Below are 144,179 nucleotides of genomic sequence, written 5' to 3'. Positions count from 1 at the left end.
CTAATTTTTATTTTTTGGAACTTACTTACTTCCTTGGGATCCCATTGTCGCATTAAGAATTCGTCGAAAGCTGGATCTGTCTTTAGATAACTTCTGCCTGTTTTTATTAAACTTCCTTCAAAAAGCTTCAATTTCCTTTTATTAATTTATATATTCAAAACCAATAAAACTCGAATAACAAATAATTGAGTATGTCCTCATAAAGTATTTAGTTCTAATAACTCATGACATTCATATGCCATTGCCATAACGCTCTCCCTATTCCATGTTGACTTGTTCCTGTATTATATATGTTATATTGTTCATATAATATTCGCATAATATTTTCATTATGAAATTCCCACTTACCCACTATTTATGCTACTCTCTCTACCTCACCACAGCCAAAAAAGCCATACACGTAATGCCTTTTCCTTTTAATATTTTTTCGGTTTCATTTTCGGAATGTTGAATAGAAAAATATAGAAAACTACAAGAAAACATACTATTATTGCCATTTAGTGTGTTGTGAAGTCATTAAGTTGTCAATTTATGGGCCTTCGCGAATAGACTTCAGTAGAACAGCAAACGGCAAGTAAGTCTCATGCATCATTAAAACAAATGACAAAACGACACGAATTTTATTGATTTTTGTGGCTTTTTATGTTACATAAAAAATATAGAATGAACGTTGACTCGTCAAGGCAACGACTTTAGTTGAGGACCATAATGTTGTCTTATTTTGGGGAGGCTATTTTTGGATGTGGATGGAGGAAGAAGAAGTTTTGATGAATCAAAGCTGATTTAAAGATGTTGACTTTAAAGAGAATTATGAAAGCTTGATTTACCGATGGACATACTGCCTAGATAGAATGACGGGCAGACTGACGGACAGACTGAGTCGGACAAACTGAGTCGGACAGACTGAGTCGGACAGACTGAGTCAGACAGACTGAGTCGGACAGAGTGAGTCGCACAGACTGAGTCGGACAGACTGAGTCGGACAGACTGAGTCGGCCAGATTGAGTCGGACAGACTAAGTCGGACAGACTGAGTCGGACAGACTGAGTCGGATAGACTGAGTCGGACAGACTGAGTCGGATAGAGTGAGTTGGACAGACTGACGGACAGACTGAGTCGGACAGACTGAGTCGGACAGACTGAGTTGGACAGACTGAGTCGGACAGACTGAGTCGGACAGACTAAATCGGACAGACTGAGTCGGACAGACTGAGTCGGACAGACTGAGACGGACAGACTGAGTCAGACAGACTGAGTCAGACAGACTGAGTCGGAAAGACTGAGTCGGACAGACTAAATCGGACAGACTGAGTCGGACAGACTGAGTCGGATAGACTGAGTCGGACAGACTGAGTCGGATAGAGTGAGTTGGACAGACTGACGGACAGACTGAGTCGGACAGACTGAGTCGGACAGACTGAGTTGGACAGACTGAGTCGGACAGACTGAGTCGGACAGACTAAATCGGACAGACTGAGTCGGACAGACTGAGTTGGACAGACTGAGTCGGACAGACTGAGTCAGACAGACTGAGTCAGACAGACTGAGTCGGAAAGACTGAGTCGGACAGACTAAATCGGACAGACTGAGTCGGACAGACTGAGTCGGACAGACTGAGACGGACAGACTGAGTCGGACAGACTGAGTCGGACAGACTGAGTTGGACAGACTGAGTCGGACAGACTGAATCGGACAGAGATATTGGAGCAGCCAAAAAGTCGCTATAATGGCAAAAATGTACAGAAAAATTGAAGCTTTAAGAAAATGTTCATTATAAACTTTACTAGGTCACACAGCACATCAGGAAGTCTCCAATTCCAATCCACACCCACTCAAAACAAAAAATTGCTCACAAACCCATAAAAATTAAGCTGATATAAAAAAGACGAGTAATTCTAACCCACACATTGCATCCCATGTCATTATTCCTACTATTTTTATTATTAACTATAACAAGACATAAACTTGTTATCAGTACACTGAAGGAATTACATCCATTATTATACTAATTGAGTTACCCTTTCCTATTCCTTACGAATCTGCCATCGACTCATGTTCATGGCAACATGCATTATTTATTATTTTGTTCCTTACATTCACATCTTTCAATTCTCATTTTCATGTCTTGTTGTCTTCTTTCGCTTCATTGCCTCGCATACAAATCCACATTGTATGTGCTTCAAAGTCACAATGAGTTTATTTTCTATTTTTATCACTTTGACGTCTCAATAAAGCTTTCTTCTTACTTCCATTCCTATTTTTTTCGTGTATCTGGCTAAAATGAAGTGAAAGGATGTATATGGAACTAACCAATAGATGAATGAAATTATTTATTTCCATCCTCGCCGTCTATTCTTTAAGGATACATCATTCATTCATTCCTTACAATTCACTTATTGAATTTATTTTTTTTATCTCATCTGGCAGCTTTTTTTTCTTCTCTTATTGTGAAAATAAATTAAATAAAAAACATTCATTGTTTGGAATGGAAGTTGGATGGGTGTGGTGGGAGGTTAAAGCGCTTTTGTGGAGGCTCATCTTGACAATACGTTTTTTTGCAGCTTTCACCATTTTAAAACAAGAAAATAAAAGAAAATAATTGTTTTGTGTGGTGCGCAACTGTTGCGGTGGCAATAAAGGTGCAATTGCAGATGCTGCATTGAGAATTGATTCATAAAACAGACAACTGTTGTGTGATGATCAATATAACATGATGTACAACTGTTGCACGAGAAATAATTTGTGTGAAATGCAACTGTTGTGCGATAAATAGATTTATGTACTGCGCAGCAATTGCGTGACGAATATCTTCTATATTTCTATGGCGCAAAACCATTTTGCATAGATTTTATATAGAGCAAAATCGTTTTGCTGGTATAATGTTTTTAGTTTCATTAATCTTAAAAACAACAAATGCACACCATCCCAAGAACAAATGCAACTGTCGTGCGACTGTTGCGCAACAAACTACTTACTTACTTACTTACTTCGCTAGGCGTACAGATCAACGGTGATCGATGGCTTCCCTCAGATGTCGTCTATAACTGGTTTTATCGCCGGTTTCTGTCTGCCAATTGCCAATACCAAATGCAATGCTGCCTCTATAGACACCTTCCTTGCGCAACATAAGAAGGATAATTTTTGCATAATGTGTACATGAAAAACTATTTCACAAGAAGCAATTGTTATAAGTCATGAAACAGTTGTGCGACTGTTGCGTAGCTGTTGTAAAATATGTCAGGCATTTTATATGAAGATAGTACTGTTGCACAAGAAACATTTGTCACAAGTTGTGCAACCGTTGTGCCACTGTTGAACAACTGTTGTGCAACTGTTTCGCAACAGTTATTGCAAAATTGTTGTACAGAAAATAATTTTACAACCTGCCACAAAATCACTCCAAAATATTATTCCCAAAATGCCATGCAACTTCACCAACACCTCAAATATTAAGCTAATAAAAACTACAATCCATAAGCTTCAAGACGCTTAATGGAAAAATGAAGAAGAAGCAAGCAAAAAAAAAGACATCGAGTGGCGGAATGAAAAAGCTGCTAAAGATATCAATTGAATTTTCCTCATTTCCTTCCTTTCTTTCACTCTATTCATCCATATGCTCGCCTCCTTGCTTGTCTTTCTTATCTCAGCGGGGAAATTTTTGTTGAAGAATCAAAAAAGAGAAAAGGATGAAAAAAAATATTTTTGATGGAGCAGCAGAAGAACAATATTATCGTTGTTTTGTTAAGAATTCATTGCATGAACATATGTAATATGGGATTTTTGTTCTGTATTTTATTGTCTGTTAATGTTGAATGACGTTTTCGACTTCTGTGATGTGAATTGTTGAAAATTTTGGATATATTTTGGAGGGGGTGCTGACTTTCAAACTTCGCTAAAAAAATGCCGTACAGATTACTGACTCTTTCGCTGACTGCTCTTTATCAATTTTCAATTCTTAGTGTTTAATTGTCCCTATCAACAGCGTCATTCCAAGCTGGTAATCACATTTGCGACATTAGCGACACTAGTGTGCCACATTAGCGACATTAACGACACTAGTGTGCCACATTACCGATACTAGCGTGCCACATTAGCAACACTAGTGTGCCACACTATTGTGCCACATAAGCCACACTGTGGTGCCATATTAGCCACATTAGTGTGTCACGTTATCTACATTAGCCACACTAGATGGCCACATTAACCATACTGGTGTGCCACATAAGCTACACTTGCGTGTCACGTAAGCTCCATTTGCAACACTGGTGTGCCACATAAGCCACAGTAGTGTGCCACGTTAGTGACATTAGCCACATTATTGTATCTCGTTAGTCACATTAGCCACACTAGTTTGCCACGTTAGCCACATTAGTCAAACAAGTGTGCTACATTAGCAACACTTATGTGTCAGATTAGACATACTATTTGGCCACGTTAGCTACATTAGATACACAAAAGTGCCACATGAGTTGCATTTGCCAAATTGGTGTACTATGTTAGCCACATTAGCCACACTAGTATGCCGCGTTAGCCACATTAGCGACACTGGTGTACCACGTAAGCCATGTTAGCCACACTAGCCACAAAACCAGACTATTGTGTCACATTTTCTACATTAGAAACATTAGACACTGGTGTGCCACGTTAGATACATAAGCTACACTGGCTGCGACATCATTCCTTTAAATTTCAAAAAATTATTCAATTAAAAAGGTCTCCGTAAGGTGTGTGAATGCGGAACATATGCAGTCACGTACTGCACCTAGCCTAACCACACCAAGTACCAACCTCACCTTCGCGTGGTGGAGACCGTCAATCCAAGCCACATAGTGGGGCGGAGTCAAACGAGGCTCTGGTTAATACAGGGTGCGTTGGTTTAGCAAGCTGCCATCCTTAAATCAAACGCTAAGAAACACAAAGAGAGAGCCGGACTGGAACTAACGACGACAACCAAAGCTAAACGAAAAAGGACAAACGATTTGAAGCTCAACAGTTGGAATGTGCGGACGCTGTCAGGACCGGGAGCGTTGTCAGCATTAGTGTTGGAGCTTCGGCATTACAAATGCAATATCACGGCGATACAGGAAACGAAGTGGCATGGACAGCAAGTATTTGAATGTCAAAGGTAGACTGTCTTCTCGTCTGGAGGAACCAAAAGCTCAACTTTTGGCACGGGATTTATTGTGGATCCTAAATGGACAAAGCACATTGTTAATTGGACACTAGTCAACGAGAGAATGTGTGTGCTGAGGATAAAGGGCAAATTCTTCAATTATAGCATTATCAACGTACACGCACCACACAACGAGCGTCCTGAGGATGAGAAGGACAGTTTCTATCGACAGCTAAACAAGACATATGACAATTGCCCGAGGAATGACATCAAGATCGTTATTGGAGATTTGAATGCACAGATAGGAAGAGAAGAGATCTTTAAGCCTACAATCGGAGGTCATAGTCTTCATAACGTATCTAATGAGAACGGGGTACGACTGATCAACTTTGCGGCATCATTGAACATGGTGATAAGCTCCACATACTTCCAACACAAAGACATCCACAAAGCAACATGGTGTCCACCAGGATGCAGTAATAACAAGACCCAAATCGATCATGTGATTATAGACAGAAGGCACGCATCGGACATATTGGACGTACGCAGTTATAGATGTTTGGAGATCGACATCGAGCACCACAGCTCTGACCACCTATTGCTAGGAGCAAAAATCAGGGCACGAATCAGCAACATTTGTAAGGAGAGAGGCGTTAAGTGCAGACGCTATGATGTAGCCAAGCTCAGCAGTAAGGAGTGCAGAGAGTCGTTTAACAACGAGCTTAAGGAACGACTGACTGCCCAGGACCAAGGAAGAAGTGCCTGGCAGAATTGCTGCATCGCCATGCAAGATAGTGCTGAGAAATGTCTCGGTTTCAAACAACACACAAAGAACGAGTGGTTCGACGAGGAGTGCAAAGCTGCAGTTCAGAAAGTAATCGATGCTAGAAAAGGAAGGATCACGAGAGCAAAAGCTGAGGAGATTAGAAGTCTGCAAAAAGAAAAGAAAAGAGTGCTCCAAAGGAAGAAAAGGGCTCACGACCTCAAATTGATTACTGATGTTCAGGAGGCGCATAGTATGAGTGAATCCAGAAAGTTCTATAAGTCCATCGATAGAGCAAAGAAGTCTTTCCTTGCGAGAGTGTCTGTTTGCAGAAGAAAGGATGGAAGTCTGGTATGTGATAAAGAAGGAGTTCTGGAGCGATGGAAGGAGCATTTCAGCGAGCTTCTAAACGCAGGTGGAGATGGAATTTCCACACATAACAGGCAATCCTATGAGATTGATGATTCCAGAGATTTCGAAGCACCATCATTAGAGGAGGTAGAGGCGGCTATTAGCAGACTTAAGAACAACAAAGCGCCTGGTCTCGATAACTTACCTGCTGAGCTGTTCAAGACGGGTAGTGAGGAGCTTGTTAGCATACTTCATCAGCTAATAGTGCAAGTCTGGATGGAAGAGAAGCTTCCGAATGAATGGATGATCGGCGTGATATGTCCCATACACAAGAAGGGATGTAAGATGACATGCTCAAATTATCGTGGAATCTCACTCCTTCCATCAGCATACAAAGTACTGTCTAAGATCCTTTCCTTGAGACTGGAGCCGTATACAGAGCAATTCTTGAGTGAATATCAAGCAGGGTTTAGGCGGCAGCGTTCGACATCCGATCAGATTTTCAGCATACGCCAAATTGTTCAAAAGAGCTACGAGAGGAATGTAGAAACGCATCACCTGTTCATCGATTTCAAATCAGCATATGACACGATTGACAGGGAGGGGCTGTGGAACATCATGTGGGAGTATAACTTCCCTCACAAGCTGATCAGACTACTCAAGGCAACCTTGGCAAAGGTCATGTGCAGTGTAAAGGTTCAAGACTCAACATCGGGCCTTTTTGAGTGCAAAATTGGACTGAGACAAGGCGATGAACTTTCTACGAAGCTGTTTAATATCGCACTGGAAGGTGTTTTCAGGAGAGCCAAGTTGGAATTGGACGGAACGATTTTCACAAAATCCATCCAGTTGCTGGGTTTTGCTGATGACGTGGACATTGTTGGTAGGAACATTAGGTCCGTTACCGATGCGTACTCCAGGTTGGAACGAGAAGCTAACAAGATTGGACTACGTGTCAATGAGGATAAAACGAAGTTTCTCATGGTCGCTGCAACGGAGAGATCAAGGAAGCTTGTGGGATCTCATCTAGTTATTGGTGATAAGAAATTCGAAGTAGTCAATGATTTTGTCTACTTGGGATCCATTATTAGCAATAACTACGACACAACACTGGAGATTAAGCGAAGAATTTTGGCAGCCCAGCGAGCATATTACTCAGTAAGACATATTCTAACGTCAAGGAAAATCTCAAGGCATGCCAAATTAACGATATACAAGACGCTCATCCGACCGGTAGTGTTATATGGTGCTGAGTCATGGAATATGACGGCTGCAGACGAACATGCAATTGGAGTTTTTGAGAGGAGGATTCTAAGAGCAGTCTTTGGACCTAAGAAGGAAGGAGACCAATACAAATGTAGGAGTAATGCGGAACTGTATCAGCTGTATGGTGAGGCTGATATTATAAAAAGAGTCAAAGTAAACAGGCTCCGATGGGCTGGGCATATTATCAGAAGACCTGCAGAAGCTCCACTAAATAAAGTCTTTAAATCAGACTTTGTGGATGGTAAGAGAGCTCGAGGTAGACCGAAAAACTCCTGGAAGGAAGCTGTTGATAGAGACAGCATTGCATTTGGTATTGGCAATTGGCAGGCGGAAGCCGGCGATAGAACCAGTTATAGGCGACATCTGCGGGAGGCCATGGATCACAACTGATCTGTACGGCCAGCGAAGTAAGAAGTAAGTAAGTATTCAATTAAAAATTCATACCTATCAAAAACTCAACAAGCATGGAAGCTCATAACCCCATTTTTTTAAATATTATCTGAGCATCAACAATCATAATAATCATCCCTCATTACTATTCATACCGCAAGCTACATGTCATCACTTTCAATATAATATAAAAAAAGGCTGTATGCGCAAGAAAATTCGATTAAAGTAATCATCATAATTTCCATCCATATGATTTTTTTTGTGCTTATTCATAAACTTATTATTTCTCCCCCCGACTACTAATGCCTGCTTAAAAATTATACTTTTTTTTGCTCTAAAACAGAGGGGAACATAAAGACACAAAAAATTATTTCATTGGGAAAATTGTTTAAAAAAAAAGAAGAGGAACTGAAAATAAGATGCGGAAAATGTGTCATAACATATGACAACGACAATGAAATCGTGATTTTATGCACATACACTCTGATATACACACATAATGATAAACTTTTAGCATCATTTTGAGGGACAATTTTAGAGTTTGATAATTTAGGGGTTTGACTGTGGGTTTCATGGAGAATATGTTTTGGTGTCTTCTTTGTTATTTTTGGGTTAGTTTGGATCAGAGTTGTCATCCTGATGCACTTGAGCAGTGGTTAGCAAGATTTTACGGTACCGTGGCACACCTAGCCTCGCCTAAAACAACACACGATTCATGGCATTTTCAAAAATTGTTGGCGGTACACAGATTGCCCAAAACAGCATTATAGTATCTTGTCAGAAAAGCATAAATCGGGTAATTGATTCAAAATCCGTGATCAGGCTCCCATGACTCTAGTATGGGTCGGATTCGGTGTATATTCGGCTCCATAAAGGATCCGTGTATGATTTGGTTTACATTCAACATACATTCAACAACCGGGATATACTGTATCCGATATCATACTAGAGCTTCACTTAACATCCGCTTTGCTTCGCTTTAATTCCGACAACATGCCAGAGTTATGTCAGCTTAAAGACGTATTCTTGATCGATTAACTGATTTGTGCTATTCGGGCTAGTTTCAAGAGTTTCTGAATTTTGGTACGAAAATGACATTTTTTGAGATCATGATCTGAAAAATCCATAGTCAAAATAGATTTAGATATCTAAAAAATGTCAAAAATTTTGGTTTTATGCTTCACTTCAGGTTCCATCCCAAGCCAATCCCAACTTAAAGACAACCCCTAAACCAAAAATGCGCTTTATCCCCCCTAACTTTCCATCCACAACCCCTTTAACTTCCCATACTTTTTTTTTTTCCAACACATTTCACATCCTTTCTATTGTCTCTGTTTTTTTATACTCATTTTCATGAATGAGTGCAAAAGAGTGATTTAAATTATGCAAATAATATTTTTTCTTGGCATCGGAAGTTGAATCAGTTTGTGTAGGAAAAAGAGAAGAGAGCAATAAAAGTTATTATGAAATGTAAATACGATTAAAAGCATGTGTTTTTCCGCACAATCTCATGAAAAAACATCTTCATCTGTCTATGCGTGTCGGGTTGTGTCTGTAGGTTGATTTTGGGTGGATTTTGAGAGGATTGGTGAATTATTGGTGAGATTTTGGGGGGAAATTGTGATTTTTTGGAAGGAAATTGTGATTTTTTGGAAATTTTGTTTAAGTACAGGAGCTTTACTTGGGTCTAGATATTCTAATCAGAGATAGACGTCAGCAACTAATTATTTTTGGGTGAAATAGTCATTTTGTCTAACAAAAGTCCTCGAGAATAATTCCAAATAGCACAAATTGGTCAATCAATATTAAGTCCAGTTCCAGGGCCTGGCATCAAGTCAACCAAGTCATCCAAGAGAACCAAGTCAGCTTGATCAACCAAGTCTGCCAAGTCAGCCAAGTCAGCCAAGTCAACCAAGTCAGTCAAGTCAGTTAAGTCAGTCAAGTCAGTTAAGTCAGTCAAGTCAGTTAAGTCAGTTAAGTCAACTCAGCCAAGCCAATCAACTCAGTCAAGTCAACCAAGTCAGTCAAGTCAACCAAGTCAACCAAGTCAACCAAGTCACCCAAGCTAGCCCCTCCGGCTTGTCAATGCGAAATCCTCCAAACCACTACAAAATCCTCACAAAATCCCCCCAAAGACCTCCCATTGTCTCTATTTAACTAACAAAAAAAATCTCTTTTTTTCCAAACTCAACCTCTGCACACTCTCAAGTGGAGTATGAAAATGAATAAATATCGCGAGCGAGTGATAAAGAGGGAAATAAGCGACACCCTTTGTTGCCACATAAATGAGGATATAACATCGTATGCATGTATATAAAGACATTGTGAGGAACAAAAAAAAAAAAAAGATAAAACGATTGAGATAAAAAAAAACATCATGAAATGTTTCACTACGCTCATTCCAATCTATCTACTGCGACAATAATGGGAAATCTCATGAATAAAATAACAATAAATTTTGTCACCATGCAAATGAAGATGAGGATAGAGAAAGAATGTGTAGGAAATGGTGATTCTAGAAAATAGGAAGAAATTTTCTTAAAGACAAAAGATGTGCATGGATGTAAAGTGAGGAAGTAATCGATAAAGGAATTTTTTGGGCATTTTAAGCGCTTGATAATTCTCAATTCTGAGAGGGGCATGAATAAGATTCGATTCTGAGAGGGGCCTGAATGAGTCTCAATTCTGAAAGGGGCTTGAATAAGATTCAACTCTGAGAGGGGCCTGAATGAGTCTCAATACTGAGAGGAGCCTGAATGATTTGCAATTCTGAGAGGGGCCTGAACTAGTCTAAATTCTGAAAGGGGCCATAAAGAGTCTCAATTCTGAGAGGGGCCTGAATGAGTCTCAATTCTGAAAGGGGCCATAAAGAGTCTCAATTCTGAGAGGGGCCTGAATGAGTCTTAATTCTGAAAGGGGCCATAAAGAGTCTCAATTCTGAGAGGGGCCTGAATGAGTCTTAATTCTGAGAGGGGCCTGAATGAGTCTCAATTCTGAGAGGGGCCTGAATGAGTCTCAATTCTGAGAGGGGCCTGAATGAGTCTCAATTCTGAGAGGGGCCTAAATGAGCCTCAATTCTGAGAGGGGCCTAAATGAGCCTCAATTCTGAGAGGGGCCTAAATGAGCCTCAATTCTGAGAAGGGCCTGAATGAGTCTCAATTCCCTAAAAGCCAGTCCGCCAAAATCCCTTCCTAAACCCTCCTAATTCATTCCACACAAACCGACATCAAAAACCATCCAAGAATCACAAAAAAACCTCCTCCATTTTTTTCAACAACTCTAAAATTAGTTGTTTCCAGAGAGTGTAATTAAGTCAAATTCAATGACTCGAATCTGTTCCTTTTCCTCCCTTTTATTCGCGCGTCGTTAATTTATTTGTACAAGCTCATGCGGTAAAATGCCTTCTGGGCGGCACTTTATAATTGCAAAAAAAAAACTTTCTCATTTCGAGTTTTTATGTCTTTTGTTGGTGGAACTAAATTTATTGTTCCGTTGTGAAAGTAATCACCACTGAATTCAATATGCTTCAATTTTGTTAGGAAGTGAAGTTGAGTTGAGGAAGTAGTTTTGAGCTTGGTGAATGGCATTTTGTGGTGTTGAGTCATGAGAGTATAAGTCAGTGATGGGCAACCTGTGTGCTGCGGCAAACTAGTGTGTCGTCCATAGTCTATGGTAGTACTATGAATCTTATGCCGTGTGCGGCTCAATTGAGGCTGACCACTAAGACGTGCCGCGAAAAATTAAATGTTGTCCACCACTGGTATAAGTCATGGTTTTTAAACTTTATAGGGTTTCTAACTGGACGTAGTCAGCCCCTTTCCTCCGTCACCCTAAATCAGTGGTAGACAGTCGTTTTTGTGCGACGACACACCTAACCCTTCGACTACAGGCACTAACCATTGCTAAACCTAAATAAATCCATAAATTCCTTCAAATTTCTCAATAAAACCACAAAAAAACCATCAACTTTTTCAAATCAATTTATTTTTTATTAAGCATGCATCTTAGAACTATCACTTTGTTAATACAAGTTTTCTAAATGGTATCTGTTCAAAGAACTTGTTGGTTACGTTTCTAAAAACAGGTTCCCATTGTTTACGTGTTTCGCCGATCATAACATCGTAGAATAATTTCCAGTTTTGGTTGATAAAGCCGACAAATAGATCGTCTATAAAAAAAAGAAAGTAGAATTAGATAAAAATTTATGTTGATGAGGATTTCAAGGACGATTTGTGCATTGTTATTGATAGAAAATGGTGAATTGGTAGGGAGTCGTTCATAAAGGATATCAAAATTTGTAAAAAATTGTAATTTTATGAACTTTTTTCTCTGTTGATTGTCAAGATGATAGCTAGAATTTTAAGGAATTGTCTCGGAAATAATGTCTCGAACTAGCAGAATGTTTCGAAAGATGGAGCTGTCTTTAGATATTCTATAAGCGCAACAGTGCGCCACAGCCAAGAAAGTAACTTAGTAAGTTTCAAAAATTGTTAGTAATCAAGACATTGGCAAACCTATGCTAGTCTAAAAATGTTAGTGAAACTCGTGTATTCTTATAAAAGCTTGACATCATTTTTGAACGATCCCTTAGTTTAGTAATACTTCAACCAGAGTTGACAAAACTTTGACGGACTCCAAAAATCAAAAAGCCGCCTCCACCAGAGTCTGGACTCTACGAAGTCCGTATTAACTCACATTAGTGAGTTCTCATTAGTTCCCAACATAAAATTGCACTTAATACTCACTAAACTGTTGATTAGGGAACACATCAGACGTCTCAAACTTCATATCCTTAGCCTCAGCTAAAACATCAAACAACTCAATTTTCATGAACTTTTCGCCATCTCGTTCTTCAGTTTTTCCCTTGATTGTCCACTTAGCGGTTACATCATATAATGTAACATTGAATGGAATTGTATTTTCGTACTTTAATGAGCCTAACTCGAACTTGGTGTCAAGATTTGCTTCCGAAAATATTTGTGGAATTTTGATGAGAGCAAGAATCTTCATGTCCTTCTCGGTGATGTCTGATTTGAGTTTTAAAACTTTTAAATTCTTTAATCCATAACTTTTGCTGTCAAAAACTTTAAAATATCCTTTTAAAAAGTCACCGTAGTCATATCTGAATGTGTATGGCTCATAAGTGAATGGCTCAAATTGGATGAAGTCAAAATAATTTGGATTTTTTGGTAGTTCTATGATAAAGTCTTGTAATGAGTTTTTGATGCATACATCACGTTTGGCATCGTTGATGTTACATATTTTGAGGAATGGAGCTGTTAAAGAGAAGAAAAGAAATGATATTGAGAGTTTAGTGGTTTTATGAAAATTTTAGTCAATTAATAATGATAATAATAATAATCTAAAGTAAAATTCAGGATGCATTTGTGAACCACCTTGAAAAGCACAAGGCGATTAATTTGACTGATTGATGTGACTCTGATTTAGTGCCGATTCGATTTCAATCTAGAACTATGTCAGAATTGCCTGGTGCCGGATTTTGGATCGATTAGCCGACTCGAGCTATTCGTATACGATTCTGATTACAAAATAGGTATAAACCACAATGATAAAATGACTTCACAACTGTATTCACAATTGACAAGCACAAATGTTCTGGCAGCAGGATCGGGTTAGGTTGCAATAAAGTTGATACTGTAAGGATCTGGTTTTAAGCCTCTACAGCAATTTGCACATGCTAAAATTTGGGTCTTTCTGAGTATCGTGTGCTATTCTGACTTATTTCTTTTTTATTATTTTAAATGGCATAAAAAAGCAAATGTCCTTGAATCAATATTGACAATCTTGAACATAAAAAAACAAAAATTTTGCAGAATGAAAACAGGTTTGCAAATTTTAATTCTTCACAATAAAATTTTAATTTTTATTTTCTTGAATATGAAATCTAAAATTTGAACACAAATTTACTTAATTGTTTTATTTTCTTTTATGATTTTTTATTTTCACTACAGTTCAATGTCATTTTTTGCAATAGTTGTAAAAAAGCACAAATGGATTAATTGATGAAAAAGTCATTCACAAGCCGGTATGACTCTTATTCAGGATTGATCGGTTTGAATCCGTTACAATGCCAGAGTCACGTTAGTCAGGTGATGTCGAATTTAAATCGAATCAAGTAAAAGTCATGCCGACCAGGTGCCAAATTTTGGATCGACTAATCAACTTGTGGTATTCAGATATTTTTAAGCATAATTTAAAAACTTAAAACTTACGAGGATCACTATACTGCCCCAAACTGACAGCAACAAGACACGACAAAACAATTAATAACTTCATTTTTACACTGCTTCTTCCAACTAAGATTCGTTGATTCTGAAGATTTCATAACATTTTTAACAGCTATTTATAAGAAATAATCAAAATCTTGTTTTTTTTTTCAAAAAAAGTAGTTTGCATAATTTATACAAGCTGACACGCTTATACAACAACAATTGTATAGTCTGAACTTTTTAGATGCATCGATTCTTATACTTCAAGGCTATTTGCTGCAAAAATAATTTTTTGTTACGTGTGTTAGGGTCAAGGGTGTATAGTAAGCATCAAGTAGTTATTATTGTGTATAAATTAAGAAATTGAAATTTTCAAAAACTAAAAAACTAAAAAACTAAAATTTAAAATTTAAAAAAATTTATTCCTAAAATGGTAAAAATTTAAAAGTAAATCCTAACTTAAATTACAAAATAATCAAATCAGTGAAAGTGTATTGTAAGGAATATTCCTAATAATTCGGTTGGAGAGTTTCTTGAACTCAGGTTGCCATTGCTTTCGGGATTCAGGAATCATAATTTCAAAGAATGTTCTCCAATTTTGATTGGCAACATCAATAAGTGTTTTAACTGAAAAAAATAGAAAAAAAGTAATTATTTAAATTAGAATGGCTTAATTTAAGTTTAAGTAAAATTCGGTTTTGATGAATTTTTGAGATACTGAAAACGAGAACGTGGCCATAGAATCACACTATAGTCGAGAACGAAATCAAACATGAAACCGTGACCGAGAACGCGACCGAGACCTTGACCGAGGTTTGACCGAGGCCGAAACCGCGAACTTATTAGTTGACATACTTCCGAATAACACAAGTCAGTAGATCGATCCATAATTAAGCACCAAACCGATGTGATCTTGGCACCGATTAAGAATTCGATCGATTAACTGATTTGTGGTATTTAGGACTGTCGACTAATCGCAGCTTGGACTCGGGTCCAAGTTAAAAAAGCTTTAACTGGAAAATGATTGTCAATTTTCAGTTAAGACTCACTCAAATATCACAATACTTACTTAAAAGTTGATTGGTTCTTTCACCAGTAGCTGTCAATTTCATTCCTTTTGCATCTGGATTAATATCGAAGAAATCAATATTTAAGAAATCGACGCCATTTCTGTTAACAACTGATCCTTTAACAGTCCATTTCGTGGTCACATCAAGCATTGTGACATTAAATGTTCCTCTATCTGCACTTTTAAATGTTCCAAGTTCACCACTGCCTTCATATTCACCATTTACCCATAATTTTGGATGTTTAACAAGGGCATGCAATCTCATCTCTTTGTCACTAAAATATGTTTTAGTTTTCAGAACTCTTGCATTTTGTAGTCCATAACATTTACATTCGAGGAATGTGAATGTGGTCTTGAATAAGTTTTCATAATCATAACGGAACGTTATTGGACCATATTCTAATGGTTCGAATCTTAAGTCATTGTAATAAGTTGGATTTTTCTCTAAACCATGGAGGAAGTTCTCGATTGATTCTCTGACGCACTCGTTACGATTTGGATCAATTCTTTTGCATGGTTGCATGAAGAATGCTGTTTATAGAATAAAGGAAACAATTACTTATTTTATTAGGTATTTTACACAATTTAAAATGCAATTATTTCCGAGCAACTCAACTTAATCGCTGGCAGAGGTCGAATTCAAGCAAAATCCACTTAAGTCAACTTGAGGCTAATGCCTTCATCTTTAAAAATTACTGAATCAACTCGAGTAGCCTTAAATTCAGTCGAATCCAACCTCAAATGGCTTGAGTATCACTAAGTCACCGTACAAAACAACAAGACATGATAGTCCATTACCCGACCGACACAAATGAAGAAGACTCAACCTAAGAGCATTTAAAGCTTCGCTAAACAAGTAGCCACTTCCATTTAAAACCAAATAACACCCATTTGGTTTCAAAACGGCTTCCTTTTAATACTAATTAAAGAGGTTCTTCTTCATATGTATCGCTCGGGTCAACAGCACGATAACGGCTGTTTTTAGCCACTACCCAATTCACCACATTTAAGTATCATTATCCAAATAAATCACTTACGACGTTCAACTATTTCTGCTAAACTTATTCCAATTAAACACGACACAACAATTAAAATCTTCATTTTTTAGCCGTTTTGCTCTTTTCACGGCCAAGGTTTGCGTTATTCTAAAGTTTATGATATGGTTTATCGAGCTATTTATACTGCTGCATCAGAATTCGTTGACATTATCCCAGTTAATAAAAATGTTTTGGGAACTTGTTGCAAGATGATATTTTAAGGTATGGACACTCGGTGTTGGGTAGACATGAGAGCGGCAAAAATAGACAATTTGATAAAAGTTGGAATGGCAAGTGGTTCGGATTGCACAATATACTGTAGGTCTAAAGAGTGCGGATTGAACAGATTAATAACCACAGTGCCTTCTGTTCAAGAGGTTGGGCCTTATAAGCATCATAACATCGAATATTAATCAGTTTTTGGATAAAAAGACGGCTCGGGTCATGTACAATTTGAGTCTTTTTCTCTTATAGAGTGCAAGCCTACTTTATTGCTTTCTACAACAACACTCCCATGTAGCAAAACTCCAGAACTCTCATATATTTTATTCTAAACATATCAAATATAAACTTTGATCTTCTTAACTAAACGTTTATGAATTGACGCAAACAATTGACTTAATATAACTAGAAATGGAGATTAGGTTGTTTAAATATTCACTATTTTCTGGATAGACTTGATATTATTTTGCAAAATATCAATGGTTAATTGGGCAATAAATAATAATACCCGAATAAATTTTAAGAATTATTCAAAAATGATGCCTATCTAAAATTATGATGTCATTTAGGCATAGACTTAGCACATTGGTCAGCAGAGGTAAGCCTAAACCAAAACGGCATGCGGTTCATGGCATTTCCAAAAAACACTAGTATGCCATGGCACTCACGTAGATCTTCACAGGCTTAGCATATAGAAAAATATGGATGACGGGTCAATTTGGTGATCTTTTCATAAATAAACTCAGTGAAATCGTCCGTAAATTGGTGTTAGATGTCTATAAATCTGGATAAAGGACCAATGCTGCAAGATATCTCACATAAATGCTAGACATCATATGTTAATGAACCCTTTATGAATAATATCCTGAATAAAATTGTGTGGCCAAAAATGACAAGTTATAGTATAGACGATTTTCAAAAATATCAAAAAACCCGGAATAAAATTATCACATCTGTTCCTTTTATTATCTCATTCCTTCTAAATTCTTTAAAGCCATTCAACCTTCTCTCGAAAGTAAATCCAGAATTAAAGCTCACGAATGAATCACACGCGCCAAAATAAAAAAAATACTACGCAAAAAATATTCTGCAAGTCATTACTATTTGGGTTTGTAGACTTCTCGCTTATCGCGATTCAAATACTACAGCCATGCCACTTTGTAACACAAGACCTTGTCAGATATATATGAGTAATTTTTTGTTGACACGAAGAATTAAATTAAGGGAACGTTTGGATGTTATGAAACTCTATTTATAGCTTTTTAGACTCTTTACCAACATTGTAAAGGTTTGCGACAAAATACTGAGCCAAAATTGGTGTTTCGTATGAAAATTGTAAACTCCTTTGGGGATGAGCGTTACACCGAGAACTTACTTACTTATTTCGATGGATGTACCTATGAATTGTGATCCATGGCCTCTCTTAGTTTGCGTCTAGAGCTGGTTCTATCGCTAGTCATTTACCTAGGCCAAGTGCATAACCATCTCCATTGACTGCGTCTTTTCATGAATTCTAGAGACGCCTGTATGATGTTGTTGTTATTTCTAGGCGAAGGCGCCCGGCGGACTATTTTTGCATTAAGAGTTTTTCGAAAACTGGATCTATTTTTAGATAACTTCTGCCAGTTTCCAGTTCTCAGCACTGAGACTCAGCACTTTGTATTGTTGCTAATATAGTCAAATCGCTTAAATTAAGATAAATTGATAAATCCGAACTAACGAAATTCCGACGTGGCTCTGATGCCTACGTGATTAGGTTTAAATCCTGCACCATGCCAGAGTTTCATTATATACCAAAGACGTCAAAGCTACACCCAACATACGAACCGAGCTGGGTAATTAGGACGGTGAAATGGAAAGCTTCGATGGGATTTAACCCAGGACTTTTGACACGTACAACCAATGCTCTACCATTTAGTGATGCCTCTGATGCCATTTCACCACTGATTAACTGATGAATTCTGAATATCCAGTTACGTAATTTCCAAATGTTTCCAATGCAAAAAATTATTTTTAGTTCCATAAGATGTTAAATTTAGTCCATTTAAAGCTACAAATGGGTTTTAGCATGTTATCATAGGTAGTATTTCCTGTTTGGATTGCAGATGGAAATAAATCTTAAAAGTGATTTATTTTGTTAATTATGGTTTGGATGACTGGATTGAACCTTAATGTTGTAACTGAATTTTCATGAAAATTTCTAACTAAATTTGAGTATTTTGAACTTTAAGCAGCTTTAATCTTCTCAGAAAATAACTATAAAATTAATTTTAATACCTGAAATATTCAAAATATTTTCAAAGCAAATTCAACCTTATGAAAAATTCCAAAATCCTCCCCCGCAGCTGCTTAGATCCCAAAAAAAACTTTCTAATGTAAATATGTATTATGCATACATAAATATGCTGCCGAGGAAAGAACAGGAATTAAAGATGTGCATATTTTATGTGCGTAGCTTAATGTAGGTTACAAGATATTTTTGGTATCTAACAAGCGATAAAGCCATCAACCCCTAAACGCATTCTACTGATGACTCCATTAAGAATTATAATCAACACATTCAATAACATTAAAGTTACTACACTATATTTGCATGACAAAACATGCCATGTCGTAGACATAGAAATGAACTTTATTCCTTGACTTTGTTTTTTTGTTGTTGCTTTTTGACTTTTTTGAATGAAAAAAAAATTCTCAGCTAATAAAAATTTCAGGAAAATTTGCTTTTAATGCTGTTTTAATGCCGCTTTATTTGTTATTTTTCGGCATTAAAGTTTTTCGTTCTGTGAATAGAAAAAAATAAGTTTTTGAGATTGTGTAATTTGAGGTGTTTAGAGCGCATTAAAAATTTTTCAAAACGAAAAATTAATAAACATTAAATTTTTTAAAATTTGAAGAATTTTGAAATGAAATTTAAAAAAAGTTTAAAAATTCTTATTTAAAATTAAAATTAGAAATTTTTAAAATTAAAAATTCAGAAAAATTAAAAAAATAAAATTTTTAAAAATAAAAAATTCAAGAAGAACTTATTAATTTAGAAAAAATTCAAAATTTGGAAAAAAACTTAAAATTTGAAAAAAGATGAAATTTGAATAAATTGAAACTTTTAAAAAATTGAAAATTAAGTAAAAAATTAAAAATTTAGAAAAAATTGAAAATTTAGAAAAAATTTGAAAATTTAGAAAAAATTGAAAATTTAGAAAAAATTGAAAATTTAGAAAAAATTGAAAATTTAAAAAAAAATTGAAAATTTAGAAAAAATTGAAAATTTAGAAAAAAAAAAAATCAAAAATTTTGAAATCATAAAAATTAAAACTTTTTAAAATATTGAAATTTTGTAAATTAATAAAAATAATTTGAATTTTTAAGGTTTTTTTTTCAAATTTATGTTTAAAAGTTTTGCTCATAAACCCCCAAAACAGACAAAACAAAATTACACTAACTCAATATCCCTCCAAAAACCCACAACCCAAAAATATAAAGAAACTAAAAGAAATTGAGAAAGAAGGAATAAAAATCATCACGCAAAGTTTATTAGCATAAAAATCTAATTTGGATCACAATTTACATATAATGTATTTATATTCACATAAAAATAATAATAAAGGAGGAATTTTTTTTTTCTAATTTGCTCCAATTTCTTTCCTTTTTCTGTTTTCAACTCATTAAATATATTTTTATTGTGTGTTATGTCCGCTGAATCAGCATGGATTAGACTAAAATTACTTTTTTGGGTGAATTAATTGTGGTTTTGTTTATTAAAATTTTTATTCGGGGGAGTTCAATGGGGTTGTATGGTAATAATTGAAAATAAAGGATAGCTCCACATACAGTTGAGGAAGTAATTAATTTTGATTTATAAGGAAGCTATTGAATGTTTAAAGGGGAATTGTCTTCTCAATATCATGCAATTTTTATCTAAATTTCAGATATCATAAGCTCTATTCTTGATCTGTTTAGATCCTTAACTAGAGAACGTACGCAAAATTGGTAACGCTTAAAATTGAATATTTAGACTCTCCCTTCTCTTACCATTACTCTGACTGGCTCCATACACCCCCTACCTCATTAGCCCCAAATGTTCCATTAGTCCATACCACATATCAATTATGTTGACTTGAAATATCATTATGCATAGACTCTCTCAACGTTATAGTCTAGGACAGCGTTTTCCAAACTGTATGCCGAATTTTTTTTAAAGCTGCCACGACCTGCATGCCGTGTACAACTCGATCATGGATCAATTTTTGATCAATTCTTCACATTTGTCTTAAAAAATATCTCAGAGAATTCACGTCGATCATTTTTAATACTAAAAGGTCAAAAAGATAGCTTGAGGACAGTTTCATGCCAAATCATTGTCAAAATAATGCTGAATTAGGCTCCATATTAGTTAGTAAGATGTAAGGAACTGCCTTATTAACTTAAGAAATTAGTGAATTCTTTGGTGAGATAATTTGCCCAGAATTGATAACAGGAATAAGTTATCTATTTACAAATCCATCTTTTGACGAACTCTAAATGCGGCAACTGTTCCTCGTGCGCATTCACCAAAGAACTAAGGAACGATGCCATTAGTGACGCATATCAATTAAAAAATGAGAAAAATGTGAAATCCAAAAGTTTTGAATTGTTCTAGTTAAAATACATCTAGCATCCAACTTTTGGAGACTCAAGCACATTGTATGTCCAACTTTTCTTCATTCTCAAAACATTGTAATCCTAACAACTACGCCCAACTAAGCAAATCACCTTTTAATTCCAAAAAGCCTCTTACAACATAAAACAATCCACAAACTTCATCATTAAAGCTCATCCTCAACAATTACATCCACAAAAAAACTATGTCAAGCCGGTAAACTTTTGACATGATTTCAAGCTGAGCATCAACAAGATTTTAATTGAATGAAATCCTCTGAGGAGCATAGAAACTTCGTCAATTATCCAAGCTGCATGCCTGAAGTAACAAAAAATGATAACAAAAAAAAGAAGGAAAATTGTCAACAATGATGTCTTAATGCGACTTAAAGAAACTTGTGGCACTTAATAATCATTTTCATCGTCGTTAGTCAAACAATGTAGTTTGAGGATGAAAAGTTTTTCAATAACTCTGTGGAAGAACAATGGAAGTAGGTTTTAAGAGAATGAGCAGTAATTAAATGGAATGAAAAGTTTTCTTATTTTTTTTTTGTGTCATTCAGGACGTTCTTGCATCCAGGTACAGGAACAAAAGAAAAATCAATCAATATTATTGCAAAAAAAGACTTTCTTTTCAAGTTCTTAGTTCCTTAAAAATGTTTCATGCTCTTTTCATCAACAAATATAAAGTCTTGCAGTTTTTCACAACGTAAACATTTTCATCATGAAGCTTATTGCTTATTGCCATCGTTGCTGTTTTCATAGACGATGTAAATAAAAATAGAGTGAAAGGCGGTTTTTTTGGGGTCGTTTTATTTTGTGATGGGTGGGATTTTATGGATGTTTTGACTGGATGTCTGGAGTATATAAATATAGTGAATCTTATGGCTTTAGTGCTGGAATATAGCTTTGGTCATTCAGGCAAGCCTTATAATGTTGCTTTTCATTTCAGTAATGATAATTTCACTTAAGACTTTGTCTTTTAATGATTCAGATAATGCAAAAACTTTCATTTGTCGTCGTAAAAATATTTGCAGCCATTAAGTTGCATTCAGGGCTACCTTAAGTATTTAACTTTAACATTGAATCAGTAGTGGTACCCTATCAGTACCCTATCTTTTTTTTCATGCTCTGGACATTCAATAATTTCTAAAATGCATATCACAGACGCTAATATACCGTTAGGTCCAAATTTCAGCGACAAATCGTCAAAAATAAGTTAAACTGCTAATTAATTTTGATCATAATATTAGGCTTAAATAAAATCGTATTCGAATATGTTCGATAATTTGTCCAATCCTACTTAATATTAAAATTGCAAGCTTTTATTGTAAGTCATTTCAAAGACACACGACGTGAAAAGGTCGAAATAAAGTGTCCACAGGTCAGCTAGCTCAAGCGAGAGACGTACTTTATTTAATCCGACTCCTATAAAGCGCAATAGGAAAAATCAAGGGCAATGATACACTATCAGGAAATAAGACCACTTTTAGCTTCCTAAGTGGTCTTTATGAACCATAAAAGCAACCTTTTGGCCTGTTGAGGACAGCATTAAGTTGGTATAAAGTTAAATTCATCTCAAAACTGGGTTCAAGTAAGCATGAAACTGTTAATTTTATACAATTTGAACCTTTTTTGAAATCCCATTAAATGCACAACGCTTTTAAATGATTATACAAATACAGTCTTAACAACTGAATATCTGGAACTAAGAAGCACTCAAAAATGCGCTTCTCACAATCAACCTCAAACACCAACCCAACTTATTTCGTCTTCCTTTGCTTCTGAATTGAAATGAAATCTAGATAAGATGAAATTTCTTCTTCTACATTCACTCTTTATGCTGGGAGGCGCAGCATAAAGAAATTGAGAAAATATATTCAAGTAAGGCATACCAAAAATTTACACAAAAAAAACCGCCTTTGACAATCTTTTCGCTTCCATCGATGTCAGAACTAGGAAAGAAAGTTTTATACTTATTGATAAAGAAATTCTTCCATTCAATTTACAATCCTGATTTTTTTTCTCGTCATCGAATAAGCCGGAACGAAAAAAAAATATGCCGATGTCAATGAACAGATATTGGTGTGAGGAACAATGAGCACAAAGCAGTTTGTTGCCATTGTCAATGTGCGTAAAATGGAAAGAGAAAAAACCTTTTTGAGAAAATTAAAGATTCTTATCAGTCAGTGCTCCAGAAACTGAAGTTAAAGTTTCTTTTTCGTGTGCCTGTATCGATTTAATTTATGAAAATGGAAAAAAAGTCTATTGATGCGATAATCTTGAACAATATGCCTAGAATTAGGAGGAATTTTGAAGGGATTTGTTAAGTTTGAATTTAAAGGAAATATTGGGAATTTTGTGTCAGTCATTTGGAAAAGTTTTGTGACTTGGAGTCATTTAGATTGATTGGTTTGGGATTTTTTGATAAATTTTATTGGACATGGAAATTGAGAAATTGTGTATGAGGTGGAAAATTTAAATGTGAAGTGGTTGACTGAAGGAACAATTCCGTAGAACGGTTCATAATTGAGTAGTCCTTAACAGGCAAAGAGCATGCTCTCAAGAGCTATCTCACCTTAAATATAATATATGAGCATGATTGTGAGCGTTGCTCTCAATTTAACCTTCTTTCAAAGGCACAATAATTGGCTTCTATTTCTAGATTATTACCCGACGACTGAACAGCTTGAAATAATACCTAATTTTTAACAAGAGCTACTGTCGACAAATACTTTCGATATTTTCTCCGGAGATTTTAGTAAAATTTGTTATTAGGCGTCTAAGGTCGAGTTAATAACTAGACATTATTCAAAAAATGCCTTGAATTGTGGTGACCACTTCATCACCACTTGTCTTCACTTGTTTTCACCACTTGAATTGCGGTGACTAATAAACTAGAGTTCTTTGATTTTTGAAGGTTTGGATGATTTGAAACTATATTCTATCTAAATTATATCTAAATGCTGCTATAGCCTTAGTAACAGAAGTCAGTTAATCGATTCAAAATTCAGCACCAATCTAACGTGAATCTGAAATGAGACTAATATTAAATCAAATTTGGCATCAATTCAGGGTCTGAAGGCTTGAGGTTCAACTTTTGATCGATTAAACGATTTGTGTCCAACTTTTTAGATGGCAAGAGATCGTGCGGTAGGCCAAAGAACTCATAAAAGAAAGCTGTTAATAGAGATAGTGTCATACTTGGAATTTGTAATTGGCAAGCGGTAGCCAGCGATAGAGCCAGCTTAAAGCTACAGCCAAACCTACTGAGGGAGGCCAAGAATCACACTTGATCTGTACGGCCAGCGAAGTATGCAAGTAAGTAAACGATTTGTGATATTCGAGAAAAGATGAAACGTAGAAGACAGAGTACCCTAAAAACAAGGATATGGTCAGGAACATTTTAAATATGTGACTCTAATTTTGGCATAAAATCGAAAAAATAATTAACATTTAATAAGATTAAAGAATTTGGAGAAGTAGGGAAATTTTAATAGATCGACTGGACGCCAATTTGTAACTTAATCTCCTCATGACTACTTGCCTGAAAGCAATTGAGATCAAATTAAAGAATATTAAATCAATCTGTGACTTATTGCTATAAAATTCATTTTCTCCAATTTTTTTCAAGCATATTTCACTCAAATTTCAACAATAATTGAATAAATTTTAGTAAAACTAAATTGAAACTCACTTTTCTGTTCATTGTTGGATTTAGTTTTATGACTGAAAAAATATTTAAACTCCAACAGCGCAGACTGTGTAAGAAAAACTCGTTAAACTTTTCTATTTCAATTTTTGTGAATTTTCACGAATTTTCAAATTCTTTTTTACAAAATTGATTTTTATTTCAATTTTCAGGACGATTTTAACTACATCAAAAAACAAAAAATTCTCAAAATTGAAAGTTAATGTCCAAAAAAAAAATCAATTTTCACTTCCAACAGACGCAATTTCATCCTCAATTCCAATGATATCCTCACAGTTGGATATCAACGATATGAAAATTTTTATTTCGATTTGATAAATTAGAAAATTATTCATGTGATGGGACTTTCCTTAGTCCTTTTTATTCCTTATTCCATCTCCATCCACACTTCCTCTTCCTTAAGGTTTGAATCATGACTTTGTTTGTGTGACTTTTTCCCAATTTTCTTTTCAGTTTTACTTTTATGAAAATTTTTTCTTATAAAAAATCTTTTCTTTATTATTTATGTTTTGCCACTTCCTGCTCCCTTCCTTTATGCTTTGCTTTATTTGCAGCAGCCGCAGTTGAAATACAAAAGAAGTAAACTAGAAGTTGAAGTAGAAAATGGAAAAATTGGAGGGGCGCAAAAGAAGGAAAAATAAATTTATCTACATTTTTATTACTTTGCACTTCTTGTTTTGTTTAAAGTTAAATTTTTTCCAACTTTTTTTAAGGCACGACTTGATATTTTGGGGATGTGCTGGTTATTGGGTGCATTTTGGCAATTTTTGCATGGAAGATTCTTTTGAATTTTTTAAGAATTTTAAAAATTTTGCAAAATTTGTTGAATTTTGTCAAAAATGCGCTCTATCCACCACCCACAAGTGCCTTCCTTACTTGCAATTTTCCATCCTCACAGCTTTCATTTTCAGCTCACAATTCAAATGAGATTTTGACAATGAAAATTATCATCATTACTAGGCAATTTAGAGATGATTTTTGTCGATTAGATTAAACGTTTTATGGCCTATAAAAAAGTTTTTCCTCGACTTTTTCCGAACTTTTCCATGAATTTTTTCCTTCATTTATAATTTAAGGTGGAAAATGAAGCAGAAAATTTGCAGTTCATCTTTAATTACTCGACTCCAAATAGATGAAAATGGAAATGAATGAAAATCGCTCACTTGGGATGTAAAATGGAAAAGTTTTTCCTGGAAAATTCTTCAAATTGAATGAGAAAGTTTTGAGCATAAACAACAGTTTTTTGTGAATTGTTTCTATTTTAAGGAACTAAAAAAACACAAAAAGTTGTTGAAAATTTGCGGAAAATGTCAAAATATTTTCATAAATTTCACCAGCTTTTGTCATCAGTTCCTCATAAACTTCCTCCTTACAGACACAAGACGACAATTTACTTCCCATTAATTCCATAGCTGTCATGAATGTCGGCAACTGCGTGCAATTTCCCTTAAAAAAATTTGCAACAAAAGTCACATAAATTACATAAAATTATGAATGCTCCAAGGAAACTACTTCCAATTCCAAAAATAATAATAAAAGGGCCAGAACAGACACAAAAGAAGCTATAAAAATGAATGCAGGATTAAACTCACTTTATGAGCCTGACTGATGGCAATAATCATAATTTTCATTAAATGATGGATAATCGTAAAATAATTTTTGCTTCTCTGCCTGCTTAATACTCAGTTCCAGCACACAGAAATTTATTATCGAACACAAAAAGCAAATTCATGTTTTTTTCTCATCAAGGCACAGCAGCTAAGAGATGAGGTAATAAATTTTCGAGTGTAAGCAATGGAAAATCTTTTAATGCTCTTAATCTAATGAGCCATCACAATTCATTAATCAATCATAGGAAATGGAACTGGAAATAAAAATATTTTTTTATATGTGCGAGAGGATTTTATGGATCGAATTTTATTGAGTATGAAGGTGTTTGTGGGGAGATAAGGTAGTGCAAATTAATGAATATTGGATTTGTAACCATCTTAAGCACCACATTGTTCGCTAAGGTACCAGAGCGTTGCCGTAATAACGATACTGTGCAACGTACCTCGAACGGCACCGTAGCGGTGAATTTTGACACACTTTTCCGATGGGATATGCATTTCGCCGCTCGCCCAGTAGCTATAAGCTTGAGGATTGTACGAAAATTACGTTACGCTTAGGACGGAGTTTACAATTTTGTGACGACGAAACAAAGTATAGCTCATGATTTAGTTTCATAACGTTAAGATGGGGAGAGGAAGGCCTAAAAATGTTTTTTTTTTTTAACCGGTCCTTAATTTTTGAACGTTCTCTTAGCTCGAAGTTGATTCAGATTTTGTATGGAAAAATTCACGCGAGTGAAATCAACTGCATTTAAAATTCGAGTCAAGTTTGAGTTTTAGGTGAAGTTAATGGGAAGCATTAGGTTCCTTATTAGATGGTAAAAGAGCTTTTGAACCACTAAAGAACTCTAAGAATGAAGCTATCGATAGAAACAGTATTACTTTTGGAGTTGGCAAACAAAATCCAGTTTTAAAGCTAGCTTTAGACGCCATCTAAAAGAACCCATGGATCACAATTGATCTGTTCTGCTTGCGACGTTGTTGTTATTGTTGTTGTTGTTCAATGGCCGTACAGATCAACTGAGATACATGGCCTTCCTCAGATGTCACCTAAAGCTAGTTCTATCACCGGTTTCAGCCTGCCAATTACCAGAGACGAAAGTAGGCAAATAAAGAGCTTGCTTGATTAACAAAATTATTTGAATTTACTGCTCCCACTCCCCAATTTTAATAAATTTGTAATTGCAAAGAAATTTTCATCCAAATCTCATTAAAATTCACAAAAGGAATTAACACAAAACTTTTCACTTCCTCAAAATTTTCAATCATCAAAAAAGGTTTTCTTTTTTTATTCCTTTTTATCAAAATTAATTTCTAACCAATTTATTCTATAAACAAATCCACTCAATAAACTTAACTAACCCAAAGCCTTATAAAAGCACAATCGATGTAACATAAAAGTGCTTTGTAAACACATTGAAAAATTACTGATCCATTTGTCATTGTAGGTTACTTTTGTTAAAATAAAAGGAGTAAGGAAGAAAATTGTAAGTAAGATGAGATAATCCATCTTCATTCTACCTGGATCAATGTCAAAGGGAAAAAAAGAAAGAAATGAACAACATTTGTGACATGAATGCTGATAAGGAATTTGAGGAGCAATTTTTGTGTATTTCAAAGAATTTCGAAAAGTAGCAATTTTTAAAGGGGAGTCAATCTTTTGAATTGAGGAGTATGAGGGGTTGTGACATGAATTTTGAGGATATTTATAGAATAGTGAAGTATACCCTTAGGTATGCTAAGCAATTGACCTCTCGGAGCTTATTAAAAGGTAGTTTTTTTAAACATTTTTTAGATTTTACTGCATTTATTGACGACACATCTTAATAGTGATGCTCTCAGGAGCTTGTTAACCTAAAATATGCTTGATGAACATATTCATGGGTGTTGCTGTCAGCTTTCTTTGCTTTTGAGAGCACTCTTTTTGCCTGTTAGTCGCACTGTTCTGTAATAATTCATACAGTTTCGCTTTCAGATTCATTCTGACAATATTTCATTCGTAAAGGTAATAGTGAAGTTCTCCCTATCAGGCAAAGAGACCGCCTTTAGGTACTTTAGGTGTATTTCTGAAAAATTAAAGCATGCTCTTTATCTGGTAAGGTCTCGTTCTAATTTTTCAGGCTGTACTTCAAATTCCTGATCCGTTCCTCGATCTAACATTGTTTAAAGTTCCTATTATCGATTTGATCTTGTTTATTGAGGTGTCAAAGTGTTCAAACTTCCAAAAAGGAGCAAATTTGAATATGCCTGGAGCTCGAACCACGACTTTTGAAATTCCACAACAAATTTGAACCAAGCATCTTACCGTTAAGCAATTCAATTGCTTTTTAAAGTTGAAATTGGGTAAAATGTAGTTTTGAAGCTCCTAAAGATGGTGAACTCGCTATATTTGTGACTTTATACCACTCATAGTTTCTCGTGATGAAGAACGTCAATCCAATTTATAAGTCAAGACCGCTTTTAGGTACCGTAGTGGTCTTTCTGAACCAAGAAAGCATACTCTTTGCCAATTAGTGATAGTGAAGTGAATTCAAACGAGGCTCTGGTTAGTACAAGGTTTGTTTGCTAAGAAAGCGATCATCGTTGAACAAAAGCTAAGAAAACCAAGTTTTGAAGCTCATTTTATAGTAAATATGCACCAAAATCCTCCAAAAAATCAAAATATTTCTCTAAACTTTATGAATTTTCGCATAAATTTCCCCACAAAAATACCATCAAATCCCCATTTACATATATCCCACTCAATTATTATTCTTTCATGCCAATCAATTTTGTTCATCCTTAAAAAAAAATCACAAAAAAAATTGTCACCCATAATCTCGACTTTTTATGTCACCAAGCGAAGAAGACGTCGTGAAAATTTTCAATATTTATGCATCATAAATTCGATGAAATCTCCCGATAACAATGTTCAACATAAACACACACAAAATCCTCATCAAAAAAGCGCCTGTAATTCGTCATGCTCCAAATGTCATTTTAAGCACCAAAAGAAAGGTGGCATGATGAGCAAATGATTTACTTGTCACACACATAGGAAACAAAAAAAATATTTGTGAAAATGCCTTTCGATATTAAAAATGCCTTAAGCTATAAAAAAAGTGATGGAAAGCTATTAGCATAAATTTCTTTTTACTTCTTTGTACCCCCTCTACGGTGTCTTTAACTCCTCTCGCGGTTTGTATCATAAAAATTCATACTTACGCGATGTGGAAGAAGAAGAAGAAAAAAAATCATAAATTTGATATGACATCGTCACGTTGTGATTCTTTTGAGGTGGAAATTAGTGACATTTTTGGGTTGGGATGTATTGATGTCTGACTGACTCAAATTTGGATAATTTTCGTACGATTTGCTTACTTACGTGGCTGTCCAGACAGATCAGGCGTAATTCTCAGTTGAAATTCTCAATTTTCTTACGAATTATTCAAAAATTCAAACTTTTTATACCAAAAATTGTAAAAAAATTTCAATAATTAACATTTTTTAGAATTTTTTAATCCTTGACTGCCAAATTTTGAATTTTAACTGACTTTTTTAACAAATCCCGAATTAGCAGAAATAATTGAAAGATAGATCGGTCTACGTGTCTAAGTTAGGGAACGTGATTATCCCGAAATCTCGGTCCCGAAAGAGACAGGACGGGGTCCCGGTATCAAGAAAGCATAGAAGACAGTAAACTTCTATCAAAATCCCCAAAAAATTCCACTTTTTAATTCAAAAAATTACAAAAAATTCTAGGATTTGCCAAAATTAGATGCGCATAGATGCATAGATGCAAAAAACTGCAGGCCTGCGTATCTAGACGAATCCTAAAAAAATCCCCAAAAATGCGTCTTATGCCCTCAACACACCCCTCACAACTCCCACCTTCTTAATTTCTTTAACATTTTTTTTTTCATTCCTTAAAGGCATTGAATATGTCGAATATTAAATGAAAATGTTATCGGTAGGAATGAAAAGTTTTTTATAATATTTGACATTTTCTACCAGTGACATGCTTGTTGTTGTTGTCTCACACTTCTGGGAAATGACATAAAAAAATTTTTTTAATTTGCATAATTTAAAAAAGTATGGTTACAAATTTTTTTTATGATGTTTATGTTAAGTATGTCGAGGTGGTGGATGGAAAATTAATGTTAAAATGATAAAGTTGGTGGTTGATGTTGAGGTTGGATTTGAGGAATGTCAGGTTGATGTGTGGACAAAGAATTTGTATATATTGAGTGACAGGGCAAGCAGTAATGTGAGATGTATCTCATGTACCTCATAGATCCAGACTTGGAGTCTAGGCTGCATAATTTCTAAGTTTTGACATCTAACTAGCATTCTTTCATTAGCGTCTTACGCCATGTTGCCCTTGGAGCACCAGGACGCCTTTTCCCTCAAGCAAGCTACTGCAATACTCCGCTTTCGAAGTGTGTAACGTATATAGCCATTTTTACGCAATTTATCTGAATAACTCATAGAAACATGCAGCGACATGGCCAGAATTTGTTTGAACTTAATGGTTATGAGGCGGTTTGGGATTTTCATATTGAAAAACTCTTGAAATTTGACAAAATAACCCACAAACCCTCCTTTTGGGTACATCACTAGGTACATGGATACAGGAAGTAAGTAAATATGTGAATTAAATGCTACTTTCAGTAATTTAAATGCAGTCAAATTGCACAAATATCATAATTACAGCTTACTATTCTTCACTTCAATGTTTGCAATATTGTCATTTTAAATCACTACAAGCCATTCAATACCGTTACTAAAATTCAATACCAAAACCTTGAAAATCCATTTTTTTTTCTCAAAACATAATTCACCTTCATTTGTTCCCTCAATACACAATCCATGATATTTTCTTACACTGATAATCTGTGACATTTCAGAGGAATTATTGGTTTATATATCGAGTAAACTTATATGTAGATGCATACATAACAGATAATGATGATGATGATAATAATTTAGTTTAAATATCAATGAACATAAAGACATTACCTAGATACATGCAGTATTGTGTAGATAAGTGTTAAAGGGGTTGATAATAGTGCAATTTGAAATTTTTTAATAGGATAATCACATATTGTAGGGGAACATGGCTTTAGGTATGAAAAAACTGCGCGGTGGTTGTTTTATTTGCTTCAATTGTTACTACAAGCGTCCTTGTTTAGAATCCGCGATGGAAAAGACGCTCTGGAGCTCCAAAAGCTACATAGTTACAGAAATGTGATGGATACGTGTCAGCTAAACTTGAGAATAGAGCATCAGTGCAAACTAGGTGACAAAACCAGCAACAGAGTCAAATGGATAGCATTTAGTTGTAAGCTTAGTTCCACATGATGTTTTGTGATGTTTCGAGGACTTTTGCTTGTCATGTCTTATCCTGTATTAATGTACAGTAATTAAGTGCTTCATAGAAACATATTTGAGACTACCTCCTTCTAAAATTCGAACCTTAATACTTTAATATTTTCCAAAAATCACAAAAACTCACAATTTATTCACTCTCATCACCAACACCATCCATTCTCTCACATCATCATCTACCCAAGTTACCACTCCCCAATTCTCCAACCACCATTATAGTTGACTTTTAAGCTTGCATTTGCATATCCCTCAATTAAAACTGATATGTCATCATTATAAGTCTGTGTGTAAATATCAAATGACAATGCAAATATCAAAATATGAAAATCTTTGAGGATAAAATTTAAAGCACATTTTCATTATTTATGTTTTATGTGTGCCTCATGCTGCTGGAAGTGGTGTGTCAGGGAGTGGTAATTTATTTTTTGGGGGATTTTTGGGAATTTTGAGGGATTTTTGGAAGGGAAATCGATTATTGAGATTATGCTGTCTTCAATTAAGGGCTTAAAGATCTGTATCTACTCCATATGGACGCCGATTCCATTTAGTGTAAGAAAAAGAGCTTTAACGGACATTTTAGAGCTTCATGACAAGAATTTTGAGAAAAAATGATGAAAATTTAGAGAATTTTGGGGAAATGTGGGAAAAAATGATGAAAATGGCCAGAAAAGTGACAAAATCCGAAAGAAAATGAAGATATATCAAGTTAAGAATTACAGAATATTGAGGAAAATTGACCAAAATTGCAAAAATTCATCATCAACCCAGCAAGTACCCATCCCTTACCCACACACACAACACATAATGCCATTTCACCTAAAGCCAAAAATTTGCAACATTAAATGTGACTAAATTAAACTTCGAACTAGCAAAAGCTCAAATATTTGCCAACAAAATAAATTTTCATACAGCACATAAAACCACAAAATGGAAATGATAATTTCTGCATCCTCACAGCCATTTCTATTTGCCGATTCAATTTTCTCGATTGTGTGGAATGATTCAATTACACATAAAGCATCGATTTAAATACATGGATCTTAGGCAAATGCTGTATATCGTATGTCTGATACTCGGCACAATTATTGATTTGCATTTTTGTGTGTGGAAATAAATACTTTACGGAATATTTGTGTATATCGGAATATAGAACATATAAACTCAGTCTTCGTCTCTGACATGTTAAGGAACAACTTTATGCAAATGCTTGCTTTTGTGTTATGCAAATGAACTCTTCAAGAGACTCTCTTTGTCGATTGAAATAAATGGTTTGGAGGGAATTTTCCTTTCTATTTTCTCAATTGAGGAAAAACTTCTTGTTTTGCCAGAAAAAAAGGCAAGAAGAAGTCCTTAAAATTGAGGAATTTTTTTTTGATAACAAGAGGAATTGAAAAAGGAATTTTGGAGCAGTTTTTAAGCTCTGTTTTATGGAATTTGAATTTTTTGAGGAGATGGTTGCAGCTGGAGCGCTTGGAATTTTCTCTAGAGAAATAATGTTGAGTATGATGTTTTATAGTGAAATAAGTAAGACAGCATAAATATGAAAATAATAATAAAGTTGAAAATTGGCATGATTATGACTTAATAAACATCTCGAAATGGGGTCAGGAACAGACCTAAACTGGTTAGGGCTTCATTATTTATTAGCCTAAATACCCGGAGAGCATACAGTAGTAAAATTATCGAAAATCTGGCCTCAGGCTGACTTGAATCTGGTTTTTAGGTCGAATTTAATCAAACTAAGCCTTTGGTTAGAATTAAGCTAGTCTGAGGCTAACTTGGCACTCATATAAGGCCTAATTTACTCAAATTTAGCCTTTGCCTAAAGTCGTGCTAATCTGAGCTGAATTTACTGTCATTTCTACACTTTGTGCCTTCTAGGATAGTCGCACTCATTAATATACTAAGTAATTATACAAATAAACATGTTTTTTGAATGTTTGAAGAGGAATTAAGGAATCTGGACTCTAAAATCCAAAAAGACGGCTCCAAATTGAAATCCTCTCAAATCTGCCTTTAGACAAAGCAAAGACAATCCAACACAATTCCTCTCAAAACTCGGCTATCACCATAAGAATTAGGAAATAAATTAACTAACTCAAAATGTTCCTTAAATGAACTTCTTCCTCAAATAATCGGAGAATTTCCTCTTTCCAAAACTTTTGTCAAATGAATTTAATGAAACACAAAAAGGAGCACTTTATTCATGTCCACCAGCAATTTATGCCATTAAAAATTGGGGACAACATCGAAAGGATGGTAAAATACATCAGAAATCTTTTTGTTTAACAAAAAAAGATCAACGAGATGTCCCCTTTTTTGGTGTAAAAAAAAAAGTTTTACGAAATAATTGGTACAACCCTTGTGGAGATTTTGTGTGAATTTTAGTTAGTGCTGATTATTTTTAAAAATTGGAACAAGAAGAAAACAATGTGTGTGAAATGATTTTTTTTTTCTTTTTTGCAGAGATTTAAAAATAGGATTGCCTATATTTCAGGCTGCAAAACATGTGAAAATATGCTCCTATAGCTCAGGGGCAGAGCGCTAGTCTTGTAAACTAGCGGTCGAGAGTTCGAATCTCTCTGGGAGCATTCACGAATATTTTTTTTTGCTTTTTTTGAAGCTTTTTTGTGGATTTATTGTTCTAATCCGTAGTTGTGGGCAATATTTTTATTTTTTGTGGTACATCTTGGTGATAAGCGTCGTCTGAAACCGTACAAAGTGTAAGGTTTATGAAATTTTAAATTTTTTTTGGCGGTACATAATGGTATACAAGTTGCCCGCTACTGTTTTGCTGTGTAAGGGGCCGTTTACTAATTACGTAACGCGAAAAATCGACGATTAAGCTCCGCCATCATGAAAAAATTTCTTACGTCCATCATAAATTCCTGTTGATCCACTAAATTGCAGGGCATTAATAAAGCGTTTGAACAGGTTTCAGTTGTTGACAAAAACAGCTAAAACACAAACTTCTGCTAGTTTCTTGTGAAGTTACTCTGCTTTCTTCTCTACGGTTGTACGCTAAGTGATGGATTGTTTTGAGATACAACAAAATCTCGAACCTCAATCCCTCCCCATCTCCAAATCCCTCCACACTCTACTTTCTCCCCTTTCCTAAGAGCGTTACGTAATGAATGAATGGCCACAAATATTTTTTACATTGTTTCTAGACAGAAGGGGACAGACGTAGTGTAGGTTCCCTGAGCAGTGTCAACGACTCCCCGGATAGTCTCGGCATCGATCTCTTTCCCGGTTTTGAGAATTTGTCGAGACCGAGACTTCGGGAAACCTTAGTTCATAGTCGACTCATACAAAATTTGAGTCAACTTCGAGCTCTAATTCCAGCTCCAATATTTCCCCCAAAAATCCACTCAAGGACGCAACTACCTCAAGTCCACCCAAAAAACAAGCTCCAGAAAAGAATCCAGCCCAACAATAGTATGAGTAGAGTAAATAACACACAGTGTCCCTGTACAGATAGATAAATGAGATAGAGAAGTAAAACAGATGGAAGGGAAACAAAACAAAAAAAAACTCCAGGACTACAAGGGGTGTAGCCTGTAAATTGTACTGGAGTGAGGGAATAAAATGGGAAATGAGATTACGAAACTTTATCTGTTTTCCGTGTGATGCCCCTTCGGCATAAAACAAATTTTTTGTGTAATTTACATCTTTATTTCATGCACAGTAAGTAGTCCAAATTTTTCAGACACACATACACACATAGACGATTGCTTAGAAATAAAAAAAAGCTGTCGGAAGCGATCCTTAAAATGTCATTAAAGCTGACACAAAATTTTACCACAGAGACTTTCCATAGGAACTTAAATCATATGAAATGAGATAATAAAACTTTGATGATGATGATACTTTCAACTTTGTTGTGACTGACTGGATGGGGATAATTAACTACTACTTTGGATATATTCAGGCACGGCACGTAAAACGAATAATTTTCATTTTACATCCCGGAGGATAAATATCCAAATTTACTATTTTCGATATGAATGTCTTTACGTCCTTAAAATACGGAAGTTGTAATTTAATGCCAACTTACAGATGTTGTTAAGGCATACACAGAGTTTTACATGAGTGGTGAGAGTCATTAATTTGTCTATTAAAAACTATGAAATATTTTTAACGAGAAGACAAGAGTTTTATGGCTTAATAGCTTCTGAGAATTTACTTGAGCTATAAATTTGCAATTCTCAGAAGTGAATGTCGTGAGGTAATTTAAGAGACAATAGAGAACCATTTGGTATTTACGAGTTTTACGAATGTTAGAATAATAAAGTTGCAATAAAGATTTTGGATATGTATAAAGTTACAGGTGGTTTGTAAGTTTTAGCTATGAGATTTTTATTGCTTATCTTATCATAGGAGCAGGCGGTTGATTAGATTGTTGGCTTAAGTATTGAAAATTGGCTAGTGATAGGCAGTAGTTAAGTCAGCTTCATGCTATTTTGCTTTCTTGAAATCCCGGACCCGATAAACTTTTGGGCAATTTTCAATCCCGATCCCGACTTTTGAAATTTTGGGGATCCCGGGATTTTTTGGGATCGGTATATCATTGGAAATCCCGATCCCGATAGCAAGAAATCAATCAGGCCATTCTGGCTCTCAAATTGGATGAAATCTGGTTTTAAGCTAGATTCAAGTCTATCTAGAGCCGGACTACCGCCCATTTCTACGACGTTAGCCTTCCAAAACGGATCTATAAGGCCAGTGAAGAAAGTAAACTTAACAGCAAGCTTAGCATGCTCATTGACAGGCAAACATGGTCTGTTAAGTTGTTCAGAGTCATTATCTTAGAAAATCTTTTACGTATTTAAGGCACTTCATGTTTATAAAATGAATAATTCGGCAAATGATCGACGTAATGCCTGCAAAATCCCGATATGATGGTGAAATAGTGCCAAAATTACTCAAGGTTTAATCTATATCTGTGCCAAGCCAGCTTCACGTCTGTTAATTTTGCTTTTGTGGGAACCGATAAGAATCTTTTAAGCCTACTTCTAAGGTCCGGACAAGAACCGCATACCTGCATTTCCTGCAATTTAAATGCGCAAGCCAGCAGCTTTGCAATCTTATAGTTCGTCCAAGGCTGCATGCCTGCGTATTTTGTCTGCAGGCTTGCGATTTTGGACAAACATTTGAAACTTCTAAGAGTGTCCATTTATATTCTACAAATAATTTTATTACACATATCCAAAATTCACAATTATACATAATCAGACATCCATTACAGCAACAAAATCTTCAATATTCAACAAATTACTGCCACATCAACTTCCTTTAAATCCAAATTTCCAATGAAAATCAACATTCCAACTCAGATTTAATAAACTTCTCCATAAGCTCCTTTTCCGTAAGATCCGATTCCGTCAATAATTCCTTAATGGCACTTTCAAGTAAGTCATCAAGTATTTGATCCGAGACTTGAGCAAAAAGCTTCCACGGCTCATCAATTTCTTCACTAAAATAAAGCGGATGATTTTGAATTCGTTCAAGACGTCGTCGACGTGCCTCAATGGCCATTTGCCTTATATCATCAGGTGTAAATTTACTAAAGTCCATACAGTCATCCACATCACCGTCATCATCCTCATCACTGCTGTCACTCTTGTATAATTTTTTATCTGGCATTGACGAGGGTTTTGACGGCACTTTTGACTCTTTAGCCTTTGGCACTTCCACATCCTCTTCATCATCTTCATCATTTGTTATCAACATATATTGGACATTTGGTGCTAAACGTTCAACTGTCGTGGCACTATCGGGCTTCTTTAATGGCTCAACATCCGCTTTTACACGACGAACGGATGCCTTAATTTCCTTAGCTTTTGAGGGACTTGGCACAAGTTGAGCTTTTATTGGACCCATCAATTCATCGAACTTCTCTTTTGTTAAGCTTTGAATCATTTTCATGAGCTCGTTGGAGTTATTTTCGAGAATGTTGGGGTTTTGGAGCATATTGAGGAATTCTAAGTTCATTCTGTCTTTTTGGGGCTGGATGTTGTCGATTTTATGGCTGTTTTTGTCAATTTTATGGCTGGATTTGTCAGTTTTTTGGCTGTTTTTGTCAGTTTTTTGGTGCTTTTTCTCAATTTTTCGATTTTTCTTGTTCAAGTCATTGTCATTTTCTGGCAAATTGTCATCTGAGCTGCATTCATTCCTATGACTGCTTGCTTCACTCTTCCTTGAACTTGCAGAGTTGCACCTAGAATTACTGTCGGGATTAAACCTTAAATGCTTCTCAGATCCACATTTTGATGACTTTTTGTCATTATGTTCTGGACATTCTGATTGCTGGTCAGATTCATAGTCTTCTTCCTCAATGGCACTAAGTTGATCATTTTGGATTTGTTTTTGTATGGCAGTGCTGACGTCTGATGTGGACTTTTTGATTTCATAAGCTGTGCTTTTCGATGCATTTAGTTTTGAGTTTGCTGCGCTCTTATGGTTGTCATGGACAGTACTCTTTGTAGCTTGAAGTCCATGTCTCTGCGCCGTATTTTTCGTTGCCTGTAGATTGGCACCATGAACAGTGCTCTTGGAAGCATTAATACCTTTTGATCCACGACGATCAGGTGCACAGTTCCCACCTTTTGCTGGATGTGGTCCAGAATTATGCATAGAACTCTTCGATGAGCTAAGTCTAGGACCATGAACATTTGTCTTAGCTGAATTTGGCTTTGCCTTCATTTTTGGAATACCATAAGGATTATATGGCATGTCATATGGACTTTTTGTTGGATATCCATAATTATTCTTTCGAACTGCACTTTTTGGTTTTTTGGGAACATCTTCATGCCTTGGATAGCTTCTTGGCTTCTCAGATCCTTCACGAGATCTTATTAGTGTCTGTTCAGCTTCGTTATTCCATATTTTGTCAGTTGGGCATGTGTAGTCGTTATAAGGATGTGTATAGGTATGACGACTTTCTGGATGACCTGATTCACGACTGTGCCTGGAATTTTCTCTTGATTCCTTTAAAATTCGTTGACGACCGTTGCCATTCCTTGATTTGTGCTTCCTTGGACCATCGCCATGTTCATCCACCATTGAGTATGAATATCCCAATTGCTGCTCATTATCGTCAAATTCATCCTCAAAATCTTCATTTTGCATCTGTTTCTGCTGCCTCTTCCTTTCCATTTCCTCATAAAATCTAGGCACCAAACGACCATTCTTATCACAACTTTTCAAGCAGTATCTAATCTCATCAATAATCTCCAAAATTTCTATGATTCCCTTATCCTTAATGCTGCATACTCGCCGCTCAAAACACACTTTTATGGCATTGACAATGTATTCAGTGAGAACGAGCAATTTGTCAGGACTGTTGTTATAAATAAAACCTTCAAGATTTTTCAGATATGACTGTACACCTTGCATGATGAGTTGGAAGAGGGAATTGACTTTTGTTACGATATCTATTGGATTACCGTTCATTACTCGAATATTTTCGGCCTGTTGGAAAATGGATAAGAAAATGATGATAACGACATGAATTGTGGAAAGTAGAGCAAATGTGGGAGGTATTCGTAAATGATGTCAATTAATGCCTGTCAAATTGTTGGATTTGGTTTAATACTATTCATAACGATAAGGCTCTAGAATATTATTAATGTTGGATATGCAAATTCTCTACAAAATGCCTATATCCTTGATTAACCCAACATTGTCCAAAGAGTGCTGTTTCAATGCTCTAAATATGTCAAAAAACTCCAAATTCGTTAACAATTTCATTTATGTGACATCATCACCAAACGCCCCCCATCTAGATCGAAAGTAAAAGTGAAGTGAAGTAACAGGAGAGTAAGAAAGGAAGAATTGATGGACATAATGTGATAAGAAAATGAAATATAGTTGGACTAAGCAAAATGCAAAAATGCGAAACAAAACCGAGGGGAGCTGTCTGTGGAGTTGTGAAATGGAGTAGTGTGAAGTTAGTTCCGTTTTGATTAGAGTTGTTGTAGCGGAGTCGACTTGAATATTGTATGACGTTTGGTGGACTTGAAATTAGTGAATAAAAATTACAATTAAAATCGTACGATTGAAATCGAAATAAAAAAAATTGCATTGAAAAAATCGTACGATTGAAATCATAATTTAAATTCAATTTCAATTATAATTATGATCGTAGGATTTAAATTATTGCGATTGAATCGTGTTAATTTCGATCATTTTTTTACGATCGAAATTAAACGATTCAATCCTAAAATTGGGATCGAAATTGATTGTATGAAAATTTTTTTGTGGGTAATTATTATGATTAATTTTGAAGGATATTGATTCGGATTCTAGACTGTTGTTCTTTTGTGAATGTTGATGCATTTAAAATTTATACTAGATCTGCAAGAACAGCTGAATTTTCTGCTGATTTGCTGATTTTTCTGTTGATTTTCATTGATTTTCAGTAGAATTCTCGTTCTTTTGGCTGTTTTATTAGGAACTGAGTGCTTTTTGAATACAGCGATTTCATATTTTGGTTCAGTGAGGCTATATGAAGCTTAGGATGCTTAAAGGAAGTAGTGGAAGTGCTTAGTTCCTGAGATCTGATCACATGCTTAAAAAGTCATGATTCGTCGAGAAATGAAATAAAAATATTTTTGGCAGTTCCAGCCAGTTGGACATAGCCAGTTATCATTAATATTAAGATATTTCACAAACAAAGGAATCGAGATTACAAAACATTTGAGCATAAAAAGTTGCTTTTTGGACGATTTGCTGTATTCTATTCTGCTCTGGATCAAAGGCGGAACCGACTGCAGTGATTAAAAATTAGTCTTTTTCTTTTAAACCGTTAAATATCCTGTATATTGATAGACACATGTTACATCATACATAATCGATATCTTCCAATTAACGGCTGATTGATAACTGGCTATGTCCAACTGGCTGGAACTGCCAAAAATATTTTTATTTCATTTCTCGACGAATCATGACTTTTTAAGCATGTGATCAGATCTCAGGAACTAAGCACTTCCACTACTTCCTTTAAGCATCCTAAGCTTCATATAGCCTCACTGAACCAAAATATGAAATCGCTGTATTCAAAAAGCACTCAGTTCCTAATAAAACAGCCAAAAGAACGAGAATTCTACTGAAAATCAATGAAAATCAACAGAAAAATCAGCAAATCAGCAGAAAATTCAGCTGTTCTTGCAGATCTAGTATAAATTTTAAATGCATCAACATTCACAAAAGAACAACAGTCTAGAATCCGAATCAATATCCTTCAAAATTAATCATAATAATTACCCACAAAAAAATTTTCATACAATCAATTTCGATCCCAATTTTAGGATTGAATCGTTTAATTTCGATCGTAAAAAAATGATCGAAATTAACACGATTCAATCGCAATAATTTAAATCCTACGATCATAATTATAATTGAAATTGAATTTAAATTATGATTTCAATCGTACGATTTTTTCAATGCAATTTTTTTTATTTCGATTTCAATCGTACGATTTTAATTGTAATTTTTATTCACTACTTGAAATTCGAGTCAACCTCGAGCTTTGGTTCTCTAAGATGCAAAAATCATGTTTTAAGAGCTGAGTAAGCTGACAGCACGCTTGGATGCCTAATTAGTATATTTAAGTAGAGCAAGCTCTTACAAGCATGATTAAGAATTGGCTAAAAAACTGAATTCAGGTAACCGTGACTCTAAGCTCAAACAAGAGCCATGACAACCCGTGGTCGGATTTTTAGACACTTTTACATTGTAGACTTCCCGACTCAACTCCGAACATACCAAAATCCAAGACATTTCTAGTCAAATTAATCGCCAAATTTTGTCCAATTTCGATTATTTTTGGACATTTTCAGCAGTTCCATAGCTTTAAACTATGATATACCATATTCTCCAGTAACATCTTCCTAACTTCACACCAATACCATCCAAATCGAGAGTAAAAAAACCAACAAATACATAAGCCCAAGATAATAAATTACTCACCAAACGTCCAATCTGATAAAGATGATTTCTAACAAAGAGATTTGTAAATTCAACAGAACGTCGATGTCGTGTTTGAAAATCATGAATATCATCAATCTCATGTGATTCACAAATTATGTCATAAATACGTCTCAAATATTTGCAAGTTCTTTCTTGATATTCGTCAACTTTCTTAACGACTTGCGATGCTAGATTTCCTAATGATGATGTTGATCCTTGAGAGTCTGGTCGATTGTTCTCATTTTGTGGTTTAAGATTGCTTTTCTGTCTGGGAAAGTCTGGTCTTGATCTTGTTGGTGGACGCTCAGGTCGTTCATGACGTTCAGGTCGTTCAGGACGTTCATGTCGGTCATGACGATCATGACGCTCAGAACGTTCAGGACGCTCAGGTCGTTCAGGATGCTCAGAACGCTCAGGACGCTCAGATCGTTCAAACCGCCCCGACTTCTTCTGCGGATGCTTATTTTTTGACACTTGATAGCGATTATACTCCATTGGGGTTTCAGCCTTTCCTCCATATGATTCAGTCTTCTTCATGTCATCTTGCAACATTAGATATTCACATTCAAATGGAGTTTCAGGTCTCGAATCATAAAATTCTGTCCTCAATCCACCGCCTCCTCTCTTCTGTAATTGAAGGATGAAAAAAATTATTCAATCATAATATTTACGTGGTGACTAACAAGCATATCTGAGGCTGTATGTCTATTTTTTATATTACATTACCTGATTTTGTTCAAATTCCCTTAACGCTTCCTCATCATCGAGAAAATCAAGCTCATCATCAATATGAGTTGTCTTGTATGGCTCACAAATGAGCTCCTCGGTGATATTTTTAGCCTGACATGGATGAAAGAATGAAAGATGATGATGATGATGAAGAAGATAAGAAATAGATGTAAGACGATTGATAGACAGAAACAAAATATTATGTAGGAAAGCATAATGTATGATGATGTTAGGGGTATTAGAGTGGTTAGAGGAATATAAGGCGCATTTTGTGGATTTCATTTTTGAGATTTTTGAGGCTTGCCTTAATGAAATTTGCAGAGCTCGAAGTCGAATGGATTAGAAAAAAATGAGCCGACTTGAAGTCCACTACATTTGAGTCAACTCGAATCGACTTCAACCATATCGACTTCGAGCTCTGGAAGTTGTAACCAAGACATCTCAGTCTTTGGACTTGTTTCTCTCGAGACTTCGTAAAATTCCCTTGCAGTTTCCATCTCGGTTTCGATTCCGATCTTGGTCTAGGCCCGATCTTGGTCCCGATCTAAATCTTGCTCCCGGTCCCGGTATCGGATTCAAAAATGCATCAACACCAAGACTTTGGAAATCGTTAGTTAATTTGACAAAGTAACAATTTCCTAAAAATAGTGAATGACTCTTTGAAAAGCGCTATGGGCTCACACTACCTAAGTCAATAAGTCCTTAACGTCAGCGTATCCAAATGGGGGTATCCAAATGATGGGTATTGGAGTCAAAAAACCACTTTTTGGACCAAATTCATCAATTTGTTTGAGTTTTTAGAGACAAAAATCCTAAACACCCCTCAAAAAATTCCTGGCTATGGCTTTGCTTCCAAAAATGGTGATATTTTCAAGCTATAGCCTAGAAATGACACTGATTCCGGGACATCTACAAGCCTACTGTTCAAGTATCGCTTATAGATACTCTTAAACAGTCATGTGGTTATCAAGTAGCCTTTTTCATACAAAAAATGAATCTTAGGCTACTGTACCTGACTATTTGGAGACTAGATTGCAAATATAATCTCCAAATAGTCAGGTACACTAGCCTAAGGCTCATTTTAGCGTATAAATGATTATATGATATCCAAATGGCTTCTGCAGAGTTTTGGGGCAATTTTTTCGTCTACTTAAGAGTATTACCTAACTGTATTAGAGCATAGGACTTGGATATTGCCACATGATGCATCAAACAAATTGCCCACTAAGTAATTCAAATTGACAAACTGCCAAAACCACAAACTCATATGTCTAACAAGTCAATTCACCACCAACACAACACATTCCCTCAAGAAATCTCGTTCAGCATAAAAAATTCAATTTATGGCATCAGATGTACACATCAATGCATCTACATAGTACAATTTTCATGTCTCTTTTGCTCAATCATCAATTTTCAAGTTATCACATCTTTTTTTTCTTGTCTCTTACTTTCTTATTTTTTCCCCTTCCATCATCCGACATCACAGCATTCGACTGTATTTTCATCATCTCATTTCCATGATGATTCACGCTACCATCGTCCTCATTTAAAATTTCAATTTCATTGCACAAGTCGAGTATGTCTGAATAGAGTGTCTCGTCATTATCAGATGAGCATTCAATGATGCCACTTTTCTCATCATTGACATTGTCGTTCGATGTAATTTGCTCAATTTTACTACTTCTATTTGGTACTCGAATGTCACCAACATTTACAACATCGACAATGTGAATACTGGAATTGGATGAAGCTTTCAAGTTTTCATCACTTTTATTGCGCTGAAGATTCTTCAATTTTGTTGATAATGCTTGTTGGATTGTCTGGTTCCGACTTGATGGCTGATTATCTAGAAAAGGGATGAAAAAAAGTTTGCTTCTTTTTAATGGACTTGATGTGGAGATGATTAGATGGAGTAAAGTTTTTATTGGCATTAATGGAAGGGTGTGTAAAAAAAGCTGAGGGATGTGATTAATATTGAGGAACTAGAGTATCGGGAGGACCCGTGGCACATATCTTCAGAATTTTCAGCTTCGCATAGCTTCACATCACACGTAGCATCACATTACACCCCCATTCCCTCTGATACCCCTCAATTTTTGGCTTCACATTATACCCCATGTTACCCCTCAATTTTTGGCTTAACATGGCTTCACAAAATGGCTTCACAAAATGGCTTCACATCGCTTCCGTTCTTGTATCAGCAAAGGAATTGGGTGTTTATATTGAGGAATTGGATATTGTATTGTTTTGGAGCTTAGGATATGATATTTGGGTTTTGGGGAGGTTCAAATGCACTTTTGGGTATTGAGACAAGTCGGACATGAGTTTAAATAGGCTTTGAGGTTGCTAGGCCTTCATTTGATGCTCTACAGGCTTTAAAAATCAGCAACCAGTGACATAGCTAGCTTTAGTTCGATGGAAAGTCTTTTAATCCAACCTGACATTTATATGGAACCAGTAAGCATGTAACCCAAATGATGGACAAGTGCAGATACCCCAGACGTTCATCACACCTCCCTTCATCCCATACATGACCCAAAAACAACCCCCATACCACTTACCATCACCACATTTCTCCCTACTCTTATCCATCAACTTCTTTGGAGGTCCAAACAGCGGAGCCGCATCCGATGGCAACATCGGCTTATCAGACTTCAGCACATTATAGACGTCATCGAGTGTCATATCCTTTTCACACGGCTCAACATCATAACATGCCTTAGCCATATCTGAATTGTCATGTTCCGATGAGACTGAATAGAAGCTACCCCACATTCCTTCTTTATTTGATGACTTCTTCTTGTCTTCGATTCTACGAACGACTCGATCAAATGATGACTTTGGTATGTACTAAAAATAGAATGAGACAAATGGAAATTGGGAATGAATGGATGGACAATTCAATTATGGAAAAAAGGTGAGAAATAAGTAGGAAATTTTGGGATGTCCTTGTGGTGACTTTTGAGGGATTTTTGGAAGAATAGAGGAATTTTGAGTTTCAGAGAAGGATGTGAGGAATTTTTTGGGAATTTAGGGGCTTGTGGGAATTGAACCTTTGGCTTTGATGGGCAAGAAGCTGCTGATTATTGGATTGTAGCTTAATAAGCTGGCTGCAGACGTTTAAGTGACGACTTGAGAGATTTTGAATGTTACGGCTTAATTTCTCTCATTTCACATCAATTCCAATCATTTTCCGATGGTATGCCTGACAAACATCCCCACAAGGAACCCAAAATTCACATCTACCAAATGCCTTAATCTCAAAAACATTCAATCCCAATTCTAAAACTCACCTTGAATTCAAACTCGTCCAAATTCTTTATGGACCGTTCGTAAAATTCCATTCACAAATATCAATATCAATTCCTGGTATTCTCGATAAAAAACAGCAGCAAGTTTTGCTAACAACAACAAAAATTCATTCGGAATTCAAATTGAAATTCAGAAATGCTGACTGCGATCCTTTTTTTTTTGGTCGGTCTTGTTGCTTGAATGAAAAAAAAGGAACTAAAAATTGAAATGTTTTTGTCTCACAGTTGTTTTACAAATGTTTTCAATTTACTATTCAGTCAGGGATGATTCGTCAGTTACGTCACAAAAATTCACCTTTTTTACACTTTTTTAAGGAATAAAAAATTCACGTCACAAAACCCACGACTGCTATGATTTTTTTTTGTGTTATTTTTTTCATGTTTCCATAACAGCTATACATTTTTTTTGTGCTGTTTGCCGGACTGTAGAAAACAGCTGGTCAGGCTTGTAACATATGTTTGAAATTCTTTTGTAGTCAGGATAAAAAAATTTATTCATAAATTCATTCGACCGTGACATCATAAAGCAACTAACGTGAAATGTGAATTTTTTGTAGTACATGATACTGTATGATGAATTTGTAGGGCAGGAGATGCTTGAAGATGGCAAGTAGGAAAGTCACTGGGAGGGACTAAGGCGCATATTTTGGAATTTTGTTTGATTTTTTGGTGATTTGAGTGGCATTGTTGCTTATTTTTTTTATGAACTACCAGCATAATTTCCAAAATTTTTAGATGGTGCCAGGGGCGTATTCAGAGGACACGGTGTTTATAGGTCTTGCAGACCTGGTATGTTGAACATTATTGTCATTATTGTGCTATTTACTTTACATCCTCGCTTCGAGCGTATCGATCAAGCGATTGAATGGCAGGTAATCCCAGGATCAATTCACCAATTCAGTAGATTTTAGTTTCGGGATTTAAAGCCTTACTTAACCCATTGATATGCAAATAGAACGTTTGAAATCGGCTTGAGCCACAATATTTCTACAATTTTGGGATACTAAGAACTTGTCTACACATTCAATCCAATAATAGACTTATGTGATACAAAATTGTACTTTTCCACACAAGATCCATTCAAAACTAACGAAACAGCATCCAATTGTCTTCCAAAAACTTCCTTCCAAAAAATAAATAACGAGATAACAAAAAAATTTTTAAGCATCCACTTTACAGACACTAAAAATTGTATTTCTTGCCTGTAGCAATTTTCACGTTATTTTCAGTACAGCAGCAAAACTCATCATCGTCTCATCTCAAAATCTCCTCAAGTATATCCTCGTAATTTTCCCCTCATTCATTCGTCTAAAGGAGGAAATAATTGCAGGCTTAAAATCCCATTTAATTGCATTCTGGATTTTTTTATGCGATTTAAAGTTGTTAACGAGGCAAGAAAATGGAGAATATTTTAAGAGAGCAATCAACAGACATAGAATGTTGAGATTGTCAACGATTGCAGAAAAACAATAAAATTGGCATTAAAAAAAAGGAAATAAATCCTGTAAATGGAAAAATTGTGTAACAATTTAAGTGAAATCCATCGCTGCTTCTTCCTCCCACGGTAAAAATTTTTTTTACCTCCTTCCACTTTATTTTCTCAGTAAATCGGTAAATGCTAGTGAATGGAAAAACATTTATCGTGTATGAGTGGAAATGGGGGGTTGGAATTGGGAGACTTTTGGATGGGGAAGGTGATAATATTTGAAGAATAATCGGAAATTACGTAGTGCTATACATAGGGTTTTTAGAACTAACTCTTCAAGCTTAACATTTTGTAACAAATTCATGGAATTTCAAAATTTTTTCAGACTCAACCGACTACCATCCCCATCATAAGAGCATTTTTAATCCAAAAAGTATTTAAACATCTCCAGTACTAGATGTTTCTTTAAAAAAAGGACACTAATTCTCAAAAATTCAAGATTAGTTTTTAAAATTGAATCCTTAGTCCTCAATTTTAACCCTAAAAACAGGACCTAACTTACTTATTTCGTTATCCGAACAAATCAATAGTGACCCATGGCCTCCCATAGATGTTGCTTAATATTATCTCCATCGCAGATTACCCATAGCCAATTCTCGATTCCAAGTTCAATACTATCTCTATTGACAAATTCCTTCCATGAGTTCATTGGAGGCCCACGTGACCTTTTGCGATTCACAAAGTCCACTAACAGGCATTGTGCATGCTTTCGGGAACATAAATACCTACAGTACCTAAATATCTCTTTGGCCCGTTACGGATCAGACCAAAAACAGGACTATAATCTTAAAATTTGAAAAAGAGCCCCAAAAATTTAAATTTTAGATTACAGCATTAAGAGTATAATCAGTAAATATGAACTATAACCTTCAAAATAGAACAATAATCCTAAAATTTGAATTATAATTCCCAAAAACAGAACTAAAACCTAAAAGAACTGAACGTAAATCATCAAAATCAAGATTATAATTCCAAAATTCAAACTGCGATCCCCAAAACTTTGTGCTTACATCAATTATCAAGCACTAACATTAAAATATGAAATTTGGATATAACCCTGTGAAACTGATCTATGACCCCAAACATCCTAGCCCTAATTCAAAAAATATCACTCTACCCTCAAGCTAGATTCGACGAAATTTAACTTCAGGATAAATAAAGTTGACAAAAGGTCAGATATTCGGCCATTTCTCCATCGTGTGCCCAACGTGTGCCTTTTGGATAAGAAGATCCTCAAAAACCCCATACAACAAAGACACACGAGGTTTATTTCACTCAGTTTCTCATCCCAAATCACCATCCACAAAAAATGAAATTCCCACTATATTCGTGTGCTAATGGCAATATCCAGATAATCCTGATATAATCCCCAAACCCCCTCTCAATCCATCCCTGATAATAAAAAAGAAGTAAAAAAAAACTCACATGTTGGGGAATAAAAATTATCGCATTTCAATACAAATGTTGGTTCATGTACTTACTTTCCATTAACATTTCCGGCGATGAGAGCAAAAAAAAAGTAACTACAAAATGCAATTTTTATATTTTCCATGTAACTGCTTTTCATGCATCATTCTACCGTACATAAACATAATGCATAAAGTGCCTTCATCAAGGTATGCATGAACAAAAAAATAAAAAAAATTGTATTTCTTCGTGGTTCGTTATTGTTGGCGATGATGTACATGTGAAATGAAATTGTAAATGGATTTTTGTAGTACCGATGAAGTTGAAAAGTATTAGTGGATTGAGGTGTAAAAAGGTTATGACTGGAAAGGAGTGGAAAAGTTTGTAAAATGTCAATGAATGATTAATGCTGCATTTTGTGTTGAGTTGATTCTTTTTGGGGTTTTTGAAGGATTTTGTTGATATAAAAATTAGGAAAGATACTTGAAAATTTCTGAATTTTCACTAGAATTGCCTCATTTTAAGGCAGAACTTAAGATGAATTCTCGTTGACCCGACTTCAACAAATTCTTAAAATTGTGACGGGACTGTGATCGATTCGTTCCTAAAATAACTCGATTCTATCTATAGAAAACTCCAAAATAGACAAATAGTTCAATAGTCCAAAAAGCAGACCCAGACCAAGGGTCAGACACTTCTAAAGTACAGTACTGTACTTACTGTACTTTCATATAAATTCAACAAGTACCAGAAAGTACAGTAATGTACCATTGGAGTGTCTGAGCACTGCCAACCCGGAAAGCGTATGGCTTTGAAATGCCCAAAAATCCGGTTCTAGGCCATCGTTACTAGTTTTAGGCCAGATTTGACATAATTCGATCTCAGTCAAGTAGATCTTGTCAGTCAAGTCAACCTAGTCAGTCAAGTTGACCCAATCTGGCATAACTCTGAGTTTGTGTCAGATTCGCTGACTATGCCTGAGTCACACCAGCTTGGTGTCTGATTATGGATTGACTTGTGCTTTCGGGACTAAGTTAAGTCAATCTAATCGACCCAAACTGGCATGACTATAATTTTGTGTTAGATTCGGTGAGCATCTCAGAGTCACGCCTTCCTGGTTTGGGATTTTGGGTAAATTAATCGACTTGTGTTATTAGGGAATAAGCACTGCTAGTCAGGAAAGTAGATGGCGTCGAAAATCCGTTTCCATATCAGCATAACTCTTGCTCCTGGCCAGATTTGACAAAATTCGTCATCAGGACAAGGTCAAGTTGAACTAGGGCTAGACTTTCGGCAATTTCTACAACTTATACCTTAATTGTGTAGAGATATTTTGAAAAGTCATGCAACAAAGAACCATAAGGCTTATGTCACCTTGTTTGCAATCCCACAGCTTCCTTAATACATCCCATTCCAGCACCAAATAATAAATTTAAAAACTTTATTTTTTACAATTTTTTCTCACCTTTTTTTCCATTCAAACTTCCTTCAATTCATCTCGTTAAATATGTATCGAGTGCAAAGTAAAGGTATCAATGGCAATAAGAAGCAAAAGTAGCAACATTAAAAATTTAATTCAACTTGAGTAAAACTACAAGATTGTGCATGGAAAAAAAGTTTCTCCATCATCGTCAGGTTCCTTTAACACCTGAAAGACATAAATAATTTAAGTCACTGCTTGCAAAAAAAATCCAATCATTTTGTAATAAATTTCACACGGTGAAGTGAGTTGAGGTGGGGTTGGGGGGTTGTTTGGGGGTAGTTTGAAAAAGGCCAATAGCTACAAATTTGTACAGTCACTTGTTCATTATGTGTTGAAAGTTCTTCCTTACAACCTCCTGTTTGGCATTCAAGTACATAAATTGCACTTTCTCGAGTGCTGTTTTTGGTGCAAAATTTATGGAGCTTGATAGAAATTCTCATGAGACATTGAGGTGGAAAATATTATTATGTGAACAAATTTGCCAGACTATTGGTGTGGGGGGTTGTAGCTGCATGTGATGAAGAAAATTATAAGCATATCTCGATTTAGCATCTATAACTAGCCAAATGTTATCTTGAAATAGAATTTATGAATTTTTGAATGAAATGAGTGTGAGAAGTTCAGAGGATACATGTTGAACTACGAGCTGGATATTAAGTTGTTACTTGGAAAATGATGTATGTAACAATGTCCATGGATCACAGCTAGTCTGTACAGCCAGCAAAGTAAGTAAGTAAGTACTTGAATAAGCAACAGCCTGAATAGAACATGTCGGTCAGTTGATTCGAAATTCAGCACCAGGCCGATGTGACTCTGGCATTGAAATAGATTTGAGTTGATTCCGGCACCAAGGCAGAGTCGCTTCATCTTGGGGCTTAATTATTGACCAATTGTGAGTCTGAATCCTAAACAGATGCAGTCTTGTGAGGCAATTAACATAACACCAGCATGTACCAACCCCCGTGGTAATAGGTCGTTAACGCAAGGCACATACCCGAACAGTCAAAAAGACCGAATTTAGGTACTGAAGTGATATTTCTGTAGCATGAAAGCTAGCTTTTTGCCTGGTGATAGTGGGATGAAATAGTTAAGGATAGTGGGACAAGCAAACAGGGTACTGGTTTTATAGGCGTTATATGTTGGTCTAGCAAGTCACCAACTTGAACTCAGGCCCAAAAAATAGACTTAAACTTTACTGAAAGCCATGACTCACAGTTTATATGTTTAGCAATCGAATTAAAATTAGCATGCATGAATTACAGCCGTAATTTCCATAATCTCCATCTCTACATCCTAACCATCACTAAAATAATTCTCATAAATGGAAACATGTTTCGATTATTACATAACAATGACCTGAAGGTGTATAGAAGATGCAATAAATAGCCATAAAATAATTATTACACCATTTCTCTACTGTCCAATATCCGCATAAGGTAATAAAAAAAAGCCACTGGAGTGACCTCATCTAATCTTTGTTACAATTATTGCTCCCGTGCCTCACCCTGAAGTGAAAAAAGGCCTTTTTGCATTAAAATTACCTTAAAATGTCTTTTTTTGTGTGTTTTGTGGGGAAATGGACAGAGACAATTATCAGGAATGTGTAGAGACACATAAAAAGGTATGTTGAGTGTGTGAGTTGATGAAGAAGTCCTTGTGGATGTTTTAATTGTGCTGGTTTTTTGGGATTCGAATGAAAAATCATGAAAAATTGTAAAAATCTCAATTTTTTCTACAGGTATAGCAAATCTATTAATGACCATTCTGGCATTGAATCTCCACAGCATACTTGATGTCTTTTCTATGTTTCAACCCCAATCACACACATTACCATCCACACTTGTGTTAGTTCCGACTCATTTTCATTAATTCACAAAACAGTTTTTCATGAAAATTACCTTCAACCTTCTCCCTTTGTCGTCTCAGTGTGGTCCACATAAAGTTGCAATGCACAAATGTCATTCATAATTAAAAAGGAGAACATCATGTGGCGTCTGATGATGTGAATATGAAAATATGAAGTGGCCATAAAATGTGAAAATGAAATACACATTTGGTCACGTTTTACGATTCTACGCACTTTATAGTGCCTGTTTTATTGCTATTAATAATGTGAATGTGTGACGGTAGGTGTGCGAAATTATGTGGCAACTTTCGTTCCTGTCGTAAATTTGTTCCTGCCTTCTTGTTTTAATTTTTCTACTATCTTTGCTGTTTGGATTTTAATTTTTAATCTTTTTTTGTTTAATGTGGAATTAAAAGGAAGTTTAGAGGTGATTTTAGTGCCTAACTACAGCGCATTACTGCTGTAAATCCAAAAATTCACCAAAAAGTCCTCAATATTCCGACAAATCAGAATTAAAGCAACCTAACCTAAAAATCAACTCAGCTACAGCAACTCCTGCACATTTTTCAATCTATCCCCACAAACTCGACACATGCATGCAAACAAACAATCATGAATGAATGAGAAGAGCTGAAAAAATATTTGCAGTTAAAATTATTAAGCATGTAACATGAAAAAAAACAAGGCACAAAAGGAGGAAATCCATCGACAAAATTACAACAGCAAACATCAAACAAATGCCTGATAAAAGTGACATAAAGGATTCATCTACATCCAGGCTTTATGCTTTATGTTGCCTTTTATGTATTTTATGCTGTTTGTGGTGAAAAAAAAGTTTAATTAAAATGCAATTTTTATGCTGTTGAGTGAGTTTTACTTCTTGTGGATGGATATATCCCTTTGTGGAATATTTTCATTTATCATCAAAGCTTTGGCACTTCCTTTAATTTTCTTAAGATGCTAAAATTTTCCTTTTTTTTCAAAGATCAAAAGCTTCATTTTTGAAATGGAATTTTGCATTCTTTTTGTGCTGCATTTGTGCATTAAAATTTCATTTGTAATGGCTATTGTGAGTCAGTTCCAATTGTATTTTGTTGGATTCATTTCAATTTCATGATTTGATGATAATGGACAAGCTTTTGCATAATTTAAAGTTAAACATCGATTGTAGTTTGGGTCTTTTGTGATCTGTAAATTGAGGAATTGGAAGTGAAATTAGTGATGAGATTAGTTAGTAATGTGGATTGGAAGTGGATTTTTCTGGTTAAAGTTAGGGTTTGTCAAAATTAGATACACATAGATGCAGAAAACTGCAGGCCTGCGCATCTGGGCGAACCCTAGATAAAGGTCAATAGACGGGTCTCAAGATGTTGACACATGGCGTCCAATTGGCAATTTTCATGTTAACTACCATAAAAATTGTCACTTTGCTGCCATATGGCCGCTATGTGGCTGCCATAAAAATTATATATCAATCATGTAGATTTTATCGTTTCTGTGTCTTGACTCCTGTTTAACTGCCAATTGATCCATTTTCTGGCTTAAACCTGACAGAAGTTATCTAAAGACAGATCCAGCTTTTGACCAATTCTAAATGAGACAATGAACCCTCGTGTGCCTTCGTCAAGAAAGTAAGTATGTAAGAACCCATTTTCAGGCATCTTGACTTCAGCAGATACTCTATCTAACCACAATTATACTTTCTCGAAATCCAGGTCCCGATAAATTGTCGGGATTGGGATCGGTATTGAAATTTTCAGGATTTCCCGGAAAGCATAGCCACAATCTCAAATAAAACAGTCTGCAATTAGGCAACTTGAACAGACAAATGGAGTAGACTCATGAAAAGGGTCATTTAGATGTGCATGCTCATTGTCTGTTTAGGCCAGTTTATGACTAGTCATATTACTCGATTTAGCCTGTGCCTGATCTACTTAAGAATTCCTTGAAACAAGTGTAAAACCATCCATTGACATCAATTAAAACATACTGGATGTTAAAGATACATCCCATCAAATTCTACCTCTACTTATTCTATCAACCAACTTACATTTGACATTACAGCCTCAACATCTCATCCAAAGAGACCCCAAAAGGTAAGAAGATAAATTGTTGTTGCCAACAAAGCCAACATTCCAACCCCATCAACAGCAATGCTTTAATGACTGAAATGAAAATGTTTGCATTCCACTCACAAAACTGTCTTTTATCCTTTTTTGTGTCATACTACCTGCATGTCATTTCCCTGTGCTGTAATTTTCCACTATGGCATAGAAAAACAATTCATCATTTCTATTTTTCAGTTCGTCTCGAGTTTGTTATTTTCAGGAGGAACTGAAAAATTGAAAAAAAAAATTTTGGCTTCTCATTTGAGTTTTTTGTCATTTTTGCAGCCTTCCTGACATCATGTCCTTTTCTTTCTGTTCTTTTTCAATTACTGCATGCGAAGAAATTTTTGATGAAAAACTTTTTCGGAATTGAAAATGAAATTTGAAGCCAATTCAAATGTGTCTTGTTGCCTTTTTTTGCTAATCCTTTCTTTATTAGTTTTGATTTTCATTTGGGGCTGTTGGTAAGTGATGTAGGATGTTGGGTTTAAGTAAGGAAATGAGAATTTGGGACTGAATGACATCGAAATTTAATGGACATTTCAGTACATTTATTTAAGAAGGCTGAGGCAGTGTAGAAGTTGGTATGGGCAATTGGCAACGGGGAACCAGCAGTAGATCCAATTGTAGATACCAACTGAGAATGACAATGGATCACAGCCTAACTGTACGTCCAGCGAAGTACATAACTAAGTAAGTGCATTAATTTCAACACTAACCAAACATTTGTTAGTGTCAGTCTAGTCAGTCAGTCATTCAAAATTCCCCAACAAACTCACATAACCTCAAAATAATCAATTCCTCAATAAAGACTACAAAAAATAATTAAATCCTCATTTTGTTTCCACTTTTGGATTACAAAACTTTTATAAGGTTTGACATTTTTATTTTGATTCGCATAGTGAGCAGCAGTGCTGAAAGGAAACAAATGCCGGACTTAAATGTGTGAGGATTGAAAAATATTTAAAACGACATAAATCATGAGAAAATGGATGTGGAATTTAAACGATGTGTCAACAAAGGAAGTGAGTCAGGAATGGAACACAAAAGTCAAAATATGTGGAATTATTGTCTTAATGAAATGTCATTTTTGGGTTGATGGAACTGAGAGTGGATTTTAAAGTTTTAATTGTTTAACTTTTTGATGGGAATTTGATGTTGAGTTAAGGAATGGAGTTGGAATTGATAAGAGAGTTTTGAGTGATTTTGATGAATTTTGAGCAAGAATTTTAAGTGATTTTGATGAGTTTTGAGCATTTGCAGACTGTGAAAATTCAGGAAATTATGAAAAATTCCAGTTCATTCCTGAATATTTTACAAGAGCTTGACCGAGATTCTTCACAATTTTATCATCAATTTCCATCAATTCCGCAGCAATCACACACTAAAGATTCACAATCAACTGCATGAATCTCTGCAAAGCAGCCTAATAATTTCACCCAATATTCAACAAGGAACAATCCCCAAAAAAAGCTGAGAATTTAATTAAGCACAAGAATTTATTAATATTTTCATCTTCTGCTCTAAAACAACAAGAATGTCTCATGCTGCAGGCACATGTATAGTTCCAATCTTTTGTTGTGCTGCTGATGATAAATTTTCCATGTTTATGTCCATTCTTATATCTTCCTGTTTATTCCATACATGTACAGCATAAGAAAAACTTCCTTTTGTGCTGTTTACAGACAAATTTATCACGACTTTTTGAAATATTTCATTCAACAATTTTCACTTCCATTTATGAACAGTCATAAAACACAAAAAAGTTTGAAGATTGAATTAAAAGATAAGAAGCTGCACACATGTGTGGACTCGACTGAATTAAAATGTCAAAAATGGTCCGCAATTTTGAGTACCTTTAGGTCAGATCGATGAATTATCCATGCTGTGAACGACAACGAGCATCAAATGACTCGAATGAAATTTATTAATGCCAACCATCGACAATAAATTTCCTCAATTTATCGTTCATTTCTTATGATTTATAATCCAATGAGATTTTCATCCTTAAAATTAACGCTGACTGCAGACTGCAAAAATATTTTTAAATGAAAAACAAACAAAAATTGTCTTTTTTACCCGCAATTCCATAAAAAATTGTGTATCTATTCAAGAATAATCCTATTTTACGACATTGATACATACAAATATGCAGCATGGCATACAACACACAATAAATGGCTTTGAAAATTCACAAAAAAACATAAAAAGTCGTAAAAATTTTCAACAAATCGTTTTTCGTGTTTCTCTCAATTTTTCATGCCAATTCCAATGATAATCCACGTCCCACTGCCTCATCCTGCCTCATCCTCATCACTTTGTTGTTCTTGTATTCAATGGAATTTGCATAAATTTTTTAAAGTCAATCGAAAAAATATTTTTTCATGTCATTCATCTGCTTAGTTTATTGACGATGCAAATGAGACGAAAATGGAAGTGAAACTGAGGTCGATTATTGATTTTTGCATTGAATAACTTTAAAATTTATTTCCCAAGGGACGTGCAGCATAGCCACAGTCAACTCAGCCGGCATCGTTTTAATTATGAAAAATAAAAATAAAATGTTGAAAAACGCAAATTTTTACATCGTATCATATATGCCGAGTAACTGCATCCATTGTGTATGTGCTGAAGTGAAAATAATTTCATGAATCATCCACGAGAATTGCTGGTTTAATGGGCAATTTCTTTTTCCATTTCAGTTAAATGAATTATTTTTTGTTGGTGGATTTTGGAATGGAAATTGAGGATATTATGAGAAATGGTGCTTTAAATAGTAAGTGATGACATTTGTTGGGTTTCAAAGTTGGATTTTGTTGTTTAAGGGGTTGATTTTTGGGTGCATTTGTGGGTTAGGAATTTTCAAGAGTTAAGGAGGGGTCATGGAGATTAGCAACATAGATTCTGTCCCGAGTCCAGATTCTGTCCCGAGTCCAGATTCTGTCCCGAGTCCAGATTCTGTCCCGAGTCCAGATTCTGTCCCGAGTCCAGATTCTGTCCCGAGTCCAGATTCTGTCCCGAGTCCAGATTCTGTCCCGAGTCCAGATTCTGTCCCGAGTCCAGATTCTGTCCCGAGTCCAGATTCTGTCCCGAGTCCAGATTCTGTCCCGAGTCCAGATTCTGTCCCGAGTCCAGATTCTGTCCCGAGTCCAGATTCTGTCCCGAGTCCAGATTCTGTCCCGAGTCCAGATTCTGTCCCGAGTCCAGATTCTGTCCCGAGTCCAGATTCTGTCCCGAGTCCAGATTCTGTCCCGAGTCCAGATTCTGTCCCGAGTCCAGATTCTGTCCCGAGTCCAGATTCTGTCCCGAGTCCAAATTTTGTCTCCAGTCTAGATTCCGTCCTGAGTCCCGATTGCGTCCTGAGTACGAATTCCGTTCCGAGTCTCAATTCCACCCCGAATCCCAAAAATCCTCCGGTACATAGAAAGCATAGATTTCCCTAACTAATCCAAAAGTCACCCCTAACTGCGTGCCTGCATCAGTTCTAAATTAAATTTCATTTTTCCTCTCTATTCCTCCCTCTAATTCCTTTTTTTGTTTCATAAACTGGATGTGAATTAATTGTTTTTTCGCTCATCCAGAATACATAACAAAAAGCATATTTTCAGCACATTCTTTTTACTTACACAGCTAGTCAACATTTTAGTCACATAAATGAAAAGTACTCCCACATATATCCTGTACACAAGAGTAATATACACACAGAGAGCAAGGACAAAAAAGCAGGAAAATGAAAAGTAAAAAGTCATAAATATTAATAAAACATAAAACACATTCAGTATCTAAAAAAAACTAAACTTCTTTCTATCCTCTTCTAAATATCATTTAAAATGTATGAAAATTAAAATATTTTTCGGTCTGAACATTTACATTAGTCTTTAAAGAAGTTGTTGGAACTTTTGATTCTGTTTTGGGAATTTTTCGTAAATGGCATATTAAAAGTAGTGAGAGCCTGAATGGGAGTTGTTTGAAAATGATGTCTATTTGAATTTTAATTCCTCATTTTCATTAACCCTAGACTAACCCAACCCTTGAAAAGTTGGTTTTGATCAAGTTATTTGGTCTTATTGTCCATGTCAAGTCTGGTTTCAATTTAACGTCACTTCCGACGTATGCAGAATAGAATTAGAATAGAATATAATGTAGGGTTTGCTTAAAGCCACGGCACTGAGATCCATAATCTGTTGTTCCATCCCAAAATCTCTACAAAATGACTATGTCCTTGATAAAACCAATGATTTCCAAATAGCGTTGTTTTGGTATAACCTCGACATCTGCACGTATGCAGATCCATTCTAATAAACAGAAATCTTCAAACAATACACAATAGTCATTTCAAACAAGACCAGTTAGAAAACCAGGTCAGTTTACGACTCGGAAAACAGAATTTAGTAGAGATTGCCAATAATAGATGCACAGGACTGCATAGATGGATATGAATCTAGAACAACATAAATTGAAGGACTTCTGCATCTCGACTGCATATCTCGACGTTCCTTAGGATTTTGTACGATTTAAGTCACTTTTCAACAAATTTATGAATCTCATCAATTGACGGATTTTTACAATTAAAACAAGAATTGACAAGACCCAGGACAGGCCTTTTTGAGTCCGGACTTCAAAAACCCAAAAAGGCGTCTCCAATATGGAGTCTTCAAAGTGGAGATGCCTCCATATTGAAGTCCTGACAACTCTGATTCAAATCTTTAAATTTTCACTACAAATTGAGGTTGGAGTAGTTAAGAATGACGTCATCATGCATTATGCTGCTATTAAATCCTAAAAATCATGTTCCCATCAAACCACAAAAAATCATAATTCCCTTTTTCTTTGTGAATTAATCAACAAAGAGCGTCAAAACAAAAAAACACCGAGGATTATGAAAGAGCATTGACACATCCATGGGTAAAAAACTTAACTAAAAGAAAAGTTAATGAGCTCAATTTTTTTTAATAACTTCATATAAAGTTGAAAGGAAATGTTGTGTATTTAATTTATATTTTGTGTGCTAAATGAAAAACACAATGATGAAGTTTCATTTGTTTACACATTCTGTTTATTTCTCATTCTCAGAGCGAGCACAACATGTCGTAAATTTAACGTAGAGACATGACATGGAAGTTGGGGTTGTTTTGAGGAAATGTTTGGAATTTTCATAACTTTTTGGAGATATTTTTGGAATTTTCGGAATTTTTAGAATTTTTGGTTTAAATTTACTGCAAATTTTCCTAACTTTTCTCGATTTTTGCTGACTTTTCATCAATTTTCTCTAAAGTTCTCAACTCTTTTTTCAATTTTTCTCTCAAATTCTTAAAATTTTCTCCATTTTTCATGAAATTTTCTTGATTTTTTATGAAGTTTATACTCAAATTCTTACAATTTTCTCCATAAACCATTCGAAATAACTAAGCACATCACCTAACCCGAGCGACACAAATGAAGAAGATTCCGCCACGTAGCTCATAAGGCTCTCCTTCATCTCTTTTACTAATACCAAATGGAAGCCGTCTAGAAGATCAAATGGCATCCATTTGACTGTCAAACGGAAGCGGCGTCCATGTGGAGGTCAAAAGGCGTCCATATTACTGCCAAACGGAAGCTGCCTTCATGTGCAGGTCAATTGCCGTCCATATGGCTGCCAAACGGAGGCGGCTTCCATTTGGAGGTCAATTGACGTCTATAGAACTGCCAAAAGGAGACGGCCTCCATGTGGAGGTCAAAAGGCGTCCATATGGCTGCCAAACGTATTCGGCTTCAATTTGAATATTTGATATTAGTAAAAGAGATTAAACGTAGCCTTAAGAGCCCCATGGCAGCCTCCTTAATCTGTGTCACTCAAGTAATAATCCCACTGAAACTACCAGACTCATAAACAAGTGACAATGCCTGCAAAAGTTGACAAGCAAAAAAATTTCTGTTATTATTTTGTAACACAAAAAGGCGACAACAAATGTCAAGTCAAAACAGAATATAAAACAACAACGGAAATTACTCATTTTTGTCATTACATTACAACTTTCTCATTTCACACTTTTTTAAGCAAGGCATAGCAAGGCTTTAACACACGTTATGACACAACAGAATAGAAATGAAATAAGAGGAAAGAATTAAGTCACGACAACAACATCATGTCAGACATGTATCAAGGAACAAAAGGCTGGAATTGTGCGTGAGTTGAATTTCAAAGTGGATGTGACTGGAAGGGAAATTTTTCTTGTTCTGACCCAGTTTTTAACTCATTATATTTGCAAAAAAAATGTCATTAATGTGTCGTGTTTCCTCTCGTGTTTTTGCAAACAGCATTTATGTCATGCTTTTGAGATAAAGTGCCTGTATAAAATCAATAGTATACGCATATAAAGAATGGAATTTCGCATGTTGTGTACACAAAAGGAGGATAGAAGAAGATGGAAAAAAGTTTTTTTTTTTATTGATTGCGAAAATGTTTGTTCCAAACTGCAAACAAGCTTTAATATCATCATCATCAGGGAATGTGTGTGTGAGGAATTTTTTTGGGAATGAATTTTGACGCTTTTGTGGATGAGGACTTTGAGAGAAGGATGTGACCCGAATGGTTGTTGAAAAATTGTTAGAAATAGTCATCAGCTGGGCATTTACTTGTCATTAACTGGTCATCTCGTCTTAATGTCCACTTGGGTGAATATTTGGTGTAGGATTAGGTGGGGAGTCTAGGATATGGTCAAGGTAGGTGGTTAATGTGCTATAAGGCTATAAAGAGGCAGTCTTCTTTGGTATACCCTAACTATCGTCTCTAGAATTGAAAATTGACCCTATATAGCATTTAACAGAATTAGGTTGGTGTCAACTCATATCAGGGGTGTGTCTAGAGAAGGAAGAAGCGAATGGGGTCATTCCTCATCTTGTTCCACCTGCTTGGGACAAAACTTTTCAATTTTCTAAGATTTTCTGAGACAAAATTTAAAATACCTGTCCTAAATTCCTACATTCGATACATTGACCTAAGACCTCAATTGCTTGTAGTCTTATGACTGTTCCAGACTTCATAGCAGAGCTTGATGAAGTTGGTGTCCAGACTACAATAAAGGAGCCTCCACAATGAACCCAGTCACATGTCCTACCTTCTCTAATTCAAAATACTATCCATCGAAGCCTTAGCGTTCGGTTTAAGGATGACGGCTTGCTAAGCCAACGCACCCTGTATTAACCAGAGCCTCATTTAACTCTGCTTCACTATGTGGCTTGGATTAACGGTCTCCACCTCGCGAAGTCAGACTTTGATGGTAATAGAGCTCGTGGTAGACCGCATAACTCCTGGAAGGAAGTTGACAATAGACACAGCATAATATTAGGTATTGGCAATTGATAGGTGGATGCCGGCGTTAGAACCAGCTTTAGGGGATATCTGAGGGAGGCCATGGATGACAGTTGATCTGTACGGCCAGCGAAGTAAGAAAGCAAGTATCCATCAAAGCCATATCCAACATCAAATCCAAACTCCAAGCTCTGTACTGTCTCAAATGGTACAAAACGATTATTCGGTCAATCATCCGGCATTATACTAAAGTCACGCCGGCTTTAGTGCAATATTTTGGACTTTTTTGGCTATTCAGACATGCTCCGTACCTAAACTTCAACCTTACCTAAAACCGTTCCCACAAAAAAGCATCCCCAAAACCTTTATTCTCCAATTCGTAGTTATTCCTTCTCTCTGCCATTCAATTTCTCTTCCACACACCTAATAAAAGTCGACCACTATGATGATGATGACGGCAATGATGATGGTAAGGCAATGAAATTAAAATTCATACCACGATTCACAGGCAATAGGAATGAATGGCAAAAAAAAATGTTTGTTGGAAGTGAAAAAAAGGAGAGAAAAATTTTATTTTTATTTTTTCTTGTTTTGCTGGCAGTTTTGAGTGAAACTTGCTTAGGATAATAAACACCACCCAATGGTACTAGATGTAGCTGTATATATAGGCAAGAAAAATGAAAGTACAGAAAATATTCAACCCAAAAAAAAAAGGAAAAATTCAGACATGGATGAAAAATGTGATGGAACAGAAAGTAAAGAAGAAAGAAAAGCGAAAGTTTGAATGTGGCTTGAATAATGACTAAAAAAGAGAAATGGAAAGGAATGATGGAAAGTAAAGGAGATGTTACATGAGATGAAATTTTATTACAAGCATATGGCATTGAGATGGAATTGAATTTTAGAATTATTAGCAAAGGAAAACTTTTTTTATTATTTGATTTTAAGCTTTTGAAGAGAATTGCAATGATTGAAGATATTCAGGTAGATGTTTGGAGGAAAAATGAAGCTGCGTGTAGCTTTCTTGTTAATATGAAAATACATTTGGTCTAACTCGAATAATGCAAATCGTTTATCCGATCAAAATCCAGCTCTAGGCCGGCATGATGCACTTGGTTTCAGTGCATTTGGTTCAAAACTGACACAATGTCAGAGTCACGTCAGTCTGAAGCCGGACTTTGGATCAAATAATCGACTTGTGCTATTCGGATAAGACATTTTTCCGACTGACACAATATGGCAAATGTTCCTTCAAATGACTTGAAAACGCGAAGAAATCACAGTGCAATCAGGCACTCTCGTACATTCTTGACATTTTGCCATCGTTTCCGCAATGTACTGGTGCAATACTAGGGAAAATTGTAACAAATCTACAAAAAAATGAATCAATAAGTCAGTAAGTGATGATTTAGCTAAAATTCAGATGATAACTAGTTCTAGATTCCTGGAAAAACACAGATTCTGTATGGTCCAGCTGATTAGTAATACTTTTTTGAATCCCCTACTCCCCTCCCCATTGTAGTGCTTTGTAATAAAATCATGAGCCAAATTTCTGGAACTTAAAATACTGACCCGAAGAGCGCAACATATCGCTGAAGTGTACAGAAGTTCATTTCGCTGAATTAACGCTAAACCATTGGGTAACCTAGACGACACTGTGATGGCTGATTTCGACCCATTTTTCCGACAAAAAATTGAATTTGTGATATCAAGCTTCTGTTGACTAGTAACAACTGGTGAGGTAGACCAGAGAAGAGCTCATTGGACTACTGTGTGAACAGCGATGCTAGAAATTAGAATTTTGCAAGAGTTAACTAAAGACAGATCCAGCTTACGACAAACTCTAAACTCGCCAACTAAGACTCGTGTGCCTTCCCCAAAGAAGTAAATAAGTAGTATATCATGCATCTCGGGTTAACCATCTGTTGAACTTTAAAATTTAACCACAATTAAAAGCTCCTTACTTCACGTCACCCAAACGTGCTCCCAAAAAGTTCTTAACCCTTGCAACTTTTCAACATCTTCTTTGCCTTTAAATGGCTCACATGAATCATAAAAATCACAACAAAACACGGAGAAAAAAAGAATAACAGAACAATAAGAAAAGGCTAAAGCTAGTTGACAGCCCATGAAATTATGACGCCCTTTCCCCTCTGAATAGCTTGCAAAAAAAATCGAGTATTTTGAATATAAAATATGAAGAAGTACAGCATAAGTAGGAATTTGGCGAATAAAAAATTACACAGCAAGCATAAGTTAGTTAACATGCAGCACCAACAAGTCACAATAATATGAGTAACAATTTTTACGACAACAAAACAGCACAGCGAAGCATCTCGAGTCATATTTGGATATGAACACGTGTACATAAAGCTAATGTTTTTCTGCTGCAGCATAATACAATTCACATTCGTAGACATGATAAATGGGAAACACACATTTTTTGTTACTAACTTTTTTCTGCCTTTCTTTTCCAGCCTGCTTACTTCCTTCAACATTATGTTGTGTATAAAAATGTTCCTTTCTCCTTTTTTTGTGTCAGCGCTGCGCACATAAAGGCAGTGGATGGAAAAAATTTTGTATTCAAATCACATGAAAAACTTTTTTTTTATCCAATTTTTTTCTGCCTTTTTTTCCAACTGCTGTTGTTGGTTTTTACTTTTGCTGCTCTCTATTGACTATAATATGTGCTCTCGGTGCTGTATATTGTCGTCATCGTTGTACACAAAATTATTCCTTTTTGAATTTCTTACAGTTTTTATTTTCGTTTCCTTTTGTTGTGGAGGGGAAATACGGAAAAGAATTCCTTATGTTCAGTTATTATTGCTGCTCCATGTATTATCCCTTATGGAAGAAATATTAAAGATTATGGATATTGGGGAGAGAGTTTGAGGTTGGAGTGTGGATTGAGCGCTTTTCGCAGAAAATTGACCTGATATGCACTGAACCGATACTCATCCGGTACGGTATTGTATAGGTACACCACTAATATGGTACAATGATTCACCAATGGGACATCAATGCTGTTCCTTCGCATTACTATAACGTCCCAACGGTGCATTATTGGCACCCCACTTGGTCTCATTGGTACGGTACAGATATGCAATTTTGCCATGCCAAGTGTACTGTTGTACTCTACCAGCACCTAAACCATACTGCACCACCACCTGAGTAATCAACAACTGGAGTAGAATTTTTGATCGATTAACGGATGTGCGCTATTTGGGATATAATTAATCATTAACTGAGGGAAGAACTAGCAATAAACTTGATATTTGGAGAACTTGCCATGATTTATCTAGCATATTACAATGCATAAGGTCAACTAATCGTATCCTGTTGCTCTTGGGCTATAATTACTTCCATGGAAAAGACGCACGAGGACCCATTGTCACCTTTAGAGCTTGTCGAAAGCTGGATCTGTATTAGGATAACTTCTGATAGTTTCTTATTCCCTGCAATTTTGCATTGCTGCTCTTATAGAAATCCTCTGATCTCTTGGGTCTACCTCGAGATCTCTTTCCACCCTTTTGGGCTACGTACACCATCAAAGTCATGGAATGAAGCTGGAAATAGAGATTTTACACAGATATTAAATAGTAGCCAACAATTGAGTCCGGCTCCAACTAGGAGAGGACATGGATCTCATTTGATCTGTATGGCCAGCAAAATAAGTAAGTGTATACACCCCCCAAAGTGCCTCAAATCACTCACATCTCCTCAAAATCCCCTTCAACAATCCAAAAAGAAACGAACATAATTTGAATGAATTATGGAGTGACCAAAAAAAAAGAAAGTACAGAGCAACGTTCAATTCACCCGTATAATTGGGGTTTGTTTGCTAATATCATACAAAAGAAGCCGCACAAATGGATGTTCAATGAGGTCATGACAATATGTATGCAAAGTTGAGGGGGGCAACGTTAAATTATAGCTCATTTGAAATTGAGGACTAAATAAAGAGGAGATAAGAGAGCCTTTTGATTAGAGATGAAATTGTATTTGTGGTTGATGTGCATGATGAGGATGAAATAAAAAAATTGAAGATTGAAGCAGAGTTGGCAGGACTTTGGAGTCCGGACTTTAAAAGTCCGAAAAGTCCCAAAAGTCCGGACTTTGAAAGTCCGGACTCCACTAAAGTCCGGACTTTGAAAGTCCGGACTCCACTAAAGTCCGGACTATGAAAGTCCGGACTTTTGGGACTTTGAGACTTTGACTTTGGGACTTTGGGAATTTTTGGACATTTTTTTTCGGTTACACTGCGTAACCCGAGCTAAAAAATTGAATTTTTTGACATTTTTTTCGGTTACACTGCGTAACCCGAGCTAAAAAATTGATTTTTTTGACATTTTTATTCTGTTACACTGCGTAACATGACTTGAAAAAGTGGTTTTTTGGACTTTGTTACGCGACGGGTTGGACTTTGGACTTTGGACTTTGGATTTTGGACTTTGGACTTTGGACTTTGGACTTTGGACTTTGGACTTTGGACTTTGGACTTTGGACTTTGGACTTTGGACTTTGGACTTTGGACTTTGGACTTTGGACTTTGGACTTTGGACTTTGGACTTTGGACTTTGGACTTTGGACTTTGGACTTTGGACTTTGGACTTTGGACTTTGGACTTTGGACTTTGGACTTTGGACTTTGGACTTTGGACTTTGGACTTTGGACTTTGGACTTTGGACTTTGGACTTTGGACTTTGGACTTTGGACTTTGTTGCGACGGGTTACGCAGTGTAACCGAAAAAAATGTCAAAAAATTCACTTTTTAAGCTCGGATTACGCAGTGTAACCGAAAAAAATGTCAAAAAATTCACTTTTTTAGCTCGGGATTACGCAGTGTAACCGAAAAAAATGTCAAAAAATTCACTTTTTTAGCTCGGGTTACGCAGTGTAATCGAAAAAAAAATATTAAAATACTTTAAAAAAAAAAAAAAAATTGTATGGGACTTTTCGGACTCCCAAAGTCCCAAAGTCCGGACTTTCAAAGTCCGGACTATTCTAAAGTCCGGACTCCACTAAAGTCCGGACTTTGAAAGTCCGGACTCCACTTTTTTTTTTCAAAGTCCGGACTTTGAAAGTCCGGACTTTCAAAGTCCGGACTCCACTTTAAAGTCCTGCCAACTCTGGATTGAAGGATGAACAAAAAAAATTTGATTTGACGAATTTTTTTTTTGAGGATAAAGAGATATGAGAGTAGAGGTGGATTAGAGTAGATTTGGGAATGTGCTTTTATTTCTGTAGGTTGATTGTTAGCAGGGAATTGAGGCTGAATGAGGAAAAATGGGCAAATGTTGTCGGAATATTCTGAATGAACATAGGTACGTTGTAGCTTACTTACTAACTTCGCTGGCCATACAGATCAAATGTGATCCATTGTCTCCCTTAGTCGGCGTCTGACACTGGCTGTATCGCTGGCTACAGCTTGCCATTTACCAATTTTATTTCATTCCAATTCCAGGTCAATTAGTAGACAATTTATATCTACAGAATAGCTCAAATTGGTTAGTCAATCAAAATATTCGGTCCCAGGCCGGTGGGACTCTGACTTGATAATGGATTCAGTTCAAATCACGATGACCTGATGCCGGATTTTGGATTATTGGTTTTTTGGTGCTTTGATTTATCTCATATAAAGCCTTAACGCCTAGTGCCTATTTTAGACACCATCTGAAGGAGGCCATGAAGCACATTGTTCTCTTTAGTCAGCGTAGGAAGTAAGTTAGTAAGTAGTTAAAGCCATTCCTTCCAAAACTGTAAAAAATCCATCTTAATTCTCCAAAAAAATGTCCAAAAACTTAAGAACCTCCCAAAATTGCGCCTTATTCCCCAGCCTAAATCTGCCTGTACCTCCCAATCTTCCTCGCATTTCCTTTTGTTAGTTATACTCAAGCACATCCAGCCATCTATCACGTTCTAGGCAGATGAGTGCTTCAATATATCGAAAAAAATACAAGAGGAAAACCAATCAATAAAAAAAAAGTTCTTCCTTGAAGAAGCAGCACAAAAAATAGCGAAAGAATAAAAATGTAGGAAACAACAGACGAGAAATCACGTAGCAGACTGTTCAAATTGTTTTTCCGTTTTTTTCCACTTCTATTTTCATTCATTTTTCATTTCTTTTACATTTTCGTTATGAAAAGAAATTAAAAACAAATTGGATGTAAAAGAATAAGAGATTCCATCGCGTATTTTCAAGTGGGCAGTATGGAATATAATTTTAATGAAATAAATTATGGACATAAAATCTTATTGACGTCCACTTGTGAGGACTTTTTTGTGGACTGTGACTGGAACTATGGTTGAGAATTTAGAGATGAAGTGGATGAGGAGAATTGATGGATTTTAATGATTTGAGTGGAAATTTTGAAGAGTTTGGATAAATTGGAAGTTTAAGAGGCTCAAGATGAGGACATAATTTACTTATTAGGGGCTGTTTATGCAGGAAATTGACTTTATCGCCATACATTCACTGTTCGAAAGTGCCCATCATCCAAGAGCGCTACATATTAAGTGAGTTGTCTCTTAATGCATTGAACTAGCTGAGAAATCCATTGCAAAATTCACTTCCAGTTAGAAGACTAGCCAGTACTTACGACTTGATGTTAAAAATGCGGTCAATTTAAATTTCTCAAAAATTCTAGTCAAGTAAATATAAATCCACAAATTAAGCTATCTGTCCATTAATAACACTAATGAACAAGGGGTTCCAGCGATGCGATGTGCAACTACACGATACATGCGACAAACTAGGTGACAGAGCCAGCAACAGAGTTAGATGGAAAACCTTTTGTTGTAAACTTAACTTCACAAAGGAACATGGTTGTAGTAAGTAAGTAAGTACTTGCGGCTAAATACACTCCAATCTCAACTCTCTATCCCTTAACATCCAACCCTTAATACACCCCTACAACACTCTACAAAATGAAAATGACCAAATAATTATGATGAATTGAAGAACAAAAAGGCAAATAAAAAGAAAAAGAATTCAAAGATCAAAAAACAAAAAAATTATTAATATGAAAAGAATTTTCCACGTTGTGTATTATTTCAGGCACGTTTTTCATTATTCAGAAATTTAGCAAGACTGAGAAAACATTTTATGCAAAACAATAACGAGAATAAGCTAAAAAGCGAGAAAAATAGTCAAGGATAAAATTCAAGGGTAGATGCAAAAAAAAACGAAAGCTGCAAAAGCATTCTGGTGGGAGTTTAGAAGAAAATTTGGATTGTTGGAAGGTTTAAGACGCATTTTAAGAATTTGGAGATAATGATGAATTTAGGGAAGTTTGAGGGGTTCGGAAAGAGACCTACTATTTCCAGATTCTTCAAATGCTTCTTATACCCAAAACAAATACAATTTCCTCTAAACTCCTTTGTCAATTCCTTAGCCATAAATTTAGAGAAATTTGAAATTTCCCAATTTCTAAGGGAATTTTTGAACTTTTTTCTATGAATTCTCAAGCAACTGACGATATTTCATGGTTGGAAGGAGGTTTTGACCCTAAAAACAGCCCGACCCCCTCCCAGAAAGGCCTGGTTTCTCCCAAGGATGGCTTGGTTTACCTTACGGGTTCCAATGTGCACCAGACCCATTTTAAACGGTTCTTAAAATGTCAGACTTTTACCTAATATCAGATAGCATTATCTGAGCAACACAAATCGGTTAATTGGTCAAAAAACCTGGTAAATGTCGACTTTTCGACCAATTAAGCGACAAGATCTATTCATATTAGTATCCACAAGAGTCGGTTGATCGATTAAAAATCCATCACTAAATCAGAGTGAATCTGGATTGATGCCAGAGTTGTGCCAGACTCAATTTACGTCAAATTTGTATTTCTGCTACTCAGTAAACATGATAAAGCTCCACACCTCCCAAACTGACCTCTAAAATCCACAAAATACACCTTATGCTCAATAAAACTTCAACCTTAAGAAGCTTTGCATAAATTTGTGTTAAGCTGATCGTTTATGTGAAGCTGTGAAGCTCACAACAACTCAAAGTCGTTAGTTCCTTAAATTTAAAAAGATTCCGGTTGGGGAAAAAAAGCTTTTCAACTATTCTCGAGCAAAAAACTATTTCTTTATCTACTTAAGGAACTAAAAAAAAAAAATTCTCAAACTTTTTTTGTTCGAGCAAATTCTTCACAATATAAATGAAGCTTTAGCATCATCATATAAGTTTAAATTTACTTACTTATAGTGATTCAGTTTTGAGATTTCTTTTTTCTGTGTTCTGGTGTAAAAGGAAAAGTTTTTACAGACAATTTTCAACTCTTTGGAGGGAAACTTTCTTATCTCATGAGTTTATTTGATTTTGTTGAAGATAGTTTTAAGCAAATTGAATATTTGATGATGATGATGGTGGTAAGATTAATGGTAGCTTTGGGAAAATCAGACGAATATGCTGGAGATTCTTTTTTTCGGTAAATATGAAAATTAGTTTTCTAAAAAAGTCTACAATTTAGAAATGAAACTGTTACTAGAGGTCAGCGTTGTGTCTTTTGACTTTTTGACAGTTTTACACTTAATCTGGCTTGATGTCGACTTAATGCTAAATTTATTCTAGCGTTGACACGAGTTCTTTGTGGAGTCGTCTCTATTTAATTCCAAACTCCAGTGGATACTTGGAGTTCTGAACGTTTTGAGTCCAAACTCTCAAAATCCTACCAACTCTCTAGAGCAGGCAAAGAGCTTGTTCTTAATAGCAAAGTAAGCTGAGAGAACCACCATGAGATTCTCGAGATATCATGCTCTTTGCCTGTTAGGGTCTGTTTATTCTACTTATTATTTTTTCAGAAGAGTCCCTAACAGGCAAAGAGTCCGCTTAAAGGTCCCTGTGTTGTTATTTTTGCATCATGAAAGCATTTTCTTTGTCTGTTAAGATTTAATCATAAAATCTATTTTTTACAAGCTCAAATGAATCTAGCTCTTCTGTTTTCGACTTTTTCTGAATATACACAGCTTTGTAAGCTTGTGTAAGCTCTAATTTTTATCAATTAATGTTAAGACCCATCAAAAATCTTGGAATATTCTTAAATTATTTCAATTCACTTCCTCATAATATCTATTTTCTTTTAATATTTCGAGATATTCTCATTATTTTTCCTTCAAAACTCAAAACAACTGATAGGATTAAAATATTATGAAACAAGCAAGAACGTGTGTATTTACGAAATACGATCCAAGATAGAATTGAATAAATGTGAATCTGTATTGGAACGTTTGTAGTTAACGTAACGCAAAAAATAGCTTTTTCAGGAACTTACAGTAACGCTTTGTAATAAAATCATGAGCCAAAATTTTGACGTTGTAAGAAAATTGGAGGATTCGTCCAAAACTGCATGTTCGCAGTCATGGACTAATTATAATATAAACCAGAATACTGCAAAAATGCAGAAAATTCAACCCTACCATTCTTGGCAAAACACTACAAAGCTCTAAATCCCCGCTCCCTCCTACAAACGTTACCTAATTTACGAACGATCCCTTATCTTAAATTATGACGTTCTACGGAAATTTCTTTAGAATTTTCTTTTAAGCATCAGGATATTTTATTTTGTAGAACTCGATTTATTATTGTTAGACAAACGAATTATATTAGGAATTCAAATATAATTGTTGCAAAAGATTGTCTTTGTTTGTATGTCACAGAATCATACTTCTTAATCGGAGCTCCAGATAACTCCATGGGTTTAAAATCTCGCTAGTCAGGAGCTGTACTTTCGACCATTACTACGTCCAGTGCACTCCATGTTATTGAGGATTGTAGGTGTCCTCCTTAAGCCACCAAAATCTGATTATCTCTAGGATCATCCGATTTTCAAAATTGTAGAATTATCACTTGGCATTGACAGAACCAAAAATCACCTCAAAAATGCGCTCATATCTAATTTTAAACTTTATTTCCCACATCAAATCTCATAATACAATATCTTTGTTATTCTACATCGATAAATACAAACACACATTGTGCATTGGACAGGAAAATACAATAAAACAACAAGCATGAGGATTTGATGTCTAACAAATCGGATAAAGTATAATACCAAACAGCAAAGCAACAACAAAAAAATCAGATTTTCTGAAGCTTACAAGCTTATATATGACTAATGACTTTGTTTCATTTCACATCTTGAAGTCTTCAAGAGATGGAAGTTGAAATGAGAGACGGTTCTTATTAAAAATTCACTCGACCGAAATGTAATGCCTTTTTCGAAATCAATAAAATATATAACATCTATGAGATGAGATGTGGATTGAGCGTGTGTGGGGGAGGGGGATGTACATATGCAACATAAACATTAGCTTCCGTTCAATTTTTTCAATGAGAGTCGATTTTTATTGATTTTGGATGGATTTTGGAGGGTTTTGAGAGGTTCTAGACGCAGTTTGGTGAGTTGCTAATGCATCATAGATGGGTCATGACATGCCATGCTGAAGTGTTGACTGCTGCATCATGGATGGCATAAGACATCCAAAAAAGCCATCCGGTTTGGTGACATGCTTAAGATGAAGTGTTAAGGGATGGCAAATGACGTCCAAAAAGCTTCTCAATTTACCAAGTTGCTTAGAGTGTTGCATGGACTGCTGCATCATGGACGACACATGTTATCCTTATTGGATCATCCAGTTTGGTGAGGTTGCTTAGGATAGAGTGTTTTCTATTGCCTTATAGACGAAACATGACATCCAATAAGTCATCGAGTTTGGCGAGTATCTAAGAATAGAATTTTGCATGGACTGCTGTATCGTGGATGACACATGACATCCAAAAGGCCAAAAATATAGCACATATCCAGCGCAATTACAACGTCATACCAATTTTACGTCATTCCTACCTTTTCACCGACATCACGCGGGTGTCCTTCTGGATCCCTAATCAATAGCACTTTCTGGACTGTCTGTTTACATCTCAATCAATTCTTTTAGTCAACAACATCCAAATCCACCCTCACACAGCGTTGTCTAGTCAGAAATGTATCAATACATCAATATCCTTTAACCCAACAGACCGAATATTAACATTAGCTCCCTTTAATCCCTTCAAATTCATTCCCTTTAAACGGCAAAAGAAAAATATTTTTTCTTTTTTTTCGGCCAGACAGGACACGCAAAAAAATCAACAAAAGAGAGAAAAAAGGCAAAAGTTTCAAGATTCTTCCTTATTGAATTTTCGTTAGTCTCATAACGAGCTTCTCAATGAAGGATAAGAAGAAATAAAATAAAAAATTTGCTGCCGGATTATTTCTTAAACATTTTTTTTGTGTATTTCAAGCTTTAAATCTGCAAAAGAAATTTTTTTCATTTATCTCTTTAGAAGTTTTTTGAATTTTCTTTGCTTTTGTATTTTCTTTTGGGGTTTTACTTCTTCTATAGCGACGGATGTTTTCATCTTTTGCAGTTTTAAGGAATATTATCTTTGGCTTTTGTTTTTTGAAATTTGAATAGAATCTGTGAGCAGATGAGGTTGTCCTAATTTACAGTATATATAATGCTTTAAGGGCCCAGCTTTATGAGTTTTAGGTTCAGCGATTAATAATCTGTTGTACCACACCCTTTAGACCTAGAGTTTATAGTGGAATCCGAACCACTTGCAAGCTCTGCTCAAAAAAACCGAGTCGACTCGAATCAACTCAAATTCGACTCCATTTGAGTCGAGTCGAGTCGACTTCAACCATATCGACTTCAAGATCTGCTCTGCACATTGCAAGGACATGAGTTCATCATAAAACCTGATGTACCCTACAATGAACCCAGTTACAATTCGTGGGTATACCTAACAGTGGGGACATATTAAGAGCCAAAAACCTCAAAACTTTGCCAACTCACGAACCGAGCTTTGTAAATAGAACTGTAAAATTCTAAAAGAGGTTCAAAAATTAGACATGACTTGAGATTGAACCTAGAATCATTTAAGCCACCGATGCCATATCACCGCTAATTCACAGAATTCTAGACAAACAGAAACTTTCATGTTATAGAAAGACCATTACGATACCTAGAAAGCTGTCTCTTTTCCTGTTAGGGTTAGATTGAAAATTGTTCATATTTCTATTAAGATCAAACACAGTTCTATCTTTCTTTTGGATAGGGTTGAATCAGAGCTGACTGTGTGCTCCAATGTGGAGACGCCTCCGCTGGACTTCGTGAAGTCTGGAGTCCAGTGAAGGTGCTGTTTTGGACTTTTGGACAGAGTCTGAAGTCTACTCAGATTTGGTATTGAAAAGTCGATTTGACTCTATCCAAAAATCAAGTCGAATTCAATCTCTGCTTTTGGAGTCCGGACCCATAACTCTTGAGAGATTTTCGCACTTCCCATCTCCATTTTTGACTCTTCAACCTCACTGAACACCAAGAATGATGAGCCAAAAAAAAGAATCAAGTAAAAAAAGAAATGTGTGGAAAAACACACACCCGACACACATTTGTGAAGATACAAAAGACGTATATGAGAGAAGAATGAAAAGAATTAGGAGGAAGTCAAAAACATAACGAGGGTTAACTTTTTTCTGTTAACGTCTTATGGAATTAAATAAAAGCCAAAAAAAACGTAGAGAATGGAAATAACAAGAATAAAGGATAAGTAAACGTATAGGTGGGATAAGAAATGAACGATATGTACATGTTGGGTTCGGCTTTTATGGTATGTGATGAATGTGCACAAATAAAGAGATGAGAATTGCTTGCAATTCGTGCTTTTACGTCTTTGTGTGGTTACATCCGTTGCTTCATTATTGACTTTCCGGTGTATGTTGTTGGGTGAGAAATTGTTGTGGATAGTTTTACTGGGTTAGGGGTTCGTGGACTGGGGATTTTGAGGGAGATGGAGGGGTTTGGATGCAGGATGGGAGGAGCATGGGGTGCATTCAGGGGGATAGGGGTGCTGTTGAGGGGTTTTGATGGAGATAGGATGCAGGATGGGAGGAGCATGGGATGCATTCAGGGGGATAGGGGTGCAGTTGAGGGGTTTTGATGGAGATTGAGGAGAAAAGAAGCAGGAAGGGAGGAGCATGGGGTGCATTCAAGGGGATAGGGGTGCTGTTGAGGGTTTTTGATGAAGATTGAGGAGAAAGGAAGCAGGATGGGAAGAGCATGGGGTGTATTCAGAAAGATAGGGTTGCTGTAAGGGTCGAATTCCTTCCGTTTTGGAAAAAATTCTTCAATTTAATTTCTACACTCCTAGGGACTAGGGATGGGTACATAGAAATGTCATGTGCATCACTAGATTTAAGGTCAAGTAGTCGCATCCAGTTCCTTTCGGTTTAAAACCTCTCCCGTCCACAATCGAACCCCCACTCATCAGAAAAAACAAAGAAGCTCATTAAGCTTTTTTAATTGCTTTCACACTTCTTGTGCTTCTCACTTCCATTCATTCACCATTCATTCTACATGCTCATATCACAGTCACTAGCTTTTTTTATTCTCACGTTCGTTAGCGGTTTGACATCGTTAATGCAATTCAATGCAGAGCTCATTCTCCGTTGTGTATCAAACCATGAAAAAAATAAAATAAAGCTTCAATTGACAACATAATATGTCAGTTGAGTGTTATGCTGCACAATTTTTATAATGGTATAAATTGTCAATGCACTGTTCGTACATTGAGCTTTTTATGGAGTAAACTAGAATGGGAAAATATGTATGCAGTGGATGATTAAAATGTTACGGCTTAGTAGAATAAATGGAAGCGCATTTGAAGTGAGGTGGGAGGTAATTGAAAGGAATTAATTGCTGAAATGAGAGATAATGAGAAGAAAATAGTATGGCAATGTGGAAGTTGATGAGTTTGAAGACTTTTGATGGAATTTTTGGAGCATGAAATTTTGAAAGATTGCTTTAGATTAGATGTAAAGGAATATGGACATGTATCTCAATAATGGTTGTGCTTAGAGTTTGGTAGACTTACTTACTTACTTCGCTGGACGTACAGATCCGATGTGATCCATGACCTCTTTCAGTTGACGTCCAAAACTGACTCTATTGCTGGTTGCCCTTTGTCAATTGTCAATACTAAGTACAACTATGCTATATAATCGATTTCCGCCGTTAAAATGTTCGAAAAACTTCCTTAAAACGATAAATTACATGATCATGAAATTTCTCGAAAATTTCAATCCCGATCCCGATCCCGAAAATTTATCGGAACCGGGATTTCGAGAAAGCATGAGCACAATACTGTCTGAGAGAGTTTAGCAGAAGGAAATGATTATTGAGGGTCTGTGACTAAGCCTTATCGTACAGTTTTATCAAATATATCAACCATAGATGCAGTACATTGACACCTGTACTTACATGTGCTGTTCTTGTATCTTGATTAGCTAAAGAAAGTTAACTTTAGGCAGAGTTGACCAGACTTTGAGAATCTAGACTGTCTTCCAGCAATTCAGTACCAAGTTTTGGATTCGGGAACTAGATAGACATATCAGGTCGTGCGCATTGTGTAAATCCTTATAATATCGAACACATTGCTGATACAAGAACGGAAGCCATGTGAAGCCGAAAATTGAGGGGTATCAAGGGGAATGGGGGTGCCATGTGATGACACGTGAAGCTATGTATGTGAAGCTGAAAATTCTGAAGATGGGCGCCACGGGCGCTCTCGATACTCTAGTTATTTATTATGATTTGAGAGATCGGTTTCTGACTAGAATCGAACTCACGCACTCACAAGAGAGTGATACAGATATCCGAAAATTCTGTCTGTTGTGTACCCAATTGGTCATAGGTGCTTTACCCTCACACTGGCAGATTTGCTTATATAAAGCTCAATACCTCAGATTCCATCCTTCTCATGTACCACAAAATGAAGATAAATTACAAGCATCAAATTTCATGTAATTTTAATGTCCCTTGACCCATCAGACCCTTATCCTGTTCTTCATTTTCCATAATACAACAAATAGCCTTCAAATATAAGCTTCAAAATATCACTTCGATTCCATTCTCTTTATTTTTCTCATTTTTTTAAAACACAAGCAAAACTTTTTCTTCATCATTGGCTTCATTCTTTTAGCTTGAATGCATGAGTGACATTTATATGGCATCATTGTGATAACTGTCATTTTTCTCTATTTTCCATCTGAAACTTTATGCTTTTATATTTTTTTGAAACAAAAGAGGAAAAGTTTTTCTCTTTTTTGAGAATAAAAAGGGATAAAAGCTCTTGGGAAACAATTGCAATTACATTTATTGAGCTTGTTTACTTGAAAGTTTTGTTATTTTGTCTTTCATTTGGGAACAAAAAAAAAGTGAAGGAGATAAAGTAAATTATTATTAATGGCGGTGCTGTTTGCTTGAATGAAAAATTATAGATGGTTTATTTGGGTGGAAAATGGATTATGATGATGAGTATTGTTTTGAGTGAGATTCTGGCATGATAGTTGATCAGTTTGACATTAAGTTGAGTCAGAGATGAAGGCAGGGTGGGGACATGTGGTCAAATTACCTTACGACCGCATAACAGGAGTGAATCCGAGTGTTAGAGTCATTCTTTTTGACAAAATTCTTCATGGACTCCTTTTCTTTCCATCTCGAGCAGCACATTTTAGTCAGTAGAGCTAAACCGCCGCATTGATGACCGCCTACATTTGACTGAGCCTTGCGCTTAATAAAAGGCTTAAAAACCACTTCTAAAAATTCCTGACTCAGCCCTTTGATTGACTTTTGAGCATCCAAAACTTCTTTTGTATTACCTAATGGTAAAGTCCAGGATATAACCTATTTCAGTGGTGGGTAACCTTATATTTTTGGCGGCACACATTGGTGGTAAGCCTCGATCGAAGTCGCACACGACATAGGGTTTATGGTATCGCTGTTCACTAGTTATCTCGGCTCACAGGCTACTTGCCATTGACTAATTTGTATCTTCATGGTATTGCCTACTTCCGCAGTTATTTACTTCAATGACCTCATTCATCAATTGTAATACCATCGGAGAGGGACTTCCATAACTCACAGCTACACGCTGCTAATTTACATCCAACATTCCTTTGAAAAATGTTCTAAAATACAAAGTAAAATCACATCTATCCGACATTAGACAACACAAGTCATAATTTTTATCATCCACAATTTGTCTTCATAAAATGACACGAAACTTTTGCTAGAAGTAGACATGCAATTACATCATGAATCCGGAAAAAAGGTTCATGTCACGATGATAAAATACATTTCTCATAGGAATAAACTCTCGATGCATTTATTACGTCTGAAAAATTCATTATTGTAATTCCACAAAGTGCCAAATTTATATTTTTAATGCTTCGTCTATCCATTTGACCTTAATTCGCATGAAAACTCAACAACAGTAACATTTTTTCATCAGCAAATTACTTAACATGATTCAGTGAGTGAATGAACGAATAATTCTCAATGAGACGAGAAAAAATACAGCACAAAAAGAAGAAGAAGAAGTAGAGGAGCCGAGTCAGCTATAATCATAATTGTTGTGATGATGATTTCAATTTATAATATTTTTTTATTCATTCCAGTTCCATAGCTATTGTTATTATTTGGATGTTTACTGGGTTCAAGGGATGGGAAATTGAGGGGAATTTTGAAGAATTTAGGCTTAATTTCCTGCAAATTATATGAACAATTTTGACGTATTTTAAGGACCACTTACAACATTGGCATGCTGTGTGACGAGAGTGACTTAAGCATGACAGAGTGACACCTTTTTCCATGAATTTCTAGACGATTTTTAGTAAAATTTGAGACAAATTTGATGTTCGAAAAAAGGGGTTTTTATAGATTTATAATTTTCTTCCTACGTGACAAAAGATCGGAAAGAAGACCGAAGAAATCCTGGATTGCATGTGTTGAAAAGGACGCTAGAGCCCCTAAAATCCCAAACTGGTAGATAATTTCGAAGGATAGAGCGAGTCTATGGCTTTCCTACGCGCCGTAATATGCCCTCGTGCACCCCTGCCGCGTAAGTAAGTAAGTCAATAGGGCACCCTTACATGATCTCATTGACAAGAAGATGCAACTGTATCGGTGACAGTGACGGCCATTTCTGGTCCATTTTCAGCATACAGATCTAAATGAGCGTACTCATGAGTATTCTTAATCAATATTATTGAATATGCTCAATTTTGTGACAATACTCATGAGCATACTTCCTGTCTATTCGCTGAAAGTGCTTGTGGTCATTCAATTCTTAGCCCTAGACTCCTTTCGTAATGAAAGGTGCTATATGAAGCTATTCGAATCAAAAATCCCATAACTCCTGAAAATTAAAACATCCACAACATCTCAATCTGTTTGCATCCAATCCATTCATCAAATTAATCTATCGTCAACTTCTGACTCATTTTCTCACTCACCATCATTCTTAACGAGATAAAATGAAGCAAAATTACAAATTAACTTGCATTAAGGAGAGAATAAAATTTCTTCTTTTATTTTTTTTTTCTTCAGTTTTTTTCTTCACATTTTGCTATTTTTTATTTTATTTTTCTTATCTCTTTTTTCATCACTTAATACTAAATCTCAATTTTAAAGTCGTAAGCACAAAAATATAAAAGTGAAAGGGGGGAAAAATGAAAATGGAAATATAAAAAAATATACAAAGCAATGAGGGTTGTCGGGGGGATTTTGGTGGGGATTTTATCTTGCAAATTTTTAAAAAACTTTTAAAAAATGATTTGAATTTTTAAAAATGAATTGAAATTTTTAAATTTAAAAAATTATTTAGGTAAATTATTTAAAATTAAAAATATTCAAAATATTTACAAAATAATTCAAAATTAACAAAATTTACATTATATTTTAAAATTTAAAATTCAACAAAACTCTTTAAACTTTTAAAAACTAAAAGTGCAACAATATTTTGAATTTTTAAAAGTTTTCTAAAATTTTAAAATTCTAAATTCATTAAGTATAATGTTTTATAAAGTTAAAAAAGGTTAAACTTTTAAAAAATTTGAATCTTTTCAAAATTTTAAAACAATACTAATTTAAATTCTTTTCAAATTTAAATTTTTTTTAAAATTTCAAAAATCTTATTTATTTAAATTTTTTTTAAATTTCGTATCATCAAATTTTTAAATTTTGAAGAATTAAAAAATTTAATATTTAATTTTTTCAAGTTTAAAAATTTTTTTTAATTTTTTAAAAATTTAAACATTTTTAAAATTTTTAAATTTTATTTGTTCAAAAATCACAAAATATTATAATTTCAATTTATATTCAAAATTTTAAAACTCCATCCAAAATCCCCCATTAAAACCCCATCAAAAATAATGTAAGTAGCAGCAATTTTTTTAATCGTCTAGACGTTGATAAATGTGTTAAACAATGTGATAGAAATGAAAAGGAAAAAATCTTTGCAATAAAGCGATCATTTAAATCGTTTTTCTTTACTTATTATTCTAGCAAAAAAAACTTAAGCATTTTTTTGTATTTACATCTTAATTAAGACAATGGGATTGCTCATTTAAATCTAATAAGATTAAAAGTATGTAAAAAGGAAAAGGAAGGAAAAAAAGGGTTTCAAAATGAATTTTTATTCTATTTTCATTGACGAGGGTTTGTGTGAAGTTATGGTGATATTTTTGGGGGTATTATAGTGTAACTCTGTGCATTTAAATTGAGTTTTTTAATTTTTTAAAAAATTAAATTTTAAAATTTTCGAAAATTGAATTTTTTAATTTTTTTTAAAAATTGATTTTAAATTTAATTTTAAAAATTGGTAAAATTCAATTTTTCAATTTTTTAAAAATTGTTTTAAAATTTAATTTTGTAAATTTTTAAACTTGAATTGTAAACTTTTTAAAAATTGAATTTTAAATTTCTTTTAAAATTGAATTTTATTTTTTTAACATTTTATATTAAATATTTTATGATTGAATATAAAATATTTTTAAAATTAAATTTGAATTCTTTTTTAAATTAAATTTAAAATTGAATTTTAAACTTTTCTAAAATTGAATTTTAAGTTCAAAAAATAAAATAAATTCAAAATAAATTTTGAATTTTTTCAAAAAAATTGGAATTTTTTTAAAATGGAATTTTAAATTTCAAAAAATTGAATTTTAATTTTATTTAAAATTAAATTTTAACTTTTTTTTTAAATTAAATTTCAAATTTTTAAAAAATTAAATTTTAAATTTTTAAAATTTTTAAAGCGATTTTTTTAAATTTCAAAAATCAATAATTTTGCTACCAAACCCCCAAAAATCTCACTCTAACTTCACACAAGTCTCACTTAATTTAATTCCTAATTTTAACATTTTTTCAATTACTATATTTCTTCCTTATCGAGTCTTAATTCGCTTATGGTGGCATTTCTTGAATTATACATGTTGAAATAAAATGAATTTTAATTTAATAATTTAAATTTTTTTTTTTTTTTTACATTTCTCTATTTTTTCAATAATTGCACTAAAGATTGTTCTATATAAGAAGTCATTTGCCTTTTCACTCTGTCTTTTTTGTCGCAATTTATTTCAAAAAATAGCACTTAAAATAATTTTTTTTTTTGATGAATTTATTTAATTAAAATTATTGTAAAATTATATGACAATGATCCCTGGCTGGATTGCTAGGGTTTGATGATTATTCTTCTTCCTTTTTACTCCGCACTAATTTTTTGGGTAATTTAGAGGATTTATGGGGTCAAAAACCCTCTTTACCCCTCACTATCCCCACTTTAAAGTGGATTACATCGACATACACAGCAACTTGGAAACAAGAACCAATCCATGAATATTCCTTTACAATCATTATCTGGATCATAGGCTAACAAGCGATGCCATTTGTATTTTTGTTCACAGCCACATTCACCAGCACAACGGTTTGTTTGTACTTTTCTAAAAATAGAATAAAATAATTTTTTAATGAATTGTCAAATAAAAATTATAAAATCTCTTAAAGCTTGTCAAATTACTCAATGTAAAGAGTATTAGAATCGCTGAAAGCTTGTCAGAAGAGTTTTGTAACTTAACAAGCATAAATCTGACAAATAAAGCAATCATTAAAGTTGAGCTAAGGAAGTAAATCCACAATATGTCAATAAAATGTCAGATAAATAACAAGATACAGAGGATACATAGAAGGCAAGACATAATGAGTAAGTCGACTAGAAAGCATACCAGTCTATAACAGATAATGATTCATTACAGTATCTAATATCGGCTGGTTATAGACTCAAGCGGCATAAGGGAAGTTCCAGGAGAAGGTTTTTCTACAATTTTTTCTCCAAATCGTATTTTCTTGCTAAATATGCTTATAACTTGTTATTTTATTAGCAAAACTTATTTAACTATTTGTATAGCATTGATAATACCACATTTGAGTTGATTATTTTGTCTATTTAAAAAGTTATATCAATTAAAAAAAATCTTACTCGGTTACACAATGATTAAAAATCGTGAGTCTACAAACTTTAATGTAAAAATTAATCACGTTCTGAGTATTCGAAGTGTCATTAAATGGTTTAAATTAACAGTTCAAGTTCTGAATTAGCTTTTAGGCATCTTTCTTTCCATCTAAATGCTTAATTTATCTCTAAAATTGCAAAAATGTTTGACAAAAAAAAGTGTAACCGAGTAATATCAGCGCTTTGAAAAAAAATTTGTAGATAAATCAACATTTAAATTTTTAAAAGCGGTTATGAGTCAAAATATTTTCTTAGAAGATCTTTGCATTTAAATCTTTAAAATCATAGTTGACTTCTTTTAATCACTTTAATAGTGTCATAAATGTTAGTTAATATGTTTTAAAGAAAAAAATAAATCGAAAATAATTTTTGGTTGAAAATTTTGGTTAAAAATTAACGGCTGAAAAAAGTTCAAACCGAACAAGTTGAAGAAGAATTGTTGTTTGATTTTCAAAATGAAACCGTTTTTTGGAATATCCCATAAGGTAGTTGCTTGGTCTACGTTACATCTCCGTATTAACGGTTTGTCGTCAAAGTGTCCTGAAAGCACCATGAAGGCTGCTTTCGATCCATTTTTAAAGTAGTTTTATGAGGTTTGCTGTATTTTTTCGCTCCGGAGTCCCCAAAAAGCTCATAGCGTAGAATTAGCTGACAATCTATCCCAATGTCAGTGTGACTCACACCCCAAGATAGTGGGACTCTGGCACCAGCAGATCGTAACTCTGGCCCCAGGACAGAGTGAATCTGGATCCAGGTCAAATTCGTTAAAAACCAATCCAAATAGCACAAAACGATGAAACAATTAAGAATACAGCTTTAGAACAGCATGACTTTTGGTTTGGTCCCGAATTCGGTTCAATTCAGTATCAAGCCGGCTTGGTGTTGGATTTTGGATTGATTAATTAAGTTGTGCTATTCGGTCGGCCTCAAGACAGAGTCAAGACGAACTGTTGCCAGATTTTTGGCCATTTCAACTTAGTGTATCTTTGGGGTATAAGAAATGTTAAATTTATATCCATCGATTTGAATAATTATGTCCTAGACATCAGACTCTTTTAGCTGTGGGGGAGACACAAGCATGTTATACTACCCCTGGTTGGAATTCACAAGGAAAAATACGCTCTGGTGCTCCAAGAGCAACATGGCATTGGACGGTAATGAAGAAATGAAAGTTAGATATCAAAACTGAGAATTTGTGCAAGCTTTGTGATTCGAGCAGCCATAGAATCATATGGAGAGCATTTTGTAGCAACCTAGGCTCCAAATCGGAGCATGATTCCAGTAAGTTAGTAAGTAAGTATATACATCTGACTCTAAGTACGACTCACACCTAAACCTCCCATCAATAATGAATGAATCCTATTTACTTTCATACATCAGTATTCAAATATCACAACTTCAATATCTCTCCATTCACATCTTCAAACATATCCCAAAAACAAAGACATTCTATCCATACATTAACCCAAAGCGCGCAAAAACAAATCAACACAATACAATTAAAAACACGTGCTAGTAACGATACAATCAAGATTTGATAATCTTTCAGCACAAGTTGCAATTCTTCTTATTTTTGTGGCTTGTTGACTCGTTTTTTGGTCAACAACATTTGAAAAAAGATTCATCCATCAGCTGATATTTGTTCTTAAATATCAATACAGAAACTGAACAGGTTCCGATTTGTCTCGAGACTTTTTTTTGTGTTTTTTCTTCAAAAAGTTCGTGATTGATGAATGAAGTTGAATTTATAAGAGTTTGTAGTTGAATCTTTAAGAGATTTTGGAGAGCGGAAATTTTAAATACTTACGAGCAAACTTCCTGATGAATTGCCTGCTCAAAATGTTGTGTATTAACAATGGCACGAATTTTACCAGCTGAATTAGATGCCCAATATGGTGTTACAATTTCTACTTTTGATTCGCATGCATCGACACTGAAAATGAAATTTGAATTTAGAAAATTTGAAATTTGAAATTTAAAACCAAAAAAAAAAAAATAAAATTTAAAAAATTTAAATTTTGTACTTTTGAGAGTTAACTTCGAAAAGTTAAAAATTGAAAATTAAAACTTAAAAAAATTAAAAATTGAAATTTTGAAAAATTGAAAATTGAAATTTTAAATAATTGCAAATTGAAATTTTGAATATTTATAGTTGAAATCTTGAAAAATTGAAAATTAAAAATTTAATCAATAAAAATTTGAAATTTTGAAGAATTAAAATTTGAAATTTTAAAAAAATTAAAATTTGAAATTATAAAGAAATTAAAATTTGAAATTTTAATGAAATTAAAATTTGAAACTTTGAAGAAATTAAAATTTGAAATTTTAAAGAAAATAAAATTTGAAATTTTGAAGAAATTAAAATTTGAAATTTTAAAGAAATTAAAATTGAAATTTAAAAAAATTCGAAGTTGAAATTAGAAGAACTAAAATTTGAAAGTTAAAAATTTTTAATTGAAGATTAAAGAAATTAAAATTGAATTTAAGAAATAAATTTTGAAATTTAAGAGAACTAAAATTTAAAAATGAAATTTTAATTTTTTTGAAGTTCTAAGATTTTATAAAATTTATATTAGATATGAACTTAGTTATAAATTTATATTTAGAATTTGTAAATTAAGTCAAATTTTAAGTTTTTAAAACAGATTTAAGTTCAAAGTATTGAAATTTGAAAAATTTAAAAATTGAAATTAAAATTAAAAAAAAATTAAAATAAGTAAATTTGAAATTTTAAAAAATTTAAAAAATTTAAACTTAAATTTGAAATTTAAAAAATTAAAATTTAAAATTTAAATTTTTTGTTGAATTTTGAAAAGTTTAAAAATTCAAGATTTTAAACTGAAATTTAAAATAAATAAAATAACAATTTATCTTACCGTCCAGTGTCTTTGCCACCTGCAGGATTCTTATTACTAGTATTAGGTCTAGATTGTCGCTTACTGCGCAATTTACTAAAGTATGAATCACCCGAAGGGCCAGCATCCCTTATCGGATTTGGACCCTCACCAGGTGGAAAGAAAATTTCATCTAATTCCGGCAGATTTGGTGGATTTGCATCCTCACCATACAGCATACGCTTCCGTTTCTTGCCTTGCTGAAACTTCGATCCGTACTCATTTTCTGCATTAAAAATTCCATACATCCTCTTCATCAGTGCCTTATTTTCATCGATGAAATTCTCAATTTTATCACTGAATTAAGATTTTTTTACCAAGAATAAAGTATTGGCATTTTCCATGGAAATGTGGATTTTGTCATGGCATCGATTCGTTCAGGAATGCAGAGATTTATGTAAATAAATGAGAAAAAAAAAATAATAATGATAAAAAAATTAACATATAAATAAGGTTGAAGTTGGAGGAAAAATAGGAAATAGGAAAGACATAAATAGAAAGAAAACAGTCAAGTAATTCACATTGGACTAATATATTAGGGAGGTGTGTCTGTATTAAGGACAAATATATATATAATTTTCTGTATTTGCGATTTTTTGTAGGTTTTCAATAAATTTTAGAATTTTTAAATTTAAATAAAAAAATGTTTTAAATTTAACTAAAATTTATATTTAAATTAAAAAAAAATTTAAGAAAGTGTAAAAAATTAGGTTAAAAATTTAAAAAAAAATAAAAATTTGAAACATTTTTTTTTTAATTTTAATTAAAAATTAAATTTTTTTACATTTCAAACTTTAAATAATTAAATTTTTGAGCTTAAATACCTAATAGAAATTTTTAAACGTAAAAAAATTTAATTTTTAAATTTTTGCCAAATTTTGTTTTTTTTTTTTTTTAAATTAAGCAAAAATATTTAAATTAAAATTTTCAAAATTATAAAAATTTGAAATCGAAGATTTTCTATTTAATAATGAATAAAATTAAATTCACTTTTATTTCACAATAAATCCTAAACATTATTCTAGTATATATTATTCAATGTAAATAAATTAAATAAAATCAATAGAAATAATAATAATAATAATAATAATAGAATTATTGAATGTAGAACACACGAGATATATCTCTCAACAGAAATATGATAATCAATTATTGAAATAGACTCAATTACGCGTTTTAAAACATTCATGACCGTAGTGCTTGTCGTCATTGCTAACGTCGCGTCTTTGTGCAAACGAAAAAAAAAAATAAGAATAAAAATTGTATTTAAATTAAATAGAGTAATTCAATCTATTAAATGGAAATATATGTAGATGTACGTAAGGAAAATGTACAGCATAAGATCGTATTAGCGATAAAATAATGTTGAATGTCTAATAAATTTCGCATTGCGCTATGGAAATAGGCAAGTCATAAATTTAAGCTGAGCAGCTTGCGAGGAAAATTGAGATGTTAAAGTGAAAAAGAATTGTTGAAGATTACAACTGATTTAGTTGAATTGTTAAATTTAAAGTTGAACAATTCAATTTACCGTTGAAAAAAAATTTAAAGAAACTTAAAAAAATATGTAAAAATTTTAAAGAAATATTTAAAAATTTTAAAAAAATATTTAGAAACTTTAAAAAAAATATTTAAAAATTTTAAAAAATATTTGAAATCTTAAAATTTAAAAAAATATCGAAAAATTTTAAAAAAATATTTAAAAATTTAAAAAAAAATATTTAAAAATTTTAAAAAATTAAATATAGCTTTTAAGAAATTTTGAAAATAATTCACAAAAAATTTTTTAAAATAAATCAACAATTAAAAAAACATTTTTAAAATTGTTAAATATTTTTAAAAAGTGTTGAAAAAAAACAATTTTTTTTAAAAAAATAAACTTTTTTTTTAAAAGGGTCTTTCTTAAAATAATTCACAAAAATTTTTATAAAATAAATTAACAATTATAAAAAATTATTTTTAAAATTGTTAAATATTTTTAAAAAGTGTTGAAAAAAAACAATTTTTTTTTAAAAAAATAAACTTTTTTTTTAAAAGGGTCTTTCTTAAAATTAAAAAATAAAGCCCAAAACTGTTTTCTGTTTTTTTTGTTTTTTTCATTCTAAACCAACCAAATTCAAAAAGGTTTGAGAACCACAGACATAAACCGTTATTTCCCTCACATAATGCGCAGCAATCATATTTCGTTCCTCATTTCATACAAACAATTTTATGATTTCATTCATGACTTTTAATTTGAATTTTTCATCACTGATCTCAATTCGTCGCTCGCAATCCACAAGTTATAATTATAATTATAAATGAATTTTTCAAATATGTTGGATAAAATCGTAAAAAAAAATTATTAATTTGAATTAACTGCCAATGATTTTAATCTTGATAGAAATTTTTTATGTGCTTAATCAATATATTGCATTTATTGCAGTATATGATGAAATAAATGTGGATTATTATAGCATGTATGAAAAATTGTAATTAATGATGTGTGGACATGTGCAAAAAATGTTGAAATATTTTATATTATTTTGGTTATGAATTTATTTGTAATTTTTAAAAAATTTAAATAAAATTGGATATAAAAATTTAAGATTTCAAACAAATTGATACAAAAATTTTAAATTTAAAAAAAAATTCAATTTTTAAAAATTGGTAAAATTTTGAAATTTTTAAAAATTAATAATTTATTAAATTTATAATTTTTTTATTTTTTAAAATTTTATAATTTTTTGAATTTTTTAATTTTATAATATGTAAAATTTTATATTTTTTTTAAAAAAAAATAATTTCTTTTTTAATTTCTCAAATAAAGTTTACGATTTTTAAAATTTTATTATTTTTTATAATATTCAAAATTGTTTTAATTTTAAAAATTGTTGAAAAATTTTAAAATTTTAAAAAAATATTCAATTTTTATTTTTTTTTTAAATTTTTGCACCAAAACTTATTCAACCTCCACAATGGTATCCCACTAATTTCAATATCGCAAATTAATCGATAATTACAAATAATTTAAAATAGTAAATTTCCGCAGTAGTAAAATAATAATAATGTTTTAGCTCAATTGAGGGCATTTATCTCTGACTATACGCGAGTCTCGTTAACTTTTCATGCTTGTTTATCTCACCGTGAGAGCAATAAATATTAATATGATTTTTGCATTGTGTCTGTAGCCTTGCCAATGGCAGTTTCTCTCAATTCGTTGATGTTTGTTATTATTATTAATTTTTTTTTTTCTTTTTCTTGATATTTAATTATGAATATAAGGTGGAACTTGATACAGTATTTTATGGATTAATTTTAATGTTTATTTTTTTAATAATTACATTGTGGATACGTGAAATTTTACAGGAAAGAATCTGAATGACTGGTGATATTTATGAGGTAAAAGAACCTGAATGTGAATGTATTGTCAGGTTTATGAGTAGTTTGATTCATAAATCAGATAAATTGTTAAATTTTCAATCAATTAAAGTGAATTAGATAAATTCAGAGATCGAAGTTAGTTTAAGTGGCTCAGTAGCGAAATGCCTTCGAACTTTGGTATCTATTTATTGGGATACCGACCAAGTGGTCATTGATTCGAAACTCGGCAGGAGAAACTTTTTTATCTGATCTTTTTCGAATCATATGCAGTGGAAACTATAGGTTTGGGAATAGGGTATAGGGTTGGGACTGCTCACAACCTCCCTTTGTATACTAGTGATAGTAAACTGACTATAGCGTCATCAAGAAAATGGTTCTGTTTATGCTTTCTTGAAATCCCGGTCCTGATAAATTTTCGGGATCGGGATATCCCGGGAAATTCCGATCCCGATCCCGATAGCGAGAAAGCATAGTTCTTCTTAGCATAGTTCAATTTGAACTGTCGGTCTACTGAGCGCAATGGTCTGGCGCACCTTTAATCGTTTAACAATCATTAGCCGCAAAATGCCCTAGCGCAGCACTGGATCTCAATGATCTGAATAGCTTTAGGTTTTAATTGTTTCAGAGCTCGAAGTCGGCTCGGATTTTGAATGGACTCTAGTCCATGAGTCGATCTTTTCACACAAAATTCGAGTCGACTTCGAGCTTTGGTCAAATTCAGCAGTGGGCAGCCTTTTTTGTCTCACGACACATCTTAGTGGTAAGCTAAAACTGAAACCGCAAACAGCATGCAGTTCATAGTACTTTCAACAATTTTGGTGGCACACTGATGTCTCGCAGCACACAGTTTGACCACAACTGCTCAAATTAATGACATTTAAAATTCCACGAAAATTAACAACTTTCTCACTAAAAATTTATGCAAAAAATGCAACAAAATTTAATTACTAAATCTTTAAAATTCCCATCACGTCTACGTGTTATTTGCACATTCTTATCTTTCAACAAAAATCATAATCTCTGGCGACACATGTCTTCATATCTCGTGAATATTATCATTCACGTTACTTGTCGAATTTGTCGGACATTTATGGACCTCGTATCATGCTTCATTGATACAAAATATCTTCGGTTTTTTTCTTGTTGTTGTGTTAATTTTTTTTTATTTTTTTGTCTCTAATTTGACCTCGAATTTATTTGTGATTTCACTTATTGATGAATGGGGTGTAGATGTGTGATGGAGAATTAATGAGGTTGTATTTTTTTTTGGGAATTGATTGCAAATGATGATGTAAACTTCTAGAAAATTGATTATTTGACCTTCATATTGACCTTGGTAATGATATTTTGTAGTTAAGTGTGACTTATTGTTATCTTTTTTGGGTATTTTTGGTCTTTCTTGACTCTAGTGACCCTCCATGACCCCCTCTAACCGTATATCTCAGTATCTTATCACTATCAACTCTTTAAGACTGCATTTGACACTTCTATCCCTTCTATGTCATAAAATCAGACCCAAAACCCCACAACAGGTCAGTATAAAGCTTATGTTATCTCTATTAGCTCCTTATGACTGCATTTGACCCTTCTGCGCCCTCTAAGTCATAAAATCTAACCTAAAATCCAGCATCAAGTCAATATAAAGCTTATCTGATCTCTGTTAGGTCCATATGACTACATTTGACCCTTCTATACCCTCTAAGTCATAAAATATGACACAAAACCCCACAACAGGTCAGTATAAAGCTTATCTCATCTCTTTTAGGACCTTATGACTGCTTTTGACTCTTTTATCCCCTCCAACTCATAAAATCTGACCCAAAATCCATCATCAGTTCAATATAAATCTCAATTTGATATGGAACCGACACTAAATTGCCAAATTGCCACAAAAACATCCAACACAATCAACAGCACAAAAAAAACCCCAATGAAATTATAGCAAAAATCATCTCAAGGATACAACCTAATTTCCATTAAATATCACACATTAAAAACTACATTCTCTCAATTTGTCATCTTAAACATCAAACCATTATTTATCATGTCCATTCAATGACTACAAAGTATTACAATATGTGCACTTCTTCTTCGTCGTTTATGTCTTTGATTGCATAATGTCTGAACACAATCGGATATTTTTTTTTTTATTTTTTATTGACAATCATAAGTTACACTTTTTTATGTTCCAATTAACTTAAAAGCATGGGGATTTTACTTTGTTGTGGTAGAAGTTTGGATAGGGGATTGAGGAATTGAAGGTGTAGGAGCGCAGTTATGGGAAATATGGGAAAGGTGATGCTTCTAAGTAATATGGATCTAAGTTAGGTTCCAGTTAGCAGATTTTCAGGTTTGCAAGCTAATTAACTATGAGTTTATAGAGATGCAAATGCTACATTTCGGATCTTATGCAAATTACTTAAGATTACAGTTTAGTTTTAATGTTCTACGACTGCATCAGGCCAGTGTAAAGCCAAATAAAGCGTGAACTTAAAACCGTGTCGATAAAACGCCATTCTCAGGTCTTATTGATGATGTCGTGTATCATCTACGTAATTTTGAACTTAAATTACAAATCTTTTGTCCCAAATAAGTAGGGCTTGCTCAAAATTGGAAGCATTTAGACAAACGTTCAGGTCTACAGCTATAACTGAGCAATAAACCGAAAACTAGGGGCATGAACATCTGAAATCCAGGAATTGAAGGCATTTGGTTCTTGGTCAAACCATTAAAAAACTGACCCAGGCATGACCCAGGTCATGCCACCCAAATTGCCACCCCGGCCTGACAGCCCACCCAAATAGCCACTTAGGTCTGACAGGACACCGCAATAGCCACTCAGGTCTGGCAGTAAACTCAAATAGACACCCAGGTCTGACAGGCCACCCAAATAGCCACCCAGGTCTGACAGGCCACCCAAATAGCCACCCAGGTCAGACAGGACACCCAAATAGCCACCCAGGTCTGACAGGACACCCAAAAATCCACCCAAACCATCACACAACACCCAACATCCACCTCACAAAATCCCGTTCCAAACTGCTCTCAATGAGCATGTAAAAGCATGTATGAAATGGCAATGGCTTTTTTTTCGTGTACATTAATCTCATTCAATTGCCATTTTGCCTGTCAACTTTGACTATTTCACATATATTGCAATAATTCTTCCATTTTTATTTGTATTACATGCAATTTTTTTTTTTATTCCACTTAAAGTGTAAAATGCAAGCTGAAAAATGTCAGTCGAGTCAGTTTGAGAAGCAAAAAGCAGCAAAAATCACTTTCGATTTCATTATTAATATTGTTAGCTTTTTTTCGAGTCATTCATCTAACCTATCCATTTCTATTTGAGTCAGAGAAACACGAGAGAGAGAGAGAGAATGTGAAACAGACACTAACTGTGTGCAGTATGTCATGCATTAATGTCTGTCTATCTTTTCTCTATTTTCCATCTCTTCTTTAACGTTTCGATTTCATTTTATTGTGTTTCATTTTTTGGATTGTGGATGTGGAATTAATAGACTTTACATTTCAAGCTTCTTCTTGTTACTACATCGGACTTATCGATAGTCGAATGGAAAGGTGAGAAGAGCTGAAAAATTGATGGAGAATGTGTGGAATATAAATCGCAATCGAAATGGAGAGTTTGCAATGTGAAACGATGGATATGAAGACAAGTGCTTTTAATGACTCTTCACACTTTACTTTCAATTGAAATATCGTACAGATAAACTGCAGATATACAGGAATTGATAGAGACGATGAAAGTGGTGGAATTGTCTTTTGAACTGTGAAGAGCTTTGAATATTTAAAAAAATTCATTGAGGAAGTAATGGAGATAGTGAATTTGAATAGACAGGTGGATTTTGGATTTTGGAGGATGTATTTTTAAAAGATCTATGAAAAAAATGGGATTTTAGTCTAAATTTTGGAACATTTTTGAAGGAAGCGCAACAAGCATAACGCATTTTTCATGGTGTAGAAAGACCACTATGGTACCTAAAAGCGGTCCTTTTGCCCCTAGAGCAGTCTTGAAAGTAAAGGCTTAAAGACAGTAATGCTGAGAAAATAATTTGCCGTACTCACAAATAGCACAAATCTGTTAGGTTATCAATAGTCCGGCATCAGACTTGAGTGACTTTGACTTGGTGCCAGATTTGTATTCAATTTAACACCATGTCGGATTTAATAGGGTACCATTCCAGATTCAATTCGAACAATATCTGCGTCACATCGGACAGTAGCCAGATTTTGAATCGATTAACCGACTTGAGCTATTTGGGACTGTGGCTTTTTTCTTGGTGATAGAACAGTTATGTGTAATGATGAATACCTCTAAGATATACCAAAGATATTATTTAGGATTAAATGTAAGCACAAATTCGACCTCAACATCCTTATAGTCAATAAATGTGTTCAAATGACAAGGTAACTAGTCAATAATCCCGACCAGATAATGAATATAAGCTTATGATACTATGGTTTTCAATCTTAAGATTGAATGGTATCCCCGAATATTCCAGTCGATAGAAATGGTAATGTAATTGTCAAGCGGCTGCCAGTAATAAAGCCAACTTAAGATGCAAACAAGGGTTCATTACGTTTTAATCTGAGGTTGAAAACACTTTGAGGTCCCCAGATGGGATCACAGTATCATATGCAAATGCTCATTAATGAATCTGTGCAATCAATTCAGCTTAGAACTAGATTTAAAAGCGATAAAATCACAACAAACTTCAATTTACCATCCACAATTCCACATCATTAGACAAAACGCCATCACATTACTCCTCGTATTTCAACATAACCCAATAAAAACTGCTCTAAAAAATCCATTAAACAATTTTTTCCCATTCAGCATCAACAAAAGATCTGAATAACAGGAACAAAAAGAGCGACATAATACAAAAAAAACTGAAAGTCATTGAATTCATTCAATTAAACACCGATGTGTGGCTTTAGGTTTCTATGCCACAATAATAGTAACAAGTCTTTAAACTATTATGATTTTTTTTTGTATTATTTATTTCAATGTTAATCGTGGGTTATGATGATGTTGTTTGATGATGATAATGATGATGATGCTTATTTCATTGCAACAAATAAACTTTCGTAAGATGTGCTGTACATATTTTTTAGTTATTTATGTTTTTTATGATGAATTATGAATGGAAGAAGAGAATTTGAATGTGGAATTGGAAGGAAAATGCACTAAAAATGTTGGAAGTGAGATGAGGGATTACTGTTTAATTAAAGAGATTAAATATTGGGTAATTTTGGATGGAATTGATAATTGATAATTGATAATATAATCCTTTATTTAATTCATGATATAAGTCGGAACAAGAATGAGTCAAGGGACAAGAATGTACATTAACCTCGTCGGTTTTAAATCAAATGTTATACTAAGGTACAATTGTTAATTTTGAGAATGGAATTGTTTCAGGAATGCATTTAAAGTGGATCTGTTGGGTCTGATGGGAGTCTAGAAATAATAGAAAAATTCCTTTGATTTTTCTAACTTATTATGGTCTTTATAGCTTTAATTTGCTTTATTTGAGCTACATACCTAAATAGCACAAGTCGGTTAATCGGTCCGAAATCTCTGACTGTGTCTTGGTGACAGAGTCGGCGTATTATTGTGTCTCGCCGACTCTGGCACGCCGACTCTGGCTCAATAATATGCCGATAAGTATAAATTAAGCCAGAGTCGGCGTGCTAAAATCGGCGTGACACAATAATACGCCGACTATGGCACCAAGATATAGTCACGCTACCCTGGGGGCAGATTTTGATTCAATTAACCGTTTTGTGGCATTCAAGTCACGTTGAGACAAAGTTGGCATTTAAACCAAACTTAGCAGGACTCTAATGTAAAGGCGCCTCTTTTGAACTCTTTTGTCATCCTCTTTATAGTCCGAACTCCAAAAATAGTGAAAAATGTCAACTTTTTTAGGAGTCTGGATTCAGAGTTGCGAAGGCCGATGTCGGCGGCCGAGAGAATCGGCCAGTCGTTCGCCGTTTTTATCGGCCATCGTTTTTTATCGCTCGCCGTTTTTTATCGGCCGCCATTTTGAAAAAATAAACGGCCCGCCATTTTTATCGCTCACCATTTTTTATTGGCTAACGTTTTTTAAAAATTACAAAAGTCCTCGTGTTATTGATCGAGCGACTTAAAAGCATTTTTATCCCAGCAATCAGTAATTGATTAATAAGTTACTTTAAAATCTACAAAACGAGATTCAGTAGGATCAAAGTCACTTCCTAACTCACAAAACGAGATCCAGTAAAATCCAGTTCACTTTCCGGTACACAAAACGAGATTCAGTAGGATCCAGGTCACTTCCAATTCTTAAAAACAAGATCCTGTAGGAATCAGATCACTTCCAGACTTAAAATATAAGATCCAGTAGGATCCAGTTTACTTTCAAACCTAAAACCAAGATCCAGTAGGATCCATATAACATCCAGACCCTTAAAAACATGATCCAGTAGGATCCAGTACACTTTCAGACCTAAATAACAAGATCCAGTAAGATTTAAGTCACTTCAAACTTTGATCAGTAAACACTGTAAAAACATCGAAAACATTGAAAAACACTGAAAAACAATGAAAATTCGTGTTATTGTTTTTGTTTGTTGTTGTTTATGAAAATGAAAAATTGTTAATTATAGCATATATGCGTTGATTTGAAACTTTTAAACGCCGTTTTTTATCGGCCGCCGTTTTGAAAAAATAAACGGCCCGCCGTTTTTATCGTTCGCCGTTTTTATCGGCCGCCGTTTTTTATCGGCCGCCATTTTGAAAAAATAAACGGCTCACCGTTTTTATCGCTCGCCGTTTTTATCGGCCGCCGTTTTTTATCGGCCGCCGTTTTAAAAAAACAATCGGCCCGCCGTTTTTATCGCTCGCCGTTTTTGGCCGGCCGATAAAATCAGGCCGTTTCGCAACTCTGTCTGGATTCCAATGGAGGCGTCTTTATGGATTTTACATGTCCGCGACTTCCATAGTCCTGCCAATACTGATTTGAATTTTCCTAAAGATTAATGTTGATATTCCACAATTCAAGCAAGAATTCTCAATTCAGCGCCACTTTATCTAAATTCTCATCAATAATCCAATTTTATTTCTCAAACATTTGAACAAAAAATAATCAAAAATTCCACAACAATCCTCCATTCAACCCCTCAATTCCCTTCAAATCCCAAATTCCCCCTCAAATCCCAATCACTAAATGTGTATGGCCTTACGTCATCTTATATTTCTGTGTATGCACTCCACCAATTCCCGAGCTCTTTACACCTCTTAGTACCACCTGAACAATAAGACAAATGCACGAAACACCAAACCACATCACGTTACTCTACCGCACATCAAACACGCACTACATGAAGATGAAAATGAACGCGATTATGTAAAACTGTAGAGAGTAAGATGAACAATCTCTGAATTATGACTGCTCATGAATGTGAATTATTACCTTTATTTTTTTTTGCGAGCTTAAAATAACCTTGAAGTGCTATAGTAGAGTAATGAAATTGAATTTTTTTGTGCTGTTTTGTGGGAATCAGGTGAAGATTACTTTTATTGAATGATTTTTTTCATTATTGATCGTATTTTTGAGATTTGCATTCAATTGTTAGAGATGTTAGATTCGATTGTACAAAATATTGCAAATAATGCGATAACCTTTTGATATTTTTCAATGAAATATTCAGAAAAATAATTTGTTTGAGTTCTGTTTATTAATTGTAGCACACCTTAATGCATTTTTTTAAGAGTTGTTTCATTTACTGTGTGATATATTGGAGACAAACTGAGTTGATTGATGTTGAATGGATTTGTAAGTTAATATTCAATTTGGATTTTTAATGTAATTTTTAAAGAATAATTTGAAATCATATTAGCATGATTTGTCCTAGAATTATAGACAGTTGAAGGTGATGTCAAATGTTAAATAGAATTGGATTGGATACTGCAATCGATTGCTTGAGTTACTCTAAATATGCATTTTTTCATAGTAGATATACATATATTTGGATGAACCCCTAGCCAGCAGAGAACGTGTTATGAAGGGCAGAATATGCTTCGAGAACGCTGGCCCGCTGGCTCAACTAGAGAATAAGTTTTTGAGAAGATATTCATTGCCTGTTAGGGGACATTAATCCAGAAATCAAAATATATACCTCGGTCGGCATAATGTGACAAATCATATTATTGTCGTCAATGTTGGTCAATATCAGCCGTCACAGTGCCGTCAGAACAATTTCTCATCTCTACGCTAGTACGACGACTTACTGATGCCCTTGCGAATACGATGGATGTGAGAATTTTAAATGAATAAGAATAAAGTTTTCCATTCAACTGACTAGGGTTCGTTCAAATCTTCCAAAAAAAATGAATTTTTAGATACAGCCAAATGTAGGACACTAGATTAAAATTGCAGAAAGTGCAACACTGCGATTCTTATTCGAACACTACAAAATCCGAGTCGATTTCAAGTTCTGCATGAATCAAAGCCATATTTTAAGTAAACAGTTGGTAAACAGGTATATACAATGTTGTAGACATGCTTGAGACATTCCATAAATATTCAGACACAGTCAACAGGTTAAGAATTTTGACCTTTAATCTTGATCTCTTTTTCTCTAACTTGAGAAGAGTAATGGTCTACTCATCACAAACTCATCAATAACTGCTTCTAAAATCTAATTCAAGGGTAGGCAATCTATTATTTTATGCGGCACATCACTTACGGTTTCCCAAAAAAATTTGGTGGCACAATATTGTGGCTCACATGTTGTCCATCACTAAACTAAAAGGACGTTACTTATTACGTTCATACACCCCCTACCCTTGGGATCCGAGAGGGTAAACCTCATTCAAATAATAGAAATTAAGAGAATTCCATTCACTAAACCAGAGCTCGAAGCCGAATTGATGTCTATATGGCGTCGAGTCGACTTGAGGGGACTTATTCGTACAACACTCAAAAAGTCAATTTCAAGCTCTGCTCTAAATTAAATACCATAACTTAATTAAAATACTCAAAAATTGCAAATTAAACCCTGAATTTGACCCACATTCTCAATATCTCAATTCAAAATCATCAGTCTCATCTGCTAAAACTCAAACTCAAAAAATTCTTTAAAAATCTCCATCTTTCATCATCTTTAAAACTTTAAAGAGAATAACGATGAGATACAATCAAGCACAGAATGGCTCAGAATATTTAAAATATCTCATGATTATGTCATGAAACGAAGTTCATTAAAGTTTTAAGTCATGTCTTAAAGTAATTCATTAAATCATACACGAAAATATGCTCTCGATAGGAACAACAATCTGTTTACACGATGAGTAGTAGCAGAGAAGTACGAGATGCGAAAAAGCGACGCGGAGACGGGTCGGGAAATGAAAGCACGATGTTGTGTGTCATTTCGTGCTTCTAGTCACGATTCACATTTCTCGCTGCTGCTGTATAGATATTCTAATTAAGATGACAATGTTTTAAGAAGAATAGCTAATTTCGGTCATGAATGCTACATCGAGAACAACGATGATTCCATTTACCATTCATTTGGGAATTTTGATGATTTGAAGCATCTTTAATATACAGACACAAATACAGAATAAGAATTGACACGCGACGAGAATATTATTAAACCGTGACTTCCTCTTATTTTTTTATTACTCACATTGGATAACTATTGCCAGCTGTTGGACAATATAATTGATGATATTTTTTAACACATGGTGTACCTTGGATGACTTCACCGCGAACATTTAGACCTAACGCTACGGAAAGTGCTGTCCACCAAATCTGAAAGTGATAAAAATAATTGTTATAATTAGTTGTTGTAGATTAAGTTAGAATTTTTTTATATGTTTAATAGTTATAAAGTTAGTGAAGAATTAAGGGTATTTTGCAAACAGGGTATTGACAGTTGAACAAGCTAAAACTTTTAGGAATGCTAATCCTGTGGCTCGAATCTAGGGACATAGTCAGAAATTCTATTGGAAGGGCTTAAAGTTTAGATTTTTGCCTTGAAAAATCCCAGGAAACTGGAAATATTTGTCCAAAAGAGGGAACGGGGTAGATTTGACACTCAAAAACCTTCCTCTTGGTTACTGCGCTGCCTAAAACCATTCTTTTTATTAATTTTGGACATAACAATTATAGTTGCAATATCAATACAATTCATCTAAGTACATTGTCACTATTACTTCCATTATCATTCGGATGACACTATCTTCATACACAAGATTCAACACAATTGCTCTATCCTTCCTCATACACCCCCTTAACTCAAACCTCATACATCTCCTATCTTACAAATATCAATTAGAACTCAATCCCTAAATATTGATTGTACGTCAACATTCCTTCCAAAGATCTCCATTTAAATTATTACCATATTAAGAGTCATTCTACTCATTGACGATATTCAATACTTTAACTAAAATAACATTCTAATCTTGAAAATATTTGAACAATCACACGTCTTTGAAAAAAATTGATCATTATTTACTTCCGAAGAAACTACTCAGTCGTGAAATCACAAAAGCACTTAGAAGTGAAAGTGAAGTCACTATTTGTGAAGAAGATGTGGTAAATTGTCGTATGAGTATTTTTTAACTTATTGATGGTTGTATATTGAGTATGAGCTGGATGTGAAGTTATATTTAAATGTATTATTTAAAAAGAATTGATTAGAGCTTGAAGTCGATTCGGATTTCGTATGGAGTCGAGTCTAGAAGATTATTTAGGGGGTGCTTGAAGTTTGGTGATCAAATCACCTAAATTGCATGGATTTTTTGAGAAAACAACAAAATTTCTCATTCTTCCACAAAGGTCTCCAAGTAGACTTCGAGATCAGGTAAGATGCTTTCAATTACTGCATCTTTTCTCAGAAATTCTAAAAAAAGCTTTTTTGAACCCCCTCCTTGCATCACAATGCTTTACATCAAAATCATGAACCAAAATTTGTCATCCGTAACAAAATTTTAGACCTCACCTCCCTCTAAGCGTTCCATAATATCTTAATGAACCCTTTTTGTTCAGATCAAGTTCAGTTAAGATTATCAAACTTCAAAAATGTCCAAAAACTTCAATTCAGGACCTGATTCCTAACCTTTCTTATAGACTCATCAATAAAAATTCCAAAAAAGTGAATGCAAAAGCTTATCAACCTTAAATAATATAAACACATTTCTTATAAAAGATTTAAAGAAGCTTAAAAAATATTTTCGGGACTTTAGAAGTTTGTCATAAAAAAACCGACTTAAATAATTCTAAAGAATCCTTATCAAAATAATATTTAGTAAAGAATTTGAAGAATTTATGAAAATATTTAGTTATGACGTCTAGGATTTGAGGAGGGACAATATGTTGGTCAGTTGGTTGTGAATTTAGAGATTGCGGCTGTTTCTGGACTATTAGAATGAAATTGAGATTTGAGACTGAAGATGAGAATCATATAAAATCAGAGCTGGAAGTTGATTTGGATTTTGTATGGAAAAATTGACTTAAGTCGACTTGACTTCATATTACATCCAAGTCGACTTCGAGTTCTGCATAAAATTATCAGTTTGAACTAGATCTGGACGTATAAAGAGTTGCAAAACAGGCACCTGTGACAGGCAAAAACCGTACAATTTCTAGATAATTTATATGGATTTGTAATAAAAACCATCCAAATTATAAAAAATTTGTACGGTTTTTGCCTGTCACAGGTGCCTGTTTTGCAACTCTGGACATAACAAGCACATGACCCCCCTAAAATATTTCAAGAATAATTCAATAAAATCATCTCCAACTCCATAACCAACTGCACATCACAGTCAATAATTTGTCCATAATCACAAAAATAAGAAGCTAAATTCCATGCCATTCAGCAATTCAAAAGAGCCTCATCGAAAACACATTTAAAAAGATATAAAATGAGAAGATTAAAGAATTAATTTTCATGTTATTGTTGTTGCTGTTATTGATTCTACACATCATTCATAAGAACATTAAAAATTCTTTTCTCAAAACCAATCCACGTGTTGATTCAAACTTGTTTTCCATGTGTTATTTTGTGTGTGCCAATTCAGAAGTAAAATAAATTTCACTGAATTAATTTTTGGACAAACGAAAAAAAAAAATGAGAATTTTGAGCATAAATTAACATAAAATGCGAATAATAAGAAAATAAATATTTACAGCGACATTAACGCAGCACATTTTAAATCCTTGATATAGACACATTGACGCGGATCAGCTATTTGGTTTGGTAGCTTATCGGTGAAAAACCTAAAAGTGGTTTTTTCTTCTTCTTCGTCGACGTTTTCGCCGGTGAATCATTTGCTCTTTTCTGATAATTATTGATATTTATTGACTATTTTTTATCGTCCTTGTGGGAAGTTTTGTCAGATTTGTATTTGGAGTTTTGAAGGGAATTTTTGACTTTAATTCTAGTAGACAAAAATATGTTAGAACTAGTCAATGATAACTCTATGTCCAGTTAAAACGTATTTTTGTCCACTCATAAATAAACCAAGCATAAATAGCACATCTTGATTAATCTATCAGAAACCCATGCTTTGGTCAGTGTGACCTGGTGGCCCCATGTTGGCAAGAGTACAGAACAGAGCACGATGTCGACTCGAATTTCATATAGAATTGAGTTGACTAAACACGATTTTTACATACAAAATCAAATTCGACTGCGAGCTCTGAGATAGTGTCACATTTGCCCAGTGCTTTTCGATAAGTTAAGTGATCTGTGGTAATCGGGAAGTCAAATCAGAATGCGAAATTAGAAATTAGTGTTTTAGCTGGTGTAGAGACACAAGCTTGATATACTGCGCTTGTTTAAAATCTGCACTAGGGAAAAGGTATCCCAGTGCACAATGAGAGGCGTGGATTAGGAAGTTAATGAAGGAATCCCAGTCAAATGATAAAACTGAGAATTTGTACAAGCTGTGTTTCGTCCAGTAATAGAGTCAGATGGAAAGCATTTTGTAGCACCCTAGGATCCAAGTCGGAGCATGGTCTATTTGTCAATGTTACGCTTTTATGCACCTCTTGTAAAAGCTTATAGGCTGCTTATACAGACAGTATTGTAATTGGCAAACGGAAGCCAAAGATAAAGCCAATTTTAGGTGCCATCTGAGGAAGGTCATGGATCACAATTGATTTATCCGACCAGTAAACAACGTAAAATCTGACAAAATTCCCCACAAAGACATCAATATTTATTTAGTTTCTTATATTTCACCACACCAGAAAAACCAGATTCACTCTCGAAATAAACAACAACAAAAAAACTACACCGAAACTATATACATATACTTGGAGATGCTTGAAAATTCTCGAGAAATGTGAAACACACAAGGAATTTTCTATTTTATTAAGTTCTTTTTGTTCAGTTTATTCCTTGCAGACACAACATCTCCATTCGAATGTAAACTGACGACTATTTCGACATTTTTTCAAAATTTTTTGTTCAATTCCTCTCTCAAATTTTAAGTGACCAAAAAAAGAAGTTCTTCTTCTTAATACCGACAATGATGAGTTTTCTGCATCAATAGAGACAATACATAAAGACTATTTTTTTTTTGCCTACTTATTCAAAACTTTATTTAAGCGGCAAGTCATCGGCTTAAGTATGACAATCCAAAAACAAAAAATAATACAGCATCTGTCTAACTCATCTCGTGTTTGTCTTAAGACCGACGTCGTTTATTGTCGTTAATGTTATTGATGGTGAAAATTATTTTAAGATGATTTAAAAATTTATAAATCTTATCATAAATTTTAGCAGGATTTTTATGGAGGATATAAGGAGAATTCGGATGATTTGAGGCAGATTGTCTTGATTTTAGTGGGTCTGTTTAAGGATATTGGCTAACGATATTGACCATTTAGGGAATATTATGTCTATCTTTTGGTCTACAACCAGGTAGAGAAGGAGGCAGTGCAACAACACAAGAAACCAGCATGAAGAGCCATTTTAGACAGGAACAGAAATCTGCTCAAACACTTTATTAGCATCCTACTATTCACAGTGGATCAGTAAGAATTAATATTCATTTTCTGAAACAGTAAACTAGCTAAAACTGACGTAAACATGACAGACATTCTTGATGGTCGTGGAAATGTTCAAAATATCGACAAAAATTGGTGTTTTGGAAAATCACATTTTTATGGACTGCTTGCGGTAGCTTTTTTCTCGAAAATAACAACCGATATGATTTAAATCCACCTCCTTGCCAGAATCACGCCACTCTGGAGTCAGAATTTGTATCGATTTACCGATCTCCGCTATTTAGTTTTACGTTATATTATATTCTAAAGCAGACTGGACTCAAATGTGAAGACGCCTCTGCTGGACTTTTAGAATCCTGAATTTCAAAGTCCTGCCAACTCAGCTATATACCGGAACTTTTTGGGTTTTACGGTAAACATTGATAGAAAGCCTAAATTGAATCTAAAAATAGTGTTCGGTTCATGTCATTTCCAAAAAAAATTGGCTGCATACTAGTGAACCGCGACAAACAGATTGCCCAACACTGCCATATATAAACCACTGCATCACTATCTCTTTAGTATAGAGTACAGCTGATAAATTGCCCCAGATGACTTAATTCGTCTATAATTAGAAAGGCATTCTCATGCTACATTTAAAATGACGTACACCTTCCATTTCTACAAATAAACCTCAAACTCATCTCCTTTCAAAAACACAAAAGCACTACAAACCACGCCGCAAAAAAATTCCTAACTTGTTTTATCATCCTCAAAACCGTTTCAGAGACCTTGCCACACACAGAATCAAACAAAAAAACAGCGACAAAAAAAAATTCATTTATTTGGAATTTTTTCGCAAAAAAATACCGCACATGTCTGTTCACAGTGCGTATTTGCCCTTTTTTTGGAGTCTCTCTCACGAACTCTTTGATGACATCCGACCACCACAAGATAAATGTAAATGTTGAAAATATAGTGTCGGTGCTAAGATTTGTTATGAGATTGAGAGATTATAGACACCAAAAAAAAATCATACATTCCAAAACAGAGAAGATCCGCTTATTTCTTAGTTGAAATGCCATCGAAATGTATAAATAGAATGTTTTGTGTTGATATAAATAAACTTTTTTTTTTCTACTTGACGTCTTTTTGGAATTTTTATCGCGTTTATTGGAGTTGTTTCTGGATAGATTCGTATGGTTTGGACGTAAATAAAATTCTAGGTCATTTGATAAGGCTGGATACTACAAATTGGTTAATCGACCCTTAATCTGATCCCAGACTAGTGTATCCTAACATACAATTAGGAAACTTATCTAAATGAGCGTCCTCAATAGTTTTCTCCATTAATAGCTCATTCAAAGCCACTAACAGACCATGAGTATGCTTTCAAATCACAGAAAGCCCACTACGGTACCTAAAAGCGATTCATTTGCCTGTTACATGCTTCTTGTCTGTTCGGGGTGACTCTTACTTACTTACTTCCTTACTTTGATCGAGCAATCTAATTTGAATGCAACCTGATTAAAACAATCGGATGACTCTGACTTAGTTTCACAATTTGGACCGTTTAACCAACTTTTGCAATTCAGGATGTCTGTATCAGATCTCTAATCTCGATCATCAGCTTTTTTAAGCTTGTGCAACTTAGAAACTAGGCAAGATTAATCAATGCTTTGCCCCAAAATGTAAAATGTGATTCTTATCATTAAATTAACTATTTTCACAACTTTTTAACAAATATTTGAACATAATAAGGGTGCCATATGGGGTGAAATTACTGTAATTTACTGCAAACATTCTATTGACCTATCAAACTTTAATTTTGGATTGTTTCCAAAAAATTTGTGTGCAATATTATGAGCTTGATAATTATGGACTTCATTTTATTTGAAAGCATAATCATCGATGAACTTTTAAAAATATGTAAATTTGCATGATTTTGTCATGAATAATCGATAAAGTGGAAATTAGTGTTACTATCTGTTATGGCTATAATCAGGATAAATCTAATTTGAATTGAGCCCGAATAGCACAAATCAGATGGTTGATTTAAAATTCAGGATCAGGTTTGGGAAATCTGCTAACAGAAAACAGACTGTTTTTCGAAAACAACTGTTGTCCACAAACTATGCACAAGGTCAGGGTGACTTTGACATGGTGTCGGATTTGAACCGAATCTGTCATCAAGTCAGAGTTACACCGATCATGGACAGATTTCGATTGATTGATTTATTCTAATCAAATTAATTGGCAGACGGTAGCCAGCGATAGAGCCATCTTTAGGCGCCATCTGATGGAGATCATGGATCATAATTGAGCTGTACAGCAAAGTTAGTAAGTATGCTAATCTAGAAATCACTGCATAAGCACAGTCCAAATGCAGGAAAGTGACAAGTTTTCAACAGATTCGCAGACTTTCAAAGGTTTCGACTCATAATTGTAGAATTCCTTCTCCACCAAATTCACTTGAAATTAGGGTTTTGCCAAGAATCTCAGGCCGGTATTTCCTACATTTTAGATACTCAGGCTTGTAATTCCAGCGTTTTAGATGCACAGGTCTGCATTTTGAATCCTACTGAATTAATGATTTTGTTGTCTGAATCCTACTTGAAATTTGACAACCTTCTATTCAAATTGCTTAACCATAAAGCGACTATTAAGCCGTTAGCCTCTACTTCACCATCAGATTCACAAAAAACCTCATCCACAGGACATTACCATCTGCTCAATAATCATTAAATTGATTGCAATCTGCATTTTAATGAAGCTAATTTCCCCACTAATTAGAATATTATTTAGCAAAAATGTTTACTGTCAAAATTATAGTAAAAACTAATTAGTTACAATTTATAGTGCTGAAGCCACACAAAAAAGGAATCAATTTAATTAACTTGATTTTAATTACAATCCACACAATTTCTGTATATGTGTAAAATCAATCGAAAAATGAGAGTTTTAATTAAACCTAAAATCAAGGCTGATATTTTAAATGGTTTCAATTCAATTTAGCTTCTCGGAAGCCGCACGAAGTTCAAGGTTCGTTCGATGAAAGAAAAACACAAAAATGAAATGTGAATTGATCTACTTTAGTGAACCATGAGTCAGCGGAATATTTGATAGATTTCGGAATGTATTTTTTTATGTAACCGAAAACGAGAGTGACATTGAAGATTTTTTATTTTTAAGGTGGAGATTGTAACAAGTGAATGGAAATTGGATGTGGTTGTGGAATGTGGATGAAGTTTGTTTGATGCAAATTTGTATGTTTTGATGGTTTTTGAGGGGAATTATGTCATCTAAGATGGAAATGAATTTGATCTTTTTAGGTTGAACTGAATTTGGTCATCTTGGTTTGAGCTTAATTAGATCCGTTTGGTTTGAACTGAACTAGATTCTCTAGGTTGGATCAAATTAGGTCATCTTGGGTAGAGCTGAATTTGGTCTTTTCGGGTCGAGCTGAATTTGGTCTTTTCAGGTCGAGCTGAATTGGATTCTCTTGTTTCGAATTAAACTAGGTTTTCATGGTTGACCTGAGGAGGATTAGTTCATCTCGGGTTAAGCTAAATTTGGTCCCCTCGTGTCGAGCTGAATTAGATATTTACGGATCGAGCTTAGTTTGTATCAAATTGGGATCGGGTTTGGATCAAATCGGGAATCAAGTTTGATCTGGCTAGCCTAACTGGATTATCCAGTTTGAATTTAATTATATAATCTCAGGTCGAGCTGAATTATAACACTTCGGTTCGAGCTTAATTAGGTCATTTCGAGTCGAGCTGAATTTGATCCTCTTGGGTTGAGTTGAATTATATCCTGTCCGGTTGAATTGAATTGGATCTTCTCATATGAAGCTTTATTTGATCATCTTGGGTCAAGTTGAGTTGAAATCTTTTGGATCGAACTGAATTTGGTCATCTCAGAATTTCGCGGTTAGATTGAATTATATCATAATGGGAATGAATTAGTTCTTCTCTGTTTAGGTTCATTAGATTCACGGGTTGTTGATCTCGGGTCGAGCTAAATTACGTAATTCCTTTGAGCCGAGCATAATTAGATCATCACGGACTAAACTAAGCTATTTATGATCAACTCGTACATTATATTACTCATTCATACTTGAAAAATCATGCACCAAAGATCAAACAAAAGCACTAACATAACCCAACTATTTCATCATAAACAAGACATGTCAAATTAATTTTTAAAAATTCACAAAAGAGCTCCGAAACAATTTTTTTCTTTCAATAGTTCAACGAAACATCGCAATCTATTGAAGACATGTGTATGAAGTCATTAATACCGGATCGATGAAGTCATTGAAATGCTGCCGAATGAAGTAAATCTTAAAAAAATTCATTCAGTTAGTGATGTTTAGTGTATTGAAAGCAAAATTTTCTGTCAAAACTGCCATTCACTTCACACCATTCATTCATGACGATGATGATGATGATGAAAAAAATACATCAAAATAAAGTGGAATATAAAAGCATTTTTTTTATGTCGATTGTAAAGTGTTTCCCTATAGTCTAATTCCTGTCATGATTTCATTCGATGGGTATTTGGAGTTTTTGGAGGTAATGTGGATTTTCGTTGGATTAGAAGCGCTTTTTATGGCTTTACGAATGAGTTAGTCTAATGTGGCGATAGAATCAATCTAGACTGTATCCTCAATGTCTCATTCATGTCAAATACTATTGTATGGAGCTATAGTTAAGAGTTCAGTCGATGCCGAGACCAAAATTAAGACTTCCTAGGTAATCTTGGTCTCGATTTCGATTCTAGTCCCCAGAATTTGTCGACACCGAGAATACGGAAGCTATAGTCAGTCCAGGGACATAATATTCAGTTCTAAGAAAGGGTTGAGAGTTATTTTTGAGGGATTTTGGCTAAAAATTGCAATTTCCTGCTTTTAAACCCAACATGCGTCTGTCCCACCTCCTTGAACAGACCCCCATCCTACTACAAATCCAGACAATCTGACCCCCATCATCACATACTCAAAACTATCCTCACAAATACTCCGCTAAAATATAAAATAAATGAACTCAACTTTGCAAAGCTTTGCATCAATAAACTCAATAAATACGTCATTAGATCTTTTTTAATGCCGTATTAGCTCTTTTTTTTTCTTCATCATATACGTAACTAAGTGTCAATTACTATTGAGGCGTTGCAGAAGTGAAGTTTTTATTTAAATAATGAAGGTAATTAGGAATAAATTTAAGAGGATGGAGATGGAGATGTAGTAAGCGGAAATGAAGGTATGTTTGAGGTTGATGTAAGAGGCAAGGGGTCGAATTGGCTGGTCATGCTGAAGGATATTAGGTTGAGGTTTAATTTAGGGTATCCTGAATGATAAATTAATACCATAAAGACTTAAATGCCACAAATTGATTAAATAATCCCAAATCCGGCAATAAGCCGGCCTGACTCTGAAATAATGGCAAATTTAACCCGAATTCGGCACTAAATCAGAGTCACGTCGACCTAAATCGGATTTTTGTGCTATTATGGAGAATGGACACTGATTTGTGTTCATTTGATATTAAGCTCCGTGCCGGCTTGACATCAGACTAGTCAGGCCTAGATTCTACTTAAAATTAACATATCTAGCCCTGAAAATGACCCCAAAATTCCTCACAACCTCCTTAAAATCAACTAATCATAAAACAAAGTGTATCAACTTACAGGAATTTGCATTAATGTTCCATTGTTTACTTTAGAATATGCATAAAGTGGTAGAACAGGAACTGAGTTGTTTTGTAGAAATATTGGTCCTTGAATAGGTGTAACTGGAACATTAGGCTGGAGTCGGTTAAACGAATCTAAAAAAATGAAAGAAATAAATAGATTTATTGATAAATTCTAAAGAGCTTAAAAAATCCTAAATAAGGAATAATAATAATAATAAAAGAAAAGCCGCTAAAAATATGATAAATGACGATAATAAGTTGGGGTTCAAATGGTGTCTATTTATTTCTTAATATGTAGAAAATCCGTAAAAATATGTTGGCGCCATCATTTAATATTATATTGCCGTATTAAAATGTCTTTTTTTAAAGAAATATTTTTTAGCTTAATTTTTAGAATTTAGTGTTATTGTTTTATATTTGAAGGTGATGTCTGGTGGACTATGGGTATGGCAGATGAAGATGAAGATTTATTTCAAGTAGCTAAGCTTTGCTGATTTTTCGGAATCATCAGATTTCAATAGATTGATAATTTCCTCCCCTTTGGACGGCAGAAGCTCCAGAGGAAAACCAAAAAGTTCCTGGATTGGATGTGTTGATAAAGACGCTAGAATACTCGGAATCCCGAACTGCCATAAGTTATTGACAGATAGAGCTGTCTACAGCCGTTCTCTAAACGCGGCAATGAGCTCTCGTGCACCTCAGTCAAGGTATTAAGAAGTAAGTAAAGGATTATCGCAAATTATCGAGACACTTTTGGAAAAAAATCCGGAAAATACTAAGTTTAGCACTTTTGGGGCTCTTTTGAAATATTTGTCAGGACTGGTCATGTCAACAGAAGACCAGATGATGGCTCAATATTTAAATTGACAACTGGTGGCTTCCTGGATGGAAAGAGACTTCGAGGTAGACCAAATAGCTCATGGGACACCTGTGAGTGCACCGATGCAGAAGTGCTGGGAATTAGAAACTGTCAGAAGTTATCTAACGACAGATCCAGCTTCCGACAAACTCAAAATGAGTTTTTGTAAGGATACAACAGCAAGGGAACTAAGTATAACACCGTCCTGGCTAAAATACACCAAATAGCCTGACCTACTCTGAATGACTGCAATAAATGAAGTTTGAAGCAATTTGAATCCTTTCAAAATTGAACGAAAAATGCGCTCTAACCACCTCCAACCCCACCTATTTGACTATTTTCCTCGTTCAGCATTAAGGAGCGTTAAAATAGGAGACAAATACAATTCATGAATTGATTGAATCTTCAATATAAATTGTCTAGAATTTCGTGTTTTTATTGTCCAATATTTTTTTTTTTTTTTTTTTGTGTATATACCACCCAGCGAGATGATTTGTTTGAGAAATATTTGCGAGAATACAAAAAAAAGTTATGATAACTTGTTTTGGAATTCACAAGTGTAATCGGAGATCTTTGACGCCACCGTTCTTACGAGGTTATTGTCAAGTTGGTAATTATACCGGCTGATTTACTTCCTTTAACTGACATTTGTTGGTTTGGAATTTTTTTATTGTTTATTTGGGAAAATTTGTGGTTTTGTGGATGGTAATTTGAGAATTGGGGGTCTTTGTTGGTTGAACTGTCTGTCTTGTGATTCTACCAGAGCTCGAAGTCGACTCGGATTTTGCATGGAGTCGGATTTTATATGGCAAAGTCGACTCCATACAAAATCCGAATCAAATCAAGTTCTGGTTTCAACTTAAAAGCTTCTAAATGCACCACTACAACAACAAACAACCCCATACTATTTCTAACTTGAACGTCAATTGCTCTTAATAATTAAATACTATTGTGAGTTGCACAACACACTTAATGAATGAACTGTGTTTGTGAAAACTGATGATGTTTGTGAAAACAAAGCTTTAACTCAATTTAAATGAAAAAAGATTTTTTTTTCAAGTGCAACTTATTAGGAATGTCGCCATGCTGAGACTTGTGTGAAGATAGTCTGGAGAGTTTGTATTGTAATTGGATTGGGAACTGTCTAGTAGAGGTTGCTGATGGGCTGATTATTCTGAGCGACACAAATGAAGAAGGCTCTAACAAGGTGCTTTAAAGGCTCCGCTAAAGATATTTTGTGGTGGAGCCTTCTTCATTTGTGTCTTTCGGGTTGTAATTTGAGGTCAGTTTGGAAGAATTTACTGATGTCAGAATTAAAAACCGGGGAAAATTTATTACCTCCGATTTATTACTTCCGGAGGCATTGGGTCTTGAGTCCCCTAAAATGAATTCGCTGAATGACTGTTTTAGTATAATTCTGAGTATTCTATAGTTGACATATGATAGAGCCCGATAGAGCTAATATCAAACAATTCTCAGACACAAATTGTCTTAACTTTGGCTTCGGGCAATCAAAGGGAAGCAATATATCACATCTGATCTGTAGCAGAGCTAACAGAGTCGACTAGAATTTTGTACGGAAAAGTCGACTCGAGTTTACTTGATTTCATACAAAATATGAGTCCTCCTTGAGCTCTGAACTTTACAACCAGCAAAACAAGTGAATATTCTAGACCTAAAGATAAATACAAAACATTCAACAAATTTTCTCAATATCCATCTCATCTCCAAATGACACAAAATGTCACACAAGTTGCCGTCATCTCCAAATGACACAAAATGAATAATGTAAGCTCTCATTTTCGTTTGAAATGTTTTTATTTTGTAGGCGGAATGAATTTTGTTATTTCTTCATAATCCCGTAGAATTACTGAATTAATACTAAACATTATAAAATGTTAATTAAGATTTATTTTTGGATTTTTTTCAACAGCGGAAGTTGATTCATTCACAGAAGTAACCTACGCAATGCGATATATCAACTGCTGCTCTTTTTTGGGAAGCAATTGTATGCAAGTTTGCGACAAGCAATTTGAACTTGAAAATTCATTGATTTTATTTTCAGATTTTTGTTAAAAAGTCTCAGACCTTCGATAATCATTTCATGAACATCAATAAATTGAGCATGAGAGAAGTGCTTAATGAGACAACAAAGTTGAGAGAGTGAGATAGAGATATTGAGTAATTAAAACTATATTTACCCTTTAATTAATTAAGCAAATGAGTGTGTAATGTTTTATTTTATTTTTTTCATTGCTTCGCTTTTTTTCTCACACTCAAACTCATCATCATCATCAGCATACTTGACCTACCCTCTCTTTTGGTGCTATTTTAATTTTCAATGTCAATGTATATATATATATGAAATAAACAACAGAAATAAAGATCATCATAATAATAATAAAAATGAACCAAATATCTGAATGAAGATTGATTGAGATGAGATTGAAGCGGTTGCATTGTGTTTTTGTGAGATAGACAAATGAAAATGATAGGTGGAAATTAATTTGATTTATTTTTATTTTATGTTGTTTGCTGTTAGCTGTGGGAATGTGTTTGAGAGGTTTCTTGATGATCTTTTTTTGGTTAGAAATGGAACTTTTGATGGTCTTTTTGTCGTTTGAATTGTTTTTGGAGATTTAAGTGAGTTTAAACCAGAATTTTTGAAAATTCTGGTGCATTTTCAGTAGATCTTTGGTTTTCACTTATCAAGTAACACAAAAATCGACTTTTATATTTCCCAAGACCATCCATTTTCCTTAGCGAAGCCTCTCTAATAAAATCAAGCTCCCAATCCTTCCAAGAACGTTGCAGAATAACTAAATGATCCCACTGAATTCAGAGACTAAAGTGCCCTCAATCTAGATTTTTTAGGCCCTTACCTAAGGAATTTTGGTCAATTTACACACGATTTTTGATGTTCAGACAACTTCATACTAGAATTTCGATGCTTTTATGTCATTAAACTAGAATTTTTGAGGTTCAGATGACTTTCGGCTCAATTTTTGATGTAATTTGTCTTCTTAACTAGAATTTCAAAATACAGATGTCTTTGCCCTAAAATTATTCAATGCAGATGCTTCCAAATTAGAGCTTTGAGGTTTAAAAACATTCTAATTTGAGTTTTGAAGTATATGTATGAGCCTTCAACCTAGGTTTATGAGTTTACATTATTGCCCAATTGGTTGGAATGCGAAAGGGAAAAGGTAAACAGAAGCTCCAAAATCTACTTGACGCAAAACAGTCAACCCAACGAATGGACAGATAATTTGTATAAACTAGATGACAAATTGAATAAAGACATGGTTATAGTAAGTAAGTAAATAACCATGCCTGCCCGAAGCCGGATTATGGATCAATTAATTGACTTGACTAGAGTTTTGGAGTTAAAAAAAAATTCAAATTTGAATTTTGAATATAAATTCCTTTACACAATTTGAAGAAGTTATGAATCACCCCAATGCATTAAAAAACGGCGCTCAATTCCTCCTCATATCCAAAACAATTTCAAACTCATCCATCACAATGCATTAAGCAATGACAAATCACATACATAATAGTGGGTGAATTTTCATTCATTAAGTGAATTAAACGTAAACAAATTGAGTCTCTCTGAGATTATATGTACATGCAAGCCTCACAGCCATCAAAATCATCATCAACATGCTGATTGTCTTTGCATTTTAATTAATACACAAAAATATCTCAGTACAGTGTCTGTTTAAATCTATGTCAACATTTAATGTCTGATGTGATGCAATGTACACAAATTAGAAAGCAGACAAGCAAATTGTGGCAAATGAATTAAGCCTTCATAAATTCAGATTTCCCTTACTTGATTCATCTGTTTCTGCTTCATTAAGGCGAGAAAAAATGCATGGAAGTTTTTAGAAGCTCTTTGCATGTGCAATTAAGATGAAACTTGATGAATGATAATTATTGGGTCTTTTGAGAATTAAGTATAATTTTTTCATATGATGCATACTTTTTTTGCACAGGAGATTACTAGAAACTGATGTGGAAATTGCATCAATATGTCGTGTATTGCATAACATTTTGAATAAAGTTCAAGCTGAATAGTAATGAGGTTTAAGGTTTTGTTATACTTTTTATAAGTAAGTAGAATAATTTGATTGTGAAATGAGCAAATAATTGAGAGTCTATGAGCCTAACCAAAGTCTCGACTTCAACAAATTCTTGAAACAGAATCTGAGACTGAGTTTGGGATCGGGACCAAAACTATAAAAGAACTTTAAAAATTATGATTTTTACGACTCTGGTTCTTGACATTTAGTAAAAGATCACTTGCATATTTAGGGGAGTAGTAATGGTGATGGGTCAAACAGTTCCTGAATTGGATGTGTAGAAAAGAATGCTTAAGTCCTTAACATTCCGAATTGGCACTTTAGAAGCTTTCTCCATGCGACAATCGGCTCAAATGCGCCACAGTCAAGGAAGAAAGCAATGATAATTTTGGGGACCAAAACTAAATATTTCAAAGAGCAGAAAATGATCACCCCTGCACAGACGGTTCCAAATAAAATCTGAAACAATTGTCATAAAATTGCATTTTGGACAAAACCCAGTCTACAAGCATTAGTCATCAATTTACATCTTATCTAGTTGTCAAATGTCACAAAAATCTAAATCACAAAATTCACAAGGCATTGACACATGTTTCATCCGGATGAATGATTGTATGGGCCGGATGAAGCGGATGAAGAGTGTCAATGCCTTGAAAATTCATACCAAACTACAACTTGAGTAGACTAGAAAGAAATTATTTAACACCCAGTCATATTATCGTAACAGACAATTAGAAGCCAGGTGATAAATGAAGGAAGTGAAAATTAAATCGGAAAAAAATGAAGCGAGATAATTCAATTAAATTCACGTGCTGCTATCGACTGTCTAATGAGACTGCCAGATGATAATTAAAATTGTTATCGAATCAAAGTTGATAATTTAATAATTTTTTGTAAGAATTGTGGAATTGGACAGTTAACTTATTACATGACTTTCTGGAGAGTGGAAGATCAAGAAGTCGATTCTTCGCGTTACTTAATAAATGAACAGCCCTAAAGCAAGTCAGTTAAAACAAAGTTATTATACAGGTTTCAACAAATGTGTCCAACACATGAGAGCCTTTCAAATTGACAACTTAAAGTCCATTAAGGTCAGTTTAAACAATATTTACTACCAATAATCATCGATTTCAACAATTTGCATGCTAATTAGTTACAATTTCATCATCAAAAGACTTCCCTTCATAAAAACTGCTTCATCTCAACTGTCATCACCTCACATGTTTCTTTTACATGTTAAGGCGGATGTGGATGTACGCGCAAAAATACAAGAAATGAAAACTGTTTAGCGACAATCACGTAAGTTTATAATTTACTGCAAGTATCGTCATTGAATGTGTAACAGAAGACATAAAAACAAAAATTGTAAATAAAGAAGAAATGTTATTTTTTATGGCAATGCCTAATCCATCTCAATTAACACCTCCACGAGGTTTGTCATGTCTGTCTATTAATTTTGCCTGTCTCTAGTTTTTTATAAATTTATATTATTTTTTCACTATAATAAGAGGAAATATGTATCTAAATATAAATAAAATTTAATATGCAAATCATCGTGTATTGCCTGTGGAATAAAGAAGCAAGGTAGAAGGAGGAGAAAGAGATTGGCTAATGCACAGTAGCTCTACGACTTGATTATGAAGAAATATTGTCAATGCATTTTGCATATTAAAAATGTCAAAACATTTTCTTTAACCGTCGACAAAAGTTAAAATTTATTTCAAATCGATGATCGTTTATTTTGGTGAGTGTTGGAGGTCTTGTGAGGGAATAAAGAGTTGGATGGCGAGATATTTTGCATTTTACGTTTTGATTTTTGGTTTTTGGAAATGTTTTGTTTTGTTCTGCATTGTTAAGTTTCTGACTAAACCTAATCTAGTCTAATTTGACTCTACTCAACTTAATCTAGTCTCATTTGACTCTACTCAACCTAATCTTGTCCAATTTGACTCTACTTAACCTAATCTTGTTAGGTCGAGGTAGACCGAAAAACTCCTGGAAGGAAGCTGTTGATAGAGACAGCATTGCATTTGGTATTGGCAATTGGCAGGCGGAAGCCGGCGATAGAACCAGTTATAGGCGACATCTGCGGGAGGCCATGGATCACAACTGATCTGTACGGCCAGCAAAGTAAGTAAGTAAGTAACCTAATCTTGTCCAATTTGACTCTACTTAACCTAATCTTGTCCAATTTGACTCTACACAACCTAATCTAGTCTCATTTGACTCTACTCAACCTAATCTAGTCTATTTTGACTCTACTCAACCTAATCTAGTCCAATTTGACTCTAATCAACCTAATCTAGTCCAATTTGACTCTACTCAATCTAATCTAGTCTCCTTTGACTCTAATCAACCTAATCTAGTCCAATTTGACTCTAATCAACCTAATCTAGTCCAATTTCACTCTACTCAATCTAATCTAGTCTCATTTGACTCTAATCAACCTAATCTAGTCCAATTTGACTCTAATCAACCTAATCTAGTCCAATTTGACTCTACTCAACCTAATCTAGTCTCAATTGACTCTACTCAACCTAATCTAGTCTCATTTGAATCTATTTGACCAAATTTAACCTCAATTGAGTCTACTTAACCTGATCTTACCTCATTTGACTTTACCAATCCACCTTAACCTTCACAATCAACACCAATACGCATATTATTCAATCAAAAACAATTTTTTCTTCTCGCGAAAGCCACGTTTACACTTTACTACTAAATTTGCATAATTAAATTTACATTTTTCATTGATAAAAAACAAAAAATACTTTTGCAGCATTTCTTATTACGTCAAAGAATTTACGAGTAGAACTAATAAGTGGCTATTAATCATCACGTTTTGTAAAACTTTTTTTTTAGGAAATTTCCACAAATTGCAATTATTGAGAAAACGGAAATTGAGGAACAGTTGGCAATTAAGAATCGTGATTAAAGTTTTTCTATTTTTATAAAGTATATCGTATGGGAACTTTTGTTCAATTGAGAATACGGAAGTCCATTGTCTCAACGAGCTAAATACAACTTTTTTTTAGCTCTAATTTGATTAAAAATCCATTATTCATGAATGGAATAAGGCAGATTGCCAGGAATAAAATGTTGTATTAAGATCGCTATGTGCAGCTTTTAGCTGGATTTTTGAGAACAAATGTGGGATTTTGAGGAATTCTGGGTAGCAGGGTAACAAGTTAAGTTGGGTTTTTTGAGGTTATGAAGAGGGGGGCTCAGTTCCAAAGGGGGGATCCAATGAGAGTTCAGAGTTGAAATTTGCATACAATTCCGGTAATCAATACCCAAAAATCTACTCCAAAAATTAGACAACCTTAGAATAATTACCCAAAAATGCGCCTTATCCCCCAGTCACCCCATGCCTCCTTAACTTAACCTTTCTTTTATTTTTACAACATAACTACAACTTGCTGCACATTTTTTGCTAATTTCATGTATACAAAGTATAAAAAATATTTTCTAGAAAATTTATTTATATTGTCGCGTGTGTGTTACTCTACATTGTAAGACTACTATCGTTCCTTCCCTTCTTGTCTTTATGCACTATTGTGTATCAACGATAATGTACAACACAATAAGTCACATTTAATTTTGTTGGCGATATTTTTGTGCTTGTTTTATAGAGCAGTAGAGGAAAAGAAGCTAAGCAGATGAGGAAAATGTAAGAAAATAAATTTAATGGACGATCATGACGACTAGAACCCGACTGGACAATTTGACATAATGTTTAGTTAATAACTAGGCCTAAGGTCGACTAATGACAAATGTTATGGACATACTGTCCATTTAAGTAGGTCTAGTTATTAACTGGGCAGTATGTCAATTTGTCCATTCCCAAAACAATACGATGCTCTCGTCATTGCACTATTAAGTCATGCTTTCGACACGGTGCACTTAGCAGTTCCCAGGCAACTTCATTGTGTTGCTCGAAGCAACATGTCTTTTTGTGTAACTTTTAAAATAAATTGTTGTGTTGGAAAATAAGCAATGCCAGATGTATGTCCATGTTAGGGGCTCAACGAAGTACTCAGTAGTAAGATAGAGTGAAAAATGACCGTTTATTTGCTAAAAGCAGAACTTGAAGTCGAGTCGGCTTGAAGTCGAGCATCTTTGAGTCATGTCAGCTAAAAGCTAAAGATCATGCTCTCGAGAGCTTGCTGGGGAGCGTTACTCTCAGCTTGTTCTGCTCATGAGAGTACGCTCTTTGCTTGCTATGGATTTGCATCATAGGATTGTCTACATCCTCAATTAAGCTGACCACGTCACTTAGACTAAGTGATCATCCATAAATATGCAATCTAAATATTCCTTATTAGCCAAAAGCTCAATAAAGAGTTCCTGTTCTGCAAATTCAAATGATCTAATTTTTAAATCTTCAACTGTAACTTAAATTGGATTCTGCCTACATTTAACTCATTAATAATCTCTTCCGCGACAGATGTAGATGAACACCAAAATTTTCTATTCAACATTCCATCCATTTAAGTCACAAACTGCCCAAAATAATTCAATTAGCAATAGATTTTAGACAAAAAGTCATTAAAATCATTCATTAACAGCCTCAACAGCCTTAATTTTGAAATAAAGCTGACCCACCATCCAAAAATTGCAAAATAGTCGAAAAAAATTGCAAAAAAAATATTCAGATGCAAAATTAAAATGTTAAATACAGTGCATAAATCTTCATTAAATAAAAGTCTAGCAAAAAAAAAAGTTTTGTGTGCTGAGATAAAAATACAGCACAAAAAGAGACTATAGAGTATCGACAGTATGAGACACAAAATTGTATGCAAACAGACATTAGTAATAAATTATGCTTTGAATTTTAATTTATTGAAAATAAATATCCATTAGATAATAGTTTTCTCTCCCTTACTCTCGTGGCTGTTTGTCTCTCTCGTTCAGTCACAAGCTCTGCTTGCTTCTTTTTTGAATTATGAATTTTTTGTGTGAATCTTCATCGAAAAATAGTTGTTGACCCAAACAATTTTGTGGTTATTAATTTTATTTAATTTATTAGAATCGATAGGGCAGACATGCTTCATTTAGTCAGAATTTATTCGATATTCATGTTCTTGGAATCTTTTTTGGTATAGATTGTGAGTCATGGCTGTGTACGATAAATCCTGTTATTTAAACTATTGAGAAGGTTTTATTTGATTTAACATTTAGAATCTGTACGCAGCACACGTGAATTGACAGATATAATAGACAATATTTTGTGATAAATCGCGTTTTTATGAGCAGAAGGAATTTGATTTGTTGTGTTTAATTAAGAATAGGATTCGGCGATCCTTAGAATTTTTGGTGGATTTTTAATAGAATTTTAATTTTTAGAATACCAAAAATATCAATTTTAAACGAATTTCCTAAATTCAAGTGTTTCCCACCCACGGCAAGCGGGAGTCAATCAACAATTTCAGACGGCATCTGAGAGAGGATCACAATTGTACGGAAATCTATACGGCCAGCGAAGTAAATAACTAACCTACAAATTTATCTTTTACACACCAATTAGTTGCTTACCTTTGCCGCCTGGATTGCTATTATCGTCGTAGTATTCATCATCCTCATCTCCTTCATCATCATCGTAGTCTAAGACAGCAACTGAAATAGAAAATTTTGAGTTTAGTAAATTACACTTTAATTTAAGGTTTCTCAGTAGGGTTTTCAATCCCGGGATCAAAATGTATGTAATCCCGTGATTGCATATAAATCAATCCCGGGATTGAAAACCCTACTTCTCAGTTTTGGAATTATTTAATGCCTAATTAAAGATTAAGACAATCCCTTCCTTAATAAATTATCAACCCATTTTAACAAAATTTTCCATATGAATTACAGTGAGGATCTTAAATGTAGTACCTATAGCACATCTTGGTTCCAAGGAAAAGAATTATAAAATTCAAATTTTAGATTTTAAGCTTTTCCTGAAATATATTTCCTGCCCCACTTAGACGCAAATTGCTGATAGAGAAAAGTCATAAAAAAGTCGGAAAATAATGCACCCACGCAGGCGCATGTCTAGCGTGAATACGGATTTTAACAAATTCAAGTCAAAGCTAAAGTCATGCAAGCCTGGAACATTTTTTTTTCGATTCTCTTATGCTGGGATTCGATCAAGATCCTTAACTCATTCCTTATCCCTAACAGACAAAGAGCTCACTCTGAGTATACTCACTTTTGTGAGCATGCTCATTTATATGAAAGAAGCGTGCTTTGAGTATGTTCATTAATGTGATCATGCTCTTTGTATGTTAGGGTATCATTTACAAATTCACTTGGAGACGTCTCCAAAAAGGACAAGTACAATTAACGATCCAAAATCTGGCACTAGCTTACCATGACTCTGGCATGGTGTCGAATTCGTGATTGAATTACTGATTTGTGCTACTTGTGAATGAATCAAACTAATTAAAAATCGACTTAAACTTAGTTTTTAAATTCCAACCTTTCATTCCTCCCTCCTTCGTGACAAAATCTCAACTCGCCAAGAGCGTCACGTTTTGAGTGAACGGCTTCAAAGTCAGTCGATTTGTGTCAATTTGAAATGATTTAAAATAACTAAAATTGAACTGATTCCATTACGATTGACTTCTACCTTCTGTTAATGAACCTTTGCTACATTTACTCCGAATAATAGTAAATTCAGAACTGTTAATACCATCCAATCCTGCAGCTAAATTAATATTTCACAATATTTTGATACAAAAACTTTTTCACAAAACTTTTAAATGCTTTCTTTGATAAAATTTAAATAATCAAACTGGAAATTTCAAAACAGTAAAAAAAGACCAGTTTTGCATTGAACTATCCTCAACAAACCCATAAAAATCTACTATCAACAACAACAAAATAAACAGGTTCAAAAAAGCATGCAAAACTTACCATTTTGAGTTCTCGTTCCTTGACCAGCCGTAATAGGTTTAAAACCCGGCGGTTGTTGCGGATATCCAGCTTGATTAAGATTATAATTCTTATTATTATTGTTATTATTGTTACTATTATTATTGGATATGCTACTCGTTTGATATGAGACAGTTGATCTTGATGGTGGTGCTTTGGTGGTTTGGGTTTGTGGCTTCGGTTGGAATGGATTCTCTTTAAAACTTTTTTGTTGCTGTGGATGTTGATGTTGTATTTGCTGTTGTGCTGGATGTTGCTGTTGCTGATGTTGTTGCTGTTGCTGTTGATTAGTATTATAATATCCAGAATTTTGTGATAATGTGCTATAGCTCACAGGCGGTTGCTGTGCATAATTGTTATTGCCAAATGTTTGTGTCCTTGATGCTGTCGATTGAACATATCCATTACGATTATTGCTGGACGGCTGTTGTGCCGGCTGTGGTGGTGGCAAATAATTTCGACTATTTTGTGTCTGTTGTTGTTGTTGCTGTTGTGGATGATGCTGCCTATATGGTCCATTTTTATTTTGATAATAATCATCATTACGGACCAGATTTTCTTGACGATGTGTTGGCTCATAGAGATTATTGACTGCATGAGGTGATGCATGAATTGATGGACTTATGGTTGCCCATGCTGGTGGAGCATTAATGGCCCCAAATGGCAGTGAGTAATTTAGTAGGGCCATGCTCAAATGTTTTCACTTTCGGATTTTTTTTTAAGTTTTTTTTTTTTGGTTATTTTCACTTTTTTTTTGTGCCTGAAACGTTATGGAATTTTTTTTTTCAACTTCTTCTTGTTGCTTTTCGCGACTCTTTTTTATTTATTTCATAGACATTTCTACAGTTTTATATTGAATATTGATTATTTTGTAACCCATATTGGTTTTTTATTGGTCACTGGCACTTAAATTCACTCAACAAAATTTATGATTTTTTTGGGTCGCGGACATAAAAAAAATCTTTTTTTTTTCTTTTATTTCCCTAAATTTTTTAATCACTTTTGGCACTTAAAAAATTGATGCAAAATCTTTCTTTTGTTTCTTTACAGACACTCATTAATGGTCCATTTTTTATTTTATGTCACTAATCATAAAATTATGATTTTATTTCCATTTTTGGATGGATTTTAAAAGAAATAATTTTTTGGAATTTTCACTTTCATCAATCGAATTGTGATTTAATAATAAAAAAATTGATGGATTTTTAATCAGCTATTATGAGAAGAAAAAAATTGGAAAAAGAGAGATTTGAATTAAGTTTAATGAGGATTTAATAATGTTTTTTTAAATTTGAATTAGTTCCGTGGTTGAAGATGTGAGGTAAAAAGGATGAGAAAAGATTTGATAACTTTTTTTTGAAGTTTTTTAAAATTTTATGAATTTTTGCAAATTGAAGAATTTTATCTAAATGTCTAAATAGAGCCAAACCACCCTACACCCCTTGAGCTCTATAAATTTGCCAATAAAATTCGTAATTTTAACAATTTTCAACAACTTCAAATCAAATATCTTAAAACTGACGCTTTTCACAACTTCAATATGAAAAATTGCAAAATTTGTAATTTCTGAATTTAACTTTAAATTTGAAAATCAAGATAATCACGACTTTTGCGGTGATATCTGACCCTAATTATCATTCCAAACTCTAAAATTCAATTTTCTGAAACTATTATTTGAAAATTTAAACTAAAATCTCAAAATTTAAATCCTAAAAATTAGAATTTTAAGTTTGAAAAATTGAAAATTCTTTTGTTTGAAATTGAATTGAAATTCTAATTTTTAAAAATTTAAAATTCAAGATTTAAGATTTAAAATTCAAGCCTTGAAGATTTGAGATTAAAATTTGAAATATTGAGAATTTTGACAAAACAAAAATTCAAATTTTTAAGCATTTGAGTTTTAGAATTTAAAAATTAAATTTTAATAAAATTTTGAAAAGATTTTTACGAAATAAATTTTAAATTCTCAAACTCAAAAGCTTTTAAAAACTTAATATTTTGAATTTTTGTATTGTCAGAATTTTCATTTTTTAATTTGAAATTCAAATGTTTAAAACTTGAATTTTAAATTTTTAAAACTTGAATTTAAAATGTTTAAAATTTAAATTTTACATTTGAACTTTAAAATTTTAAATCTTCAAAGTGCTTTAAAGAATCAATCTTTGTTTGAAACAAATTTTAACATATTTCCCTTTTAATTCCTAACATTTAAATTCAAATTCAACATTTTCAACACATAAAATCATTCGAATTTCATAATTTACTCAATCATATTTCCGTAATTCCAATTCCATTTGCTTCAAGTCAACAATCAAGCCCCAATTCACAAATGTCAAATGACTTTAACTTTAAATTAAATTAAAATTTATTGAATATTGATTATTTGATATTCTTAATTACTTCCGTACATCAATATGTATATCAATAATTCATCAACATTTTCGGAATGATTTCAACTTTTTTGTTGGTTCCTTTTTGAAAAATTTGTCCATTCCCCATTTTCATCTCAATGTCTCAATTTATATTCAATCAAAAAACATTAAAAATTAAATGAATGAAATCAATCAAAATGTGGACATTCAAAATAAATTTATTAAAAATACGTTCATAGCCAGTTTTTGAAGAAGCAGACGTCGAGTGAGAGAATAAGAGACAAATCGACAGACAGACACACTGAAAAAATATTCAAATTAATTTCCAATGTAGGCCGATGTCATCGAATTTATATATTTTTTTTTTTTTGTCAAATTTCTTTACACAAAAAAGCAACTTCAATATGCAGATTTTTTACTCAAAATATCATCACTATGAGTATGGAATATGAGATGAGATTTGAGAGAAATAAAGCGCAGGTTTTGATTGATTGAGTGAATAGTTAAAAGAGAATTTAATCTGTAAAATCGGATTTGCAGTCTTTTTGGTTAAGTACAGGGTTGTTAAAAGCAGAATCTGGTGTGTTTTGAAAATATGTCACATGTACTTAACTTAAATATTTACAAATATGATGTTCTAGACCAGCCATATGCAAATTTTGCACCAAGGCACACTAGTGTGTCGCTACATAATGTTAGAAATATCATGAACCGGATATCAATTTCGATCAAATCTTAAGCGAAAAATGAAAGGTTATCTGCCCCTATTCTAGACGGACCTCGAAGTCGACCCAACTTTTATACGAAGTCAAGTCGAATTGGATTAACTTTTGCGAACAAAAACACAAAATCCGGCTCAATTTCGAAATCTAAATTTGATTCCTACTAGAATTTTGATTGAAAATTTTTAGTTCATTTTACATAGTTAGACCAATAATTTGCATTATTTTCTCTACATTCCATCGTATTTGACTCTATGTTGATGTTACATTTTGCCAAATTCGGATCAAAATCAGTCCAGAAGACACAGTGTGTAGATAAGGCCGAAAATCTAGCATTGGATTGACTTGATTCTTGTCTGAGGTCAGATTTTGTTAAATCTGGTTTAGAATCAGAGTCTATTTGACATGCAGTCGGAATTCTAGCCAATCTCAGTTTTTGTGCTTTTCGGGCAGAACCACGTCGGCAAAAGACAAATTTTTCTGATTTTTTCACGACACATTTGCCTATTTTTGGTATTTTTTAGCTCAATTCCCAGTTTTCTAATGCAAAATTCCAATTTTTGGAGAATAAAATGGCAAATGTCAATTTCCTCGAACAGAGAAGTACCATATTCACGAGTATACTCACAAAATCGAACATAGTTAATCATATTGATTGAGTATACTTATAATTACGCTCAATTAGGTGAGTATGCCTACTGACTGAAAAGGTTCACTATTTTATATTTCAGAGAATCCATTTCCAAGCCTAACAAATATTATCAAATCCACCAATCAGACACTATCCGACATTTCTACCCCAAAATTCACACATTTTGCAGTTTCTCTGAACACCAAAAAAACCAAAAAAAAAAAAAAATATTTGCCATCAAAAAAGACATTCCAAAAACAGCAACAACACACATTCACCGCGTTATTATGCATGATATTTGAAAATCAATTCAAAAGACTTCGATGACCGATCGAAAGGCGATCACTTTTTTTATGTATTTATGACTCTCCCATAGCTGTTCATCAAGTTAAGGCACTGAATAATTATCAATTGTTTTCACGTAGCAAATTTTAAAATTCCGAGAATTTTTTTTAACGTTATCAAAATTTTGTGATCTTCTCTCGGGGCATGTACAGTCGAGAGACAAGGTGATTGGATGTATCATGTGAAATAGATAATTCATTGTTTCATGTACAATTCACGCTACAATTTTTTAATATTTCATTGAATGCTGTTTTTTTTGTGTTTTGAAGTCCATGGCATTAAATCTCCAATATTTTCAATGTCTCTGCTCTAAAACTGCTTTTTTGTACTCATTGATGCTTTTTTTTCTTCTTTTTTTTTTGTGTATGGACCACACGAATGTGTATACAACTTCTGGCTACCTTGCTGTTATCCAATTTCGTCCACTGAAAGAGTCAAATCTCTTTTTTTTTTTTCTTCAAATATTACAAAATCAAATGTGAATTTTTTTTTTCATCCATCGGCTTCGTCTTCTTCTTTCCGTTTGGATATTGAAGAAGAAATATATATATATATGAAAAAATATCTCCATTTAATTGCATAACGAGACACACGATGAAGTTGTCCGTGAAGTTTCTATCTCTTTTTTTTTCGTTGAAAGGTTTAATTTTTTGGGGTTTTTTGGAATTGAATTCAATTTGGAATTTTTAACGGATGAGATTTGAATGTTTTTGGGGTATTTGGGGATGAAATGCATTTTGAATTTTAGGGATCAGATGCTATACTGGATACTAAACTAATTATTGCAATTTTAAAATTTAACTAATTTAACTAATTTATTTAAATTTTGAACGATTTTTAAAATTGAAATTAAAATTTTATGTTCATAAATTGTAAAATTTGTAAATTTTGGCTTTTATAAAATTTTAAAACTTTTTGAATTTTGACCAATGTAAAGAATCGTAAAATTTCTGATTTTTAAATATTTTGAATTCAAAAAGCTTCTAAAATTTTAATTTCTGGATTTTTTAAAAATCAAAAACTTTAAATAAGGAGATTTTTTTGTGTAAAAAAGTTGCAAAATTGATAATAAATAACAATTTGCATGACTTTTACGTTAGCAGTTGAATCTTGATCTTAATTATGATTAATTTGATTTTTTTGAGATTTTTCATGACTAGATTTTTTTAGTAAATTTTAAGTACAAATTAAAATCTGACTACCAGCTTATATAATCCAAATTCTTGCAATAACTTTTACACTAATTAGTCATGGCAAAACATAATTTCTAGAACTAAAAGTCGGAGCTCGAAGTTGACTCGAATTTTGTCGAATAATTAAGTCGACTCAAGTTGACTTTATAATTCAAAATTCAAATCAACTTCGAGCTCTGCTTATCAGCTTATCAGTTGAATAACACTCGATAGGTCAATGGTAAAATGAGTAAGATTATGTGACTCAAAGTCATAAAATGAGGACTAAGAATTCGTTAATCGAAAAAAAGCATTTTTCCACATTTTGTGCCGTAACAGACAATCAACATACTCGCCTAAATGAGAGTTCTAATGAATATAATTGAGTGTCCTCAATTTTGTGAGCAAGCTCATGAGTCCAATTAAGGTAGAAAATTACATTTTTGAATGTTTTTTAATATTTGTTTAGAAATCAATACGGATATAACTTTAATTCGAATTTGAGTTGCAATTTTAGATAAAATTGATCAAACTCACACCAAATTTTCAATTTGGGTGAATTTATTTGAGGATTTAACATTAGCATAGAGCTTGAAGTCAACTCCAATTTCATATTAAGTCTAGTTGACCAGATTCGACTTTTCCAAAAAAAATCCGCGTCAACTTAAAACTCTGGAATCAAAGAACTCAAATTCTTCTAAAATTCGCATATCCGGTATTATTTACATTTTATATTCTAAACCTCCTCATACTAAAGAATAAAAATCACAGCTGTTTTGAGTAAATTAATTTAAAAATATACTTAATAGTCATCAAATATTTCTTTTAAAAAATTCATATAAGCCACTCATAATCTTACTATTAAAACTATTCCCTCTCAATCAAGATTTTTTTTAAAATAATTTTTCTGATTCTTCGGTTCTTTTCCTTTCAACCTTTGATATTTTTCCTCAATCTTCAACCGAACAAAAATTCCTCGATAATCTTTTTTGTATAATTTTTGAATCAATTTTGAGTCACTTCTGATTTTTTTTTTTTATGTATTTTAATCACTTTTTTGTACAATTTTTTAATATCCGGAATTTGATTTATTTCTGAATTTTTTTCACTTCCGTTTTCTAGTTTTTCACATTTTTTTGAATTTAAAATTGCACAAATTTAAATTTAATTAATTTTAAATTTTTCCAACCTTTTAATATTCAAATCCTTAAAATCACCAAAAAAAAAATGTTTTCAGGTTGTTGCAACCTTTTAACTTGTCTCAACCGCGCGAAATTTTTCTTTTAAATCTCCGCCACGACAGACGCGATCACGACACACAACAAAACACGTGTTTACACTTAGCGTTTGCTTAAACGACTAAGTTGAATAAGAAAAAAATAATATTGAAAAATTTTTTTTTACCTTAGTTTGAGACTCACGGAGGTGAGGAAAAGAAACACGCGACTGTATCTGTCTTGTGAGAAATTTGTTAGATGCGGAATATGCAAATAAACCAATTTTTTACAATACATTTAAGGTTTTCGCTCAGAGATCAGCAAAATAAATTCTCAATTTTTAACAATTTTTAAATGTATTGATTATTTACATTATTGATGACGTGATGAGCATGTGGAGGGGTATCAATTTACACTTATGACGTATTTAACTCTCCGCTCTTGTGGATGCTTTTAAGCATCTCTTTGAATTTAATGACGATGATGACATAATTTCTTCTATTCTTCTTCTTTTCTTCTTCTCCATCCGTGATGAGTAATGCCACAGATTTGTTTTTGTTGCTTCTGCTGATGATTCTGCTCTGTCGATCGTTCAAGTGATGATCGGCTTGATTGGTTAATTTAGTTACAATTATTATTGTTATTGAATATACCGGAATTAAGTCGGGATTGAGGGTATTATTAAGTATTTTAAATAATTTAATTTTATTTGAAGCTATTTTTGGATGTTTTGGTAATTGGGGGGATTTGTATTGGAACTAGAGTATGATGTGAGATGACTTTTAAGAAAAGTTTTGATGGATCCTTAAATGGACAGAATATATTATGTTATTAAATGAAGTCATGCTAGTTATCATCAACTGGAGCTCATTTTGATGCTTTTAATTGCTTTTCTTGAGATTTTGCGTAATTTTGTGTTTTCTGGGGCTGTTTAGTCGATCCCTCTTTGGAGGCATTTTTCATACGTTTTGCGGTTCATTTTCTCTCATATTCGTTAGTTATTTCTTTGAAATCTTTCAGGATTTAGACTCACAATGGCTAAAATTTGAAAAAATTACAGAAAAATTAGCAACTTATGCCCAAAAAATTAGTCAGTTCCATTAATCGCAACCCAATGCCTTTAGCATGACAAAATCAGTCAAGAAATTCCTAGTTTCCTTCCTACTACAACAATGTATATTGTCCAATGACTAAGAAGAAAATGATTGAGTTAATAATTAAAATATAATTAGCAAAATCATGGAATAAATTTATCTGAATTAGAGTAGTACCTATTTTTAGGCCGGAAGATCTACATTTGGAAAATCCCAAGCTAGTTTTCCGATTAAAACATGACACATTGTTAAGAAAACTTTAATTAAATCAATCAATTGTTTTTGTAAAATCACGAATTTATTCCATAACTATTTTATGACTCACTTTTAGTTAAATACAAAGTTAATAGACCTACATTTTCTGCATTTTGGATGCGCTGATTTGCAGTTTTTGGCTGTACGTTATAGTTCGTCGAAGGCTGTAAGTCTGCGTTTTTATCTGTAGGCCTGCAGTTTTGGGCGAACCTTATTTAACTCCATTAAATTTCCAAAAACTAACGAATACGACTCGTATTTTGTAAGGAAAAGTTCACTTAATTCCATATGAAATACATCATACTGACATCATTGTCTTCAACAAGAATACAGGCATTAAAATTCAATTCGACTGATTAAATCACAATAAATACCTCCCATCAAATTTAGTCCAACTATTTACTAAACATCTATGTCGCTAAAGTAACAAGACCAACCATTCGAATGAATCATAAATTCACTGCTCATAATGGCCATAAAATAAGTCTTTACGTTTTAACATTTTCTTAATTCCATCAAAACAAAAAAAAACTTTTACTTAATTTCAATATAGTCTTGTTTTCATTATAGTAGCTGGTTTGATGCAGTATTGTGGTGTTGAGGTGGTCAGTTTTGGGTCATTGCTGTTGATATTGATGGTTTTGAATGTGAGATTTGCTGGTTTGGATGGAAAAATTAGGAATTTTTTGGCAAATTATGTTCAAAATTTTCTGGAAGGCACAGGACGTAGAATTTGCCGAAAATCTGGTACCAAGCCGATTAAAGTTTAAATAGAGACCGGAAATCGTCGAATTTGTGTTGGGGCTAGAGTCAATCAGGGCTTAGACTAGATTTTGGCCAGTTTTACGCCAGTTTATCACAAAAAAATGTAATTTTTGGTCAAATCTTCTCAAATAATTCGCCAAAAAGCGCTTCAATCCCCAAAACAATACCAAAAAGTTCCACCTCAACTTCCATCATCTTCTTTATTTTCGCCACTTTTTTTTGACATATAAAATATATTTTTTTTTTTATTCATAAAAAAATATAATATTAGAAATCATTGCCACTCATAGACGGCGACATTTTAAATCGATTTTCATGTTGCGAAAGTTTTTTTTTTTCTTCTCTTTTATTTTTATTATTAGCCAAAAAGCATTTAAAGCTCAAGTTTTTTGTATCAGAAAAAAAATAATGAATTTATTTCTATTTATAAAAATTGTTTCTATTTAATTTCGGCGGGATTGTCCTTTTGCGACGAATGTGATTATTTGTCAATAGATGGCAAACAACGCCGATTGATTAACAACAAGAAGAAAAGAAACGATTAACTATATTGATTATAATTAAGTTCAATGAAGATGATATTTGATAATAGACTGAAAAAAAAGGTAATAAAGTCATTGATTTGTAGAAATTATATTTTTGGATAACAATTAAGATTTTGTGGACTTGGAATTGAAATTTGAGGATCTTTTGTGGACTTTAAATTAGATTTTAAAAGAGTGGGTTCAAAATGTCAATTTTAATTTGGAAATTTACAAAAATTGGCGACATTTAAAGCGATTATATTAATGTTTTGTCAAGCCAAGCTTTAGGGCTAATGCAATTGATGATTCCTAATAACTAGACCGTTAATCCGCTAGGGCACCGCTATCTACGCATATACCGACACCGGATTGATTGATTTCAATATATTTTTAGGGTAAAAAATGCGGTTCTCCGATTTATGTCGTTTGAATGGATTCCTTTGAAATTCTCGAAAATTCTGTCCAAGACCAGCATGATTGTGGTCCTAGAACAGATCCAGATTTAGGTCTGAATCAAGTCAATTTCGGGCCAACATTGTAAGTCTTTTGGTTAACAAAGTTTCGTTTCCATTGGGTCATCATTGTTAATCCAATCCTATTATACTTTTGTAATTTCCTTTGTACAGTTTAGTTTTGATTGTAGTAGGTAGTAAACCAACTTTCTTTAGCCTGTTTATTGGGCTACCACTCTACATACGAGGAGTTTTATTAGGTTTTTAATCTTTAATTTGATATTGAAATATTTGACGTTTGGTCAGTCACTGAGACAGATTGACACACCAACTATCCACAGCATCCTCAACTTCCAACAGCATCCTCAACTTGACATAGCCTTCCCAACTAAGATTATAAGGTCTAACTACTGCATAGCCAGAAAAGCGCCAATATCTTAATTGATCAAAAATTCGGCATCATCCGGATCAATTAACCGATTCATACTATTCGGATACATAAGCAGGAGCATTTTTTTAACTTTTCATAAATCCATCTAAACCAAGAAACAGCTTTTAGCATCATTCTTTGATAACAAACTCTTAAATTCCAACATAATCAAAAATTGCGATCAAAATATTAAAATCCAAATCACGTGAGATCAAAATAATACTCAAACAGGTAGCAGCATCAGTATCATTGCACTGTATACATTTCATCCTCTCACGCTCTCACACGCAATAACTTCACGCATATACGCATAATGAATACAAAATTCACATAATCTGAAAATATTTATGAATATTAAATTGAATATAATTTCATTCATCAATCATCAATCATGTTTAAATGATCAAAATTTACTTTATTTGACTTCATTTAAATGTCATTAGCTGCAGAAGCTGAATGTGTATTTTTGGAAGGGAAATGCTTGGGATTTTTGTGAATTGCAAGTCTTTTGTGAAGATGGATAAAAATTGATTTTTATTTAATTGACATTCAATAGAATTAAATCCGATTTAGGGAATTTCAGACATGATTTTCACCAAATGGTGAAATAATCTCCAACAAAATGCATTCGACGAATTATTACACAAGAAAAAGACACCAAAAAATGTCTCAAACACATGAAAAATGATTCACATTCTAGCCTTGCAGTAATTAACACGAAACTAGACATAAAAAAAATGTCAAAAAATTCACGTTGACATTAAATGTGTTCGATTTTACGCAATGTCATCTTCAACTGTTAACTGTTCCAAATACAGCTCCATTTCGTATTTCCTTTTACTTTCGATCTATAATACAATAAAAAGATGCGCCAAATAGCGATGATGATTGTGGTTTTTCTGATGTGCAATCATACATAGTTGAGGTGTGTTAATGATAGTAGGGATGCTGATTGGCTTTTAATAGGGTTCAAATATGAATTGCAGGCCTGAGTTTACTTATTTACTTACTTCGATGGAAGTACAGATCAACTGTTATCCATGGCCTCCCTCAAGCCTGAATTTACTGCATTAAATTAGGGGTCGTTCACTTATTACGTTACGACCCCCCTCTCCTCCTCGTTACAAAATGTCCAAGTAAAAAATTTTTTACAAAATCGTAGACTCCCCCTAAAAAGCGAACGTAATAAGTGAACTGCCCCTTACATCAATTTGAGTTTTAAAATAATTTGAAGAATTGTATTAAAAATGACCATTGGACAGACTTTGGACCATTGGAGCATTGAGGATTTAGAAAGCCGAAGTCTGACTTCGAAGCTGACTAAGTGTCCAGTGTCTTGATTCTCGTGGTATCCCTAGATTAGCTAAATCGCTAAATACAACGCTAGTGGCCGAGCTATGTCCCGGGATATGTAATTTAAAAGATTGTAGTAAAAGCCTATCCAAATCACCTCGTCTGTAGACTGGCGGCAGCACTTTAATTCTAGGGATGGAAACATTTACAACCGACCATTTCCGAAATGAGCTAGTCCAAGGACAGCAATATGAGGTAAACAGGACTGAATTGATAATGATAATAAAATCATTTTGGCATAATTCGATTTATTCTTTGATTAATAAGGTTTTAAAAATTTGGGCACGTTTCACGAATTGGATACGTTTCTGGAATTAGGTATGATTCTGAAATTAGGTAGTTTCAGGAACTGGGTCCCCTAAGTTACCCCCAAGGTACTCCAAATCCATACAAAGTCCCTAAAACCCAAAATATTCAAGATTTGCATTAGACACCCCTACTCACGACTTTACCTCAAATCAGCATTGCTCATCATCTCATAGAAAAATAAAATGCTCACAACACACAAATGAGCACGACAATAAAAATGTTGTCAAAAAAATTGGGTCGTCATTTATTATCAACAAAAACTGGATCAGATACAAAAAGAAAAGTAACAGTCGAAAAAAATGCATGCACATTACCTGAATGAACTTTTTCTTTTCGTTTATTCATTGACTTTAGCTAGTCACACGCAGACATTCAAAAATGGCAACAGAGAAGCATCAATTTTTAAGTCACAAAACAGTCACATTTGAAGCCGATGAAAAGGAAAATGAGAGAGATTTATTTTAACAATTTCAAAATAGCGGCTATGATTACGTAAAAGAAAAGGTTTTTTTCAATGTCTAATGAATGCTCTCCATGTGACTATCACAACGACATCTTCTTCTTCTCCGTCATCATCATTTGTCATCTCTTTCATATCATTTTTTCTCTCTGCTGTAATAAAGTGAATTGAGAAAGATCAAAGTGACTTAATGTTAATTATTTTTGGGTAATGTTGTGAGTTTTGAGGTGATAAAGAGCCTAAATGGGAATATCATTGGAGGCTTACTAGTGGGCAAAGTCACTTTTATCAAAAGAATTTCCGATTTTTCCTAGTTCACTAACAGGAAAAGAGATCGCTTTTAGGTACCGTAGTGACATTCATGTGTCATAAAAGCATGCTTTACTTGGAAATGCTGCATGGAAATTTGCTTTACTTTTACGTTCTAAATGCACATTGCAGTAGAGCTCGAAATCGACTCTTATTTCATATGGAGTCGAGTTAACTTCGAGCTCTAAATTGAAGGAAGGGGACCTTTACAAATTTAAGACCAAACCAGAGATCTATCAGTTATTCAAAGAGATTGACATTCTAAAACGAGACAAAGTAAACAGGATTTGAATGGCTAGACATTTTATTTGGATACCAAAAATAGCTATATTAATTACGGTCTTTATATTTAATGGAAGGCTCATGGAAGGAATAGAGTTGATAGAGACAGTCCAAAAAAGCAAAAATCGGTTAATCGATCCACAATTTGGAATCATTCCGACGTGACTCTAGATCATGTCAAATTTAAGCCTTATTAAGCACCAAGTCAGAGTCAGATCCTAACAGACAATGAGTATACTCAATTTTCGTGATCGTGCTCCTTGTCTGTTCGGGAGAGCAGCATTTAACCGGATTTTTAATCGATTTATTGATTTGTGATATTTTGAAGAATGATGGCCAGTAATAGAGTCAATTTCAGCCACCATCTAAGGTAGATCATGGATCGCAATTGATATGCACAGCCTTCAAAGTGAGTAAGTATGCTTTCCCGATACCGGGACCGGGACCGGGAAATCCCGGGACTGTCCCGTCCCGGTCCCGTCCCGAGTCCCGAAAATCTTCCGGGACTGGTCCCGCGGGACCAGGTTTTAAAAAAAATCTTATAAACTCTTAAAAAAATAAAACAAAATAAAAATAAAAGGCGTTTAATTTTTAATCAAAAATTTAAAATCAAAAGAAATTATATAATTTCATCAAAAAATATGATAAATTTGGAGCTATAAATTCGTATTTTGAATGTTTTTGAGATAAAAATTTAAAATTTATTTTGGTCTTCTGATTTTTTCTTTGAAATGCAGTAACAAATATTATAAACCCAAATCAAACAAACCCTTTTAAATAAACCTCTCGATTTCCAGTTAATTGAAGGTTTCTCAAAAATTTAAAGGTTCAATACTTTTTAAATTGATAACAAATATTAAGGATTATTGCTCATAACTATGATTTGTTACTTTATAATCATATAAACGGTGAATATGATAGTTAAATTCAAAATTTTTTAGTGTTATTCTATTTTAAAATTATTTAAAACTAGTCAAGTTCAAGAGTTTTAAAAATTTAAATCCATCATTAATTTTTTGAAAATACATATTAAACTTAAAAACACTGAAAAAACATTAAAATATTATACTTTTTGGCACATATTTTTTTTCGGGAAATCCCGGGATTTCCCGGTCCCGTCCCGATCCCGTCCCGGTCCCGGAAAAGTTTCGGGACCGGGATTTCGGGAAAGCATATGAGTAAGTAAGTCACATTCACTTGTCAAAACATAGATTTTCAATCAAACTATTTCATAAATTTCGGGAATATACCGTCATAAACTCAAATATTATGTCTCAAAACCCTTCATCCATGCATCACTAGCCACTCACAAAACTCGTTTTCAATTCATAACTTTATATATATTTTTTGTTATATCTTCTTTCATATTAATTTACTTAATATTAGTGATAAATTACACATTTATTCATACAAAAAGTTGATTTTGATCGTGATATGATGTAAATGATATTTTTACACCTATTAAGAGATAATCAGCTTCGTGGATGAAAACAATTTACTCAAATTTAATGCTGAATAAACCTTTTTTTGTGGATATTGGCCAGAGTTGGAAATCATGCAAAAACCATACAATTTCTTGATAATTTATATAAATTTGTAATAAAAACCGTACAAATTATCAAGAATTTTTATGGTTTTTGCCTATCAAAATAAAAAACCGTACAATTTCTTGATAATTTGTATGAATTTGTAAGAAAAACCTTACAATTTATTAAGAATTTGTATGATTTTTGCCTGTCACAGGTGCCAGTTTTGCAGCTCTGATATTGGCTTATAAACAAAAAATTATGAAAATCCCAAAATTGATATTTTTGATTAATTACTGGCTGTGACCATCGCTTATGTAAATTGAAAGTGTCCGTTTACATATTGAAATTAATGTTTGTTTTTTTTTGCCTTCGATTTGGCATTTTAATATGAATTTGGATTTGGATGAATTGAATTTGACATATTTTGTGGATGAACTGGACGAAATGAATTATTTTCTAATAAAATTCTGGGTAAAATTCAGTGAAAATTGCCATCATCTCCAAAAAAAAATTCAATTACCCTCAAAATCCTTTCAAAAAATCACGACTCAAAATTTGCAATTTTTTATCCACCTCAAAAACCAAACAAACCATAGATATGACATTGTCCACTCGTTCATTCTCAAACTCTCTATAAAAATTCAGCATGTAACGTACAAATATCAAAAAAAGAGAAGAGTTAATAAAATATTCACCGAAAAAAACAAGAAGAGAAGAAAAATGGATTTCACCTGTAATATATGTATAGCTTGGTAGTTTAAAATTTATGATAATTTAATTCTGAAGTTTGAATTTATTCGCATATAGCACTATCAGAAGAGACGAGTAGGAATATGTAGTGTTGCTTTTTTTTTAGCTTGATTTTTGAGGTTATGTGTGATTGTGAGGTGATCGGATTGGTTGGTGATGTATTTAGTCTGGAAAGTCAAGTAGCTTTGAGTCAAGTCTTGATTAAAATTGATTATTTACTCAGTTTGAACTTTAACAGTCGCTCAGCTTTAAATTGAACTCAGTTCGAGCTAAAATTGAACTTTAAGAATCGCTCAGCTTTAAGTCGAGCTCAGATTGAACTTGAAGAGTTGCTCAGCTTTAAGTCGAGCTCAGATTGAACTTGAAGAGTTGCTCAGCTTTAAGTCGAGCTCAAATTGAACTTGAAGAGTTGCTCAGCTTTAAGTCGAGCTCAGATTGAACTTGAAGAGTAGCTCAGATTTAAGTCTAGCTCAGATTGAACTTGAAGAGTTGTTCAGCTTAAAGTCGAGCCCAGTTTGAACTTAAAGAGTCGCTCAGCTTTAAGTCGAGCTCAAATTGAACTTGAAAAGTCGCTCAGCTTTAAGTCGAGCTCTAATTGAACTTAATGAGTTGCTCAGCTTTAAGTCGAGCTCACATTGAACTTGAAGAGTCGCTCAGCTTTAAGTTAAGCTCAGATTGAATTTGAAGAGTTGCTCAGCTTTAAGTCGAGCTCAGATTGAACTTGAAGAGTTGCTCAGCTTTAAGTCGAGCTTAGAATGTCATAAAAATGCTCATAAACCTCAAGTCATCAGAAAAGCCATCCCCAAACTCTCAACTTCAACATATTCCATTCGTCTATAGTCAACTCGGTGTATTTTCATGCAAACAAAGTGACAAATTAAAATGAGATATTTAGTCGGTAGGACAGCAAATAATATTTGTATCTAGTGTTGATGATGATAAACCTCAGCCATTCACTGGATCCGCTTTGTCTGTGCTGTTCAGAATGTGAATATAATAAATTTATTTGCAGATAAAAAAAAAGATGAGAGCCACAAAAAAATGTTGTCAGTTTACTTTTCTGACAGATTTTTTTTTCTTTTTTATATATTTTTCGGTGGATCATAAACACATAATAGACGGAACAGATGCTCAGCTGCTAGGAGAGTTTATAAAAGCAGCAGAAAGCATGGGTGATGAGAATTTTAAATAAAAAGTCACTTTTTATGCTTTACATTCATCCCGGATTTTCGACTCTGTTTCTACGGGGGAATTTCCAGACAAGTTCTAGTAAAAAAAGTGTTAGTTCCCTTTTTTCAAGCATTTTAGTTCCTGATTAAAAAAAATTTCAATTTACGCATTTTGTAATTTTTTTCGAATCATTCATTAAATAAGATTAATCCATGCTGTTGATATTTTGTGTGATTTCGACGAAATTCCAGTGATTGACTTGAGCAACAAAAAAATTGACATATCTATCTACGCGTACGGCTACTATAGACATGATATATACATGATGATAAATAAGTTTCGATTTAATGGACACGTGGCAAAATATAGTATGAAATTGATGCTGTTTGAGGGTCGATTGGGGCGCATTTACAGCAAAAACTTTTTTTAAAGTTTTTTGAAATTTTCGAAAGTTACAAAATTAAAATTTTCAAAACTAAAATTTTTAAAACTTTCAAATTTAAAATTCTTAAAATATTCAAATTTAAAATTCTTAAAATATTCAAATTTAAAATTGTTTAAATTTTTTAAAATTCAATTTGTTGAAATTTTCAAAATTAAATTTGTTTTGTTAATACTTTCAATATTAAAATTCTCTAAATTTTTCAAAATTAAAATTCTAAAAAATTGTCGAAATTATTAAGATTTTCAAAATCAATTGTTAGAATTTTTAAAATCAATATTATTAAAAATTTTCGAAATTTAAATTTAGAAAACTATCAAAATTGAAATTGTTAAAAAAATTTTAAAATTAAAATTGCTAATATTTCAATTTTTTAAAATTTTAATTCAATTTTAAAAATTTAAAACCTCAAAAAATCCTTTCAAAAATTTTTTAAATTTTAAAGTTCAACATAAACCAAACAAACAGTATCTATTTCCATCCTTAAATTCCCAACAAGAAGCTAATCCACAAAGGTCAAAACAACAACAACAACAACAAGTCGGATACAAATAACCAACAAAAATATCCACTTGACATAAACTTAAATGAGATTATTATCAATGATTTATATCATTTTTTTCAAAAAAAAGAATGTGGATAAAAATTCCAAACCATTTCCTTAAAAAAGTCAAAATCCATCACGGTCATTAAGTTGGCAGTAATCATATGTGGATTATTTAATTCCATTGTTTATCCCACAGAAACAGCACACAATTCACATGTCAGAAAAACAAACGTTTTCCACTGGTTGCTGGACAACATTCGTTCCTTTATGCTATGTCCAGCATTAGTCATACAAATAAGACAATACACAAAAGGACCATTGTGAATTTTGCTAGAAGCATGAAAACGAGGAGATTAATAAGGGACATGTAAAGGAAGAGAAAGAATGTAATGCAGGGTGGAAAAGAAACAAAAGAAAACGAGGAAAAATTTGTTTCATTTTTCAAAGCACAAACAGCACCAGACATGGAACGACAAATCGAGAAAATATTTGTGTACATAAAAATAAGGGAGAGATTTATGGCAATGTCAATGTCAAATGAGAGATGAAAATAAAAATGCATTCGAGTTTTTCTCAATTGTTTGTGTTTTGGGGGTGCTTTGAGATTCAGTTTTTTGAATAAAAAAAAAAAAAAAAATTTTTCACCTCGCAAGTTTGACAGGTTATATCTCAGCATATTTGACATTTTTTGAAAATATTCTTTGATATTTGTGCTTTTAAGATGTGAGCACGTAGATTTAATCAAGTTCCCGGTTAGCTACCCCTAACATTATGAAATAACCTCAAAATAACATCATTGACTTTGGATTATTCTCACTATTTTTTTTTTACAAATTTCAAAGAAAAATGACCAAAAACAACGGAATTCCTCTCAAACATAAATCCCCATTCCCAAAAATAAGCCATAGACATTCTGCAAAAAATTCTTTACATTCCCAAACAAAGCCATTTAACTCATCCAGTACATGATATTCAAGCCAAAGTGTACTTTCAAATTAACAACAATGAAGATCAAAAGGGCGAACAAAAAATATGCATGATGCCTGTAAATGTGATATGTACATAGTATTTTTTTATAAATTTTCATGTGTAGCCATCAGGCATTCTTTTTTTACATATTTCTGACTGCAGCTACTATTGCTCTTGTTTACTGAGTGTTTTATTGTTTGGCATGTACAAGCAAGTAGCAGTTGAGCAGACAGATGAGTGAGAGAGTGAGAGGTCAAGCCTATTTGAATGGAGTAAAAGGAAATGTTGTTTATCATTGACGTTTGACTAGGTGGGGTGCTGGATGGGTGTTTTGAGTGGATATTATGAGGTTTTGATGGTGTAATGTGTGAACTGAGTGGACAAATCATTAAAAGCTCAATTTTAACTTATTTTGAGGCAATAGTTCAGAAATATTCAAAATTCAGTAATTTTCCCACAGACCCTCCACCTCACGACTTCAAGACCCAAAAACCAACACAAAAACTGACCCAAAAATGATTTATTAACCATTATTCAATTCTACAGGAGTGAGCATACAACTCACCCAATTTTCACGTCAATCAGACCATAAACAGCGATCAAAATATCGATTAAATTCTTTATAATCCTTCCAATTGAGAACAAAGAGACGAAAATTCCGCACAAAGCTTTATAAAATCAGAAACAGAAGCAAGTCAGACATACGTACATAAAAGCAAGTGGGGGACTATAGACAATACATATAATAGTATTACATGCATGTTTAAATTCATAACAATAGTCAACCATGAAATGCGATAAGACTTGCTTGGTGGTCATAATAGGCAATAACAATTGTAACGAATGTATACAAAAAAAATTAATTTTTTTGCATAGCCTGACTCGCTTCTCGTATATTTATAATTTATATCGTTCACATATTTTTCTATCGTTATGTAGACTTTTTTATTGCATCAAGCAGCCACCTACCACACCCATTGACTTTGCTATTAAAAAAAAAGAGTAAAGACTTGACCATGTGAATGTCAATTAAGAAAGAAATAAGAGCTGTCGCAGAATTTTGCGGAAATATCTTTTCAGTTCACTTCATTACTTTAGTCCAGTGGTGGGCAACCTTTGGTTTGCGGCACACCTTGGTGGTATGGGCAGCCTCAAATGATTCCAGACGCTTCATTCGGTTAATAGCATTTTTAAGAGATTTTGGGCAGCTTTTGGAGTCACACTAGGGTGCCGCATCACACAAGTTGCCCACCCCTGCCCCTCCCCGATTCTATATAACTTTAACATTCCTTATTATAGTTTTAATGTTGAGTTGTTGTCCAATAAAAACTGCACCGAACTTATTTATAGTTCATAATATAAAAGTACAAGAGTGCTTAAAATGTGAACAAAGTGTGGCATTGAAATGACAGTGACTGAATGAAATGGAAAGAGAAGTAAAAAAAAATTTTTTTTTTGCTAATAAATCTTAGCTTCTGTTTAAAAATATTTTTTTTTGTAAAGTAAATATGTGAATGAGTATGAAGAATTACATTATGGAGGATATCCTTGTGTATACAATTGATCATGCTTTAGAATGAAGTCTAGTATGCAACAAAGGGTATGGTTTAGAGCGATTTGATCTTGTAATATAACTTAGAGTACACTCTAGGTTACAGTATGGATGGGGATACTCTTGGATGAATACTAGGGAATTCATCATATGTAGACTATACTTGCTGATACACTATAAAGTATAACACATGCACACGCTAGTCACCCTACACATAACTCGTCTTAAAGTTATTCAAAAGTGAGCCAAACAACACGAACTAATATATAATCTGTCACTGCATTTTCAAGGTTCCATATTTTCCTAGAAAAACAAACAAAAAAAAAGAAACGACACATTCAATCCAGTGACACTGCCATCAGTTTTAAAATATAAAAAGACATATACAAAAAAACTCATCAATATCCAGTCGCAACCTCACAAAACCTCTCAAATTTATTCCTCACATTCACCTTTCCAAAACCTCCGTCGACGGCAAACAAAAAGCCAGCCGAAAAAAATCAATAAAAGATTCAACATAGAGCAGAAAAATCAGCATAGAGACTCAAAAAAAAAAGCACAGTTAATATATGAGGAAGTCATTTATCAATCTTGCACAACATAAATTTGCATTTTAACACTAACCGTAAAGTGACTGCAAAATATAGCACTAAATGTATTTTTACAAAGCATATGAGAATTAAAATGAGAGCTTGTTGTTGTTGACTCATATTTACATGTAGGAAATGCTATAGGTTCCTTTAAACAATTATTCTGATTTTTTTTTGTAGTGTCATGTTGTTTGCTTTTTATTAATGCATCAAAAGGTCAAAATGTTTTGTGACTATTTGAAGTTAGTGTGGAACTATTTGTGAGATTTTGTATGTGGTTTGCTGCGTTTGATGACTGGAGTGTAATAGCGGAGCTTAATCTTGAGATGATCGACAATTTGTGACAATTGAACAATACTTACATACTTACTGTAGAATTACTGTATGAATAGGGACTTATGTGGAGCTTAGATTACAAAAAAGTGGTTCCATCCAACTCTTCTGCTAGATCTGTCACCTAGTTTGTACAAATTATCAGGCCGCTCGTTGAGCTGTCATTCTTTGCTTCTTCATTTCTGTTCTACGCCATAGCTTTTGGAACTCATGATCACCGTTTTTCTTGTGGATTCTTGCTATTGGCGGTGCAATAAATTGGTGTTGCTGTCTCACTAATTGTATTTTCTCTGACATTCTATTTTCAAAGTGTAAGATTTCCAACCAAACATCCTTATCTGATTCTCTTTATGACATCTTGCTAACCTACTATTTGTAAAAGCTTCTCGTTTGAAGGCCAATCATCCAGATTAAAATCCACCAAATTCTGAGAATCCAACTTTTGCAGCTATAATTGAACAATAGTATATTAAGAAAGTCTCATCAATTCAGTTTTCCGTTGGTTAATGTTTGAATTTTTATTAGCGAATTCTGTATTGGACTTGGTGTATAGTTCCTTAGTGACCCAATATTTTGAACTTTCTGGTGTCTCGTGTCAATATTTATTATAATCAAAATCATAACAAATGCCTGGAAGTGCTCCCAAGCAAGAACGTTGTGCAATGAGTGAGCGACCCCCAAATCTAGATAGTTCATGATAATCTGTGTTACAAATAAACAGGGCGGCCATCTGCTGTATTTTTGCCTAGACGCTGTTGTACTACCTGTTGTCAACCTGTTGTCTACCTGTTGTCTACCTTGCTGCTGTGTCCCGACAAAGTCTCAAAATATCCCGATTGTTCAGCAAGTCGAAAATTCTATACATATAAAGGAATTTTTGAAAAATTTTGAACATTTTCCTTTTAGAGGTCCGAGTTCAAGCCCGATTTTTTCCAAAAGTGTCCCGATATTTTGGGAAAATCCTCTGGCCACCCTACAGATAAACCATTCCTGAAAAGTTCAATAACAAATATATAGCTCGGTATCATGACCACTTGGATACGTATTTCGAATCGACTCCAGCTTCACGCTAACACTCCAAGGACTCAATATCACATTATTCGTATCTGGATCTTTCAAGCAGGCTATCAAGATAATCAACAAATACCTTTAAACTGCCCATTGCGCTAACAACTTGATAGATCTGAATTTAATCAACATAAATTACAACACTCAATACCACATACCATTTTACAGCATGACAAATAATCGAACATGAAAAAATAATTCGCTTTTTGTATCAATTGCATGATTAATGGCGCAAAATGGTAAACAAAATTGATATTAATTTTAATGTCTGATATCGCATGTGCTGATTTATAAAAAAAATTAAATGAAAATTAATTAAATTGCCACTTTTTATTTTCTATCTGTCCGCTATTATGTATGCGGGTGCAAAAATTAAAATATTATATTCAATATTTGCTGGCTGTTCCGCATTTCAGCAGTGCTATGTGAATTTTAAATTGTCGTACTTTTGCATGTCTTTACACTAGTTTTAATAAAAAGTGAAAAGTTGTTTCAACAATGAATTTTGCTAATTGATATTATGATCATTTGAACTGTACCCTTGAGACTAATTTGTTAGAATTCGGAAATATTAAATTAATTGGAACTAATGAGCATTATTGCCAAAAATTACAGTATATACGGAAATAATATTTATTGGGCTTATTGCAAGCTTATTGACCCCTTAAGTCAAACCAACTGTCAATTTTTTTGCAAAAATCTGATAAATTTTACAATATAGGATCGGCGCTTACTATTTTTTAATACGGCAATAAACAAAGGCTATCCGAACCGATGAATATTTATGTTATGATTCATAAAAGGAATAATATTCGATTTAATAAGAAGTGACTTGGAATGTAACTAATCTAGATCGATGATTGAACAGTTTGAAGCGACCTTGTAGTATTTTATAAAGTTCTATGTACTTCTTAGTATACACAGTGACTAATGATTTGAGTGCTTCTGGTTAAATGAAATTTGTTTGAATTTATTGAGTGGATGTTCGCAAAATGTCATCTAATATTGTCGTAAGATGAGTTTTAAGCCGATTTATTTGATAAAAAGTAGAATTTAGCTTAAATACATACGATAATATTATTAGCATAAACTCAAAAAATTGGCTCTTAAGATACTTCCAAGATAATTCATAAAATTAATTGGTTTTGCTCTTACATGACGCTAGTGTTCTCCATATCCCGAACTGGCAGAAACTATCGAATGATAGAGCTGGTTACAGACGTTCTCTAAACACGGCAATGGGCTCTCGTTCGCCCCAACAAAGAAAGGAAGGAAGTTAGTTGCTCTTATATACTTAGTTTGCCGATACATACTTAATTTGGTCGTACACATCAATTGAGATTCATGACCTCCTTCAGATTCCGCATGAAACTGTTCTTCTACATTTGCAAAGGTCCTCATCCTTCTTAAGTCCAAAGATGATTCCAAAATTAAGTCAATTTCGAGCTCTGCTTATTGTTATCCTAACAGACAAATATCATGCTCATGAGTATGCAGACAAAGTTGTGCATTCTCATCTAAATTGATTTAATTAACTCATAAGCACGCTCATTTAGGTAACTATGCTTAATGTCTGTTAGGAATAAAACCAAAAGTGTCAATAAATGCTTTAAAGTTATACAAAACTTCACATTAAATATTCACCCATTTTTCAAATTTTGTCATCATTACTTTTGCAACACCAAAACTGCATTCAAAACCAGAATAATTCAGCCACGTGAGAATTGCATCGACACATTAAAAACCATTAAAAATTTATTTCAAACGAAATTGCTCTACAAAATAATGTTATACTCCTTACTCGACGTTGCTATCTAATGAAATTTTTATGTGAAATAATAATTCATGAAATTGAACAAGAATGAACTTGTTTAATTTGATCATGTATGCAGGTGGGTGGCTGGGAATATTTTAGTGCAATATTCAAGTTGCAATCCACGATGTATATTTTTTATGGAAATGAGTGCTCTTGTTAATTCAAATGCAAAAGGTTTTTTTGATGAAATTAAATAATTATGACTGAATTGAGTTAGTGGTTGTGTGTGATCTGGGGAGATAATTGCGATATCTGATGAGCAGAGCTTTTAAGCAAATTTTGTTCACTGAATCCACAACTGATGCAAAATTTTGGAACTGAATGCACTGTAGATCCAAAATTTGTAACTAGACGCACTTTTAAAGCAAAATTTTGAAACTGAATGCACTTTTGATGCAAAATTTTGTAGCTGAATGACCTTTTGATGCGAAATTTTGGAACTGAATGCACTTTAGATGCAAAATTTTGGAACTGAATGCACTTTTGATGCAAAATTTTGTAGCTGAATGCCCTTTTGATGCGAAATTTTGGAACTGAATGCACTTTAGATGCAAAATTTTGGAACTGAATGCACTTTTGATGCAAAATTTTGTAGCTGAATGCCCTTTTGATGCGAAATTTTGGAACTGAATGCATTTTTGATGCAAAGTTTTGGAACTGAATGCACTTTTGATGCAATCTTTTGTTCACTGAACGTACTTTTGATGCAAAATTTTGGTACTGAACGCACTTTTGATGCAAAATTTTGTAGCTGAATGCCCTTTTGATGCGAAATTTTGGAACTGAATGCACTTTAGATGCAAAATTTTGGAACTGAATGCACTTTTGATGCAAAATTTTGTAGCTGAATGCCCTTTTGATGCGAAATTTTGGAACTGAATGCACTTTAGATGCAAAATTTTGGAACTGAATGCACTTTTGATGCAAAATTTTGGAACTGAACGCACTTTAGATGCAAAATTTTGGAACTGAATGCACTTTTGATCCATAATTTTGAACTGAATGCATTTTTGATTCAAAAGTTAGGAACTGAATGCACTTTAGATGCAAAATTTTGGAACTGAACGCACTTTTGGGGCAAAACTCTTTAACTGC

At 33.8% G+C, this 144,179-nt stretch overlaps 4 protein-coding genes and 1 non-coding gene across 6 annotated transcripts; 1 reads left to right on the top strand and 4 right to left on the bottom strand.

Moving 5' to 3' along the window:
- Positions 1-11,847: 11,847 nt before the first annotated feature.
- LOC139091027 (uncharacterized) lies at positions 11,848-14,370 on the bottom strand. The gene is made up of 3 exons (XM_070640952.1): positions 14,117-14,370; positions 12,629-13,159; positions 11,848-12,051 (listed from the first exon to the last, which is right to left on the bottom strand). Exons 1-3 carry the CDS (start codon positions 14,178-14,180, stop codon positions 11,897-11,899), a joined length of 750 nt encoding a protein of 249 aa, XP_070497053.1. The 5' UTR covers positions 14,181-14,370; the 3' UTR covers positions 11,848-11,896.
- Positions 14,371-14,514: 144 nt separating this feature from the next.
- Positions 14,515-16,369, bottom strand: LOC139091028 (uncharacterized). The gene is made up of 3 exons (XM_070640953.1): positions 16,220-16,369; positions 15,183-15,713; positions 14,515-14,740 (listed from the first exon to the last, which is right to left on the bottom strand). The coding sequence occupies exons 1-3, from the start codon at positions 16,281-16,283 to the stop codon at positions 14,589-14,591; spliced, it is 747 nt and encodes a 248-aa protein (XP_070497054.1). The 5' UTR covers positions 16,284-16,369; the 3' UTR covers positions 14,515-14,588.
- Positions 16,370-34,287: 17,918 nt separating this feature from the next.
- On the top strand, positions 34,288-34,359 carry TRNAT-UGU (transfer RNA threonine (anticodon UGU)). Its single transcript has one exon. It is a non-coding gene; the product is annotated as a tRNA-Thr (tRNA).
- A 2,728-nt stretch (positions 34,360-37,087) lies between these two features.
- LOC139091130 (protein starmaker-like) lies at positions 37,088-42,277 on the bottom strand. The gene is made up of 2 exons (XM_070641072.1): positions 41,741-42,277; positions 37,088-39,241 (listed from the first exon to the last, which is right to left on the bottom strand). The coding sequence occupies exons 1-2, from the start codon at positions 42,275-42,277 to the stop codon at positions 37,088-37,090; spliced, it is 2,691 nt and encodes an 896-aa protein (XP_070497173.1).
- A 38,309-nt stretch (positions 42,278-80,586) lies between these two features.
- spz3 (Spaetzle domain-containing protein 3) lies at positions 80,587-126,214 on the bottom strand. Of its 2 annotated transcripts, none has more exons than XM_070640884.1 (8): positions 126,058-126,214; positions 119,609-120,839; positions 118,247-118,327; positions 107,763-107,899; positions 97,756-97,880; positions 84,676-84,990; positions 83,607-83,732; positions 80,587-81,230 (listed from the first exon to the last, which is right to left on the bottom strand). In XM_070640884.1, exons 2-8 carry the CDS (start codon positions 120,312-120,314, stop codon positions 81,071-81,073), a joined length of 1,650 nt encoding a protein of 549 aa, XP_070496985.1. In that variant the 5' UTR covers positions 120,315-120,839; positions 126,058-126,214; the 3' UTR covers positions 80,587-81,070. The 2 variants fall into 2 exon arrangements, with proteins under 2 accessions (XP_070496985.1, XP_070496986.1); XM_070640885.1 differs by having other exon boundaries at positions 119,609-120,587.
- Positions 126,215-144,179: the final 17,965 nt, after the last annotated feature.

Source organism: Chironomus tepperi, unplaced genomic scaffold, assembly GCF_022539635.2.
Source record: "Chironomus tepperi strain 1889 unplaced genomic scaffold, CSIRO-AGI_Ctep_v1 contig_223, whole genome shotgun sequence".
Lineage (NCBI taxonomy): Eukaryota > Metazoa > Arthropoda > Insecta > Diptera > Chironomidae > Chironomus > Chironomus tepperi.
The sequence above is the reverse complement of the archived record's forward strand: the minus strand, read 5'-3'. Positions and strand labels throughout refer to the sequence as shown.

Coding starts and splice junctions, on each gene's coding strand:
- LOC139091027 (XM_070640952.1), bottom strand. CDS start 14,180: ATGAAGTTATTAATTGTTTTGTCGTGTCTTGTTGCTGTCAGTTTGGGG. Junction 13,160..14,116: donor GGGGCAGTATAGTGATCCTC/GTAAGTTTTAAG, acceptor TCTCTTTAACAG/CTCCATTCCTCAAAATATGT. Junction 12,052..12,628: donor GTTCCCTAATCAACAGTTTA/GTGAGTATTAAG, acceptor TTTTTTTTATAG/ACGATCTATTTGTCGGCTTT.
- spz3 (XM_070640884.1), bottom strand. CDS start 120,314: ATGGCCCTACTAAATTACTCACTGCCATTTGGGGCCATTAATGCTCCA. Junction 84,991..97,755: donor GCTGGCAATAGTTATCCAAT/GTGAGTAATAAA, acceptor ATCTTAATTCAG/TGATAAAATTGAGAATTTCA. Junction 83,733..84,675: donor GGTGGCAAAGACACTGGACG/GTAAGATAAATT, acceptor TTTCATTTTCAG/TGTCGATGCATGCGAATCAA.
- LOC139091028 (XM_070640953.1), bottom strand. CDS start 16,283: ATGAAGATTTTAATTGTTGTGTCGTGTTTAATTGGAATAAGTTTAGCA. Junction 15,714..16,219: donor AGCAGAAATAGTTGAACGTC/GTAAGTGATTTA, acceptor TTCTATAAACAG/CATTCTTCATGCAACCATGC. Junction 14,741..15,182: donor AAGAACCAATCAACTTTTAA/GTAAGTATTGTG, acceptor TATTTTTTTCAG/TTAAAACACTTATTGATGTT.
- LOC139091130 (XM_070641072.1), bottom strand. CDS start 42,277: ATGAAGAAGACTGAATCATATGGAGGAAAGGCTGAAACCCCAATGGAG. Junction 39,242..41,740: donor TTTATCAGATTGGACGTTTG/GTGAGTAATTTA, acceptor ATTTTCCAACAG/GCCGAAAATATTCGAGTAAT.